At 41.4% G+C, this 121,896-nt stretch overlaps 3 protein-coding genes, 3 long non-coding RNA genes and 2 other non-coding genes across 10 annotated transcripts; 7 read left to right on the top strand and 1 right to left on the bottom strand.

The window, feature by feature from the left end:
* The first annotated feature begins 389 nt into the window (after positions 1-389).
* Positions 390-39,049, top strand: LOC121826206 (phospholipase A2, minor isoenzyme-like). Its single transcript, XM_076561305.1, has 5 exons — positions 390-864; positions 2,830-2,896; positions 3,711-3,838; positions 38,719-38,768; positions 38,969-39,049. Exons 1-5 carry the CDS (start codon positions 831-833, stop codon positions 39,047-39,049), a joined length of 360 nt encoding a protein of 119 aa, XP_076417420.1. The 5' UTR covers positions 390-830.
* On the top strand, positions 22,104-28,613 carry LOC143270576 (uncharacterized). The gene is made up of 2 exons (XR_013047788.1): positions 22,104-24,275; positions 26,284-28,613. It is a non-coding gene; the product is annotated as an uncharacterized LOC143270576 (long non-coding RNA).
* LOC121826208 (U6 spliceosomal RNA) lies at positions 37,201-37,305 on the top strand. The gene has a single exon (XR_006068506.1). It is a non-coding gene; the product is annotated as a U6 spliceosomal RNA (small nuclear RNA).
* Positions 39,050-53,961: 14,912 nt separating the features above from the next.
* LOC143270617 (phospholipase A2-like) lies at positions 53,962-77,416 on the top strand. 2 transcript variants are annotated; one of them, XR_013047835.1, is made up of 7 exons: positions 53,962-53,976; positions 54,014-54,543; positions 66,575-69,782; positions 71,208-71,396; positions 73,195-73,351; positions 74,179-74,306; positions 77,236-77,416. XR_013047835.1 is itself a non-coding variant. In XM_076561259.1 (5 exons), exons 2-5 carry the CDS (start codon positions 71,363-71,365, stop codon positions 77,325-77,327), a joined length of 411 nt encoding a protein of 136 aa, XP_076417374.1. In that variant the 5' UTR covers positions 69,716-69,782; positions 71,208-71,362; the 3' UTR covers positions 77,328-77,416. The 2 variants fall into 2 exon arrangements, 1 of the variants encoding a protein (XP_076417374.1); XM_076561259.1 differs by lacking the exons at positions 53,962-53,976; positions 54,014-54,543 and having other exon boundaries at positions 69,716-69,782.
* On the bottom strand, positions 57,174-69,816 carry LOC143270618 (uncharacterized). Its single transcript, XR_013047836.1, has 2 exons — positions 69,680-69,816; positions 57,174-59,109 (listed from the first exon to the last, which is right to left on the bottom strand). It is a non-coding gene; the product is annotated as an uncharacterized LOC143270618 (long non-coding RNA).
* Positions 77,417-89,431: 12,015 nt separating the features above from the next.
* Positions 89,432-97,132, top strand: LOC143270574 (phospholipase A2-like). Of its 2 annotated transcripts, XM_076560992.1 has the most exons (5): positions 89,432-89,498; positions 90,924-91,112; positions 92,911-93,067; positions 93,895-94,022; positions 96,952-97,132. In XM_076560992.1, exons 2-5 carry the CDS (start codon positions 91,079-91,081, stop codon positions 97,041-97,043), a joined length of 411 nt encoding a protein of 136 aa, XP_076417107.1. In that variant the 5' UTR covers positions 89,432-89,498; positions 90,924-91,078; the 3' UTR covers positions 97,044-97,132. The 2 variants fall into 2 exon arrangements, with proteins under 2 accessions (XP_076417107.1, XP_076417106.1); XM_076560991.1 differs by lacking the exon at positions 89,432-89,498 and having other exon boundaries at positions 90,875-91,112.
* An 8,080-nt stretch (positions 97,133-105,212) lies between these two features.
* On the top strand, positions 105,213-116,467 carry LOC143270575 (uncharacterized). Its single transcript, XR_013047787.1, has 2 exons — positions 105,213-106,294; positions 116,270-116,467. It is a non-coding gene; the product is annotated as an uncharacterized LOC143270575 (long non-coding RNA).
* On the top strand, positions 114,746-114,849 carry LOC121825556 (U6 spliceosomal RNA). Its single transcript, XR_006067883.1, has one exon. It is a non-coding gene; the product is annotated as a U6 spliceosomal RNA (small nuclear RNA).
* Positions 116,468-121,896: the final 5,429 nt, after the last annotated feature.

The following is a 121,896-nucleotide window of genomic DNA, read 5'->3' as shown; positions in this document are numbered from 1 at the left end:
GATTGACCTGGTAGACTCAGTCCAGGCAGGTCCATTCCCTGCCTCCCAGACCGAGCCAAGTGTCCCTGCATAAGTCCCAGGATTCAAATAGCCAACTCATGCAACGAGCCTAGGACCCGGCACCAAGTGCCATTCCTGGTTCTTAAATGGAGTTTGAGGATACTAAGATGTAGCCTATGATGCAAGCCTGTAGACGTGAGTTTGATTCCTTAAAGGTAGAAGGAGAGACCTGACTCCATCGAGTTGTCCTCTGCCCTCCACATGTGATCACAAGGACTGTCTCTCTGTCTCTCTCTGTCTCTGTCTTCCTGACACCAACCCACCCCCACATGCAAACCCACACATTAATTAGTTAAATAATTAAAGATTGAATTTGTAATTATATCTACCTTAAAGGCTATGTCAGTTCCTTTGGACAGACTTTGCCCTTAGTTTATACAGTTAACATGAAGTATTGTAGGGCCAGCTACTCCTCCTGGGGACCACATACCAATATCTGCATCCCTGAGACCCAAGCCCAGGAGCAATGTCTATATCTTCTTATGACATCAGAGCATCCATAGGGGAGGGACTTGGCACTTTGCCAGTCACTGCACTTGAGATGATCGGGATGTTGAACCAGCCCTTTCTCTGCCTCTGTGACAGCACCGATTCAGGCTCTATCACCATCTACGGCAACTCTGCCAGTCAGGGCTGTCTGTGAGGGTGCACATATTCTACTTCTGTGCTACACACACAGTAGTCACAGGCCCTGTGTGCTGACTGGACATTGCCAGAGCACAGCTACAGGACTATAAAGACAAGTCATTTGAGTCCTCCTCTCACTCAAGATGAAAATCTTTCTGCTGGTTGCTCTGCACACAGGTAGGACCCTTGTCCCCTCTGAGTGCCCCCATCTTCCTTGTCTTCAATGCCTAGCGTTGCTGGTCATGCCTCAAATTTTGGTTTGGGGTTCCTGTTGGGGACTAGCAGCCTGTGGATTGGAGTTCCAATCTCACCCCATGTCCACAACGGTGGACACCTTTATTCTCTAGGTCTGAACTCAGACAATCCCTTGCTAAAGTCCACTACATTCACCTACCAAAGCAAAGAAAGACCCTTCTGAATCTGCCATAAGCCCTGGGATTCATTAACCTGTATTGTAGGTACCCTTTAATTGGATTTTCTTATAATTTTAAAAAATATTTTATTTTACTTTATGTACTTGAGTGTTTTGCCTGCACATGTGTATCTGTGATCTGTGTGTGAGCAGTGTCTACAGAGGCAAGAGGAGGGGTCTGATCCTCAGAACTAGGGTCACAGACAGTTGGGAGCTGCCATGTGGTTCTGGAACCGAGACTGGGTCTTATGCAAGTACAGCAAGTGCTCCTGAGTGTAGAGCCACCTCTCCAGTCCTGATGATTGTTTTATTTCCCTGATCTTATGATGTGGCTCAGGATGCCCTCCAACTCAACATTATGTCCAGACTTGAAAACTTACTGCCTCACCTTCCAAGTGTTAGGATTGCATACATGCCACACTTGCTTCTGCAACTTTTTTTTTCATGTTTTTCTAAACATGGTTCTCATAGTAATCATGGCTGTCCTGGAACACACTCTATAGATCAGGCTGGCTATGATCGCAGATACCCATCTGTCTCTAGCTCCAGAGTGCTGGGATTAAAGTCCTGTGACACCGTCCCCTGGTAACTTTGAACTTCTTATCCACCTGCCTCAGACCCAGAGAGCTGGGATTACACAGTGTGTGTACTACTGTACCTGGCTTCTCCTATATTTTAATGGTGAACAAGTATCCCACTGCAGACTGAATCCTGGCTTATTTAACAACTCCTCAGCTGATGAACAGTTTGTATTTCAAATGCTAATATTACAATGATGATCTGATCATTATCTTTGTCTATGAGCTCTGCATGGCCATACAACAGATTCCTTCTCATTCTTCCAGTGTAAAACAATGAGCATGTGTTGGCTGCTTCTCTGGCTCAAGGTCTCAGCTAGAACTGTGATGAATCCCACTGCTGGCTAAGGCTAGGGTTTCACCTAGGCTTGAGTAGGGGTGGGGCAGCTTTCAAACTCAAGAACTGTTTGGATTGTTGGGTTATTGAACTAAGAGTTCCTTTTGTCCCTGGCTGCTGACTGGAGAGTGTCCTCAAGCTCTTCAACCCAGAGACCCCAGGGCAGCTCACAGTGTGGGGGCTGTCTGTCCTGACAGTGAGAAATGAGCAGGCAAGCAAGGCAAAAGGCAATGTCTATAGAACTTAGTCCTTGGGAGTCAGCCCAGTCTGGTACAGTGGTGTTCATTTATAATCCTACCACTGGGAAGGCTGAGGCCAGAGGTTTGCCACAGAAGTCAGAGGCTAGCCAGGGTTACTGAGCATCTCTCTCCTCAAACAAGAAGACACTTTCCTATTAGGCCTGGTGACCTGAGTTTGGTCTCCAAGACCTACATAGTGGAGGGAGAAAACCAGGTCCCTAAAGCTGTGCTCTGACCACCTCATGTGTAGCATGAAATTTTGAGTGGTTCCAAGTGCTTGCTTTTTCCTGTGTTGGGGTAAGTATACACACACACACACACACACACACACACACACACACACACACACACACTGCACACACTGTTCTATTCACTGCCCTCCTCATGCAGCAGCTGGTAGGACTCAGGAGGAAGCTAGCAGGCAGGCATCAGATCCCTGGTAAGGACAAGTGGGATTGATGGCGTTGCTGTGCTTTCTTGCACCAGGTGCTACTGCACACAGCATCAGCCCTCAGGCTCTGTGGCAGTTCAGCAATGCGTTCAAGTGCACCTTTAGTCCGATTGATCCCTTTCCAGGGTACAGTTACTATGGCTGCTACTGTGGCTTCTTGAGATTCATCCACCCAGATGAAGAGTTAGACAGGTGAGTGATCCACTTGGTGGGACACTGGAGGGTCTGGTGTGGTGTGGGGACAGGACACAAGCAGAGCATCTCATGAGGCATGAATAGGTGACATGCATATTCACCAAACATCATATATGTGGTTTTGTTTATTATTATTTATTTTTCTTTGTCTTGTTTCCATAAAGTGGTTCTCTGTAGCAGTAGGTGTCCTTGAACTCTCTCTAGAACATGCCAACCTTGAATTCAGAGATCTTCCATTCTCTGATTCCTGAGTGCTAAGATTAAAGGTGTGCATCACCACCCCTAGCATGTATTTTCCCCTCTTGTCATGCAAAGAAATCTGTCCAAGAGGATTCTGTACCTAGTGGTCGCTGAGAGCAGAATGTGTGAGGTGTAAATAGTGGGCAATGCTGCCCTCAGTCGTGAGAGTAGGGTACTGGCCAACCATCATAGCTCCCATCAGATTGTCAGCCTTGGCTTTAAAAAGTCATCAAAAGTACAGAGTGGATAATTTCACTGTACTCATAGAGCTGTGTTCAAAAATCACTTTTTTGGAGACAGGATGCCACTTCTATATCCTGGCTGATCTCAAACTCAGAGATCCATCTGCCTCTGCCCCCCATGTACTGGGAAATGGTAGACACCATCACACTCCACAGAAGTTGCTTTCAATAAATATATGCTTAATAGAAAGCACAGACTCTCAAGTCTCAGGACCATTTCTTCTGGCCATCCTGTTAAATAATCCTCACATGTTTCAGAAAGACTGTAGGTGACAACTGACCTCCTGTGGGTCCATACTCCTTCCTCAGCTGTTCCTTCCTCTCTCCAGGTGCTGCAGGACTCGTGACAACTGCCTTGCTCAGGTTACTAATCTGGACAACTGTGCATTCCTCATAAGGAACCTCTACACCAGCTCCTACTCATACTCATGTTCTGGGAATGATGTCACCTACAGTGGTAGGTTTACCCTATGGGTTCTCTGAATTCTGTTTATTCTTGGGTATCTTTGCAAGGGGCAGAAGTAACAAGGACAGTGACCACTTAGCAGTCATTTACTTGGTCCCATTGGACATCACAACAGCTTATCAGGTAGATACTAAATTATGAATGAGGTCTGATGCGGTAATCTGATTAATCTTTTTCAATTAAAAAAAAGAGTCACACAATGGAGTAAGAACCAGAACATCAGTGAAGAAGGAACAGCCGCCAGCTGCTTCCTACCTCTTCCATTCCTCCTTCCAAAAGGCTGAGATCCTCTTTCAGCCATGCCTTGCTACTTCCTGTCTCCACTCTGTCTAGAGTCCTCCATACTTCTCTGGTTAGCTAGTGGCTATCTCTGCCCTCTGACTCCAAGCAAGTTTTATTTGTTAGAACACAATCAAAATATTACACAACATTAGCTTCTTTTTGTTTAAACAAAAGGAAAGGTGTTTAACTAACATAGTAAAACTATATACAATAAGTACAGTAACTATATACAAATATATACAGGCAAGAATTACATTAACCACGTCCAATCCATTTGCTTTTGCCTAATTAAAAGAAAACACTCCATTATCTGTCCTATCTTGGTGAGTCCAAAGTCTTGTACCTAATTCATTTTCTACCCTAACTTGCATTACCAACCCCCAAAAATCATTTTATGTCTCTCCACCTTATACACTTTACATCTATTTTGCGAGGTGAATTTGTTAAGAAGGAAAACTATAACTGTCCAGTCTTCTACTCCTTCAGGGACCTGAGAAGGAAATATTACCCCAGTAAACAGGAAATGCAGAGCAAACAACTAAGGAATGAGAAAAACAGTTCCCTGAGATTCCTCTGCAACCTTGGGAATTCCAAAATCAGCCTAATCATGCACTAGGGACAGGTCCCAGTCCCATTGGCTTGGCGCCCCCTAAACAGTTTGAGACAAACAACTGTCTCACTTATCCAGAGGGCCTAGTCCAGTATAATGGTGACTCCTCAGCTATTGGTTCACAGTTCATATGTTTCCACTAGTTTGGCTAGTTGTCTCTGTACTTTTTCCAGTCATGGTCTCGATATCTCTTGCTCATAGAATCCCTCCTCTCTTTCTTGATTGGACTCTTGGAGCTCTGCCTGGGAGCTGGCCATGAATCTCTGCATCTGATTCCATAAGTCATTGGATGAGGGTTCTATGATGTCAGTTAGGGTATTGAGCCATCCAATCAGCAGAATAGGTAAGCTCAGGCACCCTCTTGACCATTTCCAGTAGTCTACGGTGGAGTCATCTTTGTTGATTCCTGGGGACCTCCCTAGTTCTCTGCTTCTCCCTATTGCCATGGTATCTTCATTTATCATGGTATCTCTTTCCTTGTTCTCCCACTCTGTTTCTGATCCAGCTCGAACCTCCCATTCCCCTAAGCTCTTATTCACCTGTCCCTTGCCCTCCATTACTTCACTTCACCCCCAGTTTGCTCATGTAGATCTCATCCATTTCTCCATTGCTGGGTGATCCCTGTGTCTATCCTAGGGTCTTTCAAGCTAGTCTCCCTGGAGCTGTCGGTTGCAGTCTGGTTATCCTTTACTTACATCTAGTATCCACTTATGAGTGAGTAAATACGATATTTGTCTTTCTGAGTCCGGGTTACCTCACTGAGGATGATATTTTCTGGTTCCATTCATTTGCCTGCAAACTTCATGATGTCATTGTTTTTGTACTGCTACATAGTACTCCATTGTGTATATGTGACACATTTTCTTTATCCATTCTTCAGTAGGGGGCATCTAGGTTGTTTCCAGGTTCTGGCTATTAAAAATAATGCTGCTTTGAACATAGTTGAGCATGAATCCTTGTGGTATGATAGAGCATTCCTGGGGTATATGCCTAAGAGTGGTATAGCTGGGTCTTGAGGAAGATTGATTCCCAATTTTCTGAGAAACCGCCATACTGATTTCCAAAGTGGCTGTACAAGTTTGCATTCCCACCAACAGTGGAAGAGTGTTTCCCTTGCTCCACATCCTCTCCAACATAAGCTGTCCTCAGTGTTTTTAATCTTAACAATTCTGACAGGTGTAAGATGGTATCTCAGAGTTGTTTTGACGTGCATCTCCCTGATGACTAAGGATGTTCAGCAATTCCTTAAATGTCTTTCAGCCATTTGAGCTTCTTCTGTTGAGAATTCTCTGTTTAGCTCTATAGCTCAGTTTCAAGAGGTCCCATTTATTAATTGTTGCTCTCAGTGTCTGTGCTACTGGTGTTATATTTAGGAAGTGATCTGTTGTGCCAATGTGTTCAAGACTACTTCCTATTTTCCCTTCTATCAGGTTCAGAGTAACTGGATTTATGTTGAGGTCTTTGATTCACTTGGACTTAAGTTTTGTGCTCAGTGACAGATATGGATCTATTTACAATCTTCTACATGTTGACATCCAGTTATACCAGCACCATTTGTTGAAGATGCTTTCTTTTTTCCACTGTACAGTTTTGGCTTCTTTGTCAAAATTAGGTGTTCATACATGTGCGAATTAATGTCAGGGTCTTCGATTCTGGTGGTCCACATATCAGTTTTTATGTCAGTACCAAGCTGTTTTTATTACTGTAGCTCTATATTAGAGCTTCAAGTTGGGATCTGATGCCGCCAGAGGTTGCTTTATTGTATATAATTGTTTTAGCTATCCTGGGTTTTTTGTTTTTCCATATGAAGTTGAGTATTGTTCTTTCTAGGTCTGTGAAGAATTGTGTTGGGATTTTGATGGGCATTGCATTGAATCTGTAGATTGCTTTTGGTAAGATTACCATTTTTACTAGGTTAATCCTACCTATCCATGAACATGGGAGATCTTTCCATTTTCTGACATCTTCTTCAATTTCTTTCTTCAGAGACTTAATGTTCTTGTCATTACAGGTCCTTCGCTTCCTTATTTAAGGTTACCCCAAGGTATATTTATATTATTTATGGCTATTGTAAAGGGTGATGTTACTATGATTTCTTTATCAGCCCATTTGTCATTTGTATATAGGAGGGCTACTGATTTTTTTGAGTTAGTCCTGTATCCTGCCATATTACCGAAGGTGTTTGTCAGCTATGAGAGTTCCTTGGTCAATTTTTGGGGGTCACTTATGTATACTATCATATCATCTGCAAATAGTGAAAGTTTGATTTCTTCCTTTTGATTTGTATTCCGTTTATCTCCTTTCATTGTCTTATTGCTCTCTCTAGAACTTTAGTACTATATTGAATAAATATGGGGAGAATGGACATTCTTGTCTTGTTCCTGATTTTAGTGGAGTCGCTTAGAGTTTCTCTTCATGTAATTTGATTGTGGCTGTTCACTTGCTGTAAATTGCCTTTAGGTATGTTCCCTGTATTCCTGTTCTTTCTAAGACGTTTATCACGAAGCGATGTTGGATTTTGTCAAAGGCCTTTTCAGCATCTAATGAAATGATCATATGGTTTTTTTCTTTCAATTTGTTTATATGGTGTATTAAATTGACAGCTTTTCATATGTTGAACTAACCTTGCATCTCTGGGATGAAGCCTACTTCATCATGGTGGAATATTTTTGATGTGTTCTTGGAGTCTGTTTGCCAGTATTTTATTCAGTATTTTTGCATCAATGTTCATGAGGGATATTGGTCTGTAGTTCTCTTTCTTGGTTGCATCTTTGTTTGGCTTGCGAATCAGGGTAATTATAGCCTCATAAAAGGAGTTTGGTAATGTTTCTTCTGTTTCTATTGTGTGGAACAATTTAGAGAGTATTGGTATTAACTCTTCTTTGAAAATCTGGTAGAATTCTGCACTGAAACCATCTGGTCCTGGGCTTTTTTTGGTTGGGAGACTTCTAATGACATTTTCTATTTCCTTAGGGGTTATTGGACTATTTAAATAGTTTATCTGGTCTTGATTTAATTTAGGAATGTGGTATGTATCCAGAAAACTGTACATTTCTTTTAGATTTTCCAATTTTGTGGAGTACATGTTTCTGAAGTATGACCTGATGATTCTCTGGATTTCCTTGTTGTTGGTTTTTATGTCTCCCTTTTCATTTCTGATTTGTTGATTGGATCTTTTCTCTCTGCCTTTTTAGTCTGTATAAGGGTTTGTCTATCTTGTTGATTTCTAAAAGAACCAACTCTTTGTTTCATTGATTTTTTCTATTGTTCTCTTTGATTCTATTTTATTGATTTTAGCCCTCAGTTTGATTATTTCCTGGTGTCTATTCCTCCTGGATGACTTTGCTTCTTCTTGTTCTAGAGCTTTCAGGTGTGCTGTTAAGTCACTAGTGTGATATTTCTCCAACTTCTTTATGTGGGCATTTAATGCTATGAATTTTCCTCTTACCACTGCTTTCATAGCATCCAATGTGTCTAGTGGTGAGAGTGGGGTATTGATTGCCCACTATTTATGTGTGATGTTTTATGTGTGATTTAAGCTTTAGTAATGTTTCTTTTACATATGTGGGTACCCTTGTATTTGTGACATATATATTGAGAACTGAAACTTCATCTTGGTGGATCTTTCCTGTGATGAGTATGTAATATCCTTCTCAATTTCTTTTGATTGATTTTAGTTTGAAGTCTATTTTGTTGGATATCACGATGGCTACCCCTGCTTGTTTCTTAAGACCATTTGATTGGAAAGACTTTTCCCAGCCTTTTACACTGAGGTAGTGTCTATCTTTGAAGTTGAGGTTGCCACGGACTGGGTCTCAGTAGGGCCACCAGACCGAGGGAGAATGGGATGAAGGTGCTCAGGATAATTGGGATTCGGCGATGACAGGCAGACACAGACACCAGAGTATGCTGTGAAACTGCTGCAATTGTACTGAACATCAGGCTGAGATTTTATACAATCTTAACTTGGAACTAAGCCCAGTGGCAAAAGGAAAGCAATAGATGCAATCTTTTGTGGTCACACAATGTGGTTTTCAGAATGATTAATCCTTTCAGACAGAGACATGCAGTGGCCTGAACCCTAAGAGCCAGATCATATACTTAATAACTGGTAATCCATTACTAGTAATTTATTTATTTATTTATTTATTTATTTATTTATTTATTTATTTATTTATTTATTTATTTATTTATTTATTTATTTTTATTTTACAACACCATTCAGTTCAACATAATAGCCACAGATTCCCCTGTTCTCCCCCTCTCGCCCCCTCCCCCTCCCCCCAGCCCACCCACCATTCCCACCTCCTCCAGATCAAGGTCTTCCCCGAGGACTGGGATCGACTTGGTAGACTCAGTCCAGCCAGGTCCATTCCCCCCTCCCAGACCGAACCAAGTGTCCCTGCATAAGTCCCAGGATTCAAACACCCAACTCATGCAACGAGCCCAGGACCCGGCACCAACACACAACTGCCTCCCAAACAGATCAAGCCAAATGACTGTCTCACCCATTCAGGGGGCCTGATCCAGTTGGGGGCCCCTCAGCCTTTGGTTCATAGATCCTGTGCTTCCATTCGTTTGGTTATTTGTCCCTGTGCTTTATCCAACCTTGGCTTCAACAATTCTCGCTCATATAAACCCTCTTCTTTCTCACTAATTAAACTCCCAGTGCTCCACCAGGGGCCCAGCCGTGGATGTCTGCATCCAGATTCCTCAGTCCTTGGATGGGGTTTATGGCACAACTATCAGGGTGTCTGGCCATCCCATCACCAGAGTAGGTCAGTTCCTGCCGTCTCTCGACCATTGCCAGCAGTCTTTTGCGGGGGTATTTTTGTGGATCTCCGTGGGCCTCCCTAGCTCTCTGCTTCCTCCCCTTCTCATGTGGTCTTCATTTACCATGGTCTCCTATTCCTTGTTCTCCCTCTCTTTTCTTGATCCAGCTACGATCTCCCACTCTCTTTCCCTCGACCGTCGCCCTTCATTGTTCCCACTCATGACCAGGCTGTTCATGTAGATCTCGTCCATTTCTCTGTGTCTTTTTTTGGGGTCCCATTTTCCAGGTAGCCTTACTGGTGATGTGAGTAGCAGTCCAGTCATCCTTGTTCCACATCTAGCATCTTCCTATGAGTGAGTACATACCATATTTGTCTTTCTGAGTCTGGGTTACCTCACTCAGGATGATTTTTTCTAGATCCATCCATTTGCCTGCAAACCTCATGATGTCATTGTTTTTCTCTGCTGAGTAGTATTCCATTGTGTATATGTGCCACAATTTATTTATTCATTCTTCAGTTGAAGGGCATCTAGGTTGTTTCCAGGTTTTGGCTATTACAAACAATGCTGATATGAACATAGCTGAGCAAGTGCTCTTGTGGTATGATTGAGCATTTCTTGGGTATATGCCCAGGAGTGGTATAGCTGGATCTTGGGGGAGATTGATTCCCAATTTTCTATGAAAGCGCCATATTGATTTCCAAAGTGGTTGTACAAGCTTACATTCCCACCAGCAGTGGAGGAGATTTCCCCTAGTTCCACATCCTCTCCAGCATAAAGTGTCTTCAGTGTTTTTGATCTTAGCCACTCTGACAGGTGTAAGGTGGTATCTCAGAGTTGTTTTGATTTGCATTTCCCTGATAATTAGGGAAGTTGAGCAGTTCCTTAAATGTCTTTCAACCATTTGGCTTTCCTCTGTTGAGAATTCTCTGTTTAATTCTAAAGCCCATTTCTCAATTGGACTGTTGGTCGTTTTGATGTCTATTTTCTTGAGTTCCTTATATATTCTGGATATCAGTCCTCTATCACATGTGGGGTTGGTGAAGATCTTTTCCCATTCTGTAGGCTGTCGCTTTGCCTTGTTGACCGTATCCTTTGCTCTATAAAAGCTTCTCAGTTTCAAGAGGTCCCATTGATTGATTGTTTGTCTCAGTGTCTGCGCTACTGGTGTTATATTTAGGAAGTGATCTCCTATGCCAATGCATTCAAGACTATTTCCTACTTTCTCTTCTAGCAGGTTCAGAGTAGCTGGATTTATGTTGAGGTCTTTGATCCACTTGGACTTAAGTTTTGTGCACAGTGACAGATATGGATCTATTTGCAGCCTTCTACATGTTGATATCCAGTTATGCCAGCACCATTTGTTGAAGATGCTTTCTTTTTTCCATTGTACACTTTTGGCTTCTTTGTCAAAAATTATATGTCCATAGGTGTGTGGGTTAATGTCAGGGTCTTCAATTCGATTCCATTGGTCCACATGTCGGTTTTTATGCCAATACCAAGCTGTGTTTATTACTGTAGCTCTATAGTAGAGCTTGAAGTCAGGGATTGTGATGCCTCCAGAAGTTGTTTTATTGTACAGGTTTCTTTTAGCTATCCTGAGTTTTTTGTTTTTCCATATGAAGTTGAGTATTATTCTTTCCAGGTCTGTGAAGAATTGTGTATTTTGATGGGGATTGCATTGAATCTGTAAATTGCTTTCGGTAAGATTGCCATTTTTACTATGTTAACCCTGCCTATTAATGAGCATGGGAGATCTTTCCATTTTCCGACATCTTCTTCAATTTCTTTTTTCAGGGACTTAAAGTTCTTGTCATATAGGTCCTTCACTTGCTTGGTTAGTGTTACCCCAAGGTATTTTATGTCATTTTTGGCTATTGTAAAGGGTGATGTATCTCTAATTGCCTTCTCAGCTTCTTTGTCCATTGTATATAGGAGGGCTACTGATTTTTTTGAGTTGATCTTGTATCCTGCTATGTTGCTGAAGGTGTTTATAAGCTTTATCAGTTCCTGGGTGGAATCTTTGAGGTCACTCTAGTATACTATCATGTCATCTGCAAATAGGAAAAGCTTGAATTCTTCCTTTCCAATTTGTATCCCCTTAATCTCCTTATGTTGTCTTATTGCTCTGGATAGAACTTCAAGTACTATATTGAATAAGTATGGGGAGAGTGGACAGCCTTGCCTCGTGCCTGATTTTAGTGAAATTGCTTTGAGTATCTATCCATTTAATTTGATGTTGGCTGTTGGTTTGCTATATATTGCCTTTATTATGTTTAGGTATGTTCCCTGTATTCCTGATCGCTCCAAGACTTTTATCATGAAGGGGTGTTGGATTTTATCAAATGCCTTTTCTGCATCTGGTGAGATGATCATGTGGTTTTTTTCTTTGAGTTTGTTTATATGGTGTATTACATTGACCGACTTTCATATGTTGAACCACCCTTGCATCCCTGGGATGAAGCCTACTGGATCATGGTGGATAATTGTTCTGATGTGTTCTTGGAGTCTGTTTGCCAGTATTTTATTGAGTATTTTTGCATCAATGTTCATGAGGGAGATCGGTCTGTAGTTCTCTTTCTTTGTTGTATCCTTGTTTGGTTTAGGAATCAGGGTAATTGTAGCCTCATAGAAGGAGTTTGGTAATGTTCCTTCTGTTTCTATTATGTGGAACAATTTAGAGAGTATTGGTATTAACTCTTCTTTGAAGATCTGGTAGAATTCTGCGCTGAAACCATCTGGTCCTGGGCTTTTTTTTGGTTGGGAGACTTTTAATGACTGTTTCTATTTCCTTAGGGGTTATTGGGATATTTAAATGTTTATCTGGTCTTGATTTAACTTAGGTATGTGGTACCTATCCGGAATAATGTCCATTTCTTTTAGGTTTTCCAGTTTTGTGGAGTAGAGGTTTTTGAAATATGACCTTATAATTCTCTGGATTTCCTCAATGTCTGTTGTTATGTCCCCCTTTTCATTTCTGATTTTTTTTGATTTGGATTCTCTCTCTCTGTCTTTTGGTTAGTTTGGATAAGGGCTTGTCTATCTTGTTGATTTTCTCAAAGAACCAACTCTTTGTTTCATTAATTTTTTGTATTATTCTCTTAGTTTCTATTTTATTAATTTCACCTCTCACTTTGATAATTTCCTGGCGTCTATTCTTCCTGGGAGACTTTGCTTCTTCTTGTTCTAGAGCTTTCAGGTGTGCTGTTAAGTCACTAGTGTGGGATTTCTCTAACTTCTTTATGTGAGCATTTAGTGCTATGAATTTCCCTCTTAGCACTGCTTTCACAGTGTCCCATAAGTTTGGGTATGTGGTGTCTTCATTTTCATTGATCTCTAGGAAGTCTTTAATTTCTTTCTTTATTTCTTCCTTATCCCATTGGTGATTCAGTTGAGCATTATTCAGTTTCCATGAGATTGTAGGCTTTCTGTAGTTTTTGTTGTTGTTGAAATCTAACTTTAAACCATGGTGGTTTGATAGAACACAGGAGGTTATTCTAATTGTTTTGTATCTGTTGAGATTTGCTTTGTGGCCAAGTATGTGGTCGATTTTGGAGAAAGTTCCATGGGGTGCTGAGAAGAAGGTATATTCTTTCTTGTTAGGATGGAATGTTCTGTAGATATCTATTAGGTCCAATTGGGTCATGACATCAGTTAAGTCCTTTATTTCTCTGCTAAGTTTCAATTTGGGAGATCTGTCCAGTGGTGAAAGTGGGGTGTTGAGATCCCCCACTATTAATGTGTGGGGTTTTATATGTGGTTTAAGCTTTAGTGATGTTTCTTTTACATATGTGGGTGCCCTTGTGTTTGGGGCATAAATGTTCAGAATTGAAACTTCATCTTGGTGGATCTTTCCTGTGATGAGTATGTAATGTCCTTCTTTATCTCTTTTGATTGATTTTAGTTTGAAGTCTATTTTGTTGGATATCAGGATGGCTACCCCTGCTTGTTTCTTAAGACCATTTGCTTGGAAAATCTTTTCCCAGCCTTTTATTCTTAGGTAGTGTCTGTCATTGAGTTTGAGATGTGTTTCTTGTATGCAGCAGAAAGTTGGGTTCTGCTTTCGTATCCATTCTGTAAGTCTATGTCTTTTTATAGGTGAATTAAGTCCATTGATATTAAGGGATATTAATGACCAGTGATTCTTCATCCCTGTTATTTTTGGTGGTAGTGTGTGTGTACTTCTCTTCTTTGGGGTTTACTGTTGTGGCTTTATCTATTGCCTGTGTTTTCGAGTGTGTATCTGACTTCCCTCGGTTGAAATTTTCCTTCTAGTGCTTTCTGTAGGGCTAGGTTTGTGGATAGGTATTGTTTAAATCTGGCTTTGTCTTCGAATGTCTTGTTCCTTCCGTCTATGATGATTGAAAGTTTTGCTGGGTATATTAGTCTGGGCTAACATCCATGGTCTCTTAGTGTCTGGATTACATCTGTCCAGGTCCTTCTGGCTTTCAAAGTCTCCATTGAGAAATCGGGTGTTATTCTGATGGGTTTACCTTTATAGGTCACTTGGCCTTTTTCCTTGGCTGCTCTTAATATTCTTTCTTTATTCTGTACATTTAGTTGTTTAATTATTATGTGTCGAGGGGACTTTTTTTGGGGGTCTAGTCTGTTTGGTGTTCTATAGGCTTCTTGTATCTTCATAGGCATTTCCTTCTTTAAGTTGGTAAAGTTTTCTTCTATAATTTTGTTGAATATATTTTCTGTGTCTTTGAGTTGGTATTCTTCACCTTCTTCTATCCCTATAATTCGTAGGTTTGGTCCTTTCATGGTGTCCCAAATTTCTTGGACATTTTGGTTCATGACTTTGTTGGCTTTAGTGTTTCCTTTGACTGATGAAAGTATTTCTTTTACTGTATCTTCAATGCCAGAAATCCTCTCTTCCATCTCTTGCATTCTGTTGGTTATTCTTGCATCTGAAGTTCCCGATCTTTTACTCAGGTTTTCTATTTCCACCATTCCCTCTGTTTGTGTCTTCTTTATTTTTTCAATTTCCCTTTTCAGTTCTTGGACTGTTTCCTTTGTTTGTTTCATTACTTTTTCATGATTTTCTTTCAGTGCTTTATTGTTTTCTTGCAGGACTTTATTGTTTTCTTCCAGGACTTGATTGTTTTCTTGGAGGGCTTTATTGTTTTCTTCTAATTTGTTTGCCCTTTCCTCTAGTTGTTTACAGCATTCTTCCAATTTTCTTGTCTTTTCCTCTACACAAGCCTCTACCTTCTTCATGAAGTTACTCATAAGGCTACTTTCTTCTGCTTCTTCCAATTTTTGGTGTTCAGGTCTAGATGTTGGAGGCGGGCTAGGTTCTGGTGATGCTGTATTGCTCTTCATTTTGTTGTATGTACTTCTGCCTTGACGTCTGCCCATCTCCTTGTGGTTCCTTCTTGGTCTTATCAGTGTACTTGTTTCAGAAATAGCTGACATATTCAGGAAGTCTCTCTCTCTTGTCCAAAAGGGAGTTCTCTTGTCCAACTCTGGTCCAGAAGGGAAGTCGGGAGCATGATGGGAGCTGGGGGCCAGTCTCTAAGTCTCAGGAAGTTGCTGGGGTCTCGGGCAGATGGGCATGGGGGCAGGGCGCGGGGATTGCAGGGGCTGCCGAGGGGCTTGGAAAAGGGGATCCCTCCCAGTGGGGCTAGAAGGGGACCGGCCCGGTGGCCAGAACCTGTGGCCAAGTTGGGCAGGTCTTCCCGGAGTGTCTGGTGCCCAGGGATGGGGTCCGGGTTGGACCCGGATACTCACCTCTGGTCCAGAAGGGAAGTCGGGGGCAGGATGGGAGCTGGGGGCCGGTCTCTTAGTCTCAGGAAGTGGCTGGGGTCTCGGGCAGATGGGCATGGGGGCAGGGCGCGGGGATTGCAGGGGCTGCCGGGGGGGGGGGCTTGGAAAAGGGGATCCCTCCCGGTGGGGCTAGAAGGGGACCCGCCCGGTGGCCAGAACCTGTGGCCAAGTTGGGCAGGTCTTCCCGGAGTGGCTGGTGCCCAGGGATGGGGTCTTATTTATTTATTTATTTATTTATTTATTTATTTATTTATTTATTTATTTATTTATTTATTTATTTTTTACTTAAAATTAGTCGTATTTTAATGGCTTGGGATTTGGTGCAAACAGACATGATTGATAGCTTGACAGACATGCTCGTCATGAAAAAAGAACCATTTCTGAAGCCCGATTGGGGCCAAACCTTTACACCTTGCTTCATAGTATCCAGTTGATGAAGCTCATCATTAGAACGTTGTTGGACACCATGTTGAATATTCCCCATCGGTTGTGAAGAACTATACTGCATCCAGGCTTACCCATTGAACTCAGTATATATATTTTTTCCCTCCTGCCTTTTGTCTGGTGGGATACCATACTTGTTGCTCTTCTGTGTAATGAAGTTCAAATGCTTGTTTGGAAACTTTATTTAACAGTTTAGAAGGCGTGGTAGGAGGAGTTCATTAGTCTGAAGAGTATACATTGCACAGGAAAGAATTTTCCTTTTGTTTTTCCAAATCTTTCTGCCTTATTTAGCTTGAGATCTTTGCAGCTTGGTGCATGGATCCTAGCCTTGCCCGTTGTGCAGTATGTACTGATCAGATGACAAACCAGTGAACTATGTCAAAAGCACTCTCAATATTCCCTTTGACAAAAAGTTTTGTACTTTTCACATAGCTTGTTGCCCCATAAAAGGGTTAACAGCACAATTTTTTAAAAATAAATTAAGAGGTATTTATAGGATTAAAGTGACTTCATTTGTATACATTTAGATTCTAAACCAGCTTAAAAAACAGTTTCCTCTGTGACTCAGATATGCAGTGTAACTGATGCTCTTCTGGGGTACCACCTGAGACATGGCGTGGTCAGAAACAGTGATCAGAAGGACATGGCAAAGGAAAGCCAGAGAGATACTCTGAAGTTCCCCCTTCTTATTTTATTCCCAAAGGGACATCAGTATCTGATGTTGAAGAAATTCAAGATTCAAAAGGAGAATTTTATAAATACACCAACATGAAAAATCAGCTATCAGTCTAGGTTTTCACAAAGATTGTTCCAACTTCTTCTGGACTTGGTGTGATCTAGTAAAGTAGAGATCAGAAGATAGACCCACTTGGGGAATTTATAGTGTCGTTGAGACTTAGAATTCGGCAGGTTACAAACGTATGCCAACTGGGATTCAAACCTCAGTCATTTCTCCTAATTGCCCTTAATGCCCAAAAATGAGAGCCTTTTTCCATAAAGGAAACCATCCCTTAAACTAAAAGGGGGAGGAGAGGGAAAGACTGTCCACAGCACCAGTTTGAATGAGGTTCAGTATGGCAACATTACTAGTAATTTATTAAAGACAGTTACAAAGTCCTCGCCAAGAGCCTTAGCCCACCTCTTTAGCACAGGTGCTATACCCCTCAATATAGCTGACCTTGTCTGCCTCTCATATGTATACCATACCTTTCTGCTTCTAGCCAGCCTTTCCATAAAAGTCAACTGATTCCACAACATTCTTTTTCCCCATGATTTAGCCAACCGATTCCCTTCATAGTCATAAGCCCCTGTAAAAGGGGGGTGGATCTAAATAATTCCTACTTGTGGGATTCCAACAAGGGGGTGTCCACCATTTCCCATTAATACGGTATTGAATGTACTTTCCAACCATTCTTGTGGGAGTTGCCAGTTTCCTAAGTTCTCTTTCTTGTGAGTTTGCATGAGCTGAGTGAGGGTTACCTAACAATCTTTTTACTTTTACATTTTCTTCCTTAGAATCTGTGGGAACCTGAATCATTAGCTCTTTCTGTTCTAATCCATCCATGAGTGCCCCCACTGAAGTAGGGGTTTTTTGTGCTATCTGCCCAAGGGCTTGAATCACTGGGGGTTGGTGCTGGTGTAACAGTTGAGGAGTTATCAGGTACATCAAGTGAGTGTCTGTGGAAGTCCAGGCACAGGGAGGTTGTTATTGTCAGGAAAGAAGAAGCAGGAGTCTTGCCAACCATCCACGGAAGGCTGGTCTTTAGGGAACAATGTATCCAAGAACCATTGCTCAGGCTGATTGCCAGGGGCCACCAGGGACCTAGCCTCGAGAGACACATGCCCCCCTTCCTCGTGAGACCACCAGATCGGCATTTGTCACTCGGGCAACACCGTCACGGGTGTGGCATGAGGTGTGTTTTCTGTATGCAGCAGAAACATGGGTCTTGCTTTCATATCCATCCTGTTAGCCTGTGTCTTTTTATAGGTGAATTAAGTCCATTGATACTAAGGGATTTTAATGACCAGTGACTATTAATTCCTGTTATCTTTTGGTGGTAGTATGTGTGTATTTCTCTTCTTTGGGACTTACTGCTGTGGGGTTATCTATTGCCTGTGTTTTTGTGGGCATAGTTGTCTTTTTTTAGGTTGGAATTTTCCTTGTAGTGCTTTCTGTAAGGCTGCATTTGTGGATAGGTATTGTTTAAATCTGGTTTTGTCTTGGAATGTCTTTTTCACTCCATCTATGGTGATTGAAAGTTTTGCTGTGTATATTAGTGTAGGCTGGCATCCATGGTCTCTTAGTGTCTGCATTACATCTGTCCAGGTCCTTCTGGCTTTCAAAGTCTCCATTGAGAAGTTGGGTGTTATTCTGATGGGTCTTCCTTTATAAGTCACTTGGCCTCTTTCCTTTGTTGCTCTTAATATTCTTTCTTTATTCTGTATTTTTAGTTGTTTAATTATTATGTGACAAGTGGACTTTTGGGGGGTCTATTCTGTTTGGTGTTCTATATGCTTCTTGTATCTTCATAGGCATTCCCTTCTTTAAGTTGGGAAAGTTTTCTTCTATGATCTTGTTGAATATATTTTCTGTGCCTTTGTGTGGATATTCTTCTCCTTCTTGTATCTCTATTATTCTTAGGTTTGGCCTTTTAATGGTATCCCAGATTTCCTGGACATTTTGTGTTATGACGTTTTTGGCTTTGGTATTCTTTGACTGATGAAACTATTTCCTCTATTGTATCCTCTACACCAGAGATTCTCTCTTCCATCTCTTGTATTCTGTTGGTTATGCTTGCATCTGTGTTTCCTGTTCATTCACTATTTTCTATTTCCTGCATTCCCTCTGTTTGTGTCTTCTTCATAGTTTCTATTTCCATTTTCTGGTCTTGAACTGTTTACCTCACCTGTTTAATTGCTTTTTCATGGTTTTCTTGGCTTTCTTTAAGGGATTTATTGATTTCTTCCAATTTTTAAATTTTTTTTTATTCATTTTATTTTACAATACTATTCAGTTCTGCATAACAGCCACAGATTCCCTTGTTCTCTTCCTTTTTGCCCCCTTCCCTTCCTCTCAGCCCACCCCCATTCCCACCACCTCCAGATCAAGGCCACCCCCAAGGACTGAGATCGACCTGATAGACTCAGTCCAGGCAGGTCCAGTTCCTTCCTCCCAGATTGAGCCAAGCGTCCCTGTATAAGTCCCAGGTTTAAAAAAGCTGTCTCATGCAGCGAGCCCAGGACCTGGTACCACTGCCTAGATGCCTCCCAAAACAGATCAAGCCAATCAACTGTCTCACCTATTCAGAAGGCCTGATCCAGTTGGGGCCCCTCAGCCTTTGGTTCATAGTTCATGTGTTTCCATTTGTTTGGCTATTTGTCCCTGTGCTTTATCCAATCTTGGTTTCAACAATTCTCGCTCATATAAACCCTCCTCTGTCTTGATAATTAGACTCCCAGCGCTCCACTCGGGGCCTAGCCATGGATGTCTGCATCCAGATTCCTCAGTACTTGGATGGGGTTTCTGGCACAACTATTAGGGTGTTTGGCCATCCCATCACCAGAGTAGGTCAGTCTCGGCTGTCTCTCAGCCATTGCCAAGCAGTCTTTTGTTGGGGTATCTTTGTGGATTTCTGTGGGCCTCTTTAGCTCTTTGTTTCTTCCTTTTCTCATGTGGTCTTCATTTACCATGGTCCCCTATTCCTATTCTCCCTCTCTGTTCTTGATCCAGGTGGGATCTCCTGCTCTCTTTCCCTTGACGCTCGCCGTTCATTGCTCCCACTCTTGTCCAGGCTGTTCATGTAGATCTCATTCATTTCTCCATCATTGGGTGATCCCTGTGTCTTTCTTGGGGTCCTGTTTTCCAGGTAGCCTCACTGGTGATGTGAGTAGCAGTCCAGTCATCCTTGTTCCACATCTAGTATCCTCCTATTACAATCAATGCTGATATAAACATAGCTGAGCAAGTGCTCTTGGGATATGATTGAGCATTTCTTGGGTATATGCCCAAGAGTGGTATAGCTGGATCTTGGGGGAGATTGATTCCCAGTTTTCTAAGAAAGTGCCATATTGATTTCCAAAGTGGTAGTACAAGTTTGCATTCCCACCAGCAGTGGAGAAGAATTCCCTGAGTTCCACATCCTCTCCAGCATCAAGTGTCCTCAGTGTTTTTGATCTTAGCCATTCTGACAGGCGAAAAGTGGTATCTCAGAGTTGTTTTGATTTGCATTTCCCTGATGATTAGGGATGTTGAGCAATTCCTTAAATGTCTTCAGCCATTTGAGTTTCCTCTATTGAGAATTCTCTTTTTAGTTCTATAGCCCATTTCTTAATTGGACTGTTGGTCATTTTGATGTCTAATATCTTGAGTTCCTTATATATTCTGGATATCAGTCCTCTAACACATGTGGGGTTGGTGAAGATCTTTTCCCATTCTGTAGGCTGTCGCTTTGCCTTGTTGACCGTATCCTTTGCTCTACAAAAGCTTCTCAGTTTCAAGAGGTCCCATTGATTGATTATTTCTCTCAGTGCCTGTGCTACTGGTGTTATATTTAGGAAGTGATCTCCTATGCCAATGCGTTCAAGACTATTTCCTACTTTCTCTTCTAGCAGGTTCAGAGTAGCTGGGTTTATGTTGAGGTCCTTGATCCACTTGGACTTAAGTTTTGTGCACAGTGACAGATATGGATCTATTTGCAGCCTTCTACATGTTGATATCCAGTTATGCCAGCACCATTTGTTGAAGATGCTTTCTTTTTTCCATTGTACACTTTTGGCTTCTTTGTCAAAAATTATATGTTCATAGGTGTGTGGGTTAATGTCAGGGTCTTCAATTCGATTCCATTGGTCCACATGTCAGTTTTTATGCCAATACCAAGCTGTTTTTATTACTGTAGCTCAATAGTAGAGCTTGAAGTCAGGGATTGTGATGCCTCCAGAGGTTGTTTTATTGTACAGGATTCTTTTTGCTATCCTGGGTTTTTTGTTTTTCCATTTGAAGTTGAGTATTATTCTTTCCAGGTCTGTGAAGAATTGTGTTGGTATTTTGATGGGGATTGCATTGAATCTGTAGATTGCTTTCGGTAAAATTGCCATTTTTACTATGTTGGTCCTGCCTATCCATGAGCATGGGAGAGTCTTCCATTTTCTGACATCTTCTTCAATTTCTTTTTTCAGGGACTTAAAGTTCTTGTCATATAGGTCCTTCACTTGCTTGGTTAGTGTTACCCCAAGGTATTTTATGTAGTTTGTGGCTATTGTAAAGGGTGATGTATCTCTGAATTCCTTCTCAGCTTCTTTGTCCATTGTATGTAGGAGGGCTACTGATTTTTTTGAGTTGATCTTGTATCCTGCTATGTTGCTGAAGGTGTTTATAAGCTTTATCAGTTCCTGGGTGGAATCTTTGGGGTCACTCAAGTATACTATCATGTCATCTGCAAATATGGAAAGCTTGAATTCTTCCTTTCCAATTTGTATCCCCTTAATCTCCTTATGTTGTCTTATTGCTCTGGCTAGAACTTCAAGTACTATATTGAATAAGTATGGGGAGAGTGGACAGCCTTGCCTCGTTCCTGATTTTAGTGAAATTGCTTTGAGTTTCTCTCCATTTAATTTGATGTTGGCTGTTGGCTTGCTGTAAATTGCCTTTATTATGTTTAGGTATGTTCCCTGTATTCCTGATCGCTTCAAGACTTTTATCATGAAGGGTTGTTGGCTTTTGTCAAATGCCTTTTCTGCATCTAGTGAGATGACCATGTGTTTTTTTTCTTTGAGTTTGTTTATATGGTGTATTACATTGACCGACTTTCATATGTTGAACCACCCTTGCATCCCTGGGATGAAGCCTACTGGATCATGGTGGATAATTGTTCTGATGTGTTCTTGGAGTCTGTTTGCCAGTATTTTATTGAGTATTTTTGCATCAATGTTCATGAGGGAGATCGGTCTGTAGTTCTCTTTCTTTGTTGTATCCTTGTTTTGTTTGGAAATTAGGGTTATTATAGCCTCATAAAAGGTAATGTCCCTTCTGTTTCTATTTTGTGGAACAATTTAGAGAGTATTGGTATTAACTCTTCTTTGAAGATCTGGTAGAATTCCGTGCTGAAACCATCTGGTCCTGGGCTTTTTTTGGTTGGGAGACTTTTAATGACTGTTTCTATTTCCTTAGGGGTTATTGGACTATTTAAATAGTTCATCTGTTCTTGATTTAACTTAGGTATGTGGTACCTATCCAGAAAATTGTCCATTTCTTTTAGGTTTTCCAGTTTTGTGGAGTAGAGGTTTTTGAAATATGACTTGATAATTCTCTGGATTTCCTCAATGTCTCTTGTTATGTCCCCCTTTTCATTTCTGATTTTTTTTTTATTTGGATTCTCTCTCTCTGTCTTTTGGTTTGTTTGGATAAGGGCTTGTCTATCTTGTTGATTTTCTCAAAGAACCAACTCTTTGTTTTATTATTTTTTGTATTATTCTCTTAGTTTCTATTTTATTAATTTCACCTCTCTTTTTGATAATTTCCTGGCATCTATTCTTCCTGGGAGACTTTGCTTCTTCTTGTTCTAGAGCTTTCAGGTGTGCTGTTAAGTCATTAGTGTGAGATTTCTCCAACTTCTTTATGTGGGCATTTAGTGCTATGAATTTCCCTCTTAGTACTGCTTTCATAGTGTCCCATAAGTTTTGGTATGTGGTGTCTTCATTTTCGTTGATCTCTAGGAAGTCTTTAATTTCTTTCTTCATTTCTTCCTTATCCCATTGGTGATTCAGTTGAGCATTATTCAGTTTCCATGAGATTGTAGGTTTTCTGTAGTTGTTGTTGTTGTTGAAATCTAACTTTAAACCATGGTGGTCTGATAGAACACAGGAGGTTATTCTAATTGTTTTGTATCTGTTGAGATTTGCTTTGTGGCCAAGTATGTGGTCGATTTTAGAGAAAGTTCCATGGGGTGCTGAGAAGAAGGTATATTCTTTTTTGTTAGGATGGAATGTTCTGTAGATATCTATTAGGTCCATTTGGGTCATGACATCAGTTAAGTCCTTTATTTCTCTGTTAAGTTTCGATTTGAAAGATCTGTCCAGTGGTGAAAGTGGGGTGTTGAGATCTCCCACTATTAATGTGTGGAGTTTTATATGTGGTTTAGGCTTTAGTAATGTTTCTTTTACATATGTGGGTGCCCTTGTGTTTGGGGCATAAATGTTCAGAATTGAAACTTCATCTTGGTGGATCTTTCCTGTGATGAGTATGTAATACCCTCTTGATCTCTTTTGATTGATTTTAGTTTGAAGTCTATTTTGTTGGATATCAGGATGGCTACCCCCACTTGTTTCTTAAGACCATTTGATTAGAAAGACTTTTCCCAGCCTTTTACTCTGAGGTAGTGTCTATCTTTGAAATTGAGGTTGCCTCGGACTGGGTCTCAGTAGGGCCACCAGACCGAGGGATAATGGGATGAAGGTGCTCAGGATAATTGGGATTCGGCGATGACAGACAGACACAGACACCAGAGTATGCTGTGATACTGCTGCAATTGTACTGAACATCAGGTTGAGGTTTCATACAATCTTAACATGGAACTAAGCCCAGTGGCAAAAGGAAAGCAATAGATGCAATCTTTAGTGGTCACACAATGTGGTTTTCAGGATGATTAATCCTTTCAGAGACATGCTGTGGCCCGAACCCTAAGATCCAGATCACATACTTAACTGGTAATCCATTACTAGTAATTTATTAAAGACAGTTACAAAGTCTTCTCCAAGAGCCCTAGCCCACCTCTTTAGCACAGGTGCTATACCCCTCAATATAGCTGACCTTGTCTGCCTCTCATACGTATACCATACCTTTCTGCTTCTAGCCAGCCTTTCCATAGAAAGCAACTGATTCCACAACATTCTTTTCCCCCATGATTTAGCCAACCGATTCCCTTCATAGTCATAAGCCCCTGAAAAGGGGGGGCGGTGGATCTAAGTAATTCCTACTTGTGGGATTCCAACAAGGGGGTGTCCACCATTTCCCATTAATACGGTATTGAATGTACTTTCCAACCATTCTTGTGGGAGTTGCCAGTTTCCTAAGTTCTCTTTCTTGTGAGTTTGCATGAGCTGAGTGAGGGTTACCTAACAATCTTTTTACTTTTACATTTTCTTCCTTAGAATCGGTGGGAACCTGAATCATTAGCTCTTTCTGTTCTAATCCATCCATGAGTGCCCCCACTGAAGTAGGGTTTTTTTGTGCTATCTGCCCAAGGGCTTGAATCACTGGGGGTTGGTGCTGGTGTAACAGTTGAGGAGTTATCAGGTACATCAAGTGAGTGTCTGCGGGAGTCCAGGCACAGGGAGGTTGTTATTGTCAGGAAAGAAGAAAGAAGCAGGAGTCCTGCCAACCATCCACGGAAGGCTGGTCTTTAGGGAACAATGTATCCAAGAACCATTGCTCAGGCTGATTGCCAGGGGCCACCAGGGACCTAGCCTCGAGAGACACATGCCCCCCTTCCTCGTGAGACCACCAGATCGGCATTTGTCACTCGGGCAACACCGTTGCGGGTGTGGCATGAGGTGTGTTTTCTGTATGCAGCAGAAACATGGGTCTTGCTTTCATATCCATCCTGTTAGCCTGTGTCTTTTTATAGGTGAATTAAGTCCATTGATACTAAGGGATATTAATGACCAGTGACTATTAATTCCTGTTATCTTTTGGTGGTAGTATGTGTGTATTTCTCTTCTTTGGGACTTACTGCTGTGGGGTTATCTATTGCCTGTGTTTTTGTGGGCATAGTTGTCTTTTTTAGGTTGGAATTTTCCTTGTAGTGCTTTCTGTAGGGCTGCATTTGTGGATAGGTATTGTTTAAATCTGGTTTTGTCTTGGAATGTCTTTTTCACTCCATCTATGGTGATTGAAAGTTTTGCTGTGTATATTAGTGTAGGCTGGCATCCATGGTCTCTTAGTGTCTGCATTACATGTGTCCAGGTCCTTCTGGCTTTCAAAGTCTCCATTGAGAAGTTGGGTGTTATTCTGATGGGTCTTCCTTTATAAGTCACTTGGCCTTTTTCCTTTGCTGCTCTTAATATCCTTTCTTTATTCTGTATTTTTAGTTGTTGAATTATTATGTGGCAAGTGGACTATTGGTGGGGTCTATTCTGTTTGGTGTTCTATATGCCTCTTGTATCTTCATAGGCATTCCCTTCTTTAAGTTGGGAAAGTTTTCTTCTATGATCTTGTTGAATATATTTTCTGTGCCTTTGAGTGGATATTCTTCTCCTTCTTGTATCTCTATTATTCTTAGGTTTGGCCTTTTCATGGTGTCCCAGATTTCCTGGACATTTTGTGTTATGACATTTTTGGCTTTGGTATTCTTTGACTGACGAAACTATTTTCTCTATTCTATTCTCTACACCAGAGATTCTCTCTTCCATCTCTTGTATTCTGTTGGTTATGCTTGCATCTGTGTTTCCTGTTCATTCACTATTTTCTATTTCCAGCATTCTCTCTGGTTGTGTCTTCTTCATGATTTCTATTTCCCTTTTCCGGTCTTGAACTGTTTCCCTCACCTGTTTAATTGCTTTTTCTTAGTTTTCTTGGCTTTCTTGAAGGGATTTATTGATTTCTTCCAGTTTTTATTTTTTTTCCTCAATTTCTTTATTGATTTCTTCCAACTGTTGTTTGTCTTATTCTCAATTTCTTTATTGATTTCTTCCAATTTTTTGTTTGTCTTGTCCTCAATTTCATTTTTTTCTTGAAAGGCAAATAGCATCATGAAGCTATTTTTAAGTTGGCTTTCTTCTGCTTCTACATTGTGATGTTCAGGTTTTGCTGTTGAAGGAGGGCTAAGTTCAGGTGATGCTGTATTGCTCTTCATGTTGTTGTATGTATTTTTGCCTTGACATCTGCCCATCTCCTCCTCTAATGGGTATAAGAGGTACCTGTGTCTGAGTGAGCTGCTATTGATCCACTCTGTGCTTGTTGTATCTGTGTCTCAGGGTCACCCTCTGGGTCTAATCTTGGCTCTTGGTCTAATTGGAGCTGGCAGATTCTGTATCCCAGGGAGCTGCTCTTGGCCCAACCCAAGCTAGTTGATTCTGTGACTCACAGAGCCACTTTTGGTCTTATTGGGGCTCTTGGTCCAATTAGAACTAACAGATTCTGTGTCTCAGGAAGCCTCGCTTGGTCCAGTGAAGGCTGGTATATTCCCTGTCTCCAGAAGTTACTCTTGGTCCAATGAGAGCTCTTGGTCCAATGTGAGGTGGTGGTTTGGTTTCTGTGCCTCAAGAAGTTACTGGGGTCACAGGCAGATGGGTATTGGGGCAGAGAGTGGAACTTGTAGATTGCAGGGTCTGATGGGGTTACATTACATTATTAAATGAGCTGTATATGTACAATACTTGAACAAGACTAGAAAGGTATGTACAGTATATTATAACAAAAATAACCTTAAATTTGTATCAATATAAAAAATCCATGCCAATGTAAAATATTTAAGGCTAGTAGTTGCTTTTTTGGTTTAAAAGTAGACTCAATAATCTATATTTTTATCCTATCTTTTTATATCCCCCCTTTGCTTTTTAGAACAAGATACCTGAATCATATCTCCTTTATTTAGCTTTCTTCCTGATCATCACCAATATCAACTTGCAACCAAAGCCCCTAAATAATGACAGATATCCATAACCCACCTAATGACCCAAAATCACCCATCCCACCATTGGGAATGTGGGTGACATGTTCTTAAAACTGCTTCTGTTTGCGGGGGCGGGGGAGTTAATGGCATCTTTAGGGGATCCTAAGAAATTGGGATAATTGTCAAGTCCTGGGAGAGCTCACTGTATCATTTGTTGTCAGTCTCTGTAAAACAAGAAAATGAAGGGCTTTTCTCAACTCCTGGCTACAGTAGTCTATGAGACTGGACCATCTCATCACTACCTGAAATTGTCCTGAGTAGTTTGTAATCCAAAGCTGATCTTTGGGTGGTATTTGTCAGCTTAGTAGTGTTACCACAATCCAGGTTGAATTATCATTGGGGGCCCCATCTTCCTTTGGAGACATCAAAGGTCACTTTTAGGCATGGTCATGGTTCACCGAAGAAAACTTAAACATTTTAAATGTCATATGTAGCAGATCTCAAAGAGGTTAAAGGTCATAATTTCTTATGCATATCTAGAGCACAAAAACTTATTTCCTAGTTACCTGATAGAGACTCAAAGCTGAAATCATGTTCAAGAAGCTCATTGAAGCCTTTTTCTAGAGTTAGTTAGTACTCTATATGACCATTAATATCATGACAAAAATTTACATATATATTAATTGTATAAATCTTAAGATCATATTCATACCTTAAGAAAATATTTAAAACAAAACAAAAAATTATGAGATTAGTGACAATAAACTAGTCCATTAAGATTGGTTTTTCTTCTGTCCAATCAAGTGGCTCTCCTGACATGTGACAGAGATTTTGATTTTTCCTTTTAATAAGCATGCTTGGGTGTAGAGGAGAGAGCCATGCTCCAATTCCAAAGCCAGTTTTAATTTTTAATTGAATTGGGACTACAAAAAGACAATTTATCTTATATGTCTGTAGAGAACAGCAGAAACAAACATTTGGGAAGATTTGTAAAATTTTATCCTGTTGGAAATGTGATATACCATCAGGCCATTTACTCTTTTTCTTGGGACATTTCCTCTGGATGATTTATCCTTTTTCTTCAGATGTTTCATTTGTCCAGTGGTCTTCAGATTCCTTAGCTGGTTGTCTTCATTCTCCTGAAAGGACAAAAACAAAAACCTGCCCCAAACCTAACTTTGGAGAGTTTCCCTTTTGGCATGTTATATCAGATCAAATGAAAAGCATTTGTTAATTATAAGTTCATTTAGATGGAATGCTCACACTGTTTGATGAACTATCATCTGTTCTAATCAAGAGGTCTCTCTTGTTCAAATATAATCTTTATCAATTTTGATGGTATCCATAGTTTTTATTCTCCCATGGAAACAAAAGCCAAAGCTCTTCCCCAACATAACACATATCCTGATTTCATTCTGGGGTTAACACTTCTTTAAAGTGTACAAAATTGTTTAATTCAGCAGTTTTTTCTGTTATCCAATGGCTCTCCACAGCTGCCATTACATTCTCATTAACATTTCGAAAATTTAAAGTTAATAAAGCATTGTGCAATCTATTTTTGCCAGTCTTTATTACTACTTTCTTTTTATTAAGCATGTCTTTTAGAGTTCAGTTAGATCCTTCTATACCTGCTTGCCATGTAGGATTATGTGGAATATCTGTAATACACTTTATTTTGTATTATGCAAAAAACTGTTTCATTTTACTAGAGACATATGCTGGGGCATTGTCAGTCTTAATTTGTACAGTTATCACTATGATGGTCATAACTTCTAACAGATGTTTGATTACAGAATCAGCCTTTTCAAACTCAAAGCAGTTTCCCTTTGAAATCCTAAATGTATATCTATGGTATGGTGTACATATTTTAATTTTCCAATCTGTCCAAAATAAAATAATCCATTTGCCAAATTTCATTTCTTTGAATACCCTTTGGGTTAGTTCTTGCAGACTGTAGAGTTTTGTAATAAAAAAAATAGTAGGACATTTCACTATAATGTCCATGACTTGTTGCTAAGTGATGGAAAAAACTTTTTTCAAACATTTGCTACTGACATTGTGTTTCTTATGAAATTCTGAGGCTTCTAGTAAATTTCCTACCAGTAGTTGATCAATTTCATCATTATCTTGTGTTAGAGGCCTGAAGGAAAGTATGGGATATGATATGTATTACATACAAGGGATGATTTTTATTTTCGATTATCTTGTAACTGAATAAATAACAAAGTCAATTCTTTATCATCTTGAATAAATTTTGCAATTTTAATATGTAAAACAACTCTTTCTGAATAATGAGAGTCAGTATTAAGTCATATTAAGAGGTTCTGGAAATCTATTAATACCATGAGAACAGCATATAATTCTGACTTTTGAACAGAATCATAAGGACTTTGAGCTGCTTCATTTAAATTTCCTGACTTCAGCCTGGGCTACCAAGTGAGTTCCAGGAAAGGCACAATGCTACACAAAGAAACCCTGCCTTGAAAAACCAAAAAACAAACAAACAAAAATTTCCTGACTTATGACCCGCCTTTCCTGATTTATTTGGACCAATATGAAATGTAGGGGCTGCAGAAATTGTTGTTCCTTGTACAATGTGAGGAAAGATTCAGTTAGCTGTCTTCATAAACTTAATTCTCTTACTTTTGGGATATTTATTGCTTGTCTCTCCCAAAAAATTACTGGAAGCTCTTTGCCAATGGTCATTTTCTGTCCATTAAGAGGAAATTTCCACATGAATAAAAAGTACTACAATTTCTCCTGGGTCTATTCCTGCTAATTGACAAAGTCTCAATTTTCCTTTTAGAATCAACTCAGAAACCATCTCTACACAGGTCTTTAATGTTTTACTCTGTTTGTATGGTAAAAATGTCCATTCTAAGATATTATATCCTCTCTGTATTAAAATTCCTATTGGAGAATGCATAGAAGATTGAATAACCAGAGTACAAACAAACTCTGGAACAAACCATCCACAAGTGCATCCTGTAATTTGTTTTCTGCCAAAGTCAATTCTCTATCAGCCTCAGTTGACAGTTTTCTATTTAAGTCCTTGTCACCTTGTCAGGTTTGAAATAAATTACTTAGATCTTGAGTTGTTAATCCAATTATGGCTGTTGCCAGGTAATGTCTCCCAGCAAATTTGAAAGTCACTAAAAGTCCACAATTGATCTCTACTGATTAGTACTTTTTGGGGTTCAATTTTTTTGTAAACCTATTTTATATCCTAGGTAATTAATAGAGTCTCCTCTTTGTATTTATTGGGAGCAATCTGTAATCCCCATCTAGGCAAAATTTTCTTCTTCAAACATTTTCTCTAAGTTATTTCTATTTGAATTAGCTAGTAAATTATCATTCATATAATGATAAATTATAGATTGAGGAAACTGATTATGAATTATTTCCAATGGCTGTCATCCAAAATATTGGCACATGGTAGGGGTGTTTAACATCCCTTTTGGGAGAAGTTTCCACTGATATTAATCAGCTGAGAATTATTATAAGTAGGGAATGTGAAGGTAAATTTTTCTCTATCCTGTTCTTGTAAAGGTATAGTGAAGAAAGAGTCTTTTAAATCAATCACTATAATAGACCATCCTTGAGGTAACAGAGAAGGCAAAGGAATTCCATGTGTAGAGAGCCCATCAGCTGAATTACTTCATTTCTGGCTCTCGAATCTGTTAGTATTCTCCATTTTCCAGATTTCTTCCTAATGACAAATATGGGAGAATTCCAAGGACTAGTTTATTCAATATGTTGAGTATGTAACTGCTCTTGTTCTAAGGTCTTTAATTGTTCTGAAATCAAAGGCCACTGGTCTACCCAGATAGGTTTGTCTGTTAACTATTTTAAAGGTAGGGCTGTTGGTAACTTTGAAAGATCAGTAGCTTTTGTGCCCTGTTTATGAGCAACCTGAAGGGTCGGTGACTGTTCTTCACAATAAATTTTAGTATTTTCCCCAGAAACCTTTGTTAGTTTATTATTTGTTTCTGAGATTGGATGCATGTTAATCTGGGTATTCAATTGCTGTAACAAATTACATCCCCATAAATTCCTTGCTATGTTAGCCAATTATGGCTCTAATTTTCCCCTCAGTTCTTCTGGCCCTATACATTTGACACATCTTGACTTTATTTTACAGATAAAGTTCCAATCCCCAAAAGCTGAACATTTACGTCCTGAAGAGGCCAATTTGGATGTCAAGTTTTTGGTGTCATTATTGTTATATCTGCCCCTGTGTCTACAAGACCCTCAAATACAATATTATTTATTCATATTATTTAACTTTGGTCTTTGATCATTTATAGAAGTTTGCTAAATATTTGCATTATGGCTTTTCCTGAAATTTTTGTTTTATCTTCTAAAGCTGTTATTTGATCCAGATCAGTATGATTTTTTACAATAGGCATTATGTCTTTAAATTGCTCTGTGGAAAAGTTCCACAAGGTGATAGGGAATGACTAAACCAAATTTGACATGGGGGCCTGCAAGAGCCCTGCTCCAAGATGTTTCCCAATGGCAAATGGTTACCTTGTCTGTGCCTTGTTGAATTCCATTCATTGTTACTAGTTCTGCTTTTGCCATGTCTTCTCTGTACTCCAGAAACCAGAGGCTTTCTATTTGGATTATTCCCAGAAAAGATTGTTTCTATGAATGCCCTGTCTACAAACCCTTTTTAAGTGACCTTGTTTAGCGCAATTAAAACATCTGACATTTTGATTATTCTTCATGGTTCTAGAAATCACCTCTGCTATCCAAGCATCAGCATGGTTATAAGATTCAATATTGATTGTATCTCTGATCCATTCCTCTGTCTTTATAGATCAGCATAATCGCCCTTTCCAAGCAACTGGTCTTGGAAAATTTCCATACCTCTATCCCTACTTTGTTGTTCAATGGCCTCACCCACATCTTTCCACCAGGTCCTTCACTGTAATTGAGGGCCAGGTTCCAATACTGTTAGAACCAAGTCTTTCCTTTCTTGTGCGATAATTCTGTTACTGGTTGACCATGAATTTACATCTACCTCACAAAAGGAGAATACATGTCATATGAGACTATTGCTTCCTTAAATCTCCTCAAATTGAACATTTGCACAGGAATCCAGTCAGCTCTGACATAGCCTTGGGGATTCCTGTCATTTGACAGTTGTTCCTGTTCGGTGACTGAATAAATTAAGGTTGAGTTTTTGACAATTTTGGGCTGTTCCTTTCTAATTTCATAATGTGATGGTAACATTGGTTCTCCTTTAAATTCCTCTGTCTTTGTCTGAATATCTCTATGAACTGTTTTAATGAGTTTTTCTAAGTCTTCTCACTTATCACTCAAAATTACATTACATTTTTAATAAGTAGTTGTAGGGCTTGCATATTATCAGTCCATTTCTGATATTTGGGACTGATATCAACCAACAATTTTAGTGATAAAACAAGAATTACGAAGCTGATAATACTTATATTTAATGTTATGTAAATCACAGCTATTTAGTTATCCCCTGATTTAATTGTTCCATTTTTAAACCGTCCATTGTGGAATCATACAGAGACCTAACTCCCTCCATCATAATAGTGTTTCCTATTTTTTTTTGCTGGAATGCAAAAGCAAGGTTTAATTCTGGATATCCAAAAGCAATACAAGCCTAGGCACGGACTTCGTCCAATACATCCAATGCAGTGGAGGCTGGAGGAAGTGCCCACCTGTCTGCAAGCTCAGTTTTTAAAGGGAAAATTTACAAGGTTACATCATTTAGGGCTGCTATTATGGATACAATTCTGATTGGCTCGCTTCTAGGGACTTCTAGAAATTACTTCTAAGGGAGTGTTTGCCCGCCACCATTTCTCATTGGCTGCCCTCAGGTGGGGGCATTTCTGTGGTCAGTTACCCTGGAAACCAGGGAGAGGACATTCCATAGTCTGGCAGGCATTACCTTGTGACTATCTTGTGACTGTGAACTTTTACACTTCCTGGTTTCTGGAATCTGAACTGACTGGTTTCAGTAACTAATGGCCTAATCCCAAAAGGAGAAATCTTAGGCCTTAATTTAAGGTGAAAGCATTTTGGTCTTATTTCTAAGATGGCTCATTTTGGTCTCACATTTCCCCCTTCTCATGTGCCTAATGGAACCCAATCATGGGTTTTGGACAGTTAGTTCCTAAGTATCCTTCTCTAATAATGGCCATGGATAGTTAGCCATCTTGTCTCTATGCCAGGGAGTTTTCTTTTGACCTAGCATTTCAACCTTTTCTGAACAGGGAACATGGGTGACGTATTCTCTTCTGGAACTGCTTCAAGCTGGCATTGGGGTGCCTCTGTCAGGGGCCCACAGAAGGCAGAAAAGCTAGTCAAAGAATGGGCAATGGGGCATTTGTCAGAAGCATGTAGCTGCCTGACCCCATAGGGACAGGGAAGAACCATGTTAGCTGGGCTGGTCCACGTCAGCTTTTAGCAAGTCTGGAGCTCACAGTTCTCTGGAGCACACAGTCATCTGGAGCAGTGGAGTCAGCGACTGAAACCTGGAGGTGACTGCCAGCTGAGTAGAAATCTGTTGAGACAAATTTAAACTAGGAACAGAAGTTAAAATTTATGAACTTATTTGGAACCCTTAGGTCCATACCCTTAGTAATGGTAAAATCAGTAGTCCCAAGACCAGGAGAGAGGAAAACTACCATCTTTAGGAGTATTTATCTGGGGTCCTTTTGACCTCTGTGAAGTGGGTCTAGGTTTTTATGACTCTTTTGATCCTTTGAGGTCTACTTACAAAATGACATAAAATTTTAGATACATTAGTATTACCAATCTATACTGAAATCCATATTGTAAACAAAGCAGGTAATGGGTGTCTGTAAAACAGCAGAAGTGGACTCATGCCTTTGAGTCCCAACAAGAACTACAGATTTGGGTTAAAAGCTTGTGCATTTTCCTTCTGTCCAGAAAGCCAGGTATAAATTGGACAAAGATTTTTGGCCTGGTGAGAGGCACTTTTAGGTTTACATTTAGATGACATCTAAAACAAATCCAAAATATTGAGCTTGTGACTGAACTGTAAGCAGTCATTGCTCTACCAGCTCATCAGGACTCCTAAATGTTTAGCTCTGAACCATAGAACAGGAGAGTAATCTGAAACTTATCTCATTTTGGACTCATATCTGAACCTTTATGACTTACTTAAACTTTTATATCTTAGAACATTTTCCTAAAAGTGAGCTAACAAGATAGCTATATCCTTGCACGAGGATCTGGTTGATGCTGCCATGCTGACAAAGAGCTAGCCCAGCCATCAGTACTATCGGAAATCTGAGAAGGATAAACTATATCTGAGTGCAGACCAAGAAGCTTTCAATCCTATAAATTACAGGGACCAATCCCTACCCAGGTCTCCATAGCGTTGGAGGCACCAGTCAGAACAGCATCAATCTTCTTCCACCATCAGGTCCATAAGGCAGAGTATTTTTCCTGTGGAATAGGGACATGGAAGACTGACCTTGATCAAGCAAAAGGATACAATCAATTCCAGTGTCCTACTGCTTATCCACAGTCTGGGCTGGGTCCTGGCTGCAGGCGTTGCATTGGGGCATCTTGCCCTGTGGTCAGCGTTGTCATAATTCAGGCAGAGATGTTGTGGTGCCTCATACATAATCTTCTTTGGAGACCTTGGGTCACTGCTAGGATCTGGAAGCCTGTCTGATATAGTAAGCTTTTAGATCAACATTTAAATGCCATATTCTGCAGATTTCTGAAGTATGAGGGCTGTCCAGGTATATCTGAATAGACAAACTTTGTTTCTAATTACTTGTTTCAAGCTCAACCCTAAAAACACATGCAAGAGACTGAGTAAATGAGTAAACTTACATCAGTACTTACTCTGACTACAATTAAAAAACTTGATTACTTATGACTGACTATTTATGTTCTCTAATAGTCTACAAAAGTAGCCTAAAAACAATGCTTTTAAGTTGAAGCTCTTCTAGCATCAAATACAGGTTCAGTAAAGAAACCAAAACAAAATATCAATGTAAGGAGAAACATTTTTTTAAAGCATTGGTTTTTAACTATAAAAACTGTTCTTAAAAGACTGAGATCTCTCAAATGTCTTCCACCACTGCAACTAGACTCTTTTTGGAACTCTAGTCCTGCCATACATTTGCAAACCTCAGCTGTTTCCTATGATTCCTTTATGTTGCAAAGTTTGGCTGCCAGAGCAAGGTATATTCCTGTGAATAAAAGCATTGATGTGCAGCTTTAATATTAATCAAATAAACATATGTTGCCATCTATTTAAATTCTCTAGAAACTTGCTTTTGAACACTTGTTAAAGACATAAGTATTAGGTGTTAACCTGAGTAGATCTTTATAACCTTAGTAAAAGATGGCTACCAGCCACATGGCTGCCCATGAGGCCACCAGCCAAGATGGAGGGAGCCACGTGGTTGCTGTTTAAAGCTCATTTTTCTAAACAATAACTACTTGCACACATACAAACAGTTGGATCCAAGTTACACACACACATACATACAGTTAAAGCTTGCTTACATTTTCAAGTCACATACCTGTCCACATACACACATAAGCAGTTTGCAGAAACATTAGCCATTCTTAAGATAAAAACCAACAAGAATTAACTTTTAAATTCAGTATTTGCAGGTATAAGAAACCATAACAAACAGTTTACATCACATCCCCTCTGTCCTATAACTTCCATATACCCTCAGTCCGTTCCTTTGATCCCTCAGACATTTACTCTAGACAAATTTCACTTTTTCTTTTCCTTTAAAACAGAAACTCTTACCAAAGTCTTTCTTGTGATTTCCTTCAGTACTCTAGAATATATTGTAAAGTTACAATATTTTAAACAAGAACAGAAATACATGCATATACCATAACAAGAATAACTCTCAATTTGCATCAGCACTGTACCACAGACAAACTGTTGGTGACATTCCATTCTTGGAGCCAGACCTTGATCAGGTTTTAGCCCCAGGGCAGATCTTGGGAGCCCCACCCAACAGCATGGAAGAGAACGGGGAAGGCATGCACCATGGAGACAAAAGAATACAGCAGACTGAAAGTGACTCCATGCCCTGGCTGGGCCCGCAGACCTGTCCACACAGGAGCCCAGCCAGAACCTGCCGGCCATATCTGGGCCCCACAGTGCTCACAGTCCGCTCTAGCACAAAGCCATGCCTAGTTCTCATGCAGCCAAGCCTCTACTCCACAGCTTTTTGAGCGAGCTGGGGCCCCGAACCCGCTGCATCTAGGCCCCGTGATGCTCATGGGCTACCTAGCCCTCTCAGGGCGCCCTGGGTCCCCAAAGTAGCAGATGTGCAGCTGCTGCCTGCTGGACTCATTGCAAGCTTTCTGCTGCCTGCTGCCTGTGCTCTGGTCAGAGAGAGCAAGGAAGCAATGTTATGTTAGTCTGTGCCGGTTCAACCACCGAAGGGGTCTCCATCCCTTCTGCTGGCAATCCGGCTCACAAGTCCGAACACATACACAAACTCAGGCATAAAACACTCACACATGTGGCCACAGTTCTCACACATTTATACATTTATATAGGTATAACGAATCACACTAACGAACAAGATAGGCAGACAAGGGCCCTACAGAGGGTCCAGGCAGATGAGAGTCTGGAGAGGGAGCCTCTATAATGCCAAAGATCTACAGATGGGACAGGGACAATTCAACAGAGTCTCCCAATCCCCAGACGGACCCCTCACAGGTGTCCAAACAGACGGACCCCTCACGGGCATCCTAACAGACAGATCCCTCTCAGGCGTCCTATGACGGGGGGGGGGGGGGACCTGTGAGGATCCCCGCGTCCTGATGAGGGGTTGGAACGTCTTCCAACTCCTCCAGGGTCATCTTACAGGCGCGTTCGCCAAGGTAAGCCTGTCAGATTCAACTGCCGGCTTCGGATAAGAAAATGAAAGTAAAAGGAAAGCAAAGACAAGAAAATGGAGCGCTCTTACCGATCGGTGCAGATGGACCTCTGGAGCTCTTAGGGGTCCCGGCGGGGGATCTCTGGGGATCCCGGAGAGCCCCCAAATGTTGTGCCCAGATCGTGACCCCCAGAGAGACCACCAAAGATGAGCATGCTGGAATGCAAAAGCAAAGGTTTAATTCTGGATATCCAAAAGCAATACAAGCCTAGGCAGGGACTTCGTCCAATACATCCAACGCAGTGGAGGCTGGAGGAAGTCGTGTTTCCTATTTTTTAACATGGGAAAAACTCTCTATCTCTCTTTCTTTAACTAATTCATGCTTTTAAAAATCTCAGTTGTCTCAAAAAAATCTGCTGATGTTGACAATGAATTAGTGTGAGGCTAAGATTGCTGTACAGCACATCTGGGCAGAGAACACAGGTGGTACACAGCCTGGCCGAGAACAGTTGTCCCTGATTACATGTCAGCAGCCTGAGGACAGGGTTCAGGGAAAGACCACAACCCACAGGAAAAAGTAGCCAAAGATCCAGCAGTGTGAAAGGCAGATACAAGTGATCCACAAAAGCAGCACATGTGATTGGCAGGAAGTGAAAACAGAGCTGCCTGAAGACAGAGCTGGCCAGATGTGAGGGACTAACTCCAGTGGCTTTTGGAACCCAAGTGCCTATTAAGTTTGGGTTTTGTGTAGGTTGCTGTAGAAAAACTGCAACAGGAAAATCCCAGACCCACCCAGAAGGCTTGGGGAGGAAAAGGAAAAGCCAGCCGGCCACATGGCAACTCCAGTGTGTGAAACTTCCACAGAGAGCTCTGGTGAATGGCTGTGGCTGCAGAGCCACAGGCAAGGGCCTAATTCCTGAATTCGTGCCACCAAATTTGAACACCAGATGATGTGTTAATCTAATCTTTATCAATCAAAAACCAGGAGTTGTACTAACTTTGGCAGCACATATACTAAAATTGGAATGATACAGGGATTTAGCATGCCCCCTGCACAAGGATGACATGCAAATTCGTGAAGAGTTCCATATTTTTTGAAGAAAAAAAACCAGGAGTCAAATATTGGGGCAAGAACCTGAAAGATGAGAGAATATGGAGCAGCCCCCAGTTGCCTCCTTCCTCCCCCATTCCTTCCTCCAAAGGGCTGAACTCCTCTCTGCCCCACCTCACCACTTCCTGACCTCTCTGTCTACAGTCCTCCAAATCTATGGTCAGTAGTGGCTAGCTCCACCTTCTGACTCAAAGCAAGCTTTATTTGTTAGAACACAATCAGAAAACCACACAACAGAGGTCCCTGAGGGGGAAGATGAGGAAGCATCTTCCAGATGACCAAGTTCACCAGCTTAGAAGTGATGACATTTGATTCAGAATCAATCATCTATATCATTTCAATGCCTTTCAAAAACATTTAAAGGTTTTATATATTTGTGGGTGAGGCATGGCGGTGCAACTACACACCTGTGGATCTCTGAAGGAATCTGTACTCACCTTCAATCATGTGAGTCCTGGGGATGCAACTCATGTTCAGACTTGGCAGCAAGTGCCTGTATTCCCGAGCCATCTTGCCTGTCCAAAGCCTCTCCTATTACCTGCTGTGTTATACTGATTCCACATTGACTAAACAATGGAGAGCTGCATCATTTTTTGATGCAGAAAGTGCATCAGGCCACTATTTGGCTTATATCCAAATAAGTGGATATAAGCCAAATAGTGGCCTGAACACCTATGCAGGGCAAGATTTATCATTCCCATTTTACAAGTGATGATTCAGAGGGCTTAGAATATAGCTCAGTTCCTAGAGTGCTTGCCAAGCAAGAGCCCTGGGTTCCACCTCCAAAACCGATAAATTGAGTGCCATGGTGTACACCTGTAATCCCAGCACTTGGGAGGTGGAGGCAGGAGGCTTGTTTTATATTATATAATTTTATAAGTGGTAATTGATATTTGTGGTTTTCCTGGTTTTAGGATTAAATATGTGTTGGTTTATTTTACGTATAGGAATGAGTTGGCATCCCATGTCTTCCTCAGTCACTCTTCACCATGTCTTTAGAGCCTGGGTCTCTCACTAAACTGGACACTCACCTTTAGCTAGTCTGACTGACCTACAAGCTTTGGGGATCCATGATCTCCACTTAGAGAGTAACTCCCAATAGAGTTACAGATGCCCAAGCACACTTTGATTTTTACATGGTCTCTGGGCATCCTAGGTCAGGCCCTCATGATTGTATGTCAACCACTTCACCAACTGTGCCATCCCCCCAGCCCACAACAACTAATGTTCTTATTATCAGTGTGTTCCAGCGATTTGGGCACCCAATGGACTTCTGTGTCCTCTGTCTCTCAACTCTGAGTCTACACAGATGCTAGATGCACTGTTGTCTTTTGGTTATAAATCATAGGGATTGGGGTCTTGAGCTCTACTCAATTGCATTTCTTCTTTCTCTCCAGACAAAAACAACCTCTGTGAGGCTGTGAGGCCTTTATCTGCAACTGTGAATGTGAGGCCACCATCTGCCTCTCCAAAGCTCCATACAACAAGCAGTACAAAGGCGTACACTGTTAGACTTGTCACCTCAGTTACTGTACACCATCCCTGCCTGCCTGGTTGTCTTCACTACACAATGTACCCTCTAATAAAGCACCTATGGAAAGAGCTCAGCTGTGGTGATTGTAGTCTCTGTCTATGGAACATAACTAGATCCTCAGAGAACATCATTCCATCCAGCTCTGGAAACTGAAGATTAATGGGAAAGACATTGCCATTAGGGGAGCACCTTGAAGAATGGGTGATGAGCCTGGCCATTCCTTTTATCCCAGTACAGTGTGATGCAGATGCAGAGGTGGGGAAATCTCTGAAATTCAAGAGATGGTAGGATTGTTGGGTTATTGAACTAAGAGGTCAGTTTGTCCCTGGCTGCTGACTGGAGAGTGTTCTCAGCTCCTCAACACAGAGACCCACAGGGCAGCTCACAGTGTGATGTCTGCCTGTCCTGACAGTGAGAAATGAGCAGGCAAGCAAGGCAAAGGGCAATGTCTATAGAACTCAGTCCTGGGGAGTCAGCCCAGCCAGGTACAGTGGTGTTCATTTGTAATGCCACCACTGAGGCCAGAGTTTTGCTTCAAAGTCGGAAGCTAGCCTTGGTTACAGGGCAACTCCCTGTCTCAAATTGATAGACACCTTCCTGCTCAGGCCTGGCTGCCCTCTGATGTCCTCATGTGTACCATGACATTTATGCGTGCTCCCAAGTGCTTCCTTTCAACCTGTGTTTGGGCAAACACATACACACACACACACACACACACACACACACACACACACATACACACACACACAGATGTAGTGGGTAGCTATTCCAGCTTGGTTCTGGAAGTTCCAACCCCCATTGAGACTCTGGCAACTGTCACGCCTACGAGGAGGGGCCAAGGGAGGCGCCTGAAGACCCGAGACCTGGATGGGCAAGCACACGCTGTGTTCCTGGACCCTGGACGGTGAAGGTTGACTGAGCAGAACTCCAGAGAACACCGCTGGATTGCGATACACCTTCCCCAGACCCCCGCAACCTATCTATTCCTTCATTTGTAAGTCATCCACTAAATAAATCTTCCTTTTAACTACGTGGAGTGGCCTTTATAATTTTCCCCAATATCTGGCGCCCAACGTGGGGCAAATTCCAAAGGCCTGGGCGGCTCCTGCCCTCAGCCTCCTCCCCAACTGGCGGGTACCTAAACCCGCCTGCAAAGTTCCATATAACCAGGGAATGCCTACACAGTTCCATTCCCGAAAAGGGGAGCAGCTAGTCCGGTCTCAGCTCCCTAGCTTAGCCCCGAGACCAGTGAAAAACAGCTGCGAGGGAGGTATCCGGCTCCCGGCTCCCGGCTCCCGGCCATCCCGCCATCTTCCTCCAGCTGCCGCCAGCCAAGGTCACCAGCAGGCCCTGCTTTGGAGCTGTGCCAGCACTGCCTGCTGGTGGAGAAGCGCTACTACATGCCCCCCATACCACAGAAAGGTAAGATAAGCAAACCAGCATTTTATTTCAAGTAAAAGTACTTGATAATTTTACATCTTTAAATTGACTAACAAATTTTGAGTAATTCTTGTAATATGGCCCACAACATTACCTCACAAGAATTTAAAAACCTTTTTGCCTGTATGATGAATGACATTCTCCTGGAAATATATGACCTTCCTCAGGCATATTTGGCCTGTACCATTTTGGCATTCATCGTAATAATTCACACAGTGTTCAAACACTGGTTTAATAATAAGAACAAAGATGAATCATTATTGGGACTGATACAGGCTTTAAAAGATAGCAATGAAGGCTTACAGAAAAAGATTCTCTTTCTGGAATCTGCTTTAAAAGATAGCAATGCAGGCTTACAGAAAAAGAATCTCTTTCTGGAATCTGCCTTCAAAGATAGCAATGAGTGCTTACAGAGAAAGATTCTCTTTCTGGATTCTGCTTTCAAAGGTAGCAATGAAGACTTACAGAAAAAGAATCTCTTTCTGGGATCTGCCTTCAAAGATAGCAATGAAGGCTTACAGAGAAGGATTCTCTTTCTGGAATCTGCTTTCAAAGATAGCAATGAAGACTTACAGAAGAAGAATCTCTTTCTGGAATCTGCCTTCAAAGATAGCAGTGAGGGCTTACAGAAAAAGATTCTCTTTCTGGAATCTGCTTTAAGAGATAGCAATGAAGACTTACAGAAAAGGAATCTCTTTCTGGAATCTGCTTTAAAAGATAGTAATGAAGGCTTACAGGAAAAGATTCTTTCTCTAGAATCTGCTAATCAGGATTTACAAAACAGCCTTGTACCCAAAATTGATTTTATTGATAATAAATATGAATATCTAATGGATAGAACACTAACTCTCCAGAGTGAAGTTATGGCTACTCAGACATTACATAAGGAAGAAAGATTATCATTAATTGATAAGATAAGGTCCATGGAATCATGTGCTTCTGAGGAAAATAAAAATGTCTATGATTCCATGAGAAATCTGGAATCCCTTGCAAGAGAGGAGGTTCACTCCCTAGAACAGACCCTAGGTGCTCGTTTGCAAGCCTAGAAGAAACTCTCAGTAAACATGACAAGGGAACTAATAAGCAGAAGGTCAAGACCATAGAGGTTGTAACATTTCCAAACGGCTCTCATACAATGGCTTATCCTGTTATCGTCCATGAGAAGCCAGCAGATGACACACACCCCAAGCCATATATGACATATACATTACAACCAATTTCAACAAGGGATTTTAAAAATATAAAGGAAGCAGTAGTTACATATGGGATACATTCCACATACGTAAGACAGATGTTAAATTCATGGTCTACCTCACATAGAATCATCCCAGATGACTGGCATCAGTTAATTTCAGCTGTTCTAGAATATAGACAGCAGCTACAGTGGAAGAGCTGGTTGAGAGAAGAGGCAAAAAATTTAGAACAACAAGGTAAACTCAGAGATTTTGTGATCTCCCAAGATCAAATACTTGGTGAGGGATGTTTTGCTGACAGGAATGTACAAGCCACTTATGATGAGCATACAATATCCCTATGCCGTACAGCAGCTCTAAATGCTTGGGAAAAATTCCAGAACCTGGAAAACCAACTGAGGTATACACAAAGATATTTCAGGGACCGCATGAATCCTTCACTGATTTTTTACAAAGGCTGAACACAGCTATAACAAAAGCTGTATCAGATAAAGAATTAAGAAAAGTATTAACTGAGTCCTTGGCATTCGACAATGCTAATGCAGAGTGCAGAAGAATACTTACACCACTAAAGATCATATCAGCTCCTTTGGAAGAATGGATTCAGTACACTAATGGTGTTGAGTCTCTTAACTACAGTAATGAGGCTTGGATAGGAGAGACAAATCCCAGAGGTGAAAGAAGGTCCCGTGTTACCAAATGTTTTAAGTGTGGTACACCAGGTCATATAAGTAAAAACTGTACGTGGGGTACTCCTAGAAGTAATACTCCTTTTAGGAATAGCCTAAACAGGAGACCCCAACCACCTCCTGGATTATGTAGAAGGTGTGGCAGAGGCCATCATTGGACCAATGAGTGCAGATCAAAAAAAGATATATGAGGCAACCCTTTACTTGCGGGAAATGCCTCAGGGGGCCTCTTGCAGGCCCCCAAATCAAATGTAGTACGAAAATTCCAAGGTACTGTGGAAGAAATTCCTCTCCAGGACAAATGAATAAACCAAAGCCTAAGGTAAAAACCTATACTGCCATGGATGATAAAATAGCTCTGATAGATGGATCACAGTTTACAAAGAACACTATAAAACAAATATTTTGGCAAACTTCCATAAAAGAACAAAGACCAAAGCTTAGAATTCGAATTAATGGCCTGGTTCTGGAGGGCCTGGTAGACACAGGTGCAGATGTGACTATAATTACACCAAAATCATGGCATCCGAATTGGCCACTTCAAGAGGTAGATGTCCAACTGCTAGGGATTGGCACCCTATCTCAGATAAAACAGAGTTCGAGATGGGTTGAATGCATAGGGCCAGAAGGACAGAGAGGAAGGTTGAAGCCATATGTAGCAAATGTAGCAGTAAATCTTTGGGGGCGAGATCTGTTACAACAGTAGAATACCCAGATTAAAATTCCTACACTCTCAGAAAAGGAATACAGACCAATGCATATTGATGTAACCAACCATCTTATTAAATAAGAAACACAGAAACAATGTAAAAGAGAAAGCCGAGAGGTCAGAGCTCAGAGCTAAAATCTCACCCTTCCGCCTGCGGTGTCCCAGCTTCCTGAAAGAGACCTATTTCCTGTCTGTTCGTCTATTTATAGTATTTTGTTCTGCCTTCTCATTGGTTGTAAACCCAATCAGGTGACTGCCTCGTCACTGTCTGAATGTACAGCCCCCTAGATCTTAAAGGTATATGTCTCCAATGCTGGCTGTATCCCTGAACACACAGAGATCTATGGGATTAAAGGCGTGTGCCACCACCGCCACACTCTTGCTATGGCTCTAATAGCTCTGACCCCCGGACAACTTTATTTATTAACATACAATCAAAATCACATTTCAGTACAATTAGATTACCACCACATTTCCCCTTTTCTATTTTAATAAAAAAAAGCAAAAGGTTATAACTAACAAAAGAAAAACTATATACAAAAGTACAATAACTATATACAATATATACAAGTAATAAATACCTAAACAGGTATTTGACAAATCAGAGAAATAATTCCATTATCTATCCTATTTTGGTAAATCTAAGATGTATCTAATGCACTTTCTATCCTAATTAATTTTCAACTATAACTAACTAATCTTCAACCATAACTAACTAATCTTCAACTCCCTCAGATACCCAAGAAGGGAATAATATTAGCTAACAAAAATAAAAACAGGAAGTGCACACAAGCAACTTCCAAAAAATTTGTGAGTTGACAGAAACAGGCAGCTGCCTGGGCAGTCACCTGAGGTTTCTCTGCAGTGTTGGGGCATCATCTTCAGCCTATAGGCTTAGTGTATCTGACAGACTCATTTGTGATGTAGGATGTACACAAGGTCAACAGTTCAGCCTCACATTGGGTGAGAGCAGTCCACGTACCAGAAACACCTGAATTCCACTAGTGTCCTGTCATGATTCAGGATTTTAAATTCTGGAAATTGTTGACAGTTTTTAAATTCAGCTGTCCATTCTTCTTGGCTGTGTATATATGGCTTCATATCAGCATCCCCTTCTTCTACACATCCCTCTATTAAATGCCAGTCTACTTTCGAGAGGCATGAGCTTTCAGCTGCTGTTCCATTGTACAACAGAATCCATCGGCCCTCTGCCTGTTAAGCTGCCTTCGAAGAAAAGTACCTTTTCCGGATGCGAAGGCCACTTCAGGGATGGGGCCATATTGTCCTGGCCTCAGAAGATGCCTTTTGATAAAGCCATAACCACACTTGTTTTGGCAAGAATCAGTAGTCCCTTGTTTCGTGTTCTGTCTGTCCATTTTGTCCTGTTGATTCGAGGATACTTTGTTGTCCAGTGGCTAACTTTTGCCACAATGAAAGTTGACTCCATATGCAGTTTCTTCAATGCCCATATTTTCTCTGAAGTAGATTAGTACTGCCAGGAGCCGACATGTCTCAAAAAAGAAAAATTTTCTAAGTTATTAAAACATTTTAAATGCCATATTCTGTAGATCTCTGAAGGGTTTGAAGATGACCTGTCTAAAACATCTCTGCTCAGTTTTTAAAACATATCTAATATGACTACAAGTTCTATTGTAATGTCTAACTACTAACTTTCATTTCTTTATATCCTAGTAGTTGGTAATAATAACATTCAAGGATCAGAAATTTGTATTACATTGTTAAATGAATGGTATAAATACAATTAGAAATATACATATAGCATTTTCTAACAATATCAGTTTCAAATTTGTATACAATATAAAACAATTCAATCCAATGTAAAGTATTAGTAATTGTCTTTTTCTTTTCTTTTTTTCTTTCTTTTTTTTCTTTTTTTTAAACAAGAACCTTAAATCTAATCTCCTTTGCTTAGCCTTTTTCCTAACCCTTGACAATAACTTGTAACCAACCCCCCTAAATACTGAAAATTATCCCAGACCCAAAACCCATTAAAAAGACCAAAAAACCACCCGCCCCACACCACCTCTTTGGGAATGTGGGTGTCGTATTCTTAAAATTGCTTCCTGCTGGGTATGGGTGAAGTTTTCTTTATCCTGAAAGAAAAATTTTAGGTTTATTGTCAAATTCTAGGAGAGGTAACTATATCCTTCATTATCCAGTCTGTGTATAATGCCAAAGTTCAGGGTTTATCTCAAGTCCTTATTCAAGTAGTCTTTGAGAGTGGATCATCTCAGCTAGTCATCTCAAAATTGCTCTGAGCACCTGGTAGTTCAAAGCTGATCTGTGGATGATGTTTGTCAGCTTAATGATATTATTATTGTCCACGTGGAATTGTTGTTGTTGTGGGGCCCCATCTTCTTTCTGGAGACTTAAGTTGATGTTAGTCCTGGCCGTGATTTCCTGCAGAAAACTGATAAGAGACTCAAACACAAAAACATATATATGCAGCTAGCCTTTTTTCTAGAATTAGTTAGTACTCTATATGACCATTCATATCTTAACAAAGTTTAATATATATATATATATCTTGTAAATTCTGATATAAAATTTATACTTTGAGAAACGTTTAAAGAATCAGAATAGAATCAAAGAGTTGAGATTAGTAATAGAATAGTCCCTTAATTAATTTTGCTTTTGTCCTGTACCATAGCAGAAGATGGCTCTTTTATTCTGGCATGATATAGGGAGTTTGCATTTTCCTTTTAACAACATGGTTGATTTTAAAGAAGGAGAGAGCCATTCTCCAACTCCAAAGTCAGCTTTAAATTTTAATTGAACTGGGACTATTAGAAAACCAATAGTGTTAAATCTTTAGAGAAAAACAGAAACAAACATTTAGGAAGACATAAAATTTTTTTAGATAATATATACCCATACACCGTTTCACTCTGTTTCTTGGGATAGATGATTTGTCCCTTTTCTTCAGTTGTCTCATTTGTCCAGTGTTCTTCAGATTCCTTAACCTTCATTCTCCTAAAAGACAAAAACAAAAACCTTTCCCCAAGACTAATTTTGGGGATGTTCCTTTTTGGCAAGTTATTATCTGATTAAATGAAAAGGCATGTGTTACTGGTACAAGTTAGTTTAAATTGGATGTTCATGCTGGTTGATGAACTATCACCTCCTCAATTAAGAGGTCTCTCTTGTTCAAATCGAACCTTTATCAATTTTGATGGTACCCACAGCTTATCTTCTCCTGTAGAAACAAAAGCAAAACCTCGTCCCCAATGTAATACATACCCTGGTTTCCATTCTGAGGTCAGCACATCCTTAAAGTATATAGGCTGATTTAATTCTGTAGTTTTTTCTATTATCCAATGTCTCTCTGCAGCTGTTGTTCCTTTCTCATTGGCATTCAGAAAATTCACTGTTAGAAGAGCATTATGCAGTCTATTTCTGGGGGTTTTTGTTACCCATTTCTGTTTATTTAGCATATCCTTTAGAGTTCTGTTTGATCTTTCTATAACTGCTTGACCTGTAGGATTATGTGGTATGCTTGTAATATGCTTTATATTGTAATAAGCAAAAAACTGTTTCATTTTAACAGAGACATATGATGAAGCATTGTCAGTTTTGATTTGTGCAGGTATACCCATGATGGCCATAACTTCTAGCAAATGAGTGATTACAGAATCAGCTTTTTCAGAACTCAAAGCAGTTGCCCATTGAAATCCTGAATAAGTATCGATAGTGTGGTGTACATATTTCAATTTTCCAAATTCTGCAAAGTGAAACACGTCCATCTGCCAGATTTCATTTCTCTGAGTACCCTTTGGGTTACATCGTGCTGGTAATGGCGTTTGATTGTAGAAGAAACAAGGAGGACATTTCTTTACTATTTCTTTGGCTTGTTGCCAGGTTATGGAAAAATCCTTTTTTCAAGCCTTTACTATTGACGTGATGTTTTTATGAAATTCTGAGGCCTCCAGCACATTTTCTATCAATAATTTATCAATCTCATCATTGCCTTGTGCTAGAGGGCCTGGCAGACCAGTATGGGATCGAATGTGAGTTATATATAAAGGATGATTCCTTTTCCTGATTGTATCTTGTAATTGAATAAATAGTGAAGTTAATTCTGAAGCATCATGGATAAATTCTGCAGTCTCAATATGTAATACCACTCTTTCAGCATACTGAGAGTCAGTTACTATGTTGAGAGGTTCTGAAAAATCCATTAATACCAACAGAATAGCATACAATTCTGATTTTTGCACTGAATTATAAGGACTTTGAACCACTTTACTTCAATTTTCTGATTTGTAACCTGCCTTTCCTTGTTTATTGGCATCTGTATAAAATGTACGAACTCCAGATATGGGTTTTTCCTGTACAATTCGAGGCAAGATCCATTCAGCTCTCTTTATAAGATCAACTCTATTGCTTTTGGGATATTTGCTGTTAATTTCTCCCAAAAAATTACTGCAAGCTCTTTGCCAAGTTTCACTTTCTGTTCATAATGTTTCAATGTCCTCCTTAGTTAATGGTACGACAATTTCTGCTGGGTCTATGCCTGCTAATTGATGAAGTCTCAATTTTCCTTTGTAAATCAACTCAGAGATTTTTTCCACATAAGTTTTTAATTTTTTATTTGGTTTATTTGGTAAAAATATCCATTCCAATATAATATCTTCCCTCTGCATTAATATTCCAGTAGGAGAATGCCTAGATGGTAAAATAACCAAAATGCAATCCAGCTTTGGATCAATACGATCCATGTGTCCTTCATGCACTTTCTTTTCTACCAAGGCCAATTCTTTCTCAGCTTCAGGTGATAATTCTCTTGGACTATTTAAGTCCTTGTCACCTTCTAAGGTTTTGAACAAATTATTCAGTTCATCATTTTTTACCCCAACAATAGTTCGTAGATGAGAAATATCTCCAAATAATCTTTGAAAGTCATTAAGAGTCTGTAGTCTATCTCTCCGAATTTGCACCTTTTGGGGTCTAATTTTTTGTAGCTCTATTTTATATCCTAAATAATTAATAGAATCTCCTCTTTGTATCTTTTCAGGAGCAATTTGTAATCCCCCGCAAGGTAAAATTTTCTTTACTTCTTCAAACATTATTTCTAAAGTATCTGCATTTGAGTCAGCTAGTAAAATATCGTCCATATAATGATAAATTATAGATTTAGGAAATTTTTTACGTATCACTTCCAATGGCTTTTGTACAAAATATTGGCACAGAGTTGGGCTATTCAACATTCCCTGAGGGAGGACCCTCCATTGAAATCTTTTAACCGGTTGAGAATTATTATAAGTAGGTACTGTAAAAGCAAATCTTTCTCTGTCTTTTTCTTCTAAGGGTATTGAAAAGAAACAGTCTTTTAAATCAATAACTATGAGAGGCCATCCTTTTGGTAACAGAGTAGGCAAACGCATCCCAGATTGTAGAGAGCCCATTGGCTGAATTACTTTGTTAATTGCTCTAAGGTCTGTTACCATTCTCCATTTACCAGATTTCTTTTTAATAACAAATACAGGAGAATTCCAAGGGTTGGTTGATTCTTCAATATGCTGAGCATTTAACTGTTCTTCTACCAGCTCTTCTAAAGCCTGGAGTTTCTCTGTTGTTAAAGGCCATTGTTGGACCCATACAGGCTTGTCTGTTAACCATTTTAAAGGCAGAGCTGTTGGTGTCTTTGGAAGATCATCAGTTATTTTGCCCTGTTCTTGTATAATATGGATGGCTGGTGACCACTCATTAGAATAATATCTTCTAATATTTCTCTCAGTAACATGTGTTAGTTTATGATTTGTTTCTGAGATTGGAGGGATGGTAATCTGAGTATTCCATTGTTGCAACAAGTCTCGACCCCACAGGTTCATAGTTATGTTAGCCACATATGGTTTTAATTTTCCTCTCTGTCCTTCTGGACCTATACATTCGAGCCATCTTGCACTCTGTTTCACCTGAGATAATGTCCCAATTCCTAACAGTTGAACGTTTACCTCCTGAAGAGGCCAAGTTGGATGCCAAAATTCTGGTGCAATTATGGTAACGTCCGCACCTGTGTCTACCAGACCAGACAACAAAACACCATTTATTTTTATCGTTAATTTTGGTCTTTGTTCATTAATAGAAGTTTGCCAAAATTTTTTTTTTATGTTTTCTCCTGAATTTTCTATTCTGTCTGTTTCATCAACCTGACCAGCATGATTTATTCCAATAGGCATTTGGTTATTTAATCACTCTCCAGAGCAGGGATTTCCTCTATGGCTGCAGGAAAGGTTTGAACTGGATTTGCACTGGGGGCCTGCGCGAGGCCCCTCTGGGAGTTTCCCGAAGACTGAGGCAAAGGATTACCCTGTCTGTCCTTTGTTGATCTACATTCGTTGGTCCAGTGTTTTCCCTTACCACACCTTCTGCATACTCCAGAAGGAAGGGGCATTCTGTTGCCATTGTTCCTTGAAGAAACATTGTTTCTGGGAATGACCTGTCTACAGTCCCTTTTCAAATGTCCTTGCTTTCCACATCCAAAACATCTAACACTCCTCAAACCTTTTGAAATTACTTCTCCTACCCATGTATCATCATGCTCATCAGCTTCAACATTAATTGTTTCTCTAATCTAATCTTCCATAGGTGCAGATCTTGCCCTTAATGGCCTGATTATTCTTTTGCATGCTGCATTCACCTTTTTAAATCCAACATTTCAATTGGAGCCAAAATATTTCATGTAGCCATTTGATCAGGCATCTGCTGTACGGTTACAGGATAAATTAAGGGTGACTGTGTGAAAACAGGCTTTCTTTCTGCAACCTTATGATCCCGACTTGAAACAACTTCACTGTTAATTTCTTCTGTCTGAATTTTTTACAGGTTTAACAAGTTCTTCTAAAGCTGTTATCCTGGCACTTAAATTGACTATCTTTTTAAATATTAAAATGTGGATTAGCATAGTGATAAGGTGCATAATTCCACCAATACTAATATTATATAGTTGTTCCATTGTCAGACTGCCTAAAATTTCGAACAAAAACCAATTTTCTTCCAATGTACACATAAAACCCATTTTTTTTAATGTGGAAAAAAATTCTCTTTTAGATAGTTTCCTTTAAAATATCTGATATATTATGACTTACCAAATCTGCGTAGAACAGTAGAAATCCGAGGGGATTTTCAAAACAGCCACCTAGTGTCCCAGGTGTAAATCCAAAGAGAAAGAGAAAGAGAGAGAGAGAGAGAGAGAGAGAGAGAGAGAGAGAGAGAGAGAGAACATGAAAGTGTAGCTGGCTAAAGTTTAAATGCAGCCACGTGTTCCCTCTTGTGCCGAGTCAAGGCTTGGGTCTTGCTTCCTTAAGCTCCGACCACGTGCTTTGGCTTTACAGGCAGGGCCCTCTTCGGCAGGGCAGGTCTGAGTTGTTTGTAGCACCGGCTTTAAGCAAGCTGCTCACAGACCTAGGCCGGGGCTAAAAAGCCGCAGCTCGGACTAGGAAGCCAATCGCCGCCGGCCGCCTGCCGCCCTTGCGGGAAAGCGGACCTGCTGCCAAGCCAAACGGTTTTTAATGGATTCTTGTCACGATGGGCACCAGATATTGATGTAACCAACCATCTTATTAAATAAGAAACACAGAAACAATGTAAAAGAGAAAGCCTAGAGGTCAGAGCTCAGAGCTAAAATCTCACCCTTCTGCCTACGGTGTCCCAGCTTCCCGAAAGAGACCTATTTCCTGTCTGTTCGTCTATTTATAGTATTTTGTTCTGCCTTCTCATTGGTTGTAAACCCAAACACGTGACTGCCTCGTCACTGTCTGAATGTACAGCCCCCTAGATCTTAAAGGTATATGTCTCCAATGCTGGCTGTATCCCTGAACACACAGAGATCTATGGGATTAAAGGCATGTGCCACCACCACCACACTCTTGCTATGGCTCTAATAGCTCTGACCCCCAGACAACTTTATTTATTAACATACAATCAAAAGCACATTTCAGTACAATTAGATTACCACCACAAATGCATATTCCTAGGAATAATACCATAGCATGCTATAAAAAACAGTCACCAACCATTCAGGCCGTATACAAACAGAGCACAACTGCTGCTGAACTTTCAGAAGTACCAACTGCCTTACCTTTAAAATGTCTAACTAATAAATCTGTCTGGGTTGGACAATGGCCCTTGACAAAAGAGAAGCTACAGGCTTTAGAACAGCTGGTTCAAGAGCAGTTAAATGCTCAATACATTGAAGAATTTACCAGCCCTTGGAATTCTCCTGTATTTGTTATTAAAAAAAATAATCTGGTAATTGGAGAATGCTGACAGATCTGAGAGCTATTAATAAAGTAATTCAGCCAATGGGCTCTCTACAGACTGGGATGCCCTTGCCCTCTCTGCTACCCAAAGAATGGCCTATAATAGTTATTGACTTAAAAGACTGCTTCTTTACCATACCCTTACAAGAAAATGATAGAGAAAAATTTGCCTTCACAGTACCTAATTATAAAAATTCTCAGCCAGTGTTTGAAACCAGGAACTTATGCAGGGACACTTGGCTCAGTCTGGGAGGAAGGGACTGGACCTCCCTGGACTGAGTCTACCAAGTCGATCACAGTCCTCGGGGGAGGACTTGTCCTGGAGGAGATGGGAATGGAGGGTGGGCTGGGGGTAAGGGGAGGGCGTGGGAGGGGGGAGAATAGGGGAACCCATGGCTGATATGTAGAACTGAATGGTATTGTAAAATAAAAAATATATATCACAAAAAAAAAAATTCTCAGCCAGTCAAGAGATATCAATGGAAGGTCCTCCCACAGGGAATGTTAAACAGTCCTACTTTGTGCCAATACTTTGTGCAGAAACCATTGGAGATAATTCGTATAAAGTTTCCACAATCCATAATTTATCACTATATGGATGATATCCTATTAGCTGATCCAAAGTTATATACATTAGAAAGAATGTTTGAGCCGGGCGGTGGTGGCGCACGCCTTTAATCCCAGCACTCGGGAGGCAGAGCCAGGTGGATCTCTGTGAGTTCGAGGCCAGCCTGGACTACCAAGTGAGTTCCAGGAAAGGCGCAAAGCTACACAGAGACCCTGTCTCGAAAAACCAAAAAAAAAAAAAAAAAAAAAAAAAAGAAAGAATGTTTGAAGAAGTAAAAACAGTTTTGCCTCGCTGGGGACTGCAAATTGCTCCTGAAAAAATACAAAGAGGAGATTCTATTAATTACTTAGGATATAAGATAGAGCTACAAAAAATTAGACCCCAAAATGTACAACTAAGGAGAGATCAATTGAAGACTCTTAATGATTTTCAAAAGTTATTAGGAAGCATTTCCAACTTACTGGGTATCATGGGAACACCCAAAGATGGACTACAAAATTTGGCTAATACTCTAGAAGGAGACAAAGAATTAAATAGTCCAAGAGAATTATCAGCGGAAGCTGAGACGGAATTGTCTCTAGTAGAAAAGACAATTTGAGAAGCACATGTGGATCGGGTGCATCCAGAACTTAAATGCATTCTTGTCATATTCCCCTCCAGACTTTCCCCAACAGGCATTTTGATGCAGAGGGAAGATATTATATTGGAATGGATATTCCTACCACATAAACCAAATAAGAAATTAAAGACTTATATAGAAAAGATCTCTGATTTGATTCAAAAAGGTAAATTAAGACTTCGCCAGTTGACAGGAATGGATCGGGCAGAAATTGTAGTACCTTTAACTAATGAGGAAATTTCATCACTATGGAAAGATAATGAATACTGGCAGAGAGCCTGCAGTAACTTTTTGGGAGAGATTAACAACCACTATCCTAAAAGAAAGAGAATAGAATTCATAAAGAAGACTGAATGGGTCCTTCCTCACATTGTACGACAAAAGCCAATTTCTGGAGTCCTCACATTTTATACTGATGCAAATAAATCAGGGAAGGCAGGATATAAATCAGGATACTTAAGTAAAGTGGTACAAAGTCCATACAACTCTGTACAAAAGGCAGAACTGTATGCCATTCTTATGGTACTGATGGACTTCACAGAACTCCTCAATGTAGTCACTGACTCTCAATATGCAGAGAGAGTTGTTTTACATATTGAAACTGCTGACTTTATTCCTGATAATACAGAATTAACATCATTATTCATACAATTGCAGGAAATCATCAGAAAAAGGGAACATCCTATATATATAACACATATCAGATCCCATACAGGTATGCCAGGACTTCTAGCACAAGGTAACGATGAGATTGATCAGTTACTAATAGGTAATGTGCTAGAAGCCTCAGAATTTCATAAGAAATGCCATGTAAATAGCAGAGGTTTGAAGAAGGATTTCTCCATCACTTGGCAACAGGCTAAAGATATTGTGAAAAAATGTCCTACTTGTTCCATCTATAACCAAACTCCATTACCTGCAGGGAGCAATCCAAAAGGTATACAAAGAAATGAAATTTGGCAGATGGATGTGTTTCATTTTGCAGAATTTGGAAGATTAAAGTATGTACATCACACCATTGACACCTATTCAGGATTTCAATGGGCAACTCCTATGAATTCTGAAAAGGCTGATTCTGTGATCACACACCTATTAGAAGTTATGGCCATCATGGGAATACCTGTACAAATTAAGACAGACAATGCCCCAGCATATGTCTCCAATAAAATGAGACAATTCTTCGCTTATTACAATATAAAGCATGTTACAGGTATACCACACAATCCCACAGGCCAAGCAGTCATAGAAAGATCCAATCCAACCTTAAAGGATATGCTAAATAAAAAGCAACAGGTAACAATGACTCCTAGAAATAGACTGCATAGTGCTTTATTAACCTTGAATTTTCTCAATGCTGATGAGAAAGGAACAACAGCTGCGGAGAGACATTGGACAACAGACAAAACTCCTGAGCTAAACCAACCAGTTTATTTCAAGGATGTGCTGACCTCAGAATGGAAACCTGGATATGTTCTACGTTGGGGAAGGGGTTTTGCCTTTGTTTCTGCAGGAGAAGAAAAGCTATGGATACCAACAAAATTAATAAAAATTCGATTTGAACAGGAAAAACACCTTGATGAAGAGAAGTAAAAGATCATCCACCAATGTGACATCTCTACAAGTTGTAAGAAAAATTTAACAATCAAAGGTTGGGGTAGGGTTCTGTTTTTGTCTTTCCAGGATAACAGAAATACCCATCTTCCAAAAATCATAAGGCCTTGGATATCCGGATGTTTACAGCAGAAAGAAAGAATCTATTGGTACCAATCTACACATGGTAAAATCTCACTGTCTAACATCTATCCCTCTATCAATATAGTAAAGTTGTGGTTCCAATTCAATTATAAGCCAAGCTGGCTTTGGAGATGGAATTGGCTCATTCCTACTCTAAACACAAGCATATTGCTAAAGAAAAGTTTGAGAAATTCTTCAGTCCCGTATCAGAAGAGCCCTCTTGTGTGGGACAGAAGGAAACCAATAAAAAAGAACCATTGTCTTCTAAATTCTAATTCTCTCCATGCTTACTCTTGATTTCTCAGAATCCTTTCTTACATGCTATGTCCTCTTTAAATCCAAACCTTCCATTTTTGATAACAAATAAGTTTTTCCAGTAGCAATCTCGGAATTCTCCAGAAGGAAGATGGGGCCCCAACAACAACAACTCTACCCAATCCAGAATGATGCCATGGTAATCATCATCATACTACACTTCTTGCCAGAATTTCAGACAATCATACCCATTACTCTAAGACTTGCTGCAGAACCTAGAGTTAGTTTAACTGAGATTTAACTATCTGAGCTTTCACACACTATCCAGCAGAGATAACATCACCCCCTAAACAGCAGGAAGCAATTCTAAGAAAACAACGCCCCTTCTCCCTTAGGTTTCATATTTCTCAGGGTTATGGATGATGGTTATAGGGTTGAGTGTGGAAGAAAATATTAAACTCAGTATTCTCCTTAAAAAAAAAAAGGAAAAAATGGAGTGGATAAGTATAAGATATTATGGTAGATCATTGTATATACTAGTAAACAAATTTAGTAAAATAGCAACCTTAGATAATTTTCACTGTAACTTGTACTGTTATGGATTCTTATATGTTGATACAAATGTAAACTATTTTTATATTCCTGTTTAAGATAATTTGTATATTGATACAAATACAGAACTATATTTGTTATAATGTACATATATTTCTACTCTTTTTTGAAATATTTGTATATTGATACAAATGTAAATTTATATCTGTCATACTTTATGTATGTTCTACTTCTGTTTAGGATATTTGGTATATTGATATATATTTAAGATTATTGTCATATTGCATATCGCACTATATATTCATACCTCTGTTATAAATAGCTTGTGTATTGTCACAATTTTGAAGTCATCGTTCTTCACCATACATTTGCTTATAGACTGTTTACCTTGTTTACATGAAGCCTTAGTCCTTAGGTTATTTCAGTGGATAAGACTTATAGATTTATAGTCACCTATGCCTGTCATCTCTATAGTTACATTAGTTAGATTATCCAGATTTACAGATACATAGGTCAGATGGACAGGTAATCTTCAAACACTTCATAGACCTAGAGAATATGGCATTTAAATAACTTAGAATTCTGTTGACATGAGACACATTGCTCCTGGCTGCGCCAATTTGATCCCGAGAGAATGTTGGGCTTCTAAGACATTTCCATTTGGAAGTTTGTCTTCTTGGCACAAAATGGCCTACTGGGCAAAGAACTGCCCTTGCCTTGATGGCTGACAGTACAAATGCAATGCTGTCCTTCCTGGACAAGTGGGACACAAGGAAAGCGACCACTGTACTCTGTCAAGACAGGGTAAGATGGTCTTTCAGAATTCCTGCTTCTGAAGATGGTCTGTCAGATACTCTAGGCCTGTAGCCAATTTGAATGCACCAACAATGCTGAGAAATATTAGGTGACTGTCCAGGCTGCCAGCTGTCTCTGTCTACTCTTGCAAGACTCCCAAAAGTTGCTTGAATCCATCTTCCATTTCTCAGGTACCATTATGTTCCTTCTCAGGTCTTTGATGGGATTGAAGACTAGCAGTTATAGTTACAACTTAGTATATATAATATCTTAGATAGAACATATTAAGTATTAGATTCAGGTTCTTTAGGTTAGGACACCTTTTGGAATGATCTTTATAACATGCCATTTACCTATGCTCTATACTTCTCTGGATTTTAGTATGTGTTTCTTGCTTGATATTGTTTGCATTGGTTGTAGTTCCATCTTATCTAGGTCATTATCCCTCATTATTCCTGGACAATATTTGATAACCATTCCTTTGTATATAGTCTTGTACTAGTTTAGAACCTTCTTATTTAAACAAAAAGGGGGAGATGTAGTGGGTAGCTATTCCAGCTTGGTTCTGGAAGTTCCAACACCCATTGAGACTCTGGCAACTGTCACGCCTACGAGGAGGGGCCAAGGGAGGCGCCTGGAGACCTGAGACCTGGATGGGCAAGCGCACGCTCTGTTCCTGGACCCTGGACGGTGAAGGTTGACTGAGCAGAGCTCCAGAGAACACCGCTGGATTGCGATACACCTTCCCCAGACCCCCGCAACCTATCTATTCCTTCATTTGTAAGTCATCCACTAAATAAATCTTCCTTTTAACTACGTGGAGTGGCCTTTATAATTTTCCCCAATACACACACCCTTCTATTCACGGTTCTCCTGAGGCAGCAGCTGATAGGATTCAAGGAGGAAGTGTTAGGAGTCATGGTCATGATCTATTGTGGGCCATGATGCAATTACAGTTGTAGTAATTGGTAGTTCAGATGTCACCCAAGGAGAGCACTGATTCTCAGATGAAGTACCCTGTCAGGCAAGGCTTACAGGTCACCAACTCTGAAAATGTTGTTTTCATCTGTAATTTCACTTGTGCAACAACAGCTATAACATCTCCCCATTTACCATGCATTTTCATGTAATGTGCACCTGTAATCTCGTGATTCCATCTCAGTCTTATGGGCACACATATATCCACATCTTTCATTTCCTCTAGCATCTAGCTCTGAACCCTGAAGAGAACCTTGAGGCTGGACCTCAAAGGCTCTCCATAAGGAAGCTACCAGGCAGTTATCAGACCTCTGGTAAAGCCAAGATGGATTCACGGAGTGAATTTTAGCTTCTATATGTTCTCTCTGCCTGTCAGCCCTGCCTATCCTTTCTCCTGACTAGCTATTGGCCATTTAGTTCTTTATTAGACCTTCAGGTGTTTTAGACATGCACAGTAACACAGCTTCACAGAGTTAAACAAATGCAACATAAACAAAAGTAACATACCTTAAAACAATATTCTATAATATTTCCTCATTTCATCTAAATAAAAATAAAGGTTTTTACTTTAATGGAAAACTACATACAACAAAAACAATTATCAAGTAGGAATCACATTTACAATATTCTGTCCATTTGTAGTTAGCATATCCAAAGGAAATAATGCATTATCTATCCTATGTTAGTGAATCCAAAGTTTTACACCTAACTTATTTTCTATTACAACTAAGAAAAACTGCAACTGTAACTATCTAGTTTTCAACTCCATCAAAGACCTAGAAGGATAATATTATTTGAATACACAAAGAGTTCACTGCAAACAACTTCTAAAACTCTAGCAATGACAGAGACATCGGACTGCCCAGACAGTCATCCAAGCTCCTTCTGCAACATTGGGGCACCTATCTTCAGCCTACAGGCTTAGAGCATAGGGCAGACTTTTCAGTAAGCAGGAATTTTGAAGGCCTGTCCTTCCTTGTATTGGCAAAGTTCAACAGTTCTTTTTCCTCTATGTCCTGCATGTCCAGTCTGCACTGCACATTGTCAGCAGTCAGAGGCAAGAACAGTTTCTCTTCCCAGTGCCTAACCTTGCCACAATGAAATCAAACTCCATAAGGAGTTTCTTCAATGCCCATCATTTTCTGTGAAGTAAATTGGTGCTGCCAGGAGTAGATGTGTCTCATTATCATGGAAAACTTTAACAAAACGTTTTAAATGCCATATTCTATATGTCTTTGAAGTATTTGAAGACCATCTATCTAAAATATATCTATTCAACCTAGAAAACATACCTAACATAGCTATAAATTTGATTGTTACAAATGACTAACCCCTGCCCTATGTTTCTTTATTGTCCTGTATAGTTTATGATAATAGCTTTCAAAAACAGAACTTCACCCTACATTTGTAAATGACCTTTATCAGCACAATTGTTATAAAACAGCATGTTCCAGGCTTGGCAGGTGAGGGAAACACACCATGCACACCTGGCAGGCTGTGGCACGGCATAGTGGAAAGTTATTAAGATCATGCAGACATGCCATCTACATGGAAATTTTTATTATTAAAGGGGGAGTGGAGAGGGAAGAGAAGAATGGAGGGAAAGAATGAGAGGGAAAGAGAGAGAGGGAAAGAGAGAGAGAGAATGAGAAGAGAAAGTGAAAGCAGAGGTGTGTGCAGTCTCCTGAAAAAGAGAGAGGGATAAAAGAGGGAAGAGAGAGAAGGAGGAGGGGTTTTCTCTAAGAGGAGACTTTATGGAAGATGACATGGTCCAGATGCTGGTCAGTCCCCAAGGGGTGGGTCTAACTGCTAACATTCCCTACCATTCCTCACTTTTTGATTATTATAAAAGGGTGAGTTATAAATAGCAAGTGTGTGGGGGGGTATGAGGGCACCAAATTCTTGAGACTGCTTCCTGCTGCTTTGGGGGCAAACTGGGGATGGGGAATTTGGGAGATGAGATCACGCACAGCCGTAGGTGTTAGTAAAGAAGCATTCAGTTAGCTGTCATCCTAGAGACCCCGTGAGGGAGGTAAGAAGGCAGGTTGCTAGGGGAAAAATAGATTGTTATCATTGGCCTCATGAGCAGGGCCAGCCATGGGAAGAGTGATAACCAGAAAGAATGGGACAGAGAAGTGCCCTGGTTGTACAGAAGAGGCAAGGGTGGGTGAGCCAGATGAAAGGGCAGGTATCCCTTTGAGTCTGGAGAGGTGGTACCAGCAGTGATGTTCCAGGATCCTGGGGGAACATGGCATGCCAAATAGGAGTACAGGAGCCATCACATCTGCTGTTTCTCTGGAGGAGGGTAATGCTTCTATCCAACCATTATTCTCCTGGTTGGTGTCCTCCTTTGATGCAGTGGCTGGTGGTATATCAGGCGGGCCTTCGAGAGTCTGGCCTTGGCATGAATCTGGCAGGAAGGATAGATCTGTGCAGGAACCTGCAAGAGTTTTTAAAACAACTAGAACAGATTTACATCTTGGTGTCATAGCAAAAGCTATGGCTTTGGGTTAAAAAGTATGAACATTTTCTAGGGCCTGGTTTCAGCCCAATGAAACACATCTTTAAATCTATAAGCAGAAGTAATTTGCTGAGTGGCCGTGGTTGAGTGAGTGAAGAAGGAGAAGCAGGAAGGATTCTCTTTCCTCTCTAATGCAAACCTGTCTCTAAAAGCTGGGACAAGTAAAGTCCACAGAAATTTAAGGACTCCCAAGACTGTAGTCAGTGCTCTATCAGTTTATCAAAACTGCATTTATCAGTGTTAAAACGCTGAACCTCTTAATTTACATCTGAAACCAGTTTATCCTGCACCATGAAGTCTATGAATGAGTCACACCTGCCTGTACTTGTAACAGGAACCTTACTAATGACCTACCAAGTTGCTTGTAGCCTTGGATTTGGGGAAGATAGCTGTTAATTGGCAAATATCATCAGATCTGGGAAGGATAAGTAAGTGAACAGAAGTGAGACATCTTTCCTATCTTCACATAAACCAATGTTAAAGCATCTGCTTTTTATCTAATTTACCAGGAGATACTGAGAGCAGTCAGTGCAAAGTGAGTTGACCCCTTGTTTGAATCTGGTAGCAAGGTGAACTGTGTCTAGACTCAGTGTGAGCTCTCAGAGAATGAGGCCTGTGAATTTCACATAGAGAACAAAAAAGGCAGCTGAAGCCTTGGTTGCCGCTGTTGAATTGACAAAGCCTGGTTGTCAAATGACATCAGAGATCTGAGAAGGATACATTCTACCTGAGCTAGTGATTGAAAGTGACAGAGACTTCCCTTTTGGCTACCTAGACAGCCTCCTGTAAGGCGGAAGTTTTCCTTTTTCCTGCAGTTGCTTAATCCCAAGTAAACACACAGAGGCTTATATTAATGACACACTGTTTGGCCTGTACTTAGGCCTATCATTGACTAGCGCTTACAATTTAATTCAACCTATTTCTATTGATCTATGTTTTGTCACGTGGCTTCGTGGCATTACCTGTGTTGTGTCACATCTTGCTTCCCTGGGCAGCACTCAGCATGGCTGTGACTCTGCCTTCTTCTCCTTGTCTCTCTCTTGGATGTCCTGCCTGACTCTATTCTGCCTTGTGGTAAGCCATAGCAGCTTCCTTATTAACCAATGGTAGCAACACAGATTCATAGCTTACAGAAAGACCATCCCACAGCAGCCTCCCCAAGATCCTCCATGGTCATCGAGGGCAGAGGTCTCAGAGCAACATCAGTCTTTGGCTGCCAGGCCTAGGCCTGCCAGGCCTCAGAAGATCTGACAATTGTGGGGTAGGGACTTCTGGGGAGGACCAGCCTACCTTGTCTAGGCAAAAGTGAGGCAATGGGCTCCCCAGAGTCCTGTTGTCCATGGTTTGAAGAAAGCCCTGGCAGCAGTTGAGGTGAAAGGCTGGTTTTGCTCAGCAACTGGTGCTGCCACTCTGGAGCAATTTCCAAGTGGAGGTTCTGTGCCAGTCCATCTTCTTAGGGGGAAATAAAGGTGCTGCCAGAAGCCAGTATGTCTCTCTATCATGAAAAGTTTTGTAATTAAACATTTTAAATGCCATATTCTGCAGATCTCTGAGTATTTGAGGCCAGTCTGTCTATTAGCTATGAATGGCTGACTATCAACTTATGTTTTCTAACAGTCTCCAATATGTTAGCAGCTTTCATATGATTAGGATTTATTGTATCCTGAGAAAGCAAAGAAGAGTGTCAGGGGAAAGATTCAAGGCCAAATGGGAACAGGAAAAACAGGGCTTGTGAGTTAGGGTATGGCCCAACTCTGAGAAAAGAACCCTCTTGAGGGACCAGAAACTTTATTTTATATATATCTTGTTTATCAAATTTGTTATTTATTAAACACATGCCATCATACATTTAACTTTTCTAGAAGTTTGGTGTTGAAGATTTGATAAAGAGATAGGTGTAAATCTCTAAGTTAGCTTTTGTTAATCTGAATAGATCTTTTATAACTTTAAATATCTGTTATCATATAGAGTATATTATAAACCAGAGTTGACTCAAATATAACTTTACATTTCTATCATCATACACAAAGTCCATACTAATCCAAAATATTTGAAGATTGTTGGTATTTCATAACTGCAGTTTTGTCATTATTGTGAATCTCAATGCAAACATCTGACATGCAAGTATTCCTAGTCTACACCTGTAAAAGGTTCAAAAGAAGCAAGATCATTAAGGGGATAGCTAAGACAGACACCAGGGAGGTTTCCTTATTGCATCTGTCATGGATCTACTTTTTCAGCAAGGCCATGGAGTTTCTAATGATCCCTGAGTGGTTATCATAAAAACAGCATTGCTCTCCTAAGGCCTTGCTTAGGCCCCCTTCATGAAGGAATGATAACCAGGGACACCAATGGAATAAGTTTTAGGTCAAGGCTCCTTCTTACCTGGAGAACTGTTTTAGCTAGAGAAGGGAATAATTTCTCTAAGTGTGTAACAGATTTTTCTAGGGCAGCGACATCTTCATCTACTGCCACTCTTAAGGCCCTGTTGTTCTGATCTTTGAGTACAGCCAGTTTATAATCCTGAATGACTTATATAAAAATAATTAATTTTTAAGGCTACATAATACATCTTTGATTCTACATAAAGTAGGTCAAGTGTCTTATTGTGTAGCCATTTTAGTTAATAAATGTATCAATTGACAGCTCTGGGCCCAGTTTCCTAGTATATCAATGGGCATTATAAATAGACATTTTGTCCTCTATGCCAGGGAGTTTCTCTTTGACTTAGCTTTTTTAGTCTGTTTCATGGGCAGGGATGACGTATTCTCTTCTATAGCTGCTACCAGCTGAAAGACGTCGTAGGTGGTCAGTGCCCAACAGACTAAAAGGCTAGTCAAAGGTATGCAGGGAATTTAAGCAATGGGCCACTTATCAGAAACATGTGATTATCTGACCCAGCTGTAGAGATGGAGAACAATCACATTGGCTGGTCTGGTCTATATCAGCCTTCAGCAAGTCCAGACCTCACGATCATTTGGAGCAGATTGCAGTCAGTAACCAATGCTTTGACAGTTCTGCAAGCCAAATGGAGATCTGTTGAGACAAGTTCAAACTAGGTATAGAAGATAAAATTTAAGAACTTAATTAGAAATTTTAGACCCATTGATTTAGTAATTGGGAAGGGGAGACAGAGAGAAAGAGAGGGGGGAAAAGAGAAAGCAGAGGTGCAAACAGTTTCCTGAAAGGAGAGAGGGAGAGAGGAAGGAAGGAAGAGAAAAAGTGGAGGGGTTTTCTCTTAAAGAGAACTAACTTTACATAAGATGATGTGGTCTGGACAATGGGTGGGTCCCCAAGGTGCAGGTATGAATAGTAACATTCCCTGACAACAATACCTGAAACAAAAATAGAAACATACATACAACATGTTGTAACAAAATAACCTTAAATTTTTATCAGTATACAAAAATCCATTAAAGAAGGTAGAAACATATATATAGTGTAAAAAGTAACTTATATTTGTATAAATATACCATATTCCCCTAAATGATAATAAACATCCATAACCCACCAAATAACCAAAAGCCTCCCAAACCCCACTTGGGAATATGGATGTTGTGTTCTCCAAACTACTTCCTGCTGTCTGTAGATGAATTATCTTTCAGGCCCCAGAGAGGAACTTTTGTGATAATGACCAAGCCCTAAAAAGACCAGCAGTAAGCTTTGTTGATAGGTATCACCTGGCAACTTTCAGGAGGACTCACCTGTTCAAACCTGGTCTTGAGCATGGAGACAACCAACTCAACTCATACCCTACATGGGTTTTATCCAGGGAAGACATGAGAAGTAGGGAAAAGGAGGTGCTTGTTTGCTAATTTAGAGGGTACTTGACAGATGGCCAAACCCAGAGGCAAGAGGGCATGTAGTTGCTGAGAATTGAAATCCATTCTTCAGCTGGGGCAGAATGTGCTCTTAAGTGCTGACCATCTCTCCAGCCCCTGCAATGGTTGATTGTCAGCTTCACACACTGGGTAGGGAGAGCCTCAGCTGAAGGATTGCTTGCACCATATTGGCCTGTGGTCACATATGTTGGGCATCTGCTTTCTTTTTCTTTCTCTCTCTTTCTTTCTTTCTTTCTTTCTTTCTTTCTTTCTTTCTTTCTTTCTTTCTTTCTTTCTTTCTTTCTTTCTTTCTTTCTTTCTTTCTTCTTTTTTAGTTTTTTCTTTCTTGAGACAGGGTTTCTTTGTGTATCTCTGGCTGTCCTGAAATTCACTCTGTAGACCAGGCTTGTCTCCAACTCAAATATTTGCCTGCCTCTGCTTCTGAGTGCTGACATTAAAGGCATGAAAGATGTTCACCACCACTATCACCATCTGGCTATAATCCCAGTTTATAATGGAGTTTGTGGGCTACTAAGATGCAGCCGATGATGCAAGCCTGTAGACCTGAGTTTGATTCCTGGAACCCAATTAAAGTAGAAGGAGAGAACTGCCTATACAAGACTATCCTCTGTTCTCTACATATGAATGCAAGTTCTCTCTCTCTCTCTCTCTCTCTCTCTCTCTCTCTCTCTCTCGCTCTCGCTCTCGCTCTCGCTCTCTCGCTCTCTCGCTCTCTCTCTCACACACACACCTTAAGTAATTAGTTAATTAATTTAAAATTGAATTTGTAATTAATCTACCTCATAGGCTGTGTCAGGTTCTTGGGACAGACTGCCACTTGGTTTATACAGTTAACATGGAGGATTGTTGGGGACAGCTACTCCTGTCTGGGACCATACGTCACTATCAGCATCCCTCAGACCCAATCCCAGGAGCAATGTCTATATCTTCTTGTGATCCCATAGCATTCACAGGGAGGGACTTGCCACTTTGCCAGTCACTGCACTTGAGCTTGTTGGGGTGTTGAGCTATCCTTTTCTCTGTCTCTGTGACAGCATTGATTCAGGCTCTGTCACTATCTACAGCAGCTCTGCAGGTCAGGACTGTGTGTGAGGGTGTACATATTCTACTTCTGTGCTACACACACAGTAGTCACAGGCCCCGTGTGCTGACTGGACACTGTCAGAGCACAGCTACAGGACTCTAAAGAGAAGTCACTGAGTCCTCCCCTCACACAGGACAAAACTCCTTCTAGGGGTCACTCTGCTTAAAAGTAAAATCCTTGTGCTCTCTGAGAGCACCACAAATTTCTTGTCTTCAAATTATATACCCTAATGGTCACATCTGAAGTTCTGGTTTGGGGTTCCCTTTGGGATCCAATGACCTCTGGGTTGGGGTTTTCTCATCCCCTCATGGTGACAACATCTGTCACCTTTATCCTCTAGGTCTGGACTCCTTAGTAAAGTCCACTATATTCATCTACCCAAGCAAAGAAACTCCCTTCCTGTCTCTGCCATATTGCCCTGGCAATTTTTTTCTTGATCTTTTAAGAAACATTTACTTTTATTTCTTGTAAACAAGCCCTTTCTCTGCATGGGTGTCTGTGAACTGTGGGTGAGCAGTGCCTAAGAGGAGAGAGGAGGGGTCTGATCATCCAGAACTAGGGTGATAGACAGTTGTGAGCTGCCATGTGGGTGCTTGAACCATGCCTGGGTCCTGTGTTAATTTTTTTAAAAAATTAATATTATTTTTACATAATCTTATTATGTGTTTCATGATGTCCTCCAACTCAATATTCTAGCCCAGACTTGCCTCAACCTCCCAAGTGTTAGGATTACATACATGCCAGCCTTGCGCCTACAATTCCTTTTTGAATAATTTTTCATCACAGGGTTTTGCTATGTAGCAAAACTGTCCTGGAACTCATTCTATAAACCATCCTAGCTTTGAACTCAGATATCCACCTATATCTGCCTCCAGACTGTTGGGATTACACAGCGTGTTCCACTGTACCTGGCTTCTCCTGCATTTTAATGATGACCAAGTATCCCACTGCAGACTGAATCCTGGTCATTTACCTACTCCTCAGCTGATGAACAGTTTGTAGTGTCAAATGCAGACATTACAATGATGATCTGACCATTATCCTTGTCTATGAGCTGTGCATGGCCATACAACAGATTCCTTCTAATTCTTCCAGTGTAAAAGAATCAACATGTGTTGGCTGCTTCTCTGGCTCAAGGCCTCAGCTAGAACTGCGATGAATCCCACTGCTGGCTAAGGCTAGGGTTTCACCTAGGCTTTAGTAGGGGTGGGGCAGCTTTCAAACTCAAGAGATGGTTTGGTTACTGGGTTATTGAACTAAGAGTTCCTTTTGTCCCTGGCTGCTGACTTCAGTGTGTTCTCAGCATCTTAACACAGGGACCAAGGGCAGCTCACAGTGTGGAGGCTGTCTGTCTGTCCTGACAGTAAGAAATGAGGAGGCAAGCAAGGCAAAGGGAAATGTGTATGGAACCGAGTCCTGAGGAGTCATCCCAGTCTGGTACCGTAGAGTACATTTATAATCCTACCACTGGGGAGACTGAGTTCAGAGGGTTGCCACAGAGTCAGAGTCTAGACTTGGTTACTGGGCATCTCTCTGTCTCAAACAAGTAGACACTTTCCTCTTAGGCCTGTTGACCTGAGTTTGGTCTCCCGGATCTATATAGTAGAGGGAGAAAAACAACTTTCTATAGCTATGCTCCAAACTCCTCATGTTAGCATGGCATATATGACTGGTCCCAAATGCTTGCTTTTACCTGTGTTGGGGCAAACATGCATATGAACACACACACACACACACACACACACACACACACACACACACACACACACACACTGCTATTACCTGGTCTCCTGATGCAGCAGATGTTAGGAGTCCAGGACAAAGCCAGCATGCAGGCAAGTGGGATTGATGGAGTGTGCTGTGCATTCTTGTAGCAGGTGCTACTGCACACAGCATCACCCTCTGGCTGGGTAGCAATTGGGCAGTGTGATCATGTCCACCATCCCCAGGAGCCATCCCTTGTCAGAGTACAACTATGGGTGCTACTGTACCATTGGGGGCTCAGACACTCCGGCAGAGGAGTGATCTATCTGGTGGGAGACTGGAGTGTCGGAGTTCCGGTGGGAACAGGGCACAAGCAGAGCATCTCATGAGCCAACATCATATATTTTGTTTTGTTTCTTTATTATTATTTTTTATTTGTTTCTAGACAAGGATTCCCTGTGTTGCCCTAGGTTTCCTGGAACTCTTTCAGGAGACCATGCTGATATCAAATTCAGAGATCCATCTTCATCTGCCTCCCAAGTACTGAGATTAATGGTGGACACCACCACACCCCACAGAAGTTGCTTTCCATTAATATGTGCTTAGTAGAAATCACAGATTCTGAAGTCTCAGGATAATTTCTTCTGGAACATAGTGTTTAAAGTTATTGTCACCTGTTTGAGAAAGACTGTAGGTGAGAACTGACCTCCTGCGGGTCTATACCCTTCCCTCAGCTGCTCCTTCCTCTCTGCAGGTGCTGCCAGACTCATGACCACTGCTATGCTCATCTCAAGAATCTGGAAAGCTTCAAATTCTTCATAGACAGCCCCTACACCATCTTTTACTCAGACCCGTGTTCTGCAATGAGATCACCTGAAGTGTTATTTTTACACTCCAGGATATCTGGACTCTGCTTGGCCCTGGGCAGGTTTGGAAGGGACACAGAAGTAACAAGGACAGTCACCATTTAGTGGTCATTTCCTTGGTCTCATGTGACCTCACAACTACCTTATCATGTAGATACTAAAATACAGATGAGTTCAATGATGAGGAAGAGGAGGAAGTCAGGGTCACTTGCCCAATGTCACCCAGCTTAGAAGTGATGGCATTTGGTTCTGGAACACAGATCTACATCATTCCAAATCCTCTTTTTAAAAACTTTTCAAGATTTTATGTATTTCTGTGGGAGACATGCTGGGCCACAACACAGATGTGCAGGTCTGAGGACAACTTGCAGAAGGCGGTTCTCTCCTTCAACCATGTGAGTCCTGGGGATGGAACTTAGATTCAGATTGGCAGCAAGGACCTTTACTCCCTGAGCAATCTTGCCTGTCCAAAGCCTCTCCTATGTTAGATGCTGTGTTATACTGATTTCACATTGACTAAACAACTGAGAGCTGCATCATTGGCTATAAGCCAGATACTTGAGTAAACACATATGCAGGGCAACATTTCTCATGCTCATTTACAGGTGAGGATTCAGAGGGCTGGGAATATAGCTCAGTTGCTAGAGTCCTTGCCTAGCATGCACAGTGCCCTGGGTTCCACCTCCAGAACCCATGAATTGAGTGTGGTGGTGCACACCTGCAACCCTGCACTTGGGAAGAGCAGGCAGCAGGATTATCTTAAATCATATAATTTTATAAGTGGTAGTTGATATTTGTAGTTTTCCTGGTTTTAGGATTAAATATATGTGTTTATTTATTTTTATGTACAGGAATGGGTTGGCATCACGTTCTTGTTCAGTCACTCTCCACATGTCCTTAGAGCCTCCGCCTCTTTCTCACTAAACATGAAACTCACCTTTAGCTAGCCTGACTGACCAACAAGTTTTGGGGATACATTGCCCCTTCTTCCCAATACAGTTACAGATGTTTCAAGCACATCTTGCCTTTCAGAAGGGCTCTGGGCATCTTAGGTCAGGCCTGCATGTGCATTTGGCAACCGCTTTACCATCTGTGCCATGGGAGCACACAAAAGTTTCCCAGTTAGCTCTGATCTTTCTTTACGCAGCAGGGATGCATTTGGAGATGGCTGGACCATGTGCATGGTCACCAGGTGTCTGAGATGGTCTGCCCTTTTCTGTGTTGGGGGGAAGTGTTTTTGCTCTACCCCTTGGCATTACTTTAAAAACCCTTTGGCAGAGACTCTCAGGGCCTGATGGATGAGGATCTAGGCCTTCCTGAGTCCATCCTGTGTTTTCTGTCTGTCTCTCTCTAACTATCTTTCTATCTAATATTTCCTGCTGCTCCTGCTCAAGAGTACCCTGGGGAAATGTGTGGGTGAGATGGCCCCTCCCCCACATTGTGCCATCTCCACAGCCACACAACAAATGATTTTTTTCATTATAAATGTGTTCCAACCATTTGGACACCCAATGCACCTTTGTGTTTCTGACTCTCAATCCCGAGTCTGCACAGATGGGAGGACAATGCTTTCTTTTGGTTACAAATCGTAGGGAGCAGGGTCATGGGCTCCACTCAACTTCTTACTTCTCTGGAGACAAAAACAATCCCTGTGAGGCCTTCATCTTCAACTCTGACCACCAGGCTGCCATCTGCTTCTACAACACTCCATACACCAAGCATTACAAAAGCATTCACTGTTAAACTTGTCACCTCAGTGACTGGCACAACTTCCCTGCGGGCCTAGTTCAACTACACACTGTACCCTCTATAAAGCACCAATAGAAAGAAGTTGGCTTTGCTAATTGGATTCTCTGTCCACCTGCTGGGGATCAGCCTCAGCCGGTTCAAGAGTCTCGAAGGGCAGGGATGTCTTGCAGGTGCAAGACAAGCCTGGGACATACAAATTGGTGCAGTCTGACGAGTCTCGTCCAATTTGGAGATTTGTCCATCTTCTCCACTTTCTGTCAATCTGACTCAACCCAATCTTTTATTGTAATAATACAAGGAAATAGGGGATGATAAAATTCAACAGGTGTTTGGGTTCTTTACAATAGTTTCAAAAGTTCTTTTTGTAAATCAGCAAAGTGTACCCTGTGCCCCTTGATTGCACATAGAAGTTCCCAGGAAGAGAGCCAAAGCATACCAGCTTATCCTTTTACAGGTTAATAATTATCAGAACATCTGAGGCAATCACCCCAGAGGCCATCTGCTTGCGGTTTCTTAGAAAGAACAGAAATACAAGCAATGGTTTGAGGTACCAGACTGTCAGCTTCCTCTCAGCCTAAGTCCTTCTTCATCAGTCTGTAATTCATCAAGTTGTCTTCTAACTAGATCTGGGTAACTCTTGTCTTCTATCCCATCTAAATGTCACTCCACCTACAGTTTTCTCCCACCAGCCTTCGGGGTTTTCCCCATGACCTGCCTAACAGCTTTAACTCCTGCCATTGTCACAATCTCAGAATCATTTCATAGAAACCACCGCAGGAGAGAGGAAGAAAATGATAAAGAGCAAATAGAGTATGAAACCAAACTGGACAGAGAGTAAATGACCTGAATGCAGGATCACATCCTGTTGACCTTCCAGTCCTTACCGTGCCTAAACACACACCACAGGATAGTTGTCCCTCTAAAGTACACAGCAGGATAACTTTTTAAACAAACAAAATAGAACACATCATCTTCTCTAACTTTCTCTATCATGGGACCCCATAGGTAAAGTCAGGTTAATCTCTGGTTTTCTGGTCAACCAGATTTAGGAAAAAGATTTCTCATTGGTTAAAGGCTGTGTGGTCTCGGTCTCTTTTGTCCTTTAGTGGACAGCTGCCCAGTCCTCTGCCCTTCCACCCCTAACCCCATCTGCACTCATGTCCAAATGTCAGGTCTCCCCCCTCCCAAGGTCAGTTCTGATGAGCAATAGGTGCAGCTAGAGCCACCTGGGCAGGCGCAGTGACCTGTCGTAGCTGGTAGTGACTGTCCAGAGTCCTGCTGTAGGAATCAGAGATCTTGAGCGAGGAGACAAGCAACTCAAATCATCACCTAGTGGTTGTTATCCAGGTAAGAGTTCAGAAGTGTGGAAAAGGAGGTGCTGGGGTGCTAAGTTACAGGGTATATGACAGATGGTCAAATGCAGAGGCCATTGGGCATTGGGCCAGGAGACACTGTTCACCAGCCACCATGTAGTTGCTGAGAATTGAACTTCCGTCCTCAAGAAGAGCAGAAAGTGGAGCCATCTCTCCAGCCCCTGCAATGATTGGTTGTCAGCTTCACATACTGGGTCGGGTGTGGGGCGTTTACCCACCAAGCCCACCGTTCCCCAGAGTTTTCTTGAGTGCGAGCAGCAGGAAATATTAGATAGAAGGATTTAGATTGCAGAGATAAACAGATAGAAAATACAGGACAGCCTCGAGAGGGCCTGGAACCTTTTCAACGGGCCCTGCCTATCTCTGCTTCAGGGTATTTATAGAGATGCTAAGGGGTGGAACAAAAGACTTCTTCCCAACACAGCCAAGTGCAGACCATCTCAGACACCTGCACTCAGGCCCGTGGTCCTATTCATTCTCTATGCGGACCTGCTGGGTAAAGCCACAAGGAAACTGAAAACGGGCTCCCACAGTCTCGGGAGCCTCCGCTGAAGGATTGCCTGCATCATATTGGCCTGCAGGCAAATCTGTTGGGCATTTTCTTTCTTTTTCATTTTTTAGATTTTAGTTTCTGGTTTTTTAAGACAGGGTTTCTTAGTCTATCCATGGCTGTTCTGGAACTCACTCTGTAGACCAGGTTGGCCTCAAAATCAGGTATTCCCTGCCTCTGCCTCCTGAGTGCTGACATTAAAGGTGTGCACCACCACCACCATCTGCTGCATTCCTAGTTCTTAAGTGGAGTTTGAAGGCTGGTAAGATGCGGCATATGATGCAAGCCTGTAGACCTGGGTTTGACTCCTTGAAGGTAGAAGGAGAGAACTGACTCCATAGAGTTGTCCGCTGGCTCCAGATATGATCACATGGTCTCTCTCTCTCTCTCTCTCTCTCTCTCTCTCTCTCTCTCTCTCTCTCTCTCTCTCTCTCACCTCTCTGTCTGTCTGTCTGTCTTCCTATATTGTTCTCTCTCACCCACCAACCCACCCACCCCCCACAAACCCACACATTGATTAATGAGTTAATTAATTAAAGGTTGAATTTGTAACTGGATCTATCTCAAAGGCTGTGTCATGTTCTTGGGACAGACTTTGCACTTAGTTTATACAGTTAACATGGAGGACTGTTGGGTCCAGCTACTCCTCCCAGGGACCACACATCACTATCAGCATCCCTTAAACCCGATTCTAGGAGCAATGTTTATATCTTCTTTTGACCTCAAAGCATCCATGGGGGCGGGATTTGGACCTTTGCCAGTCATTGCACTTGACTTGTTTGGGGTGTTGAGCCATCCTTTTCTCTGTCTCTGGGACAGCACTGATTCAGGCTCTGTCACCATCTACAGCAGCTCTGCAGGTCGGGACTGTGTGTGAGGGTGCACATATTCTACTTCTGTGCTACACACACAGTAGTCACAGGCCCCGTGTGCTGACTGGACACTGTCAGAGCACAGCTACAGGACTATAAAGAGAAGTCACTTGAGACCTCCTCTCGCTCAGGATGAAACTGCTTCTGCTGGTTTCTCTGCTCACAGGTAGGACCCTTGTCCCCTCTGAGTGTCCCCATCTCCCTTGTCTTCAATGCCTAGCCTCGCTGGTCATGCCTCAAGTTCTGGTTTGGGGTTCCTGTTGGGGACTAGCAGCCTGTGGTTTGGAATTCCATGCTCACCTCATATCCACAACAGCTGGCACCTTTACCCTCTACGTCTGAACTCAGATAATCCCTTGGGAAAGTCCACTACATTTACCTACCCAAGCAAAGAAAGCCCCTTCTGCCTCTGCCATAAGCCATGGAACCCATTTCCTGGGAACTTAGGTGCCCTGTAAATTGGATTTTCTTGTACTTTAAAAAAATATTTAACTTTATTTTATGTGTTTGAGTGTTTTGCCGGCACATGTGTATCTGTGAACTGTGTGCGAGCATTGGCTCTAGAGGCAAGAGGAGGGGTCTGATCCTCAGAACTATGGTCACAGACAGTGGTGGGCTGCCATGTGGGTGCTGGAACCGAGCCTGGGTCCTATGCAAGTGCAGCAAGTGCTGCTGACTGCAGAACCATCTCTCCAGCCCTGATGATTATTTTATTTCCTTGATCTTATGATGTGGCTCAGGATGCCCTTCAACTCAACATTATGTCCAGATTGAAAGCTTTCTGCCTCACCTTCCAAGTGTTAGGATTGCATACATGCCACACTTGCTTCTGCAACTTATTTTTTCATATTTTTCTAAACATGGTTCTCATACTAACCATGGCTGTCCTGGAACTCACTCTATAGACCAGCCTGGCTTTGATTCAGTTATCCACCTGCCTCTAGCTCCAGAGTGCTGGGATTAAAGTCCTCTGACACTGTACTCTGATAATCTGAAATTTCTTATCCACCTGCAGAATGAATCCTGGCTTATTTACCTACTCCTCAGTTGATGAACAGTTTGTTGTGTCAAATGCTGACATTACAATGATGATCTGACCATTATCCTTGTCTATGAGCTGTGTGTGGCCAAACAACAGATTCCTTCTAATTCTTCCAGTGTAAAACAATGAGCATGTGTTGGCTGCTTCTCTAGCTCAAGGTCTCAGTTAGAACTGTGATGAATCCCACTGCCTGCTATGGCTAGGATTTCACCTAGGCTTGAGGAGGTGTGGGTTAGCTTTCAAACTCACAAGGTGGTAGGTTTGTTGGGTTATTGAACTAAGAGGTCAGTTGGTCCCTGGCTGCTGACTTGAGTGTGTTCTCAGCTCCTCAACACAGAGACCCCAGGGCAGGTCACAGTGTGGTGGCTGTCTGTCCTGACGGTGAGAAATGAGAAAGAAGAAAGGCAAAAGGCAATGTCTATAGACCTTTGTCCTGGGGACTCAGCCCCGCCGGCTGGTACAGTGGAGTACATTTATAATCCTACCACTGGGGAGGCTGAGGCCAGAGGGTTGCCACAGAGTTGGAGGCCAGACTGGGTTACCAGGCACCTCTCTGTCTCAAACAAGTAGACACCTTTCTCTAAGGCCTGGTGGCCAGAGTTTGGTCTCCAAGACCTACATAGTGGAGGGAGAAAACCCAAGTCCCTAAAGCTGTGCTCTGACTTCCTCATGTGTAGCATGACATTTATGAGTGCTCCCAAGGGCTTGCTTTCACCTTTGTTGGAGCATGCAAACAAACACACACACACACACACACACACGCACACGCACACGCACACGCACACGCACACGCACACACCTGTATTCCCTGCTCTCCCAATGTAGCAGTTGTTAATAGTCCATGAGGAAGCTAGCAGGCAGGTATCAGATCCCTGGTAAAGCCAGGTGGGATTGATGGAGTTGCTGTGCTTTCTTTTATCAGGTGCTACTGCACAGAGCATCGGCCCTCAGGCTGAGTGGCATTTGAGCAATATGTTCGAGTGCAACTTTACCACGTTTGGTGCAGTCCCAGAGGAGAGATTCTATGGCTGCTTGTGTAGCTTGTTGGGAAATGGCTATAATAATGAAAAAATAAATAGGTGAGTGATCCACTAGGTGGGACACTGGAGGGTCTGGTGTGGCATGGGGACAGGACACAAGCAGAGCATCTCACCAGGCATGAATAGGAGACATGCATATTCTGCAAACATCGTATATGTTGTGTTGTTTATTATTATTTATTTTTCTTTCTTGTTTTTTTTGTTTCCATAAAGAGGTTCTCTGTGTAGCCTTAGTTGTCCTTGAACCCTCTCTAGAGCCCATGCCGACTTTGAACTCAGAGATCATCCAGCCTCTGCCTCCTGAGTGCTGAGATTAAAGGTGGACATCATCACCCACAGCATGTATTTCCTCTCCTGTCATGCAAAGAAATCAGTCCAAGAGGACCCTGTATCTAGTGTCCCTGAAAGCAGAATGTGTGAGGTGTAAATAGTGGCAATGCTGCCCTCAGTTGGCAGACTAGGGCACTGCCAACCATCACATCTCCCATCAAAGTGTCAGCCTTGGCTTTAAAAAGTCTTCAATACTCCAGAATGTATAATTTCATTGTATTCCTGCAGCTTTGTTCAAAAATCACTTTTTTTGGAGACAGGTTCTCACTTATATATCTTGGCTGATCTCTAACTCAGAGATCCATCTGCCTTTGTCCCACAAAGTACTGGGAAATTGTAGACACCATCACACTTCACAGAAGTTGCTTTCAATAAATATATGCTTAATGGAAATTGCAGATTCACGAACCTCAGGACCATTTCTTCTGGAACATCATGTTAAGTCATCCTCACATATTTGATAAAGACTGCAAGTGAGAACTGACTTACTACTGTAGGTCCATACTCCATCCTCAGCTGTTCCTTCCTCTCTCCAGGTGCTGCAGTACTCGTTTAGACTGCCTTATTCAGTTCAATAACCTGGAAAACTGTGCAGTCCTCATAAGGAACCCCTTCACCAGCTCCTACTCATTCTCATGTCCTGGGAGTGAGATCACCTGCAGTGGTATGTTTACCCTATGGAACTTCTGAATTCTGCTTACATCTGGGCATCTTTGCAAGGGGCAGAAGTAACAAGGACAGTGACCACTTAGCAGTCATTTACTTGGTCCCATTGAACAGCACAAGAACCTTATCAGGTAGATACTAAAATATGGATGAGGTCTGATGCAGTAATATGATTAATCTTTTTTCAATAAAAAAGAAGAGTCACATATTGGGGTAAGAACCAGAAGATCAGTGAACAGAGAACAGCCGCCAGCTGTTTCCTACCTCTTCTGTTCCTCCTTCCAAAAGGCTTGGATTCTCTCTTAGCTGTGCCTTGCCACTTCCTGTTTCTATTCTGTTTAGAGTCCTCCAAACTTCTCTGGTTAGCTAGTGGCTAGCTCTGCCCTCTGACTCCAAGCAAGTTTTATTTGTTAGAACACAATCAAAATATCACATGACATTTCCTTCTTTTTTCTAAACAAAAAGGAAAGGTTTTTTTTAAAGTAACATAGTAAAACTATATACAACAAGTACACTAATTATATACTAATATACAGGCAAGAATTACATTAACCATGTCCAGTCCATTTGCTTTTGCCTAATTGAGAAAAAATACTCCATTTTATATCCTATCTTGGTGAGTTCAAAGCGTTGTACCTAATTCATTCTCTACCTTAACTTGCATTACCAACCCAAAACTATCTTTTTATGTCTCTCAACCTTATACACTTTACATCTCTTTTGTGAGGTGAATTTGTTAACAAGGAAAACTATAACTATAACTATCCAGTCTTCCACTCCTTCAGAGACCTGAGAAGAAAATATTACCTGAGTCAACAGGAAGTGCAGATCAAACAGCTAAGAAATGACAGAAACAGTCCCCCGAGGTTCCTCTGTAACCTTGGAATGTCCATCTTCAGCCTACAGGCCTAGAACATCTGGCAGACTTATCTGTGAAACAGGACTTTTAAAGAACTGTCCTATCTTGTCTTTGCAAAGGTTGGCAGTCACTTTCTTTTGTGTCCTGCTTGTCCAACTTGGACAGCATACTCTCAGCAGTCGAGGCAAAGGCAGTTTCAGACCTAGTGGCTAAGCTTTGCCATGAAGAAAGTAAACTCCATATGGAGTTTCATCGATGCCCATCATCTTCTCTGAAGTAGATTTGTCCTTCAAGGAGCAGACATGTCTCATTGTCTCCTAAAAAAATTATGTTATTGAAACATCTTAAATGCCATATTCAGTATCTCTGAAGTGTTTGAAGACCACCTGTCTATCTAAAATGTATCTCTGTTTGAATTCAAAACATACTTAACATGACTACAAGTTTGATTGTAATAGAGGGCTAATTAGTAACCTGTATTTCTTTATTATCCTAAAGAGTTTATAATAATGACTTTCGAGGACTAGATGTTTACATTACATTGTTAAATGAACTGCATAGGTATAATACCTTGAACAGGAATAGAAAGCTATGTACAACATATAATAACAAAAATAACCTTAAATTTGTATCAATATAAAAAAATCCACATCAATGTCAAATATTTAAGGCTAGTTGTCACTTTTTTGGTTTAAAAGTAGACTTAGTAGCTCATTTTTATTATATCATTTCTATATTCCATTTTTTTTCAGCACAAGATCACTGAATCTAATCTCCTTTGTTCAGCTTTTCTCCCCGACCATTGCCAATAACAACTCGTGACCAACCCCCCAAATGATGACAAATATCCATAACAACCTGTCCCACCTCTTGGGAATGTCAGTGTCATGTTCTTAAAATTGCTTCCTATTTTCTGAGGATAATGGAACCTTTAGGGGAGCCTAAAAATTGGGATAATTGTCAAGTCCTGTGAGAGCTAGCTGTATCATTTGTTGTCCAGTCTCTGTAAGATGGGAATATGCAGGGCTTGTCTCAAGTCCTAGCTAGAGTAGTCTGTGAGGCTAGACCATCTCACTCGCCACCTTGAAATTGTCCTGAGCAGTTTGTAGTCCAAAGCTAATCTTTGGGTGGTTTTTGTCAGCTTAGTGGTGTTATCACAATCCAGGTGGAATTGTCATTGTGGGACCCCATCCTCCTTTTGGAGACTTCAAAGGTCACTGTTAGGCATGGTTATGGTTCACTGAAGAAAACTTAAACATTTTAAATGTCATATGTAGCAGATCTCAAAGAGTTTAAAGGGCCATAATTTATTATGTATATCCAGAGTACAAAAACTTACTACCTAGCTACCTAGGTCTGGGAATAGAGCTCAATTCCTGGAGTGCTTGCCTAGCATGCACAGAGCCCTGGTTTACACCTCCCATAAATTGAGTGTGGTCGTGCACACCTGTAATCCCAGCATTTGAGAGGTGGAGTCAGGAGGATTGTCTTAAATCATATAACTTTACAAGTGACAGATGATACTTGTAGTTTTCCAGTTTTTAGGGTTAAATACATGTGTTTATTGATCTTTATGTATAGGAATGAGTTGGCATCCCGTGTCTTCTTCAGCCACTCTCCACCATGTCTTTAGAGCCTGGATCTTTCTCTCTAAACATGACACTTACCCTTAGCTAGCCTGACTGACAAACAAGCTTTGGGTATACATGCTCCTCACTTTCCAATAGAGGTACAGATGCCCCAACCACACTTTGCTTTTTCCATGGTCTCTGGGCATCCTAGGTCAGGCCCTCATGATTGTATGACAACCACTTTACCAACTGTGCCATCTCCCCAGCCACAACAACTAATGTTCTCATTATCAGCGTGTTCCAGCGATTTGGACAACCCAATGTGTGCTTTGTCTCTTTTTTAAAATTTATTTTATTAAGAATTTTTTTATTCATTAGTGCTTTGTCTCTTAACCCCAAGTCTTCACCTATGGGAGGTGCATCACTTTCTTTTGGTTGCATATTGTTGGGAGGAGGGTCATGGGCTCCATTCAACTTTCTTTTTTGTTTCTCTCCAGACAAAAACAACCCCTGCCAGGCCTACATCTGCAACTGTGACCGCGAGGCTGCCATCTGCCTCTCCGAGCAGAAGATACACATGTTCTGTTAGACTTGTCACCTCAGTGACTGGTGCACCATGCCTGCCTGCTTGTGTTCACTACGCACTATGCCCTCTAATAAATCACATATTGAAAGAGCTATGCATTGGTGATTGTTATCTCTGTCTACCAAACATAACTAGAACCTCAGAGAATATCATTCCGTCTATCCCTGGAAACTGAAGTATAATGGGAAATATGATTCCAGAAAGCAAGCCCCTTGAAGTGTCATTTATGAGCCCAGCCATGTCCCTTTCCCCATCATTCTGGGAGGCAAGGCAGAGGCACAGGTAGAGGAGGGCAGATTTCTTGAGGTCAAAGCAAACCTGGTATAAAAAGCAAGTTCTAGGACATCCAGGACTATTACACAAAGAAACCCTGTCTTGGAAACCAAGCAAAGAAGAGGAGGAGGAGGAGAAGAAGAAGAGGAAGAAGAAGAAGCAGAAGCAGAAGAAGCAGAATCAGCAGCAGGAGCCAGTCTGAGATACATAGCAGTGTGGGAGGACTGCTGTGGAATATTGTCTTAAGACATGTTACATTTGATTATGCTATGGAACATTTGTTTAAATGATGTAAAAATTTATCACATTCTTTTGTGTTACATTTGTTTAACTCTATGAAGCTGTGTTACTTTAACTGTCTAAATCACCTGATTGGTCTAATAAAGTGCTGAATGGCCAATAGTGAGGCAAGGAAAGGATAGGTGGGGCTGGCAGGCAGAGAGAATTAATAGGAGCACATATCTCCAGAGATGAAGTAGGAAGAAGAAAAAGAGGAGAGGAGCATGAAAAGGGCCAGCCACCTAGCTACACAGCAAGCCATGGAATAAGAAATAAAAAAAGATGTACTGAAATAGAGAAAGATACTAAAATAGAGGAAACTTAGAGGCAAAAGACAGAGAGGTTAATATAAGCCAGGAAAAACTGGCTAAAATAAACCAAGCTAAGGTTGCGCATTCATGAGAAAGAACGTGTTCTTTTGGATAGCTAGGAGGTGAGCCCCAATAAAGAGCCAAAAGTTTGAAAGAGTAAAACAACTACAGGGCATAGAAAAGGGGAAGGGGAGGGGAGAGATGAGGCAGGGATATTGACAGGAAAGAGAGAGGGATGGGAAGGAAAGAAAAGACAGAGGTAGAAGGGGAGAGAAGAAGGATGCAGTGTCACGTGGGCACTAAAGGAACATCTGGGCCCTAAATGTACTGGATTCAAAGTGCTTCTGCTGTGTTATCAGTCTAGGAATGGGAATATAGGAAACTAGACTGGACTGACTATAAATGACCCGAAGACAGGATTACGTCCTGGTGACCTTCCAATCTTCACAGTGCCTAAACACACGCCACAGGATAATTGTCCCCGTAAATTGCACAGCAGTCTAACTTTTTGATCAAGCAAAACAGAACACTTTGTTTCCTATACCTTTCAATATTACCTGTCCCCATAGGTAAAGCCAGGTTAATCTCTGGTTCCCTAGTTATTTTTGTTTATTTGTTTCCACACAAGAATTCTCTGTAAGCCCTAGGTTTCCTGGAACACTTTCAGGATACCATGCTGTCCTCAAACTCAGAGATCCAGCTCATTAGCCTCCCAAGTACTGAGATTAATGGTGGACATCACCACAACCCACAGAAGTTGCTTTCTGTAAATATGTGTTTAATAAAATCACAGATTCTGATGTCTCAGGACAATTTCTTCTGGAACATCATGTTTAAGTTATCCTCACATGTTTGAGAAAGACTGCAGGTGAGAACTGAACTCCTGAGGGTCCATAGTTCTCCTTCAGCTGTTCCTTCCTCTCTCCAGGTGCTGCCAGACTCAGGACCACTGCTATGACCAGGTCATGAAGCTGGAAAGCCTCAAATTCCTAATGAGGAACCCCTACACCAGTGCCTACTCATACTTGTGCTCTGGGAATCACTGCAGTGGTAGGGTTACACTTCAGTACATTTGGACTCTGGATAGGTTTGGAAGGGCACAGAAGTAATGAGGACAGGCATCATTTACTGGTCATTTCCTTGGTCTCATTTAACCTTGTAACAGCCTTATCAGGTAGATACTAAATTATAGATGAGGTCACTGATAAGGTAGAGGAGGAAGTCAGGGTCATTTTCTCAAGGTCACCCAGCTTAGAAGTGATGACATTTGGATCTGGAACACAGATCTACATCATTCCATAGCTTTTGTTTAAAAACATTTCAAGATTTTATGTATTTCAGAGGAAAGTATGTCTCTGCCACAACACAGGTGCAGAGGTCTGAGGACAATTTGCAGAAGTCAGTTCTCTCCTTCGATCACATGACTCCTGGGGATAGAACTTGGGTTCAGATTGGGAGCAAGGGTGTTTATTCCCTGAGCCATCTTGCCTGTCCTGTGTTATATTGATTCCACATTGACTAAACAACTGAGAGCTGCATCATTGGCTTTAAGCCAGATACAGGACTAAACACCTATGCAGGACAAGGTTTATCCTTTTCATTATACAGGTGAGGATTCAGAGGGCTGGGGATATAGCTCAGTTGCTAGAGTGCTTGCCTAGCATGCACTGCACAGAACACTGGGTTCCACATCCAGAACCCATGAATTAAGTTTGGTGGTGCACACCTGAAACCCTGCACTTGGGAGGTGAAGGCAGGAGGATTGTCTTAAATCATATAATTTTAGAAATGATAGTTAATATTTGTACCTTTCTAGATTTTAGGATTAAATATCTGTGTTTATTTATTTTTATGTGTAGGAATGAGTTTGCACCCGGTGTCTTCTTCAGTCACTGTCCACCATGTCTTTAGAGCCTGGGTTTCAGTTATCCTCACATGTTTGAGAAAGACTGCAGGTGAGAACTGACCTCCTGTGGGTCCATACTCCTTCCTCAGCTGTTCCTTCCTCTCTCCAGGTGCTGCAGGACTCCTGACAACTGCCTTGCTCAGGTTAATAATCTGGAAAACTGTGCATTCCTCATATGGAGCCCCAGCTCCTACTCAAACTCATATTCTGGGATTCAGGTCACCTGCAGTGGTAGGTTTACCCTATGGGAACTTCTGAATTCTGCTTACTCCTGGTTATCTTTGCAAGGGGCAGAAGTAACAAGGACAGTGACCACTTAGCAGTCATTTACTTGGTCCCATTGGACATCACAACAGCCTTATCAGGTAGATACTTTTACTAAAATATGGATGAGTTCTGATGTGGTAGTATGATTCATCTTTTTCAATAAAAAAGAAGAGTCACATATTGGTGTAAGAACCAGAACATCAGTGAAGAAGGAACAGCCGCCAGCTGCTTCCTACCTCTTCCATTCCTCCTTCCAAAAGGCTGAGATCCTCTCTCAGCCATGCCTTGCTACTTCTTGTCTCCACTCTGTCTAGAGTCCTCCATACTTCTCTGGTTAGCTAGTGGCTAGCTCTGCCCTCTGACTCAAAGCAAGTTTTATTTGTTAGAACACAATCAAAATATTACACAACATTTCCTTCTTTTTGTTTAAACAAAAAGGAAAGGTGTTTAACTAACATAGTAAAACTATATACAATAAGTAAGTAACTATATACAAATATATACAGGCAAGAATTACATTAACCATGTCCAATCCAATTGCTTTTGCCTAATTGAGAGAAAACACTCCATTATCTGTCCTATCTTGGTGAGTCCAAAGTCTTGTACCTAATTCATTTTCTACCCTAACTTGCATTACCAACCCCAAAAAATCTTTTTGTCTCTCCACCTTATACACTTTACATCTCTTTTGCGAGGTGAATTTGTTAAGAAGGAAAACTATAACTGTCCAGTCTTCTACTCCTTCAGGGACCTGAGAAGGAAATATTGCCCCAGTAAACAGGAAATGCAGAGCAAAACAACTAAGAAATGAGAGAAACAGTTCCCTGATATTCCTCTGCAACCTTGGGAATTCCAAAATCAGCCTACTCATGCACTAGGGACAGGTCCCGGTCCCACTGGCTGGGGGCCCCCTAAACAGTTCAAGACAAACAACTGTCTCACTTATCCAGAGGGCCTAGTCCAGTATAATGGTGACTCCTCAGCTATTGGTTCACAGTTCATGTGTTTCCTCTAGTTTGGCTAGTTGTCTCTGTACTTTTTCCAGTCATGGTCTCAATATCTCTTGCTCATAGAATCCCTCCTCTCTTTCTTGATTGGACTCTTGGAGCTCTGCCTGGGAGCTGGCCATGAATCTCTGCATTTGATTCCATAAGTCATTGGATGAGGGTTCTATGATGTCAGTTAGGGTATTGAGCCATCCAATCAGCAGATTAGGTAAGCTTAGGCACCCTCTTGACATAGACATTTTGTCCTCTATGCCAGGGAGTTTCTCTTTGACTTAGCTTTTTTAGTCTGTTTCATGGGCAGGGATGACGTATTCTCTTCTATAGCTGCTACCAGCTGAAAGACGTCGTAGGTGGTCAGTGCCCAACAGACTAAAAGGCTAGTCAAAGGTATGCAGGGAATTTAAGCAATGGGCCACTTATCAGAAACATGTGATTATCTGACCCAGCTGTAGAGATGGAGAACAATCACATTGGCTGGTCTGGTCTATATCAGCCTTCAGCAAGTCCAGACCTCACGATCATTTGGAGCAGATTGCAGTCAGTAACCAATGCTTTGACAGTTCTGCAAGCCAAATGGAGATCTGTTGAGACAAGTTCAAACTAGGTATAGAAGATAAAATTTAAGAACTTAATTAGAAATTTTAGACCCATTGATTTAGTAATTGGGAAGGGGAGACAGAGAGAAAGAGAGGGGGGAAAAGAGAAAGCAGAGGTGCAAACAGTTTCCTGAAAGGAGAGAGGGAGAGAGGAAGGAAGGAAGAGAAAAAGTGGAGGGGTTTTCTCTTAAAGAGAACTAACTTTACATAAGATGATGTGGTCTGGACAATGGGTGGGTCCCCAAGGTGCAGGTATGAATAGTAACATTCCCTGACAACAATACCTGAAACAAAAATAGAAACATACATACAACATGTTGTAACAAAATAACCTTAAATTTTTATCAGTATACAAAAATCCATTAAAGAAGGTAGAAACATATATATAGTGTAAAAAGTAACTTATATTTGTATAAATATACCATATTCCCCTAAATGATAATAAACATCCATAACCCACCAAATAACCAAAAGCCTCCCAAACCCCACTTGGGAATATGGATGTTGTGTTCTCCAAACTACTTCCTGCTGTCTGTAGATGAATTATCTTTCAGGCCCCAGAGAGGAACTTTTGTGATAATGACCAAGCCCTAAAAAGACCAGCAGTAAGCTTTGTTGATAGGTATCACCTGGCAACTTTCAGGAGGACTCACCTGTTCAAACCTGGTCTTGAGCATGGAGACAACCAACTCAACTCATACCCTACATGGGTTTTATCCAGGGAAGACATGAGAAGTAGGGAAAAGGAGGTGCTTGTTTGCTAATTTAGAGGGTACTTGACAGATGGCCAAACCCAGAGGCAAGAGGGCATGTAGTTGCTGAGAATTGAAATCCATTCTTCAGCTGGGGCAGAATGTGCTCTTAAGTGCTGACCATCTCTCCAGCCCCTGCAATGGTTGATTGTCAGCTTCACACACTGGGTAGGGAGAGCCTCAGCTGAAGGATTGCTTGCACCATATTGGCCTGTGGTCACATATGTTGGGCATCTGCTTTCTTTTTCTTTCTCTCTCTTTCTTTCTTTCTTTCTTTCTTTCTTTCTTTCTTTCTTTCTTTCTTTCTTTCTTTCTTTCTTTCTTTCTTTCTTTCTTTCTTCTTTTTTAGTTTTTTCTTTCTTGAGACAGGGTTTCTTTGTGTATCTCTGGCTGTCCTGAAATTCACTCTGTAGACCAGGCTTGTCTCCAACTCAAATATTTGCCTGCCTCTGCTTCTGAGTGCTGACATTAAAGGCATGAAAGATGTTCACCACCACTATCACCATCTGGCTATAATCCCAGTTTATAATGGAGTTTGTGGGCTACTAAGATGCAGCCGATGATGCAAGCCTGTAGACCTGAGTTTGATTCCTGGAACCCAATTAAAGTAGAAGGAGAGAACTGCCTATACAAGACTATCCTCTGTTCTCTACATATGAATGCAAGTTCTCTCTCTCTCTCTCTCTCTCTCTCTCTCTCTCTCTCTCTCTCTCGCTCTCGCTCTCGCTCTCGCTCTCTCGCTCTCTCGCTCTCTCTCTCACACACACACCTTAAGTAATTAGTTAATTAATTTAAAATTGAATTTGTAATTAATCTACCTCATAGGCTGTGTCAGGTTCTTGGGACAGACTGCCACTTGGTTTATACAGTTAACATGGAGGATTGTTGGGGACAGCTACTCCTGTCTGGGACCATACGTCACTATCAGCATCCCTCAGACCCAATCCCAGGAGCAATGTCTATATCTTCTTGTGATCCCATAGCATTCACAGGGAGGGACTTGCCACTTTGCCAGTCACTGCACTTGAGCTTGTTGGGGTGTTGAGCTATCCTTTTCTCTGTCTCTGTGACAGCATTGATTCAGGCTCTGTCACTATCTACAGCAGCTCTGCAGGTCAGGACTGTGTGTGAGGGTGTACATATTCTACTTCTGTGCTACACACACAGTAGTCACAGGCCCCGTGTGCTGACTGGACACTGTCAGAGCACAGCTACAGGACTCTAAAGAGAAGTCACTGAGTCCTCCCCTCACACAGGACAAAACTCCTTCTAGGGGTCACTCTGCTTAAAAGTAAAATCCTTGTGCTCTCTGAGAGCACCACAAATTTCTTGTCTTCAAATTATATACCCTAATGGTCACATCTGAAGTTCTGGTTTGGGGTTCCCTTTGGGATCCAATGACCTCTGGGTTGGGGTTTTCTCATCCCCTCATGGTGACAACATCTGTCACCTTTATCCTCTAGGTCTGGACTCCTTAGTAAAGTCCACTATATTCATCTACCCAAGCAAAGAAACTCCCTTCCTGTCTCTGCCATATTGCCCTGGCAATTTTTTTCTTGATCTTTTAAGAAACATTTACTTTTATTTCTTGTAAACAAGCCCTTTCTCTGCATGGGTGTCTGTGAACTGTGGGTGAGCAGTGCCTAAGAGGAGAGAGGAGGGGTCTGATCATCCAGAACTAGGGTGATAGACAGTTGTGAGCTGCCATGTGGGTGCTTGAACCATGCCTGGGTCCTGTGTTAATTTTTTTAAAAAATTAATATTATTTTTACATAATCTTATTATGTGTTTCATGATGTCCTCCAACTCAATATTCTAGCCCAGACTTGCCTCAACCTCCCAAGTGTTAGGATTACATACATGCCAGCCTTGCGCCTACAATTCCTTTTTGAATAATTTTTCATCACAGGGTTTTGCTATGTAGCAAAACTGTCCTGGAACTCATTCTATAAACCATCCTAGCTTTGAACTCAGATATCCACCTATATCTGCCTCCAGACTGTTGGGATTACACAGCGTGTTCCACTGTACCTGGCTTCTCCTGCATTTTAATGATGACCAAGTATCCCACTGCAGACTGAATCCTGGTCATTTACCTACTCCTCAGCTGATGAACAGTTTGTAGTGTCAAATGCAGACATTACAATGATGATCTGACCATTATCCTTGTCTATGAGCTGTGCATGGCCATACAACAGATTCCTTCTAATTCTTCCAGTGTAAAAGAATCAACATGTGTTGGCTGCTTCTCTGGCTCAAGGCCTCAGCTAGAACTGCGATGAATCCCACTGCTGGCTAAGGCTAGGGTTTCACCTAGGCTTTAGTAGGGGTGGGGCAGCTTTCAAACTCAAGAGATGGTTTGGTTACTGGGTTATTGAACTAAGAGTTCCTTTTGTCCCTGGCTGCTGACTTCAGTGTGTTCTCAGCATCTTAACACAGGGACCAAGGGCAGCTCACAGTGTGGAGGCTGTCTGTCTGTCCTGACAGTAAGAAATGAGGAGGCAAGCAAGGCAAAGGGAAATGTGTATGGAACCGAGTCCTGAGGAGTCATCCCAGTCTGGTACCGTAGAGTACATTTATAATCCTACCACTGGGGAGACTGAGTTCAGAGGGTTGCCACAGAGTCAGAGTCTAGACTTGGTTACTGGGCATCTCTCTGTCTCAAACAAGTAGACACTTTCCTCTTAGGCCTGTTGACCTGAGTTTGGTCTCCCGGATCTATATAGTAGAGGGAGAAAAACAACTTTCTATAGCTATGCTCCAAACTCCTCATGTTAGCATGGCATATATGACTGGTCCCAAATGCTTGCTTTTACCTGTGTTGGGGCAAACATGCATATGAACACACACACACACACACACACACACACACACACACACACACACACACTGCTATTACCTGGTCTCCTGATGCAGCAGATGTTAGGAGTCCAGGACAAAGCCAGCATGCAGGCAAGTGGGATTGATGGAGTGTGCTGTGCATTCTTGTAGCAGGTGCTACTGCACACAGCATCACCCTCTGGCTGGGTAGCAATTGGGCAGTGTGATCATGTCCACCATCCCCAGGAGCCATCCCTTGTCAGAGTACAACTATGGGTGCTACTGTACCATTGGGGGCTCAGACACTCCGGCAGAGGAGTGATCTATCTGGTGGGAGACTGGAGTGTCGGAGTTCCGGTGGGAACAGGGCACAAGCAGAGCATCTCATGAGCCAACATCATATATTTTGTTTTGTTTCTTTATTATTATTTTTTATTTGTTTCTAGACAAGGATTCCCTGTGTTGCCCTAGGTTTCCTGGAACTCTTTCAGGAGACCATGCTGATATCAAATTCAGAGATCCATCTTCATCTGCCTCCCAAGTACTGAGATTAATGGTGGACACCACCACACCCCACAGAAGTTGCTTTCCATTAATATGTGCTTAGTAGAAATCACAGATTCTGAAGTCTCAGGATAATTTCTTCTGGAACATAGTGTTTAAAGTTATTGTCACCTGTTTGAGAAAGACTGTAGGTGAGAACTGACCTCCTGCGGGTCTATACCCTTCCCTCAGCTGCTCCTTCCTCTCTGCAGGTGCTGCCAGACTCATGACCACTGCTATGCTCATCTCAAGAATCTGGAAAGCTTCAAATTCTTCATAGACAGCCCCTACACCATCTTTTACTCAGACCCGTGTTCTGCAATGAGATCACCTGAAGTGTTATTTTTACACTCCAGGATATCTGGACTCTGCTTGGCCCTGGGCAGGTTTGGAAGGGACACAGAAGTAACAAGGACAGTCACCATTTAGTGGTCATTTCCTTGGTCTCATGTGACCTCACAACTACCTTATCATGTAGATACTAAAATACAGATGAGTTCAATGATGAGGAAGAGGAGGAAGTCAGGGTCACTTGCCCAATGTCACCCAGCTTAGAAGTGATGGCATTTGGTTCTGGAACACAGATCTACATCATTCCAAATCCTCTTTTTAAAAACTTTTCAAGATTTTATGTATTTCTGTGGGAGACATGCTGGGCCACAACACAGATGTGCAGGTCTGAGGACAACTTGCAGAAGGCGGTTCTCTCCTTCAACCATGTGAGTCCTGGGGATGGAACTTAGATTCAGATTGGCAGCAAGGACCTTTACTCCCTGAGCAATCTTGCCTGTCCAAAGCCTCTCCTATGTTAGATGCTGTGTTATACTGATTTCACATTGACTAAACAACTGAGAGCTGCATCATTGGCTATAAGCCAGATACTTGAGTAAACACATATGCAGGGCAACATTTCTCATGCTCATTTACAGGTGAGGATTCAGAGGGCTGGGAATATAGCTCAGTTGCTAGAGTCCTTGCCTAGCATGCACAGTGCCCTGGGTTCCACCTCCAGAACCCATGAATTGAGTGTGGTGGTGCACACCTGCAACCCTGCACTTGGGAAGAGCAGGCAGCAGGATTATCTTAAATCATATAATTTTATAAGTGGTAGTTGATATTTGTAGTTTTCCTGGTTTTAGGATTAAATATATGTGTTTATTTATTTTTATGTACAGGAATGGGTTGGCATCACGTTCTTGTTCAGTCACTCTCCACATGTCCTTAGAGCCTCCGCCTCTTTCTCACTAAACATGAAACTCACCTTTAGCTAGCCTGACTGACCAACAAGTTTTGGGGATACATTGCCCCTTCTTCCCAATACAGTTACAGATGTTTCAAGCACATCTTGCCTTTCAGAAGGGCTCTGGGCATCTTAGGTCAGGCCTGCATGTGCATTTGGCAACCGCTTTACCATCTGTGCCATGGGAGCACACAAAAGTTTCCCAGTTAGCTCTGATCTTTCTTTACGCAGCAGGGATGCATTTGGAGATGGCTGGACCATGTGCATGGTCACCAGGTGTCTGAGATGGTCTGCCCTTTTCTGTGTTGGGGGGAAGTGTTTTTGCTCTACCCCTTGGCATTACTTTAAAAACCCTTTGGCAGAGACTCTCAGGGCCTGATGGATGAGGATCTAGGCCTTCCTGAGTCCATCCTGTGTTTTCTGTCTGTCTCTCTCTAACTATCTTTCTATCTAATATTTCCTGCTGCTCCTGCTCAAGAGTACCCTGGGGAAATGTGTGGGTGAGATGGCCCCTCCCCCACATTGTGCCATCTCCACAGCCACACAACAAATGATTTTTTTCATTATAAATGTGTTCCAACCATTTGGACACCCAATGCACCTTTGTGTTTCTGACTCTCAATCCCGAGTCTGCACAGATGGGAGGACAATGCTTTCTTTTGGTTACAAATCGTAGGGAGCAGGGTCATGGGCTCCACTCAACTTCTTACTTCTCTGGAGACAAAAACAATCCCTGTGAGGCCTTCATCTTCAACTCTGACCACCAGGCTGCCATCTGCTTCTACAACACTCCATACACCAAGCATTACAAAAGCATTCACTGTTAAACTTGTCACCTCAGTGACTGGCACAACTTCCCTGCGGGCCTAGTTCAACTACACACTGTACCCTCTATAAAGCACCAATAGAAAGAAGTTGGCTTTGCTAATTGGATTCTCTGTCCACCTGCTGGGGATCAGCCTCAGCCGGTTCAAGAGTCTCGAAGGGCAGGGATGTCTTGCAGGTGCAAGACAAGCCTGGGACATACAAATTGGTGCAGTCTGACGAGTCTCGTCCAATTTGGAGATTTGTCCATCTTCTCCACTTTCTGTCAATCTGACTCAACCCAATCTTTTATTGTAATAATACAAGGAAATAGGGGATGATAAAATTCAACAGGTGTTTGGGTTCTTTACAATAGTTTCAAAAGTTCTTTTTGTAAATCAGCAAAGTGTACCCTGTGCCCCTTGATTGCACATAGAAGTTCCCAGGAAGAGAGCCAAAGCATACCAGCTTATCCTTTTACAGGTTAATAATTATCAGAACATCTGAGGCAATCACCCCAGAGGCCATCTGCTTGCGGTTTCTTAGAAAGAACAGAAATACAAGCAATGGTTTGAGGTACCAGACTGTCAGCTTCCTCTCAGCCTAAGTCCTTCTTCATCAGTCTGTAATTCATCAAGTTGTCTTCTAACTAGATCTGGGTAACTCTTGTCTTCTATCCCATCTAAATGTCACTCCACCTACAGTTTTCTCCCACCAGCCTTCGGGGTTTTCCCCATGACCTGCCTAACAGCTTTAACTCCTGCCATTGTCACAATCTCAGAATCATTTCATAGAAACCACCGCAGGAGAGAGGAAGAAAATGATAAAGAGCAAATAGAGTATGAAACCAAACTGGACAGAGAGTAAATGACCTGAATGCAGGATCACATCCTGTTGACCTTCCAGTCCTTACCGTGCCTAAACACACACCACAGGATAGTTGTCCCTCTAAAGTACACAGCAGGATAACTTTTTAAACAAACAAAATAGAACACATCATCTTCTCTAACTTTCTCTATCATGGGACCCCATAGGTAAAGTCAGGTTAATCTCTGGTTTTCTGGTCAACCAGATTTAGGAAAAAGATTTCTCATTGGTTAAAGGCTGTGTGGTCTCGGTCTCTTTTGTCCTTTAGTGGACAGCTGCCCAGTCCTCTGCCCTTCCACCCCTAACCCCATCTGCACTCATGTCCAAATGTCAGGTCTCCCCCCTCCCAAGGTCAGTTCTGATGAGCAATAGGTGCAGCTAGAGCCACCTGGGCAGGCGCAGTGACCTGTCGTAGCTGGTAGTGACTGTCCAGAGTCCTGCTGTAGGAATCAGAGATCTTGAGCGAGGAGACAAGCAACTCAAATCATCACCTAGTGGTTGTTATCCAGGTAAGAGTTCAGAAGTGTGGAAAAGGAGGTGCTGGGGTGCTAAGTTACAGGGTATATGACAGATGGTCAAATGCAGAGGCCATTGGGCATTGGGCCAGGAGACACTGTTCACCAGCCACCATGTAGTTGCTGAGAATTGAACTTCCGTCCTCAAGAAGAGCAGAAAGTGGAGCCATCTCTCCAGCCCCTGCAATGATTGGTTGTCAGCTTCACATACTGGGTCGGGTGTGGGGCGTTTACCCACCAAGCCCACCGTTCCCCAGAGTTTTCTTGAGTGCGAGCAGCAGGAAATATTAGATAGAAGGATTTAGATTGCAGAGATAAACAGATAGAAAATACAGGACAGCCTCGAGAGGGCCTGGAACCTTTTCAACGGGCCCTGCCTATCTCTGCTTCAGGGTATTTATAGAGATGCTAAGGGGTGGAACAAAAGACTTCTTCCCAACACAGCCAAGTGCAGACCATCTCAGACACCTGCACTCAGGCCCGTGGTCCTATTCATTCTCTATGCGGACCTGCTGGGTAAAGCCACAAGGAAACTGAAAACGGGCTCCCACAGTCTCGGGAGCCTCCGCTGAAGGATTGCCTGCATCATATTGGCCTGCAGGCAAATCTGTTGGGCATTTTCTTTCTTTTTCATTTTTTAGATTTTAGTTTCTGGTTTTTTAAGACAGGGTTTCTTAGTCTATCCATGGCTGTTCTGGAACTCACTCTGTAGACCAGGTTGGCCTCAAAATCAGGTATTCCCTGCCTCTGCCTCCTGAGTGCTGACATTAAAGGTGTGCACCACCACCACCATCTGCTGCATTCCTAGTTCTTAAGTGGAGTTTGAAGGCTGGTAAGATGCGGCATATGATGCAAGCCTGTAGACCTGGGTTTGACTCCTTGAAGGTAGAAGGAGAGAACTGACTCCATAGAGTTGTCCGCTGGCTCCAGATATGATCACATGGTCTCTCTCTCTCTCTCTCTCTCTCTCTCTCTCTCTCTCTCTCTCTCTCTCTCTCTCTCTCACCTCTCTGTCTGTCTGTCTGTCTTCCTATATTGTTCTCTCTCACCCACCAACCCACCCACCCCCCACAAACCCACACATTGATTAATGAGTTAATTAATTAAAGGTTGAATTTGTAACTGGATCTATCTCAAAGGCTGTGTCATGTTCTTGGGACAGACTTTGCACTTAGTTTATACAGTTAACATGGAGGACTGTTGGGTCCAGCTACTCCTCCCAGGGACCACACATCACTATCAGCATCCCTTAAACCCGATTCTAGGAGCAATGTTTATATCTTCTTTTGACCTCAAAGCATCCATGGGGGCGGGATTTGGACCTTTGCCAGTCATTGCACTTGACTTGTTTGGGGTGTTGAGCCATCCTTTTCTCTGTCTCTGGGACAGCACTGATTCAGGCTCTGTCACCATCTACAGCAGCTCTGCAGGTCGGGACTGTGTGTGAGGGTGCACATATTCTACTTCTGTGCTACACACACAGTAGTCACAGGCCCCGTGTGCTGACTGGACACTGTCAGAGCACAGCTACAGGACTATAAAGAGAAGTCACTTGAGACCTCCTCTCGCTCAGGATGAAACTGCTTCTGCTGGTTTCTCTGCTCACAGGTAGGACCCTTGTCCCCTCTGAGTGTCCCCATCTCCCTTGTCTTCAATGCCTAGCCTCGCTGGTCATGCCTCAAGTTCTGGTTTGGGGTTCCTGTTGGGGACTAGCAGCCTGTGGTTTGGAATTCCATGCTCACCTCATATCCACAACAGCTGGCACCTTTACCCTCTACGTCTGAACTCAGATAATCCCTTGGGAAAGTCCACTACATTTACCTACCCAAGCAAAGAAAGCCCCTTCTGCCTCTGCCATAAGCCATGGAACCCATTTCCTGGGAACTTAGGTGCCCTGTAAATTGGATTTTCTTGTACTTTAAAAAAATATTTAACTTTATTTTATGTGTTTGAGTGTTTTGCCGGCACATGTGTATCTGTGAACTGTGTGCGAGCATTGGCTCTAGAGGCAAGAGGAGGGGTCTGATCCTCAGAACTATGGTCACAGACAGTGGTGGGCTGCCATGTGGGTGCTGGAACCGAGCCTGGGTCCTATGCAAGTGCAGCAAGTGCTGCTGACTGCAGAACCATCTCTCCAGCCCTGATGATTATTTTATTTCCTTGATCTTATGATGTGGCTCAGGATGCCCTTCAACTCAACATTATGTCCAGATTGAAAGCTTTCTGCCTCACCTTCCAAGTGTTAGGATTGCATACATGCCACACTTGCTTCTGCAACTTATTTTTTCATATTTTTCTAAACATGGTTCTCATACTAACCATGGCTGTCCTGGAACTCACTCTATAGACCAGCCTGGCTTTGATTCAGTTATCCACCTGCCTCTAGCTCCAGAGTGCTGGGATTAAAGTCCTCTGACACTGTACTCTGATAATCTGAAATTTCTTATCCACCTGCAGAATGAATCCTGGCTTATTTACCTACTCCTCAGTTGATGAACAGTTTGTTGTGTCAAATGCTGACATTACAATGATGATCTGACCATTATCCTTGTCTATGAGCTGTGTGTGGCCAAACAACAGATTCCTTCTAATTCTTCCAGTGTAAAACAATGAGCATGTGTTGGCTGCTTCTCTAGCTCAAGGTCTCAGTTAGAACTGTGATGAATCCCACTGCCTGCTATGGCTAGGATTTCACCTAGGCTTGAGGAGGTGTGGGTTAGCTTTCAAACTCACAAGGTGGTAGGTTTGTTGGGTTATTGAACTAAGAGGTCAGTTGGTCCCTGGCTGCTGACTTGAGTGTGTTCTCAGCTCCTCAACACAGAGACCCCAGGGCAGGTCACAGTGTGGTGGCTGTCTGTCCTGACGGTGAGAAATGAGAAAGAAGAAAGGCAAAAGGCAATGTCTATAGACCTTTGTCCTGGGGACTCAGCCCCGCCGGCTGGTACAGTGGAGTACATTTATAATCCTACCACTGGGGAGGCTGAGGCCAGAGGGTTGCCACAGAGTTGGAGGCCAGACTGGGTTACCAGGCACCTCTCTGTCTCAAACAAGTAGACACCTTTCTCTAAGGCCTGGTGGCCAGAGTTTGGTCTCCAAGACCTACATAGTGGAGGGAGAAAACCCAAGTCCCTAAAGCTGTGCTCTGACTTCCTCATGTGTAGCATGACATTTATGAGTGCTCCCAAGGGCTTGCTTTCACCTTTGTTGGAGCATGCAAACAAACACACACACACACACACACACACGCACACGCACACGCACACGCACACGCACACGCACACACCTGTATTCCCTGCTCTCCCAATGTAGCAGTTGTTAATAGTCCATGAGGAAGCTAGCAGGCAGGTATCAGATCCCTGGTAAAGCCAGGTGGGATTGATGGAGTTGCTGTGCTTTCTTTTATCAGGTGCTACTGCACAGAGCATCGGCCCTCAGGCTGAGTGGCATTTGAGCAATATGTTCGAGTGCAACTTTACCACGTTTGGTGCAGTCCCAGAGGAGAGATTCTATGGCTGCTTGTGTAGCTTGTTGGGAAATGGCTATAATAATGAAAAAATAAATAGGTGAGTGATCCACTAGGTGGGACACTGGAGGGTCTGGTGTGGCATGGGGACAGGACACAAGCAGAGCATCTCACCAGGCATGAATAGGAGACATGCATATTCTGCAAACATCGTATATGTTGTGTTGTTTATTATTATTTATTTTTCTTTCTTGTTTTTTTTGTTTCCATAAAGAGGTTCTCTGTGTAGCCTTAGTTGTCCTTGAACCCTCTCTAGAGCCCATGCCGACTTTGAACTCAGAGATCATCCAGCCTCTGCCTCCTGAGTGCTGAGATTAAAGGTGGACATCATCACCCACAGCATGTATTTCCTCTCCTGTCATGCAAAGAAATCAGTCCAAGAGGACCCTGTATCTAGTGTCCCTGAAAGCAGAATGTGTGAGGTGTAAATAGTGGCAATGCTGCCCTCAGTTGGCAGACTAGGGCACTGCCAACCATCACATCTCCCATCAAAGTGTCAGCCTTGGCTTTAAAAAGTCTTCAATACTCCAGAATGTATAATTTCATTGTATTCCTGCAGCTTTGTTCAAAAATCACTTTTTTTGGAGACAGGTTCTCACTTATATATCTTGGCTGATCTCTAACTCAGAGATCCATCTGCCTTTGTCCCACAAAGTACTGGGAAATTGTAGACACCATCACACTTCACAGAAGTTGCTTTCAATAAATATATGCTTAATGGAAATTGCAGATTCACGAACCTCAGGACCATTTCTTCTGGAACATCATGTTAAGTCATCCTCACATATTTGATAAAGACTGCAAGTGAGAACTGACTTACTACTGTAGGTCCATACTCCATCCTCAGCTGTTCCTTCCTCTCTCCAGGTGCTGCAGTACTCGTTTAGACTGCCTTATTCAGTTCAATAACCTGGAAAACTGTGCAGTCCTCATAAGGAACCCCTTCACCAGCTCCTACTCATTCTCATGTCCTGGGAGTGAGATCACCTGCAGTGGTATGTTTACCCTATGGAACTTCTGAATTCTGCTTACATCTGGGCATCTTTGCAAGGGGCAGAAGTAACAAGGACAGTGACCACTTAGCAGTCATTTACTTGGTCCCATTGAACAGCACAAGAACCTTATCAGGTAGATACTAAAATATGGATGAGGTCTGATGCAGTAATATGATTAATCTTTTTTCAATAAAAAAGAAGAGTCACATATTGGGGTAAGAACCAGAAGATCAGTGAACAGAGAACAGCCGCCAGCTGTTTCCTACCTCTTCTGTTCCTCCTTCCAAAAGGCTTGGATTCTCTCTTAGCTGTGCCTTGCCACTTCCTGTTTCTATTCTGTTTAGAGTCCTCCAAACTTCTCTGGTTAGCTAGTGGCTAGCTCTGCCCTCTGACTCCAAGCAAGTTTTATTTGTTAGAACACAATCAAAATATCACATGACATTTCCTTCTTTTTTCTAAACAAAAAGGAAAGGTTTTTTTTAAAGTAACATAGTAAAACTATATACAACAAGTACACTAATTATATACTAATATACAGGCAAGAATTACATTAACCATGTCCAGTCCATTTGCTTTTGCCTAATTGAGAAAAAATACTCCATTTTATATCCTATCTTGGTGAGTTCAAAGCGTTGTACCTAATTCATTCTCTACCTTAACTTGCATTACCAACCCAAAACTATCTTTTTATGTCTCTCAACCTTATACACTTTACATCTCTTTTGTGAGGTGAATTTGTTAACAAGGAAAACTATAACTATAACTATCCAGTCTTCCACTCCTTCAGAGACCTGAGAAGAAAATATTACCTGAGTCAACAGGAAGTGCAGATCAAACAGCTAAGAAATGACAGAAACAGTCCCCCGAGGTTCCTCTGTAACCTTGGAATGTCCATCTTCAGCCTACAGGCCTAGAACATCTGGCAGACTTATCTGTGAAACAGGACTTTTAAAGAACTGTCCTATCTTGTCTTTGCAAAGGTTGGCAGTCACTTTCTTTTGTGTCCTGCTTGTCCAACTTGGACAGCATACTCTCAGCAGTCGAGGCAAAGGCAGTTTCAGACCTAGTGGCTAAGCTTTGCCATGAAGAAAGTAAACTCCATATGGAGTTTCATCGATGCCCATCATCTTCTCTGAAGTAGATTTGTCCTTCAAGGAGCAGACATGTCTCATTGTCTCCTAAAAAAATTATGTTATTGAAACATCTTAAATGCCATATTCAGTATCTCTGAAGTGTTTGAAGACCACCTGTCTATCTAAAATGTATCTCTGTTTGAATTCAAAACATACTTAACATGACTACAAGTTTGATTGTAATAGAGGGCTAATTAGTAACCTGTATTTCTTTATTATCCTAAAGAGTTTATAATAATGACTTTCGAGGACTAGATGTTTACATTACATTGTTAAATGAACTGCATAGGTATAATACCTTGAACAGGAATAGAAAGCTATGTACAACATATAATAACAAAAATAACCTTAAATTTGTATCAATATAAAAAAATCCACATCAATGTCAAATATTTAAGGCTAGTTGTCACTTTTTTGGTTTAAAAGTAGACTTAGTAGCTCATTTTTATTATATCATTTCTATATTCCATTTTTTTTCAGCACAAGATCACTGAATCTAATCTCCTTTGTTCAGCTTTTCTCCCCGACCATTGCCAATAACAACTCGTGACCAACCCCCCAAATGATGACAAATATCCATAACAACCTGTCCCACCTCTTGGGAATGTCAGTGTCATGTTCTTAAAATTGCTTCCTATTTTCTGAGGATAATGGAACCTTTAGGGGAGCCTAAAAATTGGGATAATTGTCAAGTCCTGTGAGAGCTAGCTGTATCATTTGTTGTCCAGTCTCTGTAAGATGGGAATATGCAGGGCTTGTCTCAAGTCCTAGCTAGAGTAGTCTGTGAGGCTAGACCATCTCACTCGCCACCTTGAAATTGTCCTGAGCAGTTTGTAGTCCAAAGCTAATCTTTGGGTGGTTTTTGTCAGCTTAGTGGTGTTATCACAATCCAGGTGGAATTGTCATTGTGGGACCCCATCCTCCTTTTGGAGACTTCAAAGGTCACTGTTAGGCATGGTTATGGTTCACTGAAGAAAACTTAAACATTTTAAATGTCATATGTAGCAGATCTCAAAGAGTTTAAAGGGCCATAATTTATTATGTATATCCAGAGTACAAAAACTTACTACCTAGCTACCTAGGTCTGGGAATAGAGCTCAATTCCTGGAGTGCTTGCCTAGCATGCACAGAGCCCTGGTTTACACCTCCCATAAATTGAGTGTGGTCGTGCACACCTGTAATCCCAGCATTTGAGAGGTGGAGTCAGGAGGATTGTCTTAAATCATATAACTTTACAAGTGACAGATGATACTTGTAGTTTTCCAGTTTTTAGGGTTAAATACATGTGTTTATTGATCTTTATGTATAGGAATGAGTTGGCATCCCGTGTCTTCTTCAGCCACTCTCCACCATGTCTTTAGAGCCTGGATCTTTCTCTCTAAACATGACACTTACCCTTAGCTAGCCTGACTGACAAACAAGCTTTGGGTATACATGCTCCTCACTTTCCAATAGAGGTACAGATGCCCCAACCACACTTTGCTTTTTCCATGGTCTCTGGGCATCCTAGGTCAGGCCCTCATGATTGTATGACAACCACTTTACCAACTGTGCCATCTCCCCAGCCACAACAACTAATGTTCTCATTATCAGCGTGTTCCAGCGATTTGGACAACCCAATGTGTGCTTTGTCTCTTTTTTAAAATTTATTTTATTAAGAATTTTTTTATTCATTAGTGCTTTGTCTCTTAACCCCAAGTCTTCACCTATGGGAGGTGCATCACTTTCTTTTGGTTGCATATTGTTGGGAGGAGGGTCATGGGCTCCATTCAACTTTCTTTTTTGTTTCTCTCCAGACAAAAACAACCCCTGCCAGGCCTACATCTGCAACTGTGACCGCGAGGCTGCCATCTGCCTCTCCGAGCAGAAGATACACATGTTCTGTTAGACTTGTCACCTCAGTGACTGGTGCACCATGCCTGCCTGCTTGTGTTCACTACGCACTATGCCCTCTAATAAATCACATATTGAAAGAGCTATGCATTGGTGATTGTTATCTCTGTCTACCAAACATAACTAGAACCTCAGAGAATATCATTCCGTCTATCCCTGGAAACTGAAGTATAATGGGAAATATGATTCCAGAAAGCAAGCCCCTTGAAGTGTCATTTATGAGCCCAGCCATGTCCCTTTCCCCATCATTCTGGGAGGCAAGGCAGAGGCACAGGTAGAGGAGGGCAGATTTCTTGAGGTCAAAGCAAACCTGGTATAAAAAGCAAGTTCTAGGACATCCAGGACTATTACACAAAGAAACCCTGTCTTGGAAACCAAGCAAAGAAGAGGAGGAGGAGGAGAAGAAGAAGAGGAAGAAGAAGAAGCAGAAGCAGAAGAAGCAGAATCAGCAGCAGGAGCCAGTCTGAGATACATAGCAGTGTGGGAGGACTGCTGTGGAATATTGTCTTAAGACATGTTACATTTGATTATGCTATGGAACATTTGTTTAAATGATGTAAAAATTTATCACATTCTTTTGTGTTACATTTGTTTAACTCTATGAAGCTGTGTTACTTTAACTGTCTAAATCACCTGATTGGTCTAATAAAGTGCTGAATGGCCAATAGTGAGGCAAGGAAAGGATAGGTGGGGCTGGCAGGCAGAGAGAATTAATAGGAGCACATATCTCCAGAGATGAAGTAGGAAGAAGAAAAAGAGGAGAGGAGCATGAAAAGGGCCAGCCACCTAGCTACACAGCAAGCCATGGAATAAGAAATAAAAAAAGATGTACTGAAATAGAGAAAGATACTAAAATAGAGGAAACTTAGAGGCAAAAGACAGAGAGGTTAATATAAGCCAGGAAAAACTGGCTAAAATAAACCAAGCTAAGGTTGCGCATTCATGAGAAAGAACGTGTTCTTTTGGATAGCTAGGAGGTGAGCCCCAATAAAGAGCCAAAAGTTTGAAAGAGTAAAACAACTACAGGGCATAGAAAAGGGGAAGGGGAGGGGAGAGATGAGGCAGGGATATTGACAGGAAAGAGAGAGGGATGGGAAGGAAAGAAAAGACAGAGGTAGAAGGGGAGAGAAGAAGGATGCAGTGTCACGTGGGCACTAAAGGAACATCTGGGCCCTAAATGTACTGGATTCAAAGTGCTTCTGCTGTGTTATCAGTCTAGGAATGGGAATATAGGAAACTAGACTGGACTGACTATAAATGACCCGAAGACAGGATTACGTCCTGGTGACCTTCCAATCTTCACAGTGCCTAAACACACGCCACAGGATAATTGTCCCCGTAAATTGCACAGCAGTCTAACTTTTTGATCAAGCAAAACAGAACACTTTGTTTCCTATACCTTTCAATATTACCTGTCCCCATAGGTAAAGCCAGGTTAATCTCTGGTTCCCTAGTTATTTTTGTTTATTTGTTTCCACACAAGAATTCTCTGTAAGCCCTAGGTTTCCTGGAACACTTTCAGGATACCATGCTGTCCTCAAACTCAGAGATCCAGCTCATTAGCCTCCCAAGTACTGAGATTAATGGTGGACATCACCACAACCCACAGAAGTTGCTTTCTGTAAATATGTGTTTAATAAAATCACAGATTCTGATGTCTCAGGACAATTTCTTCTGGAACATCATGTTTAAGTTATCCTCACATGTTTGAGAAAGACTGCAGGTGAGAACTGAACTCCTGAGGGTCCATAGTTCTCCTTCAGCTGTTCCTTCCTCTCTCCAGGTGCTGCCAGACTCAGGACCACTGCTATGACCAGGTCATGAAGCTGGAAAGCCTCAAATTCCTAATGAGGAACCCCTACACCAGTGCCTACTCATACTTGTGCTCTGGGAATCACTGCAGTGGTAGGGTTACACTTCAGTACATTTGGACTCTGGATAGGTTTGGAAGGGCACAGAAGTAATGAGGACAGGCATCATTTACTGGTCATTTCCTTGGTCTCATTTAACCTTGTAACAGCCTTATCAGGTAGATACTAAATTATAGATGAGGTCACTGATAAGGTAGAGGAGGAAGTCAGGGTCATTTTCTCAAGGTCACCCAGCTTAGAAGTGATGACATTTGGATCTGGAACACAGATCTACATCATTCCATAGCTTTTGTTTAAAAACATTTCAAGATTTTATGTATTTCAGAGGAAAGTATGTCTCTGCCACAACACAGGTGCAGAGGTCTGAGGACAATTTGCAGAAGTCAGTTCTCTCCTTCGATCACATGACTCCTGGGGATAGAACTTGGGTTCAGATTGGGAGCAAGGGTGTTTATTCCCTGAGCCATCTTGCCTGTCCTGTGTTATATTGATTCCACATTGACTAAACAACTGAGAGCTGCATCATTGGCTTTAAGCCAGATACAGGACTAAACACCTATGCAGGACAAGGTTTATCCTTTTCATTATACAGGTGAGGATTCAGAGGGCTGGGGATATAGCTCAGTTGCTAGAGTGCTTGCCTAGCATGCACTGCACAGAACACTGGGTTCCACATCCAGAACCCATGAATTAAGTTTGGTGGTGCACACCTGAAACCCTGCACTTGGGAGGTGAAGGCAGGAGGATTGTCTTAAATCATATAATTTTAGAAATGATAGTTAATATTTGTACCTTTCTAGATTTTAGGATTAAATATCTGTGTTTATTTATTTTTATGTGTAGGAATGAGTTTGCACCCGGTGTCTTCTTCAGTCACTGTCCACCATGTCTTTAGAGCCTGGGTTTCAGTTATCCTCACATGTTTGAGAAAGACTGCAGGTGAGAACTGACCTCCTGTGGGTCCATACTCCTTCCTCAGCTGTTCCTTCCTCTCTCCAGGTGCTGCAGGACTCCTGACAACTGCCTTGCTCAGGTTAATAATCTGGAAAACTGTGCATTCCTCATATGGAGCCCCAGCTCCTACTCAAACTCATATTCTGGGATTCAGGTCACCTGCAGTGGTAGGTTTACCCTATGGGAACTTCTGAATTCTGCTTACTCCTGGTTATCTTTGCAAGGGGCAGAAGTAACAAGGACAGTGACCACTTAGCAGTCATTTACTTGGTCCCATTGGACATCACAACAGCCTTATCAGGTAGATACTTTTACTAAAATATGGATGAGTTCTGATGTGGTAGTATGATTCATCTTTTTCAATAAAAAAGAAGAGTCACATATTGGTGTAAGAACCAGAACATCAGTGAAGAAGGAACAGCCGCCAGCTGCTTCCTACCTCTTCCATTCCTCCTTCCAAAAGGCTGAGATCCTCTCTCAGCCATGCCTTGCTACTTCTTGTCTCCACTCTGTCTAGAGTCCTCCATACTTCTCTGGTTAGCTAGTGGCTAGCTCTGCCCTCTGACTCAAAGCAAGTTTTATTTGTTAGAACACAATCAAAATATTACACAACATTTCCTTCTTTTTGTTTAAACAAAAAGGAAAGGTGTTTAACTAACATAGTAAAACTATATACAATAAGTAAGTAACTATATACAAATATATACAGGCAAGAATTACATTAACCATGTCCAATCCAATTGCTTTTGCCTAATTGAGAGAAAACACTCCATTATCTGTCCTATCTTGGTGAGTCCAAAGTCTTGTACCTAATTCATTTTCTACCCTAACTTGCATTACCAACCCCAAAAAATCTTTTTGTCTCTCCACCTTATACACTTTACATCTCTTTTGCGAGGTGAATTTGTTAAGAAGGAAAACTATAACTGTCCAGTCTTCTACTCCTTCAGGGACCTGAGAAGGAAATATTGCCCCAGTAAACAGGAAATGCAGAGCAAAACAACTAAGAAATGAGAGAAACAGTTCCCTGATATTCCTCTGCAACCTTGGGAATTCCAAAATCAGCCTACTCATGCACTAGGGACAGGTCCCGGTCCCACTGGCTGGGGGCCCCCTAAACAGTTCAAGACAAACAACTGTCTCACTTATCCAGAGGGCCTAGTCCAGTATAATGGTGACTCCTCAGCTATTGGTTCACAGTTCATGTGTTTCCTCTAGTTTGGCTAGTTGTCTCTGTACTTTTTCCAGTCATGGTCTCAATATCTCTTGCTCATAGAATCCCTCCTCTCTTTCTTGATTGGACTCTTGGAGCTCTGCCTGGGAGCTGGCCATGAATCTCTGCATTTGATTCCATAAGTCATTGGATGAGGGTTCTATGATGTCAGTTAGGGTATTGAGCCATCCAATCAGCAGATTAGGTAAGCTTAGGCACCCTCTTGACCATTTCCAGTAGTCTATGGTGGAGTCATCTTTGTTGATTCCTGGGGACCTCCCTAGCTCTCTGCTTCTCCCTATTCCCATGGTATCTTCATTTATCATGGTATCTCTTTCCTTGTTCTCCCACTCTGTTTCTGATCCAGCTCAAACCTCCCATTCCCCTAAGCTCTTATTCACCTGTCCCTTGCCCTCCATTACTTCACTTCACCCCCAGTTTGCTTATGTAGATCTCATCCATTTCTCCATTGCTGGTTGATCCCTCTGTCTATCCTAGGGTCTTACAAGCTAGTCTCCCTGGAGCTTTGGGTTGCAGTCTGGTTACCCTTTGCTTACATCTAGTATCCACTTATGAGTGAGTACATACGATATTTGTCTTTCTGAGTCCGGGTTACCTCACTGAGGATGATATTTTCTGGTTCCATTCATTTGCCTGCAAACTTCATGATGTCATTGTTTTTGTACTGCTACATAGTACTCCATTGTGTATATGTGACACATTTTCTTTATCCATTCTTCAGTAGAGGGGCATCTAGGTTGTTTCCAGGTTCTGGCTATTAAAAATAATGCTGCTTTGAACATAGTTGAGCATGTATCCTTGTGGTATGATAGAGATCATTCCTGGGGTATATGCCCAAGAGTGGTATAGCTTGGTCTTAAGGAAGATTGATTCCCAATTTCCTGAGAAACTGCCATATTGATTGCCAAAGTGGCTGTACAAGTTTGCATTCCCACCAACAGTGGAAGAGTGTTTCCCTTGCTCCACATCCTCTCCAACATAAGCTGTCCTCAGTGTTTTTAATCTTAACAATTCTGACAGGTGTAAGATGGTATCTCAGAGTTGTTTTGACGTGCATCTCCCTGATGACTAAGGATGTTGTACAACTCCTTAAATGTCTTTCAGCCATTTGAGCTTCTGTTGCGAATTCTCTGTTTAGCTCTATAACTCAGTTTCAAGAGGTCCCATTTATTAATTGTTGCTCTCAGTGTCTGTGCTACTGGTGTTATATTTAGGAAGTGATCTGTTGTGCCAATGTGTTCAAGACTACTTCCTATTTTCTCTTCTATCAGGTTCAGAGTAACTGGATTTATGTTGAGGTCTTTGATTCACTTGGACTTAAGTTTTGTGCACAGTGACAGATATGGATCTATTTACAATCTTCTATATGTTGATATCCAGTTATACCAGCACCATTTGTTGAAGATGCTTTCTTTTTTCCACTGTACAGTTTTGGCTTCTTTGTCAAAATTAGGTGTTCATACATGTGCGAATTAATGTCAGGGTCTTTGATTCTGGTGGTCCACATATCGGGTTTTATGTCAGTACCAAGATGTTTTTATTATTGTAGCTCTATATTAGAGCTTGAAGTTGGGATCTGATGCCACCAGAGGTTGCTTTATTGTATATAATTATTTTAGCTATCCTGGGTTTTTTGTTTTTCCATATGAAATTGAGTATTGTTCTTTCCAGGTCTGTGAAGAATTGTGTTGGGATTTTGATGGGCATTGCATTGAATCTGTAGATTGCTTTTGGTAAGATTACCATTTTTACTAGGTTAATCCTACCTATCCATGAACATGGGAGATCTTTCCATTTTCTGACATCTTCTTCAATTTTGTTCTTCAGAGACTTAAAGTTCTTGTCATTACAGGTCCTTCGTTTCCTTATTTAAAGTTACCCCAAGGTATTTTATATTATTTATGGCTATTGTAAAGGGTGATGTTACTATGATTTCTTTATCAGCCCATTTGTCATTTGTATATGGGAGGGCTACTAATTTTTTTGAGTTAGTCTTGTATCCTGTCATATTACTGAAGGTGTTTATCAGCTATGAGAGTTCCTTGGTCAATTTTTGGGGGTCACTTATGTATACTATCATATCATCTGCAAATAGTGAAAGTTTGATTTCTTCCTTTTGATTTGTATTCCCTTTATCTCCTTTCGTTGTCTTATTGCTCTCTCTAGAACTTTCAGTACTATATTGAATAAATATGGGGAGAATGGACATTCTTGTCTTGTTCCTGATTTTAGTGGAGTCGCTTAGAGTTTCTCTCCATGTAATTTGATTGTGGCTGTTCACTTGCTATAAATTGCCTTTAGGTATGTTCCCTGTATTCCTGTTCTCTCTAAGACCTTTATCACGAAGCGATGTTGGATTTTGTCAAAGGCCTTTTCAGCATCTAATGAAATGATCATATGGTTTTTTTCTTTCAATTTGTTTATATGGTGTATTAAATTGACAGCTTTTCATATGTTGAACTAACCTTGCATCTCTGGATGAAGCCTACTTCATCACGGTGGAATATTTTTGATGTGTTCTTGGAGTCTGTTTGCCAGTATTTTATTCAGTATTTTTGCATCAATGTTCATGAGGGATAATGGTCTGTAGTTCTCTTTCTTTGTTGCATCTTTGTTTGGCTTGCGAATCAGGGTAATTGTAGCCTCATAAAAGGAGTTTGGTAATGTTCCTTCTGTTTCTATTGTGTGGAACAATTTAAAGAGTATTGGTATTAACTCTTCTTTGAAAATCTGGTTGAATTCTGCACTGAAACCATCTGGTCCTGGCCTTTTTTTTGGTTGGGAGACTTTTAATGACATTTTCTATTTCCTTAGGGGTTATTGGACTATTTAAATAGTTTATCTGGTCTTGGTTTAACTTAGGAATGTGGTATGTATCTAGAAAACTGTACATTTCTTTTAGATTTTCCAATTTTGTGGAGTACAGGTTTCTGAAGTATGACCTGATGATTCTCTGGATTTCCTTGTTGTTGGTTTTTATGTCTCCCTTTTCATTTCTGATTTTGTTGATTGGATGTTTTCTCTCTGCCTTTTTAGTCTGTATAAGGGTTTGTATATCTTGTTGATTTCTAAAAGAACCAACTCTTTGTTTCATTGATTCTTTGTATTGTTCTCTTTGTTTCTATTTTATTGATTTTAGCCCTCAGTTTGATTATTTCCTGATGTTTATTCCTCCTGGATGACTTTGCTTCTTCTTGTCCTAGAGCTTTCAGATGTGCTGTTAAGTAACTAGTGTGAGATTTCTCCAGCTTCTTTATGTGGGCATTTAATGCTATGAATTTTCCGCTTACCACTGCTTTCATAGCATCCAAGAAATTTGGGTATGTAGTACATTTATTTTCATTAAACTATAGAACATCTTTAATTTCTTTCTTTATTTCTTCTTTGACTCATTGGTGATTCAGTTGGGCATTATTCAGTTTCTATGAGATTGTAGGCTTTCTGTAATTTTTGTTGTTGTTGAAATCTAACTTAAAACCATGATGGTCCAATAGAATACAGGAGGTTATTCCAATTTGTTGTATCTGTTGAGATTTGCTTTGCGACTGAGTATGTGGTCAATTTTGGAGAAGGGTCTATGGGGTGCTGAGAAGAAGGTATATTCTTCTTTGTTTGGGTGGAAATTTCTGTAGATATCGATTAAGTCCATTTGAGTCATAACATCAGTTAAGTCCCTTATTTCTCTTACGTTTTGATCTGGCAGATGTGTTTAGTGGTGAGAGTGGGGTGTTGATTGCCCACTATTTATGTGTCATGTTTTATGTGTGATTTAAGCTCTAGTAATGTTTCTTTTCCATATTTGGGTGCCCTTGTGTTTGTGACATAAATATTGAGAACTGAAACTTCATCTTGGTGGATCTTTCCTGTGATGAGTATGTAATATCCTTCTCAATTTCTTTTGATTGATTTTAGTTTGAAGTCTGTTTTGTTGGATATTAGGATAGCTACACCAGCTTGCTTCTTAAGAACATTTGATTGGAAAGACTTTTCCCAGCCTTTTATTCTGAAGTATTGTCTATCTTTGAAGTTGAGGTTGCTGCGAACTGGGTCCAATAGGGCCACCAGACCGAGGGAGAATGGGATGAAGGTGCTCAGGATAATTGGGATTCTGCGATGACAGGCAGACACAGACACCAGAGTATGCTGTGAAACTGCTGCAATTTTACTGAACATCAGGCTGAGATTTTATACAATCTTAACATGGAACTAAGCCCAGTGGCAAAAGAAAGCAATAGACTCAATCTTTTATGGTCACACAATGTGGTTTTCAGAATGATTAATCCTTTCAGACAGAGACATGCTGTGGCCTGAACCCTAAGAGCCAGATCCCGTACTTAATAACTGGTAATCCATTACTAGTAATTTATAAGAGACAGTTGCAAAGTCCTCGCCAAGAGCCTTAGCCCACCTCTTTAGCACAGGTGCTATACCCCTCAATATAGCTGACCTTGTCTGCCTATCATATGTACACCATACCTTTCTGCTTCTAGCCAGCCTTTCCATAAAAGTCAACTGATTCCACAACATTCTTTTCCCCCATGATTTACCCAACTGATTCCCTTCATAGTCATAAGCCCCTGTAAAAGGGGGGTGGATCTAAGTAATTCCTACTTGTGGGATTCCAACAAGAGGGTGTCCACCATTTCCCATTAATACAGTATTGAATGTACTTTCCAACCATTCTTGTGGGAGTTGCCAGTTTCCTAAGTTCTCTTTCTTGTGAGTTTGCATGAGCTGAGTGAGGGTTACCTAACAATCTTTTTACTTTTACATTTTCTTCCTTAGAATCTGTGGGAACCTGAAACATTAGCTCTTTCTGTTCTAATCCATCCATGAGTGCCCCCACTGAAGTAGGTTTTTTTGTGCTATCTGCCCAAGGGCTTGAATCACTGGGGGTTGGTGCTGGTGTAACAGTTGAGGAGTTATCAGGTACATCAAGCGAGTGTCTGCGGGAGTCCAGGCACAGGGAGGTTGTTATTGTCAGGAAAGAAGAAAGAAGCAGGAGTCTTGCCAACCATCCACGGAAGGCTGGTCTTTAGGGAACAATGTATCCAAGAACCATTGCTTGGGCTGATTGCCAGGGGACCGCCAAGGACCTAGCCTGTAGAGACACGTGTCCCCCTTCCTCGTGAGACCACCAGATCGGCATTTGTCACTTGGGCGACACCGTTGCGGGTGTGGCATGAGGTGTGTTTTCTGTATGCAGCAGAAACATGGGTCTTGCTTTCATATCCATCCTGTTAGCCTGTGTCTTTTTATAGGTGAATTAAGTCCATTGATACTAAGGGATATTAATGACCAGTGACTATTAATTCCTGTTATCTTTTGGTGGTAGTATGTGTGTATTTCTCTTCTTTGGGACTTACTGCTGTGGGGTTATCTATTGCCTGTGTTTTTGTGGGCATAGTTGTCTTTTTTAGGTTGGAATTTTCCTTCTAGTGCTTTCTGTAGGGCTGCATTTGTGGATAGGTATTGTTTAAATCTGGTTTTGTCTTGGAATGTCTTTTTCACTCCATCTATGGTGATTGAAAGTTTTGCTGTGTATATTAGTGTAGGCTGGTAACCATGGTCTCTTAGTGTCTGTATTACACCTGTCCAGGTCCTTCTGGCTTTAAAAGTCTCCATTGAGAAGTTGGGTGTTATTCTGATGGGTCTTCCTTTATAAGTCACTTGGCCTTTTTCCTTTGCTGCTCTTAATATTCTTTCTTTATTCTGTATTTTTAGTTGTTGAATTATTATGTGACAAGTGGACTTTTGGGGGGGGTCTATTCTGTTTGGTGTTCTATATGCCTCTTGTATCTTCATAGGCATTCCCTTCTTTAAGTTGGGAAAGTTTTCTTCTATGATCTTGTTGAATATATTTTCTGTGCCTTTGAGTGGATATTCTTCTCCTTGTTTCTCTATTATTCTTAGGTTTGGCCTTTTCATAGTGTCCCAGATTTCCTGGACATTTTGTGTTATGACATTTTTGGCTTTGGTATTCTTTGACTGATGAAACTATTTCCTCTATTGTATCCTCTACACCAGAGATTCTCTCTTCCATCTCTTGTATTCTGTTGGTTATGCTTGCATCTGTGTTTCCTGTTCATTCACTATTTTCTATTTCCAGCATTCTCTCTGTTTGTGTCTTCTTCATGGTTTCTATTTCCCTTTTCAGGTCTTGAACTGTTTCCCTCACCTGTTTAATTGCTTTTTCATAGTTTTCTTGGCTTTCTTGAAGGGATTTATTGATTTCTTCCATTTTTTTAGTCTTTTTCTCAATTTCTTTATTGATTTCTTCCAATTTTTGTTTGTCTTTTTCTCAATTTCTTTATTGATTTCTTCCAAATTTTTGTTTGTCTTGTCCTCCATTTCATTTTTTCTTGAAAGGCAAATAGCATCATGAAGCTATTTTTAAGTTTGCTTTCTTCTGCTTCTACATTGTGATGTTCAGGTTTTGCTGTTGACAGAGGGCCAGGTTGTGGTGATGCTGTATTGCTCTTCATGTTTTTGTATGTATTTTTGCCTTGACATCTGCCCATCTCCTCCTCTAATGGGTATAAGAGGTGCCTGTGCCTGAGTGAGCTGCTATTGGTCCACTCTGTGCTTGTTGTGTCTGTGTCTTAGCATCACCCTCTGGGTCCAATCTTGGCTCTTGGTCTAATTGGAGCTGGCAGATTCTGTATCCAAGGGAGCTGCTCTTGGCCCAACCCAAGCTAGTTGATTCTGTGACTCACAGAGCCCCTCTTGGTCCAATTAGAACTAACAGATTCTGTGTCTCAGGAAGCCTCTCTTGGTCCAATGAAGGCTGGTATATTCCATGTCTCCAGAAGTTACTCTTGGTCCAATGAGAGGTGGTGGTTTGGTTTCTGTGCCTCAAGAAGTTATTGGGGTCACAGGCAGATGGGTATTTGGGCAGAGTGTGGAACTTGTAGATTGCAGAGTCTGATGGAGTTACATTACATTGTTAAATGAGCTGTATATGTACAATACTTGAACAAGACTAGAAAGGTATGTACAGTATATTATAAGAAAATAACCTTAAATTTGTATCAATATAAAAAATCCATACCAATGTTAAATATTTAAGGCTAGTAGTTGCTTTTTTGGTTTCAAAGTAGAATCAATAATCTATATTTTTATCCTATCTTTTTATATCCCCCCTTTGCTTTTTAGAACAAGATCCCTGAATCGTATCTCCTTTATTTAGCTTTCTTCCTGATGATCACCAATAACAACTTGCAACCAAAGCCCCTAAATAATGACAGATATCCATAAACCACCTAATGACCCAAAATCACCCATCCCACCATTGGGAATGTGGGTGACATGTTCTTAAAACTACTTCCTTTTGGGGGTGGAGGTAATGGCATCTTTAGGGGATCCTAAGAAATTGGGATAATTGTCAAGTCCTGGGAGAGCTCACGGTATCATTTGTTGTCAGTCTCTGTAAAACAAGAAAATGAAGGGCTTGTCTCAACTCCTGGCTAGAGTAGTCTATGAGGCTGGACCATCTCATCACTACCTGAAATTGTCCTGAGTAGTTTGTAGTCCAAAGGTGATCTTTGGGTGGTATTTGTCAGCTTAGTGGTGTTACCACAATCCAGGTTGAATTGTCATTGGGGGCCCCATTATCCTTTGGAGACATCAAAGGTCACTTTTAGGCATGGTCATGGTTCACTGAAGAAAACTTAAACATTTTAAATGTCATATGTAGCAGATCTCTAGAGCACAAAAACTTATTTCCTAGTTACTTGATAGAGACTCAAAGCTGAAATCATGTTCAAGAAGCTCATTGAAGCCTTTTTCTTGAATTAGTTAGTACTCTATATGACCATTAATATCATGACAAAAATTTACATATATATATATTAATTGTATAAATCTTAAGATAATGTTTATACCTTGAGAAAATGTTTAAAACAAAACCAAAAATTATGAGATAAGTGACAATAAACTTGTCCATTAAGTTTGGTTTTTCTTCTGTCCAATCAAGTGGCTCTCCTGATATGTGACAGAGGTTTTGGTTCTTCTTTTTAATAAGCATGCTTGGGTGTAGAGGAGAGAGCCATGCTCCAATTCCAAAGCCAGTTTTATTTTTAATTGAACTGGGACTACAAAACGACAATTTATCTTATATGTCTGTAGAGAACAGCAGAAACAAACATTTGTGAAGATTTATAAAATTTTATCCTGTTGGAAATGTGATATACCTTCAGGCCATTTACTCTTTTTCTTGGGACATTTTCTCTGGATGATTCATCCTTTTTCTTCAGATGTTTCATTTGTCCAGTGGTCTTCAGATTCCTTAGCTGGTTGTCTTCATTCTCCTGAAAGGACAAGAACACAAAAACCTGCCCCAAGTCTAACTTTGGAGAGTTTCCCTTTTGGCAAGTTATATCAGATCAAATGAAAAGCATTTGTTAATCTTATAAGTTAGTTTAGATTGAATGGTCACACTGTTTGATGATCTATCATCTGTTCTAATCAAGATGTCTCTCTTGTTCAGGTATAATCTTTATCAATTTTAATGGCATCCATAGTTTTTATTCTCCCATGGAAACAAAAGCAAAAGCTCTTCCCCAACATAACACATATCCTGATTTCATTCTGAGGGTGACACTTCTTTAAAGTGTACAGAATTATTTAATTCAGCAGTTTTTTTGTTATCCAATGGCTCTCCACAGCTGCCATTACATTCTCATTAACATTTCAAAATTTTAAAGTTAATAAAGCATTGTGCAATCTATTTTTGCCAGTCTTTATTACTACTTTCTTTTTGTTAAGCATGTCTTTTAGAGTTCAGTTAGATCCTTCTATAACTGCTTGCCATGTAGGATTATGTGGAATACCTGTAATACACTTTATTTTGTATTATGCAAACAACTGTTTCATTTTACTAGAGACATATGCTAGAGCATTGTCAGTCTTAATTTGTACAGTTATCACCATGATGGTCATAACTTCTAACAGATGTTTGATTACAGAATCAGCCTTTTCAAACTCAAAGCAGTTTCCCTTTGAAATCCTGAATATATATCTATGGTATGGTGTACATATTTTAATTTTACAATCTCTCCAAAATAAAATACACCCATTTGACAAATTTCATTTCTTTGAATACCCTTTGGGTTAGTTCTTGCAGATAGTAGAGTTTGGTAATAAAAAAAATAGTAGGACATTTCACTATAATGACCATGACTTGTTGCCAAATGATGGAAAAAACTTTTTTCAAAACTTTGCTACTGACATGGTGTTTCTTATGAAATTCTGAGGCTTCTAGCAAATTTCCTACCAATAGTTGATCAATTTCATCATTATCTTGTGCTAGAGGCCTGAAGGAAAGTATGGGATATGATATGTATTACATATAAGGGATGATTTTTATTTTTGATTATCTTGTAACTGAATAAATAACAAAGTCAATTCTTTATCATCTTGAATAAATTTTGCAATTTTAATATGTAAAACACCTCTTTCTGAATAATGAGAGTCACTATTAAGTCATATTAAGAGGTTCTGGAAATCTATTAATACCATGAGAACAGCATATAATTCTTACTTTTGAACAGAATCATAAGGACTTTGAGTTGCTTCACTTAAATTTCCTGACTTCAGCCTGGGCTACCAAGTGAGTTCCAGGAAAGGCACAATGCTACACAAAGAAACCCTGTCTCGAACAAGCAAAAAACAAACAAAAAAAATTTCCTGACTTATGACCTGCCATTCCTGATTTATTTGGACCAATATGAAATGTAGGGGCTACAGAAATTGTTGTTCCCTGTACAATGTGAAGAAAGATTCAGTTAGCTGTCTTCATAAACTTAATTGTCGTACTTTTGGGATATTTATTGCTTGTCTCTCCCAAAAAATTACTGGAAGCTCTTTGCCAATGGTCATTTTCTGTCCATAAAGAGGAAATTTCCACATGAATAAAAAGTACTACAATTTCTCCTGGGTCTATTTCTGCTAATTGACAAAGTCTCAATTTTCCATTTAGAATCAACTCAGAAACCATCTCTACATAGGTCTTTAATGTTTTACTCTGTTTGTATGGTAAAAATGTCCATTCTAAGATATTATATTCTCTCTGTATTAAAATTCCTATTGGAGAATGCATAGAAGATTGAATAACCAGAGTACGATCAAACTCTGGACCAAACCATCCACAAGTGCATCCTGTAATTTGTTTTCTGCCAAATCCAATTCTCTATCAGCATCAGCTGACAGTTTTCTTGGACTATTTAAGTCTTTGTTACCTTGTCAGGTTTGAAATAAATTACTTAGCTTTTGAGTTGTTAATCCAGTTATGGCTGTTGCCAGGTAATGTCTCCCAGCAAATTTTAAAGTCACTAAAAGTCCACAATTGATCTCTACTGATTAGTACTTTTTGGGGTTGAATTTTTTTGTAAACCTATTTTATATCCTAGGTAATTAATAGAGTCTCCTCTTTGTATTTATTGGGAGCAATCTGTAATCCCCATCTAGGCAAAATTTTCTTTACTTCTTCAAACATTTTCTCTAAGTTATTTCTATTTGAATCAGCTCGTAAATTATCATTCATATAATGATAAATTATAGATTGAGGAAACTGATTATGAATTATTTCCAATGGCTGTCATCCAAAATATTGGCACATGGTAGGGGTGTTTAACATCCCTTTTGGGAGAACTTTCCACTGATATTAATGGGCTGAGAATTATTATAAGTAGGGAATGTGAAGGCAAATTTTTCTCTATCCTGTTCTTGTAAAGGTATAGTGAAGAAAGAGTCTTTTAAATCAATCACTATAATAGATCATCCTTGAGGTAACAGAGAAGGCAAAGGAATTCCAGGTGTAGAGAGTCCATCAGCTGAATTACTTCATTTCTGGCTCTCGAATCTGTTAGTATTCTCCATTTTCCAGATTTCTTCCTAATGACAAATATGGGAGAATTCCAAGGACTAGTTTATTCAATATGTTGAGTATGTAACTGCTCTTGTACCAGTTTTTCTAAGGTCTTTAATTTTTCTGAAATCAAAGGCCACTGATCTACCCAGATAGGTTTGTCTGTTAACTATTTTAAAGGTAGGGCTGTTGGTAACTTTGAAAGATCAGCAGCTTTTGTGCCCTGTTTATGAACAACCTGAAAGGTCAGTGACTGTTCTTCACAATACATTTTAGTATTTTCCCCAGAAACATTTGTTAGTTTATTATTTGTTTTTGAGATTGAATGAATGTTAATCTGGGTATTCAATTGCTGTAACATATTATATCCCCATAAATTCCTTGCTATGTTAGCCAATTATGGCTCTAATTTTCCCCTATGTCCTTCTGGCCCTATACATGTGACACATCTTGACTTTATTTTACAGATAAAGTTCCAGTCCCAAAAAGCTGAACATTTATGTCCTGAAGAGGCCAATTTGGATGCCAAGATTTTGGTGTCATTATTGTTATATCTGTCACGGTGTCTACAAGACCCTCAAATACAATGTCATTTATTCATATTATTTAACTTTGGTCTTTGATCATTTATAGAAGTTTGCAAAATATTTGCATTATTGTTTTTCCTGAAATTTTTTTTATCTTCTAAAGCTGTTATTTGATCCAGATCAGTATGATTTTTTACAATAGGCGTTATGTCCTTAAATTGCTTTGTGGAAAAGTTCCACAAGGTGATAGGGAATGACTAAACCAAATTTGACATGGGGGCCTGAAAGACCCCTGCTCCAAGATGTTTCCCAATGGCAAATGGTTACCTTGTCTGTGCCTTGTTGAATTACATTCATTGTTACTAGTTCTGCTTTTGCCACGTCTTCTCTGTACTCCAGAAAACAGAGGCTTTCTATTTGGATTATTCCTAGAAAAGATTGTTTCTATGAATGCCCTGTCTACAAACCCTTTTTAAGTGACCTTGTTTAGCACAATTAAAACATCTGACATTTTGATTATTCTTCAAGCTTCTAGAAATCACCTCTGCTATCCAAGCATCAGCATGGTTATAAGATTCAATATTGATTGTATCTCTGATCCATTCCTCTGTCTTTATAGATCAGCATAATCGCCCTTTCCAAGCAACTGGTCTTGGAAAATTTCCATACCTCTATCCCTACTTTGTTGTTCAATTGCCTCATCCACATCTTTCCACCAGGTCCTTCACTGTAATTGAGGACCAGGTTCCAATACTGTTAGAACCAAGTCTTTCCTTTCTTGTGCGATAATTCTGTTACTAGTTGACCATGAATTTTACATCTACCTCACAAAAGGAGAATACATATCATATGAGACTATTGCTTCCGTAAATCTCCTCAAATTGAACATTTGCACAGGAATCCTGTCAGCTCTGACATAGCCTTGGGGATTCCTGTCATTTGACAGTTGTTCCTGTTCGGTGACTGAATAAATTAAGGTTGAGTTTTTGACAATTTTGGGCTGTTCCTTTCTAATTTCATAATGTGATGGTAACATTGGTTCTCCTTTAAATTCCTCTGTCTTTGTCTGAATATCTCTATGAACTGTTTTAATGAGTTTTTCTAAGTCTTCTCACTTATCACTCAAAATTACATTACATTTTTAATAAGTAGTTGTAGGGCTTGCATATTATCAGTCCATTTCTGATATTTGGGACTGATATCAACCAACAATTTTAGTGATAAAACAAGAATCACAAAGCTGATAATACTTATATTTAATGTTATGTAAATCACAGCTATTTAATTATCCCCTGATTTAATTGTTCCATTTTTAAACCGTCCATTGTGGAATCATACAGAGACCTAACTCCCTCCATCATAATAGTGTTTCCTATTTTTTTTTTTTTTTTGGTTTTTCGAGACAGGGTTTCTCTGTGTAGCTTTGCGCCTTTCCTGGAGCTCACTTGGTAGCCCAGGCTGGCCTCGAACTCACAGAGATCCGCCTGGCTCTGCCTCCCGAGTGCTGGGATTAAAGGCGTGCGCCACCACCGCCCGGCGGTGTTTCCTATTTTTTAACATGGGAAAAACTCTCTCTCTCTCTCTCTCTCTCTCTCTCTCTCTCTCTCTCTCTCTCTCTCTTTAACTAATTCATGCTTTTAAAAATCTCAGTTGTCTCAAAAAAAATCTGCTGATGTTGACAATGAATTAGTGTGAGGCTAAGATTACCGTGCAGCACATCTGGGCAGAGAACACAGGTGGTGCACAGCCTGGCCGAGAACAGCTGTCCCTGATCACGTGTCAGCAGCCTGAGGACAGGGTTCAGGGGAAGTCCACAACCCACAGGAAAAAATAGCCAAAGATCCAGAAGTCTGAAAGGCAGATACAAGTGATCCACAAAAGCAGCACATGTGATTGGCAGGAAGTGAAAACACAGAGCTGCCTGAAGACAGAGCTGGCCAGATGTGAGGGACTAACTCCAGTGGCTTTGGAACCCGGGTGCCTATCGAGTTTGGGTTTTGTGGAGCTTGCTGTAGAAAAACTGCAACAGGAAAATCCCAGACCCACTCAGAAGGCTTGGGGAAGAAAAGGAAAAGCCAGCCAGCCACATGGCGACTCCAGTGTGTGAAATTCCCGCAGAGAGCTCTGCTGAATGCCTGTGGCTGCAGAGCCACGGGCAAGGGGCTAATTCCTGAATTCGTGCCACCAAATTTGAACACCAGATGATGTGTTAATCTAATCTTTATCAATCAAAAACCAGGAGTTGTACTCGCTTTGGCAGCACATATACTAAGATTGGAATGATACAGAGATTAGTTTGCCCCCTGAACAAGGATGACATGCAAATTCGTGAAGAGTTCCATATTTTTTGAAGAAAAAAATAAAAAACCAGGAGTCAAATATTGGGGCAAGAACCTGAAAGATGAGAGAATATGGAGCAGCCCCCAGTTGCCTCCTTCCTCTTCCATTCCTTCCTCCAAAGGGCTGAACTCCTCTCTCTGCCCACCTCACCACTTCCTGACCTCTCTGTTTACAGTCCTCCAAATCTATGGTCTGTAGTGGCTAGCTCCACCTTCTGACTAAAAGCAAGCTTTATTTGTCAGATCACAATCAGAAAACCACACAACAGAGGTCCCTGATGGGGAAGATGAGGAAGCATTGGCCAGATGACCAAGGTCACCAGATTAGAAGTGATGACATTTGATTCAGGATCAATCATCTATATAATTTCAATGCCTTTTAAAAACATTTAAAGGTTTTTTATATTTGTGGGTGAGGCATGGCTGTGCAACTACACACCTGTGGATCTCTGAAGGAATCTGTACTCACCTTTGACCATGTGAGTCTTGGGGTTGGAACTCAGGTTCAGACTTGGAAGCAAGTGCCTTTATTGCCTGAGCCATCTAGCCTGTCCAAAGCCTCTCCTATTACCTGCTGTGTTATACTGATTCCATATTGACTAAACAATGGAGAGCTGCATCAATTTTTGATGCAGAAAGTGCATCAGGCCACTATTTGGCTTATATCCAGATAAGTGGATATAAGCCAAATAGTGGCCTGAACACCTATGCAGGGCAAGATTTATCATTCCCATTTTACAGGTGAGGATTCAGTTGGCATAGAATGTAGTTCAATTCCTAGAGTGCTTGCCAAGCAGGAGTCCTGGGTTCCACCTCCAAAACCCATAAATTGAGTGCCGTGGTGTACACCTGTAATCTCAGCACTTGGGAGGTAGAGGCAGGAGGCTTGTTTTATATCATATAATTTTAGAAGTGGTAATTGATATTTGTGGATTTCCTGGTTTTAGGATTAAATATGTGTTGATTTATTTTTACGTATAGGAATGAGTTGACATCCTATGTCTTCCTCTGTCACTCTTCACCATGTCTTTGGAGCCTGGGTCTCTCACTAAACTGGACACTCACCTTTAACTAGCCTGACTGACCTACAAGCTTTGTGGATCCATGCTCTCCACTTAGAGAGTTACTCCCAATAGAGTTACAGATGCCCAAGCACACCTTGATTTTTTACATGGTCTCTGGGCATCCTAGGTCAGGTCCTCATGATTGTATGTCAACCACTTTACCAACTGTGCCATCTCCCCAGCCCACAACTAAAGATCTTATTATCAGTGTGTTCCAGCGATTCGGGCACTCAATGGACTTCTGTGTCCTCTGTCTCTCAACTCTGAGTCTACACCGATGCTAGATGCACTGTTGTCTTTTGGTTATAAATAATAGGGATTGGGGTCTTGGGCTCTACTCAATTTCATTTCTTCTTTCTCTCCAGACAAAAACAACCACGGTGAGGCCTTTATCTGCAACTGTGAATGTGAGGCCACCATCTGCCTCTCCAAAGCTCCATACAACAAGCAGTACAAAGGCGTTCACTGTTAGACTTGTCACCTCAGTTACTGTACACCATCCCTGCCTGCCTGGTTGTCTTCACTACACAATGTGCCCTCTAATAAAGCACCTATGGAAAGAGCTCAGCTGTGGTGATTGTAGTCTCTGTCTATGGAACATAACTAGATCCTCAGAGAACATCATTCCATCCAGCTCTGGAAACTGAAGATTAATGGGAAAGACATTGCCATTAGGGGAGCACCTTGAAGAATGGGTGACGAGCCCGGCCATTCCTTTTATCCCAGTACAGTGTGATGCAGATGCAGAGGAAGGGAAATCTCTGAAGTTCAAGGCCACCCTGGTCTGAAAAGTCAAGTTCCAGAAGAGCCAGGAACACTGCACAAAGAAATCCTTAACAGAAAAAAGAAAACCAAAAAGTAAAAGAAAAACTGAGCCTTAGATACAAAGTGGGAGTTAAGGAAGACAGACAGGGGAGGGGAGGGGAGAGATAAGGCAGGGAGAGGAAAGGAGGGGTCTGGAGGGAAGGAATGGGAAGACAGAGAGGTAGGAGGGGAGAGAAGAGAAAGTCATGTGGGCAGAAAGGAACATCTTGCAACTAAAATTATGGAACTCAAAGCACTCCTGCTGTGCGCTCATCATAAGAAGTTGGATATAGCCAGGCGGTGATGGTGCATGCCTTTAATCCCAGCACTCAGGAGGCAGAGGCAGGCGGATATCTGTGAGTTTGAGGCCAGTCTGGGCTACCAAGTGAGTTCCAGGAAAAGGCACAAAGCTACACAGAGAAACCCTGTCTCGAAAAACCAAAAAAAAAAGAAAGAAATTGGATATAGAAAACTACACTGGACTGATCATAAATGACCTGAAGACAGGATTACATCCTGTGACTTTCCAGTCTTCAGTAAATACACGCCACAGGATAATTGTCCTTCTAAAGTACACAGCAGCCTAAGTTTGTACAACAAACAAAAGAGAACCCTTGATTTCCTTTACCTTTCAATATCACCTGACTAGTAGGCAAAGCCAGGTTAATCTCTGGTTTCCTCTTCAACACACTTTAGGAATAAGATGTCTCATTTCCTGGTTTATGGCAAACGTGGTTCTTGGTCTCTTTTCCTCTAGTGAACAGGTGCCCAGTCCTCTGCTTTTCTATCCCCACCCCTATCGGCAATGGTGCCCCAGAGCTCAGGCCACGCCCCTCCCTAGGTCAGTTCTGGTGAGCAACAGGTGCAGCTAGAGCCACCTGCCCATGCACAGTGACTGGTAGTACCTGGTAGTGGCTGTCCAGAGTCCTGCTGGGAGGGTAGCGGGATCTTGAGTGTGGAGAAAACTAACTCAACTCACCCCTATATGGTTTTTATCTGGGTAAAAGGTGAGACGTCAGAAAAAGGAGGTGCTGGCATGGTAAGTTAGAGGTTACATGAGAGAGGACCAGACACAGAGGGCATTGGGCCAGCAGACACTGTTCACAAGCCACCATGTGGTTGATGAGAATACAACCCATTCCTCAGAAAGGCAGAAAGTGCTCTTAGGTGCTGTTCCTGCAATGGTTGGTTGTCAGCTTCACACACTGGGTAGGGAGAGCCTCAGCTGAAGGATTGCCTGCATCATCTGCTGTGAAGGTATTTGTTGTTTCTCTTTCTTTCTTTCTTTCTTTCTTTCTTTCTTTCTTTCTTTCTTTCTTTCTTTCTTTCTTTCTTTCTTTCTTTCTCTCTCTCTCTCTCTCTCTCTCTCTCTCTCTCTCTCTCTCTCGTTCATTCTGTCTTTCTTTATTCCCTTATTTATTGATTGATTTTTAGTTTTTGGATTTTCAACAAAGGCTTTCTTTGTATGTTAATGGCTGTCCCGAAACTGACTCTATAGGTTCAGGTTGGCCTTGAACTCAGGTATTTGCCTGCCTCTGCCCCATGAGTGCTGACGTTAAAGGCATATACCAACACTACCATCTGGGTACATTCCCAGTTTTCAAATGCAGTTTCTGGGCCAATAACACGCAGCCTAAGATGTTAGCCTATAGATCTGTGTTCAATTCCTGGAACCTATGTAGAAGGAGAGAACTGACTCCATAAAATTGTCCTCAGATCTTCACTTGTGTGCATGAGTTCTCTCTCTCTATGAGTGTGTCTCTCTCTCCCTCCCTCCCTCTCTCCCTCCCTCCCTCCTTCTCTCTCTCTCTCTGATACACACACACACTCACATTAATTAATTTGTCACTATCAGCATCCCTCAGGCCGAACCCCAGAAGCAATGTCAATATCTTCTTATGACATCAAAACATCCACAGAGTAGAGAATTGACTCTTTGCCTGTCACTGCACTTGAGCTGGTTGGGGTGTTGAGCCAGCCCTTTCTCTTTGTCTCTGTGACAGCACTGATTCAGGCTCTGTCACCATCTACAGCAGCTCTGCAGGTCGGGACTGTGTGTGAGGGTACACATATTCTACTTCTGTGCTACACACTCAGTAGTGACAGGCCCCGTGTGCTGACTGGACACTGTCAGAGCACAGCTACAGGACTATAAAGAGAACTCACTGAGTCCTCCTCACTTGGCATGAATCTTCTGCTGGTCACTCTGCTCACAGGTAGGACCCTTGTCCCTTATTGGTTCCCCCCATCTCCCTTGTGTTCAATGCCCAACTCCACTGGTCACACCTGAAGTGTTGGTTTGGGGGTCCCATTGGGGTCTAATAGTCTCTGGGTTGAGGTTCCATGCTCACCCCTCACAACAGATGGCACCTTTACCCTCTAGGTCTGGACTCAGATAACTCCTTAGTAAAGTCCACTACATCCACCAACCCAAGCACAGAAAGCCCCTTCTGCCTCTGCCATATTTTTCTGGCACCCATTTCCTTTGCTCTAAGTTGCCCTGAGTTTGATTTTTCTTATCCCTTTTAAAAATTATTGACTCTTATTTTATGTGTATGAGTCTTCTGCCTGCATGTGTGTCTGTGAACTGTGTGTGAGCAGTGTCTACAGAGGCCAGAGAAGGGGTCTGATCCTCCAGTATTGGGGGTCATAGGCAGTTGTGAGCCACCATGTGGGTGCTGGAACTCAGCCTGGGTCCTACACAAGCTCAGCAAGTAGAGCCATCTCTGCAGCCCTTATGGTTTGTTTTCATGATATTATTATGTACCTGAGGATGTCCTCCAACTCACCATTCTAGTCCAGACTGGCCTCAACATCCCTAGTCTTTGGATTACATTCATAGCTTGTATCTGAAATTCTATTTTTATTTTTACTTTTTTCTGGTTTTACAACACAGGATTTCTCTGTGTAGCCATGTCTGTCCTGGAATTCATCTATGGACCAGGCTGGCTATGATCTCATATATCCACATGCCTCAGCCTCCAGAGAGCTGGGATTTCACACTGTGTGTTCCACTGTACCTGGATTCTCCTTTATTTTAATGATGACCTAGTATTCCACTGCAGATTGAATCCTGGCTTATTTACCTACTCCTCAGTGGATAACAGTTTGGTGTGTCAAATGCTGATGTTACAATGATGATCTGACCATTATCCTTGTCTATGAGTTGTGCATGACCATACAACAGATTCCTTCTAATTCTTCCAGTGTAAAACAATGAGCATGTGTTGGCTGCTTCTCTGGCTCAAGGTCTCAGCTAGAACTGTGATGAATCCCACTGCTGGCTAAGGCTAGGGTTTCACCTAGGCTTGAGTAGGGATGGGGCAGCTTTCAAACTCAAGAGATGGTTGGATTGTTGGGTTATGGAACTAACAGTTCAGTTTGTCCCTGGCTTCTGACTGGAGAGTGTTCTCAGCTCCTCAACACAGGGACCACAGGGCAGCTCACAGTGTGGTGTCTGTCTGTCCTGACAGTGAGAAATGAGCAGGCAAGCAAGGCAAAAGGCAATGTCTATAGTACTTAGTCCTGGGGAGACACCCCGCCCAGTACAGTGGTTCATTTGTAATCCTACCACTCCAGAGGCTGTGGCCAGAAGATTACCACAGAGTCAGAAGCTGGAGTGGTAACTGGGCATCTCTCTGTCTCAAACAAGGAGACAGGTTGTACTTAGGCCTGGTAACCTGAGTTTGGTCTTCAATGCCTATATAGTGGAGAGAGAAAACCAACTCCATAAAGGTATGCTCGGACCTCCTCATGTGTAGCATGGCATTTATGAGTGGTCCCAAGTGCCTGCTTTCACCTGTGTTGGGGCAAGCATGAACACACACACACACACACACACACACACACACACACACACACACACACACACACACTTCTATTCCCTGCTCTCCCAATGCAGCATCTGGTAGGAGTCAGAGCGAAGCTAGCAGGCAGGCATCAGACTCCTGGTAAAGCCAAAGTGGTATTGATGGAATGTGCTGTTCTTTCTTGTAGCAGATGCTAGTGCACACAGCATCAGCCCTCAGGCTGGGTAGCAATTGGGCAGTGTGATCAAGTCCACCATCCCCAGGAGCCATCTCTTGTCAGAGTACAACAATCATGGCTGCTACTGTCCCATTGGGGGCTGAGACACTCCAGTGGACAAGTGATCCATCAGGTGGGAGACAGGAGCATCGGAGTGGGAACAGGGCACAATCAGAGCATCTCAAGAGACAAGTACAGGAGACATGGAAGTTTACCAACATCATATATTTTGTTTTGTTTCTTTATTATTTTTGTTTATGTTTCCAGACAAGGAGTTTCTGTGTGGCTCCAGGTTTCCTGGAACTCTTTCAGGAGACCATGCTGACTTAAAACTCAGAGACCCATCTGCATCTGACTCCCAAATACTGAGATTAATGGTGGACACCACCACACCCCACAGAAGTTGCTTTCCTTAAATATATGTTTAATAGAAATAAGATTCTCAAGCCTCATGACCATTTCTTCTGCTCATCATGTTTAAATCATTCTGCCATGTTTGAGAAAGACTGCAGGTGAGAACTGACCTCCTGTGGGTCCATACTCCTTCCTCAGCTGTTCCATCCTCTCTCCAGGTGCTGCCAGACTCATGACCATTGCTATAATCAGGTCAAGAAGCTGGGAAGCTGCAAATTCCACATAGATGAGTTGGCATCCTGTGTCTTCTTCAGTCACTCTCCACCATGTCTTTAGAGCCTGGGACTCTCAATAACAAGACACTCACCTGTAGCTAGCCTGACTGACCAACAAGTTTTGGGGATACCTGCTCTTTATATAACTGCTCTTTTTTGACTTACAGATGCTCCAATCACATCTTGCCTTTCACAAGGGCTCTGGGCATCCTAGGCCAAGCCTGCATTCGCTTTTGGCAACGGCTTTACCACCTGTGCAGTTGGAGCCCACATTAGTTTCCAAGTTAGATCTGAGCTTTCTTTACACATCAGGGCTTCATTGGGGGATGGCTTGACCATGTGCTTGGTCACCAGGTGTCTGAGATGGTCTGCACTTGGCTTGCTGTGGAGAGGTCTTTTACTCCACCCCTTGGCTTTCCTTTAAAAGCCCTTTGGCAGAGACAGCCAGAGCCCAAGGGATTAGAATCTAGGCCCTCCCAATGCTACCCTGTGTTTTCGGTCTGTCTCTGTCTAGTTATATTTCTATCTAATAT

The sequence above is a fragment of the Peromyscus maniculatus genome, chromosome 23, assembly GCF_049852395.1.
Source record: "Peromyscus maniculatus bairdii isolate BWxNUB_F1_BW_parent chromosome 23, HU_Pman_BW_mat_3.1, whole genome shotgun sequence".
NCBI lineage: Eukaryota > Metazoa > Chordata > Mammalia > Rodentia > Cricetidae > Peromyscus > Peromyscus maniculatus.
The sequence above is the reverse complement of the archived record's forward strand: the minus strand, read 5'-3'. Positions and strand labels throughout refer to the sequence as shown.

What these genes read in the sequence shown, in the direction of transcription:
- LOC121826206 (XM_076561305.1), top strand. Translation starts at nt 831, where the DNA reads ATGAAAATCTTTCTGCTGGTTGCTCTGCACACAG. An exon ending in GCTGGTTGCTCTGCACACAG is followed by an intron (nt 865 to 2,829) that starts GTAGGACCCTTG and finishes ATCCCTTTCCAG; the next exon opens with GGTACAGTTACTATGGCTGC. An exon ending in CCAGATGAAGAGTTAGACAG is followed by an intron (nt 2,897 to 3,710) that starts GTGAGTGATCCA and finishes TCCTCTCTCCAG; the next exon opens with GTGCTGCAGGACTCGTGACA.
- LOC143270617 (XM_076561259.1), top strand. Translation starts at nt 71,363, where the DNA reads ATGAAACTGCTTCTGCTGGTTTCTCTGCTCACAG. An exon ending in AATAATGAAAAAATAAATAG is followed by an intron (nt 73,352 to 74,178) that starts GTGAGTGATCCA and finishes TCCTCTCTCCAG; the next exon opens with GTGCTGCAGTACTCGTTTAG. An exon ending in GAGTGAGATCACCTGCAGTG is followed by an intron (nt 74,307 to 77,235) that starts GTATGTTTACCC and finishes GTTTCTCTCCAG; the next exon opens with ACAAAAACAACCCCTGCCAG.
- LOC143270574 (XM_076560992.1), top strand. Translation starts at nt 91,079, where the DNA reads ATGAAACTGCTTCTGCTGGTTTCTCTGCTCACAG. An exon ending in GCTGGTTTCTCTGCTCACAG is followed by an intron (nt 91,113 to 92,910) that starts GTAGGACCCTTG and finishes TTCTTTTATCAG; the next exon opens with GTGCTACTGCACAGAGCATC. An exon ending in GAGTGAGATCACCTGCAGTG is followed by an intron (nt 94,023 to 96,951) that starts GTATGTTTACCC and finishes GTTTCTCTCCAG; the next exon opens with ACAAAAACAACCCCTGCCAG.